The sequence below is a fragment of the Carcharodon carcharias genome, chromosome 4 (genome assembly GCF_017639515.1).
Source record: "Carcharodon carcharias isolate sCarCar2 chromosome 4, sCarCar2.pri, whole genome shotgun sequence".
Taxonomy (NCBI): Eukaryota; Metazoa; Chordata; class Chondrichthyes; order Lamniformes; family Lamnidae; genus Carcharodon; species Carcharodon carcharias.
In genome coordinates, this window is record NC_054470.1 from 103,723,074 (window position 1) to 103,867,252 (window position 144,179).

Sequence of the window (144,179 nt, forward strand, 5' to 3'; positions counted from 1 at the left end):
CTGCAGTTTAATGATAAGCCATTTCTGTTACTGTGTTAATATTGTGTCTCCAAGACTCCTAGACACACAGCTTGGAGATAAATTTAGCAATGGAAGAGATGCAAGAGGATGTGAGAGACTTGAGGTCAGGGATCATATTGAGGCCAAGAATACCAATAAATGATGAAAGACTAAAGCTGGAGACACCTGTTGGCCAGTTTTGAAAAAAAAGAGATGAAAATAGTGTGTTCAAAAATTTGAGAGAAAACCAGTGCACTGTGAGAGGAGTGGAGGCTGTGAGCACCAGTGTGAGTAGAATATGAAGGAAGTCGATCAATGTGCTGAGGAATTATCACCAAGCATTCAGGGAATTAACAGTTTAACCATTTCATTATTTCTTTAGAATCTACAATCTAGAAGTAAAAAGAAACAAAAACTTTAATTATGTGAGATTAAACCAAACCCTACCTTTAATATATAATGTGAGTTGCCTCTTCACAGAAGGTACCAGCAATAGCTGTGAAAAATGCATTAATAACTGTTCCATTCCATGACCTGTGCTATCCTATGCAGCTTTGTGAATAAGGTCACAGGGGATGCGTTAGTCATGTAAGATAACTTTAAAAAGCTGGACTTAAACAGAAAATGCTCAGCATACCAGGCAGCATCCATGGAGTTGTGCGGTGTTAACATTTCAGGCCCAATACCTTTCACCAGAACTCGAATTGACTCTGCAGCAATCACTTTGGTGACTGTTGTGTTATGAGTTCATTTGATGTCTCATTGGTGAGATCTTGAGACTTGTATGTTTAAACATGAACCATTTATTGGTAGTCCTCAACTACGTTAGGATCCCAGTTACTGCCCTGCATGGTGCTGCTCCCATGCAGGTTCCTTCTAGACAGTCCTCCGCGTCTATTACCATGTGACTCTGTACATCATACCTGGGTGGTACTATTCTCCAGCCTCACATTAGCCCATGCTCTGCTGAGTACCTTTACATTACATTGGCATACAGACGTGCACAATGTCCCCCTTTCTTCTCAAAAGAAAACTTCCCTTCCTTTTAACAGAGTATAGCTATTTGAAATACAATTTTTTCTTGTTATCCCTTCTGCCCCACCTCAAATCTCTGACTTTATAAATTCGGATGGTCTTGAGGCTTGACAGTTTTTCTACATTTCAGTATGTCGTGTTTGGAGGAATGGTAGTAGTACTCTGTGTTTCTGCTACTTGGTTACCTCCATTTTATTTGTTTTATACGCTCTTTCACATTGCATTTCTCTTTATAAACAACCTGTCTTTTTTTTCAGAAACTGTGGGTTTGTCCTATTCCTTCTGGGGGAATGTGCACTCCATTCATTCCTAGAGCAGACTCCAATTTTCTTTTTCTGTTGTGTCCGCCAATTTTTTGCTGGAATCTTTCTTCCACATTCACTGACTGCTCCTTAGATTCTTTCAATTCATTCGCTAGATTGTCAATCTGTTCTCAGGATTTTCCTTTCTTGCTTTGAAATTCTGGATTTGCTCTTCCACACTAAAATCTCATCTCTCATTTTCTTCAGATTGGATCGATGATCAAGAATTTTATTGCTCTTTTCACAGTCAAGTTCCAACATTTCATCAAACTCATCTTCCATATGTGAAAGTTAGTTCTCCATGTTGATCAGTTTTTCCTCAGCAGAGTCTGGTTCATGTTTACTATCCTTTCATCTCGCATTCATTAATTTCACTTCTGCTAGTTGTTTCTGAGACCCTTCACGCTCCTTTGTGAGAGTCTTTACTTTCCCTTCAACTGTTCAACTTTTTCTTGACATTCATTGATTCTTGATTCTGATTTCAGCCATTTCATTTTTCAACAACTCAATGGCTCTCAGTACATCTGAGACATCCAGTGCTATTTCTTCTTCTAGTTCCTTGCGCTTCAGTGTCAGATTTACATTTTCCATTCTCAGTTCTGTCTTCCCTTTCTCTATCCGCAACAGTACTTTGTCCTTGTCCTTCATTTTGGCAAAGTCTTAGCTTGTTTCTGTTCTGTTATTGTGCTACTCATGGCTTCATTATCCTCTCGAAGCTTGAAAAGTTCTGTAGCTTTTTCTTTCAATGTCTCCTTGTCATTCAGTTGCTTCTTTAGCTCTTCTGTATTTCCTTTTGTAGCTTTTGGCTTCCTTCTGGAATATGGAACATTACTGAGTGTTCTCTGTCAGCTGGTTTTTCAGTTTGTTCAGAGTGGCATTAAATTAATTTTGCTTCTCCTCGTAATTTTCCAGAGGAATAAATTTTAACCTGAAGGATCCTTGAAGCGTGAAAAGGTCTTTCAAGTTTCTCCTTTTCTTTGGGAAGCTTGCTTGCTTCATCTTGAGCTTTCCTGTAATTCATCAATCTCCTCAAGTTTCTTCTGCTGTTCTTCCGTGCTGATGTTTAAGACAGTCTTCATTTCTTCATGTTGATGAGTGATTACACAGGGCTATGCATTTGATCATGAAGAACAATCAGCTGTTCTTTCAGCTATTTATTTTCTTACTGACCTCATGCCAACTCAGCCTGGATTTCAGTGTATCTTTTTATTGCTGCTGATAGTTCCAATGCAGCTTTTTCTGAAGTAATACTCAACATCCTCTTTAATTCTTCATGTTTTTTACATGGCTACATATTGATTCTTCAAGGACTCTTTTAGGGTCACAACTTCTTTGCATGCCTTTTCCACCTGCTGTTTTGCCTGGCAGTACATCTGGTTGAGTTTTCCCAACTCATGCTTTGATTTTTCAACTGTGTAATTGAGGGTTGTGAACTCCTCCTGGTACCTTTGTGTTGTCTCTGAAGCTTTTTTTGTTCAGATCTCAAACAGATTTGTTCATTGAAGACTTCAGTTTATCATGCATTTTCAAAGGTATATACTCAGTTTGAATTTTGTGCTTCAAATCTTCCAGCTCAGCTCTGATGCAAATATTTTCATGTAGAACACCTTCATGTACCTTTTGCACATTTTGCATCTTTTGAGTTACCTCAGATAGCTTTCCTTCATTCACAGCCAACTGCTCACTCTGTACTGCCATCTGCTGTTGCAGATTGGTACTGTGTCAGCATTTTAAAAAACCTCTATTTTTAAACCTTTCAGCTGCTTCTCAGCCATTTCTTTCTTCTGCACTAAACTCTTTGGCTTGTGCATTTCATTGCATTGACATGGGCGACAACAATATTGTGAATTATTTTAATATTATCTCCCCCACTCTGGGGTCTTATGGCTTCCTCACTCTGGGGTCTTTTGTTTCCCTCTCTCTGGCATCTTTTGTTGCTCACAGTGCTTTATTGGGGGTTTGCTAGATCTTCATCTAGGGTCTGCATTCTCCACAACTTGGAGTTTAAAATATCTGTCAAAGCCTTTTAATATCTCACCAAATGTTGTCAAGTATTGATCTATGCATTGGCTGTGGGGTACTACACCCGCAAATGAACCAAACACAAATAAAAACATATCAACTTGTACTTCTTTTGATTCCTTAGTTAATCCTGTAAACTAAAAGTTCTCTTCTCCAAGATTCCCCCTCTTGTGCCCAGTTTAGCCATTCCTTATCCAAAATGGACCTGGCTGTTTAATTTTCTGTCCATTGCCATTTTTGTAGTAGTAGTAGTAGCTGCAGCTTTAAATATTGTTTCCCCTTTAAGGCAGTAATCATTTGTTTTTTTACCCAGGCAGTCTACAGTCTGTAGATTTCTTTGCTTTTGATTTTCATGTGCTTGTACAATTTGGGTGGGCTCTTTGGTGATCAGCCATCTCATTCCTTTCCAAATCTTTCAAATGTTTTTTCTCTGCAGGCCTTCCCTTTTTAACATTTTTTCTTAACCTGCGTTTGCCTTGCAGCTTCTGCAATCTGCTGAGCACTTGTGACTGCCACCTATGCTCCAATATAAGTACAGCTTCTTTTTTTTTAATTTTGCTCACCCATCCTGTGATGGGATCAGGTTCCTTCACTCTGCATCACTCAGCGTCTTGCAATGGATCTCCACTCATTCTTCTGGATTCCTCAACTCCCAAGTCTGTAGTGAAGTTTCTTCAACTGTTTCTTCAATTTTTCTTCTTAGGCACACGTCTCTCTGGTCCGGCTTCGGCTGCTTTTAGTTTTTTTCATATCGTAGCATTCTGTTCTGGCTTCATTGTTTAAATGCCACCTTTCATACCACCACTGATTACCATGTTCTGTTACGAGTTAATTTGGTGTCTCTTTGATGAGATCTTGAGACTTGTACGTTTAAGCCTGAACCATTTATTGGTAATCCTTAACTATGTACAGGTCCCAGTTACTGCCATGCACGGTGCTACTCCCATGCAAGTTCATTCTAGGCTGTTCTCCGAGTATATTACCTTGTGACTCTACACAACATACCACAGGTGGTGCTATTCTCCAGTCCCATGTTAACCCTTGCTCTACCCAGCACTTTTACATTACAATGGCATGCAGGCACACAAAACAATAGTAATTCAGAGAAATTTTGCAGAAGTCCATCACTTCATGCCAAATTCACAAAAAGAGAACAGGAGCATCCATGAGCCTAATTCATATATTTTCTATTTTGGTCTCCCAAATTTAATTTTAATCTCATTTTTGAGACTGTTAAGTCAACATGAATTTAAAATCTATCTATTGCGACAAGTCCGCATGTACCTGAGACAGCAAAAATTTATTCCATATTTCCGTTGGTTATCTGTAGGTTACAACGTATTACAAAATATTTACAGTACAGGTAAAAGGCCATTTGATCCAACAGGTCCATGTCAGCACCTACGCTCCACACAAACTCTTCCCAATTATTTTCATCTTGCTGTGTCAGCAACGTATTCTATTCTATTCCTCATGTGTTTATCTAGCTTCTCCTGAAATGCAGCAATGCTGGCTGGAAGCCTCAACTACTCTTTGTGGTGGCAGGTTTCACATTCTTACCACTCTCTGGGTAAAGGAATTCCCTCTGAATTCCACATGTGATTTATTAGTGACCATCTCCTATTTATGGCCCTTTGTTCTGGTCTCACTTGCAAGTGGAATCATCTGTTCTAGCTCTGGCCTATCAAGCCCCCCTTCAAAATCTTAAAGACCTCAATCAGGTCATCCCACAATCATTTTTCAAGTGAAAAGAGCTTCAGCTTCTTTAATCTTTCCTGATAGTTATCACTTCTCAGTTCTGGTATCATTCTAACATTATTTCAACTCATTTTCCTTTACATTCCGACTCGAATCCATGCAAATTTCATGGCCCTTTTGTACTGGAAGTGCATTGAAAATAATCAGATAGATTTTAAAGATACCGTTTTAGAAATGATGTTCTATTTTCCTTTTGCAAACCTGATTTTTGATAAAGTAACAAAAACTAGAGGAGAACAAGAAATAAATCATCTTATTGTCAATCAATACATTAGAAGAATCTATGATTGGAGAGCATGAACTGAGGATATGAAGTGAACTAATGATTGTTAGGCAAATAATAGATTTGAACTTTAAAAATGTTTTGAATGTTTGAACAGAGCACTTTCCATTAATGTCATAGCTTTCAGCTTGGTCCTTGCCATCAGCATCAATTACTGTCATAAGCATGATGAATTAAAAAACACTTCTTTGGTCCCTTTCCATTGCCATATGTCTTAAGGGTCATTTTCCGCTTGATTGACTTCCAGAGTACAGGAAACACAGAAAGACAACAAGTTCTAACAGGTAAATTACTGCAAAATAGACAAAGTCTAGAATACCGCTGATACTGCTGCACTGTAACTCCCTGATTGCTTTACCAATAAACATATCTCAGCATTGCTGCCTATCAATATTTTATTACCCACTTACTCATCCACCTAAATAGAAACATATATTCATGCGCCTCTTTCCTTTGTAAATAAATAAGCACTTAACACACACCAGGTTATGTGCAATGTGGCGTTAAACTTATTGACACCAGTATTTTCAATTCTGCTGTAGACAAAACAGAAACACTTAATTGACATGTGTCTCATCCTCATCAGACTGTCAATCAAATGCAGATTGAGATGTGACAAGTCCAGATTTTCTCCTGATCATTATTATGTTCTCAATGTTTTGAAAGCGGTAGGGAGGTGACACGCTGATACGTTGTGTCCTTTGACGATTGTCAGTGATGCCAGACTATAGTCCCGGTGCAGTAAACAGAACGCCCACCACTGAAGGAGGATGAGGTTACGTATCAAAAAATAATATCTGGAGTAAGCATTCAGATAAAAAACAACAACTTGAATTTATATGGCGCCTTTGTCAGAGTATACTGTCACAAGATGCTTCACAGAAGTGTTATCAGACAAGATTGCTGGTTCCAGAGAGTTAAGTAATACAAAGTCAAAGCACCCAGTGCCAGTACAGTAATTAATGCAGAAGTATAGATTTCCTGGAATTGGCGCTATCGACCTTTGTGAACTCAATCTGGGAACCACAGGTTTGAGCGCATTGGACATGACTGGCATAGTTATCCACTGGACTATCGGATTTTACCAACTGAAGCAATATCACCATGAGCTGTGGTCATAAAATGCTTTTTGGTCAAGAATCATCTTGGGCGGCAAAGATAACATTCAATTCCTTTCCTCCATCATTAACGACTATTAATCTTCAGACTTCATTGCCCTCTATCCTTATCCTCGACACCAACTGCGAGAAGCTCATTGATTTGGCTGCATCTAAGGATTAGGGTTTCCACTTGGCTACCTGTGCTTTCCTCATCAGCTCAAATGTCTTTGAAACCTCATCCCACAAGGCTTGTCAAGTTTTCTATGGTTTCTTTCCTAAGTAATCTGAGACCATCACTTCCAGCTGATGCAAATCCTGACCGTTCCAATGTCTTTCCTTGTTAATTGTCAATAACAACATATCCCTTTCCTCAGGTACCTAGCCCTCTTCAAAACAACTGTCATTAGCCCACCTTAAAAAACTCACCCAGGGGAACAGATAGTGGTGGAGAGTGGGAGAAGGCAGGTATTTGATCATGGTAGGGGCAGATGGTGGTGGAATGGGGAGAAGATAAGCACTGGGGTGGGGGGGGTGGGGGGGGGCGGGTGGGTGGGGGTGTGGCGGTTGGGGGGTGAAAGGCAGATAGTATTGTGTGGGCCAATTGTGGTTGAAAGTGTTCGATCTTGGTGGGGGCAGACGGTGTTGGTCCAATTGTCAGGGGTGGGGAAAAGATGCAGAGTGATCTTGCAGGAGGAGGATAATTTACTAGTCAGTGTACATGCCAAGAGGAATCACTCCTGCTGCTCTTGGCCCACGAGCATTGCTGTAAAGGCACACAACTCATAGATTCATCCCTTCTCACCTCCATTTGCCTTTCTGGTTTCCCGAGGACAGGGGAACACACCCCATTGTGATGAAAAATACAAACGCTGTTAAAAGGAAAGCATGCAAACTTCTTAAAATATTTAACTGACCACCCCACCTCATGGAAGCAGTCTGGTCATCTGCCTGCAGCCCCATCTCCTTTAAAAGTAGAAGTGAGTCCATTCAGGGTGGATAGGTTACCTGGCTCAAGCAATTTAGCATTTTAACCTCCCACCTTGAACCTCACCCTTCCATTCTGGGGAGGGATAGAATTCCCCCATAAATTCTGTGATGCTGTACTGTAAGAGAGCATGGGGATGGATCCTGACTGTGGGTTTATTGTAAAATTGGTGATAATGGAGAGGCTAACTTCACATCCTTCCCAATTTCAATTATCAGTAGAATAAAAAAAAACAACAGAAGAGATGTAAAATATCCTGACAAATTTAGCATCAGCCATTTGACACTAAGTCAATATCTAGCCCCACAAGTGCTGAAGGCATGAGGAAAACACTGAGCTGGAAAAGGCCTGCATCCATCACCTATTAACATACAATTTTGCTGCCTGCTTCATTTGTGTTAGTAGTCTGCTTACACACATTTCATGTCCCAGCCACAGATACTGATGAAAGCATCAATGAGCAGCGGGCAAAATTCTGCAACAATTGTTCTGGATTTCTTCCACACACCCATTTGTCACTTGAGAAAGGCAAGCTCAATAGGCAAATAGTTTCTTAAAGTGTCCTAAGCTTTTTATCATTGCAATGTTTACAGTATCATTTTCTAGGCGTCTTTACTTTGTTGGATATGTTTATTAATCCACACATTCTTATTGGTAATTTTTCTTAATTAAGAAAGTTCTGTGGAGTAATTTTTTCAACTTTCCAGCTTGCTTTTGAGTTGCCTCAGGTGCAGGGTACCTGGTAAATTGGTTAGTCACCGCATATGGGCACAGGTCACAATTTGTGATTAATCCACACTTGTTCAATATAATAGGCAGCATGCCAACTGTTGAAGGAGAAGGCACATTTCAGTGACCAATTCCTTCACAGCACTGTGTGTGCACCTACACTACATGGAATGATTCAAGAAGACGACTCACCACCACCATCTTCCCAGGGTAATTAGGGATGGGCAATAACAAATGCTGGCCTAGCCAGTGACTCCTACAGCCCATGAAAAGAGCAAATGACACATTGCTTCTGGTTGAAGTGGAAGTAGGAGAAGTGATCTCTGGAAACCCTTTCTTGATAGGACTTTCTGGGAAGAGCCCTCCTCCTCCCTCTGCACACAGCTTTTCCCCCCTCCACTGCCTGTATTCCATGTCCTGCCATGTTACAGTTCAACAATGGGCCCCCATGACTGTAGCAGATTTCCTCTAGACAGCAAAGAAAACTCCTTTGACCTCCCTGTTCAGATGCAGCAACACCCTTCAAAATTTAACAAGTTACCAAAACCCCTCCAAGATCACGTGACAATACTTCCACCAACTTTGCCAAAAGCAAAAGTCCAAAGCACCGGCAAGTTGAAGGGCTGACTCCTTAAATCATGCTAATGGGTGGTAGTTGTGTTGGGAGTAGGCTGGGAGTGTTTTAGGGCATAGAGTTGACTAGACTTGTGCAGTCCAAATTGACAGAAAGTGCATTAAAACAGCCGAAGGGACTATTTGAGGTCAAGAGCTGCCCAATGTGAAAGATTCCTATGCCTTTACCAGCCTGCAGGCTGTGCTGTAACTAGCCGGAAGCGGGGCATCCTCCATTTAAAGCAATCCCAGTTTCCATAACATTGGCTCCAGTGGTGCTGTGGACCTCAGTTTCTCAATCTAAGTATGGAGCCTTCCAATTTGATGATACCAACTGACATAGAGGTAACCACTGAGGAAGTTATAGAGTGGGTGGGTGGGGGGGGGGGGGGGGTGCGCTGCAGAGGGTGCATGTCTCCCAGAGTTTTGGTTATGGATTATTTCCTTCCCTTCGCCTAATCATTCCATGTCCTGGAATCACCATTAAGGCCTTCCGTCCCTTGCTGTCCATACTCTGTTGATAGACTGTGGTTGCATGTGCTTGCCTTCCTTGATGCCAAATGGCATTGCTAGTGCAATCTCTATAAGAACTGAAAATGGCCAATGGCACCTCAGACTACATGAAAAAGACTATTTTTATTTACTGATAGTCTCACATCACCACCTCCCCCGAGGAACAGTCTGATTTTAATACTGATGAAAATGGGTGCGGGAACAGAAACAGTGAATAAAAAAAGTCCTGCTGATGGTGACTGACGTATATATATAAGAGAAGAAAACAAAGTTATAAGTGAGCTTGCTTAATAATACCTAGCCAAGTGCTGCTTCAACTGAACAACATCAAGGGGAATGTCACTGCTGTTTCCAATTGTCAGTACGTTCTCTCTTCAAAACTCAGCTGTGTGCAATATGCTGGTAATATCCTTGCAGTTGCACAAAGTACACAGTATCATGAGAATCTGTCACAGAGCCACAATTGTTTCATTCAGTCTTGGCATGTAGGACTGTCCCCATTGGCTTACCAATGCTTTTGAAGAAAGAAAGAGTTTATAAAAAAGTCAGCCGAACTCCCCGAAGTGATGAAATGAACAAGACTATTTGACACAGGTGGCAGAGGGAAGAAAAAAATAGATAATAAATAATAAAAAATGCAATGCAGCACGCAGCACTGCAGACATGATGAGCATAAGTGCCTGCTGAAGCAAAAAATACCCCTGCAAATCAGTGTTGATCTCGGTGGAAAATGAAGAATAAATATGGATAATGGAGTTCATTTAAGAAAATCCCCCCCCACCCCCCTCAGAGTGGCTTTGTAAAGATTTGAAAGAACTGATGAATTTTCTCTTTTAAATGTCTTTGGTATACATGCAGCTTTAAAAAGAAAAGACAGGAAGGGTTTTTGGCAGGATTCCTGAATTTAGCAACTTGTTAGGAAACTAGGACATTCAAATAATAACTGATTGAATGGAAAGATAGCACTGATAGTGATGCAGAGTGTAACAAGTCAGGATATTCCATCACACTCATTTCACGTGTAGTTTGTGTCTCTCATTGGCAAACAACATCAATTTACAGGGCAATCTGGCCCATAGGTGTTTAACCCTTTTCAAATACAAATGAGGCTTGCAATAGAGAGCTTGATACTAAGAGAGAGAGAGAAAAAACACTTTAACAGGCTTTAAAATAATTTATTTATCTGTGAATTATTTACTTACCTGTTTTCAATTTTATCTCATACAGGGGAGTATGAGAAGAAACTTGCAAGGGACATTGCGATTAACTCAGAGCCCTCAAAAACAGGTGCAGGATTCGTGAGGTGTGGTTAATGCTGCCACCTACACCGCCCCTCGCCCTAACTTTGCGCTGCCTGCTTATTTCAGTGATTGCTACCTGCAAGCAGTGCTAGCTGCACTGTCATTGGTTGTATGCATCAGTAGAGGATCCCAAAATCATAACTTGTCAGTGCCAGTTAAAGCCAGCGAGCATGCCTTAAACATGCACTATGGCTGGAGCAGGCATCGGCAGTTATGCAGGAAATGATCAGACCTGAAACACGGTGAAGAATGGCACAACGTGGGAGAGAGGATACTCCAACATTATCAGATGATGCTCTGGAGACCTTGGTGTAGGAGATAGCTGTAGTGTTCGATGGTTTAATTGTTCTGAGTTTGGTTATGTGAGTCTGTTTACAATTGATGCTCACTGTGCTTGATTAGTTAAGCCTGGGTATGGACTCAGAGCTAAAGTATACAGAAATACTTAGAAATTGAGCTGTAAGCATGAGTGCAGACATTTTGTGGCTGCAGAGATATTTTAAAGCATTGTAAATAAACTAGGTGCACATCTAGAAACTACTATCATCCCTGCATTGCTCTGAGGCAATTCAAACACATCAAACATGTGTTGAGAACATGCAGCCATGCCCGTTCCGTGCCTGTCTGATGCTGCTGCCTCTGATTATGAGCCATCTTGTGTCCTCCACATGAGAGGGAATTCGTCCATGAGTATGAAGTAATGTGTTTTGGGGATGTGCCTACCACGGTTAAATATCAGCAGTGCTAAGCGCATCGCGGTAAGTTTGGGTTTGAGTCACACTTGATAGAGGCTGTTTGGAAGTGAGTGAAGTGGGGAGTGGAGACGTGAGGAAATCCAGCCACAATGAGGGGCTATAAAGTTGAAAGAGTTATTTTCCTATGCGTAGGGGCTTAATTTTTTTAAGTTAATTTTCCAACAAGGATAAAGAAGTTCATCTCGCTAACACTAAATGGTCATGGGCCCTTGGGTGAGAAACCTCACCTCATCTTAAAGCAATATTGTAACTCCTGGTAAGAGGGATTCCCTCCTAACGTCTTGAAGCTTACCACAGGGCAACACATTAATAGTTACATGTTTTTGCAAATTGTCATGCAAGCTACCACTTAACTTACCAGTGTAATATTTGATAAGATGATTTTATGCTGATAGCCCTAAACTACAGCCAACTGATTTTTTTGAGAAAGCTAACTAAATCCAAACTGAATTATAACTAACTCCCTAATCTTGAAACACAGTTAGATGAAACAGGAAAATTTGACCACCACGAGCCTCACAGCCTGCTTCAATACTGACCTTTTAATAATTCAATGAGGGCCAGATTTTACCTGGAAATTAACAGCAATAGAACCTTATTTGGGAACTAAAAGGAGATGGACTAGCTTATAATTGAGGTACAAACCGCATACACAAGAAATTAGTTATGCAACTTGAGAAAAAGTACAAATATTGAAAGCACAAATTGGATTTTTAGACTTGCTGGATTCGTTTCAGCATCTCTCATGGTAAAGATGTGATTATTTGAGCTTGATGATTATAATTCTCCTCTTAAGTGGGACAGAGGCATCTTCCTAACCCTGTAATCTTTTACTCTGGGAGTTAAGGTAAATGTTACTTTGAAAATTGATGGAAATCCTACTTAAATAATTACTGTAACAGCATTTGGATTTAAAACTTGGATTCTCCACTAGAAATAAGGTATTTTTTTTCTCTTCCTAGAACTATTAATGTTGCAATTGATGTCTCGCCAAACTGTGAACTGCACGTCTGGTTCTTTCATAAACACCATTATAATTTAGAATTGATATGCTCTCACATAGCCTTCTGCACCATTAACTTGTGAACCACATCTCTGTGCACGCTTTGGTGGAGAGATTCCTCGACACTCACAATATCCGGGATATCACAATCTGGCTGAAACTTGTTGATAAAGCTAAGTGGAGAACTGTAACACTCTTAGCTGGTTTCTTTCTTTTGGAGAGAGTAAGATCAGACCTAAAGACCCATTCATTTTGTCATAGCCTTAAATTTAGAATGATCACCTGAGAAGTACATCTGATCAGGGATGGTCCCAAAAGGGGCCTAGGGTTATGATCCACCATAGTGAATTGAGCAATGTGTGAAGCTAGTGCTTCACACACATTAAATGATGTTTACTTCTCATGTGAGGTCATTGAACCTTTTTTCAGCTCTGTATTCAGATCCTCAGAGCTAGACTGCTGGCATTGACCATGGTGGCTATTTGCTCCCAGCATCTTTGTAATGTCTGTCTGAGGACTTCCTGGCCTGCTGCATACCTCTTCCCTCCTGTCCACCTCCTGCGCCAAGGCTTCCAATGCTGCCTTCCCTATTGTGCCATTTCCAGTCTTCCTTCTGCTCATAAACACTCCCAAAGTGACTTCCAGCTCCTGCTGCAGTCAGAAGACACTTTGCCTTTCAAAGGTGCAGGCTTGCTTTTAGCAGTGCTGGACTCCCAAGGACCTCGCTCTCTGCTGAGGCACTAAGCTTGCACGCTGTCTGCATTATATTGAACGGGCACAGATTAATTGCTCATTGTGACCCCCTTGTTTGTTTATGGGGGCAATTGAATTTTTATCTCAGGGTGACTAAGCACTTAGAGAAATTTGAGTTGATTAAATAAAACTAAAATAGGTTTGTAAAGGGTAGATCATAACTAATAAGAGTAATTACAGTTTTTGATGAAATAACTGAAGTAGTAGAAGGGGAGATGTCTATATGAACTCCCTGAAGATTGCACATAAGAAGCTGTTAGATAAACTGAAGCTTATAAAATTGAAAACAATATTTTGACTTGGTTAAGAGATTGGTTGGATGAAAGAAGACAGAGAACAGAAATAAAGGGTGTATACTTGAATTGGAAAGAAGTGATTCTGCTGACCCACAAAAGTCTGTGCTAGGGCCTCAAACATTCATCATATTTATGAATAACTTATATATATGTATATATTCAAATTTGCCAATGACACAAATATTTTTTGTATACTAAGTAATGTATGCAGAAGCATAAAATTATAAAGAAACATTACATGAATGGGCAAAACTGTGCAAGATGGATTTCAATGCAGGTAAATGAGAAGCTATTCAGTTTGGGTCAAAAAAGGATAGGTCCAAATATTATTTTAATGGTGAAAAGCTATGAACAGTGGAGCTCCGAAGAAACGTAGGGATCATGCACACAGATCACTGAAATGTAGTTATCAAGTTTATTAAAAAATCAAAATGGCTAGTGTTCCATGAGCCCTTATAACAATAAAGGGAATCTAAGGAAGATGAGATGTTTGCTGCAACTCTACAAAGGATAGAGAGAACAGGAGTCGTCCCAGAACAGAACCATGTGGACAATTGCTATCTACCATCCAATCCAAGCCCTTAGTTCTTCTTTTCCAATTCCTTCTTTCTAACTAGTTTTTTAACCCAATATTTTCCCCTTTCCCTAACACTGTACCCTCTCACCTTTCCCTATAGTCTTGTGCATGGCTCCATAGCAAATCTTTTCTTGAAAGCCCATGTCCACTGCACTTCTTTAGCACCCATGATACCTGTCACCTTCTCAAAGAACTGTATCTGGTTCTATATCTGGAACACAATCTTCCTTTCTGAAATGTTTGTGTTGACTACTTTTAACTATGTCCTCTTTATTTAGAGATATATGGTAATTTCTTCTTTGGTTAAAGATTTTCAATATTTCCTCCACCATGACTATTAAACTAATTGTGATGTGATGGCCTGAGTTAGCTCCTTCTCTGAATTTTTTTGAAAATGAATATTACATAGCTACCCTGAGTCCTTCAGCACACATTCACTCTTAACAAAACCCTGGAAAATAATTTGAGCCTCCATTATTCCATATCCTTCAGGTGGTAGTCTAGTGGTATTATCACTGGACTAGCAATCCAGAGACCCAGGATAATGCTCTGGCAGCCCAGGTTCAAATCGCACCATGACAGGTGGTGAAATTTCAATTCAATAAAAGCTATGGAATTAAAAGTCTAATGTTGACTATTAAACCATTGTTGATTGTTGTGAAAACCCACCTGGTTCACTAGTGTCCTTTAAGGAAGGAAACCTGCCATCCTTGCCTGGTCTGCCTCATATGTGACTCTAAACCCACAGTAATGTGATTGACTCTGAAATGGCCTAGCAAGCCATTCAGTTCTCAAGGGCAATTAGGAATAAGCAATAAATGCTGGCCTAGCCAGCAATGTCCCCATCCCATGAGGTCCTGACACTTTGTCCACCTTTAGTTTAACTAGCTTCTTTAATGCTTTCCCTTTATTTTATTTTTATATCTCTCAATTCACTTTTAACCAATTCAGCATTTAACTTCTTCGCAATATCCTATAGTTCTATAAACACTATTAATGCTTGACTAACTCCCAATCCTCTCATCTGCTATCAGAGCTCCCACCACACATTTAACTATTTTCTTTCTCATGACATACTTATACAATACTTTCTTATATTTAATTTTTTGGGGGAGATTTTCCCCTCACATTCTGTCCTTGCTTTCTTTATTCCCCTCTTACCCTCCTCAGGGCTGAATTATACTGTGGTATTTGGGACCCTGGCATTGGGATGAAACATGGGCCCCAAGCTAACAATTGCCTGCTGTGGCTGTTCCCAATCAAGCTATGCTGTCTTAACATAAAAACAAAACACTGCGGATGCTGGAGATCTGAAATAAAAACAGAAAATTCTGGAAAAACTCAGCAGTTCTGACAGCATCTGTGGAGAGGGAAACAAGGTTAACATTTCAAGTCCGTATGACTCTTCTTCAACGTTGAAGAGAGGGAGAAATGTGATCGGTTTCATGCTGTTGACAAGTGTGTGGGGGGTGTGCAGCAGAGCAGGCTATGCTGCCTATAGCTCATATGCCTCATTTCCTGTGATAAAATGCATAGCATACTGTGGCTGATGCTTCTGAAGAAGCAGCCAATATTATTTGTGGTCAGGCATTCACATATCCTATGGTACCATTAGATATTCTGTACCAGTTTCCTTCAAGAAGAAGAGCCTCCAGATGAACTATCTACCAAAACAAAAACAGAAATAGAAATACTTGGAAAAACTCAGCAGATCTGGCAGCATCGGCGGAGAAGAGTACATTTGACGTTTCGAGTCCTCGTGACCCTTCAAAAGAACTGAGTAAAAATAGGAGAGGAGTAAAATATAAGCTGGTTTGGAGTGGGGGGGTGGGGGGAGAAGTGGGGTGGGGTTGTTGGGATAAGCAAGCAGTGATAGGAGGAGATAACCAAAAGATGTCACAGACAAAAGAACAAAGAGGTATTGAAGGTGGTGATATTATCTAAAAGAATGTGCTAATTAAGAGTGGAGAGCAGGACAAGCAAGGTACAGATAGCTCTAGTTGGGGTGGGGTGAAATAAGACTAAAAAGGCATAAAAGGTTTAGATAAATGATGGGTGGAATACATTTAAAAATAATGGAAATAGGTGGGAAAAGAAAAATCTATATAAATTATTGGAAAAAACAAAAAGGAGGGGGAAAAAACGGAAAGGGGGTGGGGATGGAGGAAGGAGTTCAAGATCTAAAATTGTTGAACTCAATATTCAGTCCGGAAGTCTGTAAAGTGCCTAGTTGGAAGATGAGGTGCTGTTCCTCCAGTTTGCGTTGAGCTTCACTGGAACAATGCAGCAAGCCAAGGACAGATGTGTGGGCAAGACAGCAGGGTGGAGTGTTAAAATGGCAAGCGAAAGGGAGTGCTGGGTGATGCTTGCGGACAGACTGAAGGTGTTCTGCAAAGCGGTCACCCACTGCGTTTGGTCTCTCCAATGTAGAGGAAACTACATTGGGAGCAACTAATGCAGTAGACTAAGTTGAGGGAAGTGCAAGTGAAATGCTGCTTCACTTGAATGGAGTGTTTGGGCCCTTGGACGGTGAGGAGAGAGGAAGTGAAGGGGCAGGTGTTGCATATCTTGCGTTTGCTTGGGAAGGTGCTGTTGGAAGGGGTTGAGGAGTAGGGCTGATGGAGGAGTGGACCAGGGTGTCACAGAGGGAATGACACCTTGCTTGTCCTACTATCCACTCTTAATTAGCACATTCTTTTAGATAGTATCACCACCTTCAACACCTCTTTGTTCTTTTGTCTGTGACATCTTTTGGTTATCTCCTCCTATCTCCACTTGCTTGTCCCAACAACCACACACCCCCCCTTCTTCCACCCCCCCCCACACCACCCCGCCACCCCCCCCCCCCCCCCCCCCCCCCCGCCCCCCACCTTAAACCTGCTTATATTTCACCCTCTCCTATTTTTACTTAGTTCTGTTGAAGGGTCATGAGGACTCGAAACGTCAACTGTACTCTTCTCCGCTGATGCTGCCAGACCTGCTGAGTTTTTCTAGGTATTTCTATTTCTGTTTTTGTTTTTATCTCTGTGTTTAGAATTATCAACCAACTTGGGGATAGATAACACTTGTCTGTAGTTATGGATGCTGGGATTCTGGTAGGTGGGGGAAATGTACTTCTCGTGCAGCCTGACCAGCTTGAAACCTCTTCATCTTACAAGCATCTCAGATGAGGCATCCTTCTTGGAGATGCAGTGATGGTGTTGGGAGGACGGGCCCAAAAGCTCACAAGATCCTGTTTGCCTTCAAAGAAAGCAGCAAATTAAAGGTGATTCAATGCACTTTCCCATCCTATTTAAATCAGCTGCTAGCCAAAAGCTCCTTCGACAATACTTTCCAAACCTGCAAACTCTACCACCTTAGAAAGACAAGGACAACAAATGCATGGGAACACCACCAACTGCAAGGTCCCCTCCAAGATACACAACATCCTGACTTGGAACTATATCACTGTTCTTTCACTGTTGAAATCCTGGAGCTCGTTTCCTAACATTGTGTGTGTACCTACACCACATGGACTGCAGCAGTTTAAGAAGATGCCTCACCACCACCTTCTCAAGGGCAACTAGGGATGGGCAACAAATGCTGGCCTAGCCCACATTTTGTGAAAGAATAAAAAAACACAACTGCTTCATTAGCAACACTGGATGGCCATTTCACAAGCCTGTATGTCCTACATGTCTGACTGCTGGAAATTGGTGTTCAATTGATATATGCTTTGTGCAATTAAATGCCTATACCACTGGTCACTTGTGATGGTACACCTTGGTACCAAGTGGTTGATGCTCCATATTCTGTTATTTGGGAACCTGAATGATGCCATTACAATGGGTGACCAGTCGAGGAATATCTATGTTTAAATCTGAACAGACAACTTCTCCATGAAGACCATCAAATTCAAGCTCAAACATGTCCTGTGGAGTGTCCTTTCCTGATATTAGCACATGGACCTCCTATAGGATCATGGGCAGAAGTGAAAACAGAAAATGCAGGAAAAACTCAGCAGATCTGGAGAAATTGTGGATTGTGGAGAAAGAAACAGAGTTAATATTTCAAGTCTAATATACACCTTGCTCTAGGAAACAATTTAGATAATTCAAATTTGGTCTGTGATCAGGGACAGGAGGGTGAGACTGCAGCTGAGGCTGGTATGAGGACACGGGGGTAGCATTCTAGCAGCCTCGGGCCTGCAATTGTACAACAGTTGAAAGGTCCTTGCAAGCTATGTGGACAAGAGCGGACACTGCAGGGAGGATTTTTTTTTTGTTTTGTTTTTATATTCATTCACGGGATTTGGGCTTTGCTGGCTGGGCCAACACTTATTGCCCTTACAATAGTTGCCCTTGAGAAGGTGGGGGTAAGCTGTTTGCTTTAAACACTGCAGTCCATATGGTGTAGGTACGCCCACAGTCCAGTCAGGAAGGGAGTTCCAGGATTTTGACCCAGCAACAGTGAAGGAACGGCAATATATTTCCAGGTCAGGATGCTGAGTGACTTGGAGGTGAATTTCCAGGTGGTGGTGTTCTCATCTATCTGCTGTCCTTGTCCTTCTAGGTGGTAGTGGTCGTGGGTTTGGAAAGTGCTATTGAAAGAGCCTTGGTGCATCTTGTAAGTGGTACACACTGCTGCTACTGTGCGTCAGTGATGGAGGGAGTGAATTTTTGTGGATGTGGTGCCAATCAGGCAGGCTGCTTTGTACCAGACAGTATCAAGCATCTTGAGTGTTGTGAGAGCTGCATTCCTCCAGACAAGTGGGGAGTATTCCATCACACTCCTGACTTGTGCCTTATAGATGGTGGATAGGCTTTGCTTTATAAGCCTATGTATCCCTTCTCCAGAATCCCCCTCTATTCAGTTTAAAGCCGCCTCACAGCCCATTGTTATTTGACTTGACAGGACACTAGTCCCAGCATGGTTCAAGTGAATCCTGTCCCTCCAGAACAGCTGTCTTCTACCCCAGTACTGGTACCAGTGCCCCATGAACTGAAACCCATTCCTCGCATACCAAACTTAGATCCACGTATTTAACTCCTTGACTTTATTTTCCCTATGCTAGTTTGCCTGTGGCAAGGGTAATAATCCTGAGATTATTACCTCGGAGGTTCTGCATTTTAATTTAGCTCCTAACTGTTCAAATTCTTTCAGCAGAACTTCTTTTCTAGTTCTATCAATGTCATTGGTACCAATGTGGATGCTGACAACTTTATCCCTCCTCTCCTACCCCAAGTTCTTCTCCAGCCCTGAGGAGATACCCATAACCCTGGCACTGGGCAGGCAACACAGCCTTTGGGACTCATGCTCACAGCTGCAGGGAACAGTATCTACCCCCTAATTAAACTGTACCCTACCACTACTACATTCCTATTTCCTCCCCCCACTTGAATGGCTCCCTGTACCACGGTGCCATGGTCATTTCACTTATTCTCAGCCTAATCATCTTCAGCTGCTTCTTCAATGACCTTTCTTCCATCATAAGGTCAAAAGTGGGGATGTTCGCTGATGATTGCACAATGTTCAGCATCATTCATGACTCTTTGGATACTGAGGCAGTCCATGACTAAATGCACCAAGATGTGGACAAGATTGAGGCTTAGGTTGACAAGTGGCAAGTAACATTCACGCCACACAGGTGTCAGGCAATGACCATCTCCACAAGGTAGAACCCAACCATCGCACCTTGATGGTCAATGGCATTACCTTCACCGAATCCCCCACTATCAACATCCTAGGGGTTACCATTAAACAGAAACTGAACTGGACTAGCCATATAAATACTATGGCTACAAGAGCAGGTCAGGGTCTAGGAATCATGCGACGAGTAACTCACTCCCAGTTCAAACGTGTCCTGTGGAGCTATCCTTTCCTGATATTAGTATATGCACCTTCCACAGAATCATGGGCAGAAGTGAAAATAGAAAACACTGGAAAAACTCAGCAGATTTGACTGTGCCTGTAGGGAAAGAAACAGAGTTAATGTTTCAAGTCCAATATACACTTTGCTCTAGGAAGCAGTCAAATTCCTCAGTTTAGGTAATTCAGATTTGGTCTGTGATCAGGGACAGGAGGGTGACTGCAGCTGAGGCTGGTATGAGTACCCAAGGGGTAGCATTCCAGCAGCCTCGGCCCTGCAATTGTACAACAATTAAAAGGTTCTTGCAAGCTGTGTGGAGAAGAGTGGGGACAGCAGGAAAGAGTGAAAGGATATGGCAGCATTGCAGGGCAGCTATTTTGCTAATGATTCCCAGAGTGTGACAGAGAGGGACAGAGTGTACAAACATAAAAAAAAAGCAGCAAATAGGGTCAAAGGGAGAAAAAATGGTAAAAAGGAAAACTTAATGTTTCTTTACTTAAATGCATGTAATATTTAGAACAAGATAAATGAATTAACAGCACAAATAGTGGTTAATATGCATGATCTTATCGCCATTACAGAGACATGCTTACAAGGAGATTAAATCTGTGAACTAAATATTCAGGGGTATGTGGCTACTCAAAAGGATGGGTAGGAAGGAAAGGGTGATGGGGTAGCTTTGTTAGTACGAGATGGAATAAGTATGATAGCAAGAAATGATCTTGGATCGGAAGATGTAAAATCCATATGGGTGGAGGTAAGAAATAATAAGGGGGAGAAGACACTAGTGGGAATAGACTATAAGCCCCCTAACAGTAGCTATACAGTCGGACAGAGAATAAATCAGGAGATAATGAGGGCATGTAAAAAAGGCAGTATATTAATAATGGGTGACTTTAATCTTCATGTAGATTGGGAAAATCAAATTGGCAGGGGTAGCCACGAGCAAGAACTCATAGGCCAAGATTTTGCCCTCATTTGATGGGACGGGTGGGAGCAGTCGGGAAGCCCACTGCAGCTGGGGATTGGGGCCAGGTCGCAACTTAATGCTGGCAGGCCAATTAATGCCCACCCAGCGTGAAACGCGTGCTTCAGCGGCTTGTGTGGTGGGGGGGATGGGAGAGCGGGGGAGGAGAGCAAGAGCGCAAGTTTGCGCATGCACACAGGGTGCGCTAGAAAAGCTCCCTGAGGCACAGAGCTGCCTCCGGGAGGTGAATGTATGAAAAATTAAAAATAAAGATTTTTAAAATGTTATAAAACATGACCCCTCATGTGATTCTGTCATGTTATGAATGAAATATTCAAATTTTAATTTTATTTTTATTTACCATGGATGAGGTTTCCTAAAAAAAATTCAAAGGCCGCTTAGTCTTTTCGTCTGCCCGCCAAACATAAGGATGGATGGGCAGTGAAAAATTTCTTTCGATTGTAACTTTAACGGCCTTGATAGGCCTTTTAGTTGTTGGCGGACATGCTGCCAACTCCCGTGCACGTCCGCCAACCAAAATATTGCGCGAGCACACGATGACATCAGGACGCATGTCCAATGTCATCACACGTCATTTTACGCTGAAACGGATTGGGCGCACACCCGCCTAATCATGAAAAATCCTGCCCATCGAGTGTCTTAGGGACAGTTCCCTAGAACAATATGTTGAGGATCCAACCAGGGATCAGGCTATTTTGGATCTGGTAATGTGTAATAAGGCAAGTTTAATAAATGATCTCAGAGTAAAAGATTCCCTAGAAAATAGTGACCATAGCATGTTAGAATTTAGCATTCAGTTTGAGAGTGAGAAACTTGGGTGCTTGCTAAACTTAAATAAGGGCAATTACAAAGGAATGAGGGCAGAGTTGGCTGGAGCGGACTTCGAAAAGATTTTATGAGAAAAGGCGGTGGATGAACAATGGCAGATATTTAAGAAAATAGTCCATGTCTCACAACAAAGATATATCCCAGTAAAGAATAAAGATTTTACGAAGGGAGTAAATCAACCACGGTAAACCAAGGAAGTTAAGGACATTATCAAATTGAAAGAAAAAGCATACAATGTAGCAAAGATTAGTGGTAAACCAAAGGATTGGGAATGCTTTAAAAACCAACAAAAGATGACCAAGAAAATAAAGAGGAAGAAAATAAACTTTGAGAGTAAACTAGCAAGTAATATAAGAATGGACAGTAATTGTTTCTTTAAATATATAAAAAGAAAGAGAGAAGACAAAGTGAGCATAGGCCCCTTAGAGAATGAGGCTGGGAAATAATAATGGTGAACCAGGAAAGGCAGATCCTTTAAGTGTTTAAATGATCCTGTCAATGGCCTCAGATGGCCATTGACAGGTCGGCAGGCCCGCAGCTGATTTTGCTGCGCCCCGACCTTCCTGAAAATTTAAATGGGGAGGGATGATGTAGGGGCTTCTGCCCAACATCATCCCGCATCATTTTACGCATCAGCGATGGGCCCCGCCCCCTGCTCACTGACAGCAAAATTCTGTCCCTAAACTCCCAGGTAATCTTTTTTTGCCTCTCTCCTCTCTTTACTCCTTTAAAAACACTCTTGAAGCTGACTTCTCTGACCAGGCTTTTAGTCATGTGTCCTAACGTTCCCATCTGTGACTCTGTCTCAAACATTATTGGCCTGCAAAGCATCTTGGGATGTTTTCCTATGTTAAAAGTGCTATATAAATGCAAGTTGTTGCTGCTTAACTTCCTCAGCAACCCCTTGGCAATTCATCCATGAGTTCAGGTCATTAAATACAATGCAACAAAATTCTGAAGCAGGTTGTATGTTTTTCTCTCAGTTTCTGATCAACTGAGGTCAGGGCAGACACCAATAAATTCATCCCGGGGTAATATAAGAACATAAGAATATAAGAAATAGGAACAAGAGTTGACCATTTGGCCCCTCGAGCCAGCTCCCCCATTCAATAAGATTAAGGCTGATCTTGTGTTTCGATTTCTACATTCCCATCTAACACCAATAGCCTTTGATTCCCTTGCCTAACGATAATCTATCTACCTTTGCCATAAAAATATTCAGTGACACCACCTCCACCACCTTCTGAGGCAGAGAATTCCAAAGTTGCACAACCATCTGAGAGAAAAAAATTCTCTTCACCTCTGTCCTAAGTTGACGACCCCTAATTTTAAAACAGTGTCTCCTAGTTCTGCTCTCATCCATAAGAGGAAACACCCTTTCCACGTCCACCTTGTCAAGGCCATTCAGGATCTTGTGTACTTCAATCAAATCACCTCTCACTCTTCTAAACTCCAGTGGAAACAAGCCCACTCTGTCCAACCTTTCCTCATAAGACAACCCACTCATTCCAGGTATCAATCTAGTAAACCTCCTTTGAACCGCCTTCAATGCATTTACATCCTTCTTTAAATACGGAGACCAGTATTCGAATACACAGTATTCGAGGTCTCACCAATGCCCTGTATAACTGAAACATAACATCCTTCCTTTTATGTTCAATCCCTCTCATAATAAAGGATAACATTCCATTAGCCTTCTTAATTACTTGCTGTACCTGCATACTAACTTTTTGTGACTCCTGTACTAGAACATCTAGATCCCTCTGCACCTCAGAATTATGCAGCCATTCTCCATTTAAGTAACACTGTTTTTTTTTGTTCTTCCTGCCAAAGTGAACAACTTCACATTTTCCCACATTAAGCTCCATTTGCCAGATCTTTGTCCACTTACTCAACCTACCTATATCCATCTGCAATCTCCTCATGTCCTCTTCACAACATACTTTGTGTCATCTGCAAATTTAGCTACCATGTCTTCACTCCCTAATGGAGTTTTTGACAAATTTATTTATTTATTTTCACTTAGCATCTTGCTGTCACCAGCCATCCTTCTGCATTCATATCTTGTTGTCACCATGTAGTCTGTGAATAAATCCATTTTCCAATATGTGAAGCAATTTAAAAAATATTAATTAATTTGTCCATATTTTGTGCAGGTCTGTGCTTTTTCCACATGCCTCTGCTTGTTAGAGGCACAGCATGTCTGTCAGTCTCTACTTTCCCCAATACTCTGCAGGTTTCCAATATTGTTCACTACATCTATCAGATCACTTACTTTGCTTTCAACACAAAGCAATATACCAGCGGCTGGAACTCTGAAACAAAACCAGTAAATGCTGGGAGTACTCAGCAGGTCAGGCAGTATCTATGCAGAATGGGGGAACTAACGCTTCGGACATAGACCCTTTGACAGAAATGCGAAGTATTACAACATGATAACAAGTGGGGAAACTGGAAGGGGAAATGGCAAGACTTGCAGACTCATCAGTATCAGCTTCAGTTGGTAGCACTCTCACCTTTGAGTTGGGAGGTTATTGGTTCTAGTCCCACTCCAGAGACTTGAACACAAGAAACCGGAATTCTGAAATCTAAACTGAAAATGCTGGACATACTAAGCCGGTGAGGCAGCATCTTCAGAGAGAGGAACAGAGTTAGAAGGGCAGTTTCTCATGGAGTCAGGCCAACCCCATAGGGCTTTAAAAATGACAGCAGGACCCGATCCTGGAATTCCCAGCAATTTTTAGCTGGTGCAACTAGCACTCCTGACCTGGTTGGTTCCATTGTGGGGACAAATATCTCATAATGCAAGCTCCCTCCCCCCGGAAAAAAAAAATGTGAGGACTTGGGCTGTCATCAACCATCTCTGCTACCTCTTCAAAAAAACTCCAGCAAGTTAGTTAAACATGACTTCCCTTGAAAAATTCCATGCTGGCTCCCCTAAATTAACCTGCATTTGTCCACGTGACAATTAATTTTGTCCCAAATTATTGTTTCTAGAAGTTTCCCTACCATCGACGTTAAACTGTTTGGTCAGTAGTTGCTGGACTTGTCTTTACACGTTTTTCTGAACAAGGAATTCTGCAGTCCTCTGGCATCGCCCCTGAGTCTAAGGAAGATTGAAAAACCATGGCCAGTGCCCCTGCAATTTCCACTCTCACTTCCCTCAGAATCCTTGGCTGCACCTCATCTGGTCCCAGTGCTTTATCAACTTTAAGAACAGACAGAAGAAGACAGGTCTTATTAGACTCAAAACATTAACTCTGTTGCTCTCTCCACAGATGCTGTCAGGCCCACTGAGTTTAGACAGGACTTTCTGTTTTTATTTCAGGTTTTGACAGTATTTTGCTTTTGGGGACTGGTATGGAATGCTGGATATTGCTGTCTTGACCAGGTGAAGTGTTTGTTCACCTTGGATAATGGTCAAACAGGCAGGTGGTTACGCCTCCAGCTTTTGAAGAAGAAGGTGCCAAGAGAAAGAGATCATCCACTAGGGTTGATGAAAGACTGAATCAGGGTGTCATGGAGGGACTGGTCCCTTGGGAAAACAGAGAAAGATATGGTTGGTGGTAGAATCACATTGAAGGTCATGGAAATTGTGGAAGATGATCTGTCAAATGTGGAGTGTGGTGGAATCCTATCATCCTACTTGGGGCAGTGATATCAGGATAAGGAAAGGAGCACATCTGAGAAATCCACTTATGTATTGGAGCAGCAACATATGATAACCTGTATGTAATAAAGACATATACCTTTTATGATCTGGGAAGAGTTTGTTAAGCATCCTAACGATGTGCCAGCTGTGGCTCAGGGGTAGCTCTCTTACCTCTGAGGCAGGAAATTGGGGATTTAGGTCCCACTCCAGAGTACAAAAATCTCATCTGCAGCAGTAAGTGAGTGCTGCACTGTTGGAGGTGCTGTCTTTTGGATGGAATATTAAACTAAGACTCTGACTGCCCTCTCAGGTGAAGGTAAACAATTCTATTTTGAAGAAGAGGAGGGGAGTTATCCCTGGTGTCTTGACCAACATTTACCCTCAATCCACATCACACAAACAGATTTTTCAGCCATTAACATGTCACTATTTGTGGGAGCTTACTGGGAGAAAGTTGGCTGCTTCATTTCCTACATTACAACAGTGACTCCACCCCTAAAGTACTTCATTGGCTATAAAACACTTTGAGATGTCCTAAAGTCATAAAAGGCACATTAGAAATGCAAGTTTTCTTCTTAAGCTATCATGATGTTCTCATCAGTTAACCATTTTCGCTATAGATTTTTGACCAGTTTCATGCTGACTCAATGTCCACCAGTCTGATCAGGTTGAATGATCATTTGTAACACTCAACAAGAAGCAAGCCTCTACGAAACATCTCAATGGCAGTTCTACGATCAAATGAGAATTGTCTTCAATCCTATTCATTCAGGCAGGGAACAGAGACTGAGAGGAAGAGAGATAGAGATTTGAGAGGTGATATCAAACGAGAGTGAAAGTGGGAAGGGTGTGGAGAAGTTGGGTTTGACAGAAAGATTAGACATAAATGGATGAGAGACTGAGAGGATATTTTCAGTGATTTCAGAGCAAAGTTAGCGATTATGGCTGTGCATATCTGACAGCTGCTGCGAACAGAAACAAACAGACATCAGAAAAACAAGGAGGTGATGTAGAAATACAGGAATGAGGACAGGTATTTGCGGAAAAAGAGAAATAAAGGGTACATTAATTTGAAAGGAGAAACTTAAAGGAATTACTCTTCAAAAAGAGCTGACAGCCAGAAACTAAATGCATTTTTTAATATTCAATTTTAAATTTTTTTTAAAAATTACGTTAGTTTTAATTTTGTCTTCAATATTATATTATGAGTCTGCATTTCATCACAAATGGAATTTTACTTGACATGATAAGGGTTTTTTGATGTGGACTAAAGAGACATCATTTTATAATTTATTATTACTTTTTTTAAACTTTGCGTTTTTAATACATGACTGCTGGGGAATTCCTGTTATTTTATGATAAAATGTGACTGGTCACAGGTAATATAGTTAAGTTAGTAATGGTAGAAAGCATTCCAGCATCTGTTCCTTGCTTCTGACTGGAAAGGCCAAGTAACGAGGACATCTGCATATTTTAATGTAGACATTAATTAAATGTGGCATTAACTACACTGCAATATCGAGTTGGTAAGGTGCCAGCATTATGTTCAAGGCCTGTACAAAGCGCAGTTACTGTAGCCCATTACCCATATGTTTGGGTAGATAAAGAATAGTCCATGAATGCTGGTAATCTAAAATAATAGCAGAAAATGTTCAAAAGGCACACGAGGTCAGTAATCATTAGAAAGAGAAAGGTAGGGTAACATTTCAGTTGGGACACTCCATCAGAGCTGATGAAGAGTCTCAATGAAACATTAACCTGTCTTTCTATTTCAGATGCCTACAAACCTGCAGTGTATTTCCAACACTGCGCTCCCATTCCATGCGTTTGGGGATTCTTCTGCTTCTCATTAATCAAGGCTTCATACAGAGGCCATTAAATGTGACATATTTAGGACAGAAGGCTAGCAGAGCTTATCAATAGGAAGCAGTGAGAATTGTACTTTGCCAGATCGAGTGAACATTCAGTCGTCAATCTTGTTGGCTGGAAGGAAGGAATACAAGACTCTATGAAGTGGCAATATTGACTTTGTTGGTAGCATTATCATCTTGGAGTCAGAAAGTAGTAGATTCACAACCATATCCAGGGACTTGATAACATTGTACTGATACTCCAGTGCGGTACTTACTGTTGGTGAGTGCCCCCATTCACACAATAGGTTAAACTGAGGCCTTGGGTGGAATCATCCCAGATTTGCACTAAGTATTGTCGTAGGAGGGTAAAATGATGTTTTACCCGCCAGCCGCAATGGTGGGTTTTCACACTGTATCATCCCAAACCTGTCACATTAGTTATGCATTCCTGGGAAAAACGCCGTTTTGATGGCAGGTGGGCTCTCATTCGCCTGCCACGCCATCACCTCACTGCTTCATTACGCCGAGCACCATGTTTAAAGTCCAGATGTGCGCACACATCTCAGTGCTTCCAACCGGGACCACTGCAGGGAAGATGTCCATGAAAGGCAAAAAGACTGCAGCCTCCAGATTTAGTGACACGTCACTGGATGTCACGCACCTTTTGGACGTTGTGGAGGCCTGCCACGATGACCTCTACCCCAGTTCTGGCTGCAGGATTGGCACGGCATGACCAGCCAGGCTTGGGAGGCAGTGGCATTGGTGATCAATGCAAATGCTGCACAATGCTGCACAGAAGAGGTTGGCCTTCCAATGCAGATAGAGGGTGAGTGAACACGTCCATGTGACCAGGACTGGCAACCATCTTATCACTCTAAACTCACACACTCAAGCCCATCACACATTCACTGGCATCTCACTCACTGCCAGCTCGAGGGACATCACCACCCATTTTCACACACATACCTTCGCATGTCCATCTGGCCTTATTTTCTCTGGAGACTGCCTCCTCAGCCCTCACCATCTTGACGCCACTTTCACAGTTCAACCTATGGTCCCCCACACACCCTGGGTTACCCTCCTTCCCCAGTATAGCCCTCACCCTGCAGCCTCTTCCCTTGCCTCTTCTCCCCCTTCGCCAAGCAAGCCCTGGCCCTGCAGCCATTGAAAAGCCACCCTCATATGGCTGATCTGGTAGGTACGGACCTGCTGTGAGACCCCCTAAAAGTGATGTGGTGCTGTCTGTGAAGTCTGGCACTGATGACTGCGAGTGCTGACGGAAGCAAGGTAAATGTGCTGTTGTGAAACACATCGGCGTGTATTCCCGCCGACGTGGCGGGCGATGCAATGGGAAATGCGGCCAACCATCGGCGGACAGAACGGACAATCGCCATCCTGGCCCTTGTCTTCTCTCTTGTGTGGGCCTGAAAGATTCTGTGGCATTATTTAAACAAGAGATAGAAGAATTCTAAGTGGTGTCATTCTCATTATTTATCCCTCAAACAACATCACTAAAACGTAGGTTATTTGACCACTATCACATTGCTATTTGTGAGAGCTTTTAGTGTGCAAATTGGCTGCTACATATGCCACACTACAACAGCCACATGTACTTCATTGGTTGTAAAGCACTTTGGGACATCCTGAGGTTGTGAAAGGTGCTGGGTATATTTCTTTCTCGAATTTGCCCAGTTGTCATTTGGCACCAAATAGTCCTGTTAAAAACAACAAAACTGGCAAAAGCTGTGGAGTACGTGAACCCCAAACCCAAGCGGCTGGAATAGGTCCGTTCTGGGTCTGTTAAAAACACCTGTGTTCAGAGCTAGTAAAATTAAATTGAATTTCAGGGAGCTCATTTTTATGAGATTATTCAGGAAAACTAATTTTAAAGATTTTATTTTACTTGAGTGTTTTATGACATGAGTTGAAAATTCATTTCAAACATTAATCTATTTTGGCATTTTGCAATTCATCCTCACCTTTCCAGTGCACACACTGATGGACAGCTTCATTTTGTAATACTACGCATCGATATAACATGATGTGTGGGGATTTTTTTGTGTATTTCTGTTGTATCCTCAAAGGTATGTCTGGTAGGAGCTGGATTCAGATTCTCTTAAATAAATGATCAGTATCTTGACCAGTATCTGAATGCCAAGCATAAATACAGACTGAACCAGTGTGCTACAGACACTGTGGCAGTATACGCATCATGTATTTTTCTTAAAAAAATCACTTCAGGAAATAGTTCAAATATAAGACTGGAGAAATTGATTTTGAGGTTGTTTTCAGCTTAAGGACAGCAGGATCCCAAATGCTGATTTGCCTTCAGTGAAATTTGAATAGAATTTCCCTGTTCGGAAATTGGGAATTCCCCAGAGGGAAAGGAAGGATGGGGCAAAAGGAATAGTTGAGAAACATTTTGTTGCTGCTCCTTGTCTCTTCATGACCCAACTTCCCTTTCAGTTTGGCAAGCAGATATTCAGATATCTCCCACTTCCCTGTCTTCCCCTTTCTCTGTTTCAAAATTTTATTTTTATTCATGGGATTCATGGAATGTGGGCATTTATTGCCCATCCCTAATTGCCCTTGAGAAGGTAGTGGTGAGCTGCTTTCTTGAACAGCTGCAGTCCATGTGGTGTAGGTACCTTCACAGTGCTGTCAGGAAGGGAGTTCCAGGATTTTAACTCAGCGACAGTGAAGGAACGGCAATATATTTCCAAGTCAGGATGGTGTGTGGCTTGGAGGGGAACTTGCAGGTGATGGTGTTCCCATGTGTCTGCTGCTCTTGTCCTTCTAGATGGTAGCAGTCAAATGCTGCCTTGATATCAAGAGCAGTTAATCTCACTCCACCTCTTGAGTTAAGTTCTTTTATCCATGTTTGGACCAAAGCTGTAACGAGGTCAGGGAGTGAGTGACCCTGGCAGAACCAAAACTGAGTATCAGTGAGCAGGTTATTGCTAAGAAAGTGCTGCTTGATAGCGCTGTTGATGAGCCCTTCCATCACTTTACTGATGACCGACAGTCGACTGATGGGGCAGTAACTGGCCGGGTTGGATTTGTCCTGCTTTTTGTGTATAAGATATACCTGGGTAATTTTCCATATTGCTGGGTAGATGCCAGGGTTGTAACTATCCTGAAACAACTTGGCTAGGGGTGCAGCAAGTTCTGGAGCACAAGTCTTCAGTACTATTGGCGAAATTGTCAGGTCCCAAAGCCTTTGTAGTATCCAGTGCTTTTAGCCATTTCTTGATTCCACATGGAGTGAATCAAACTGCCTTAAGACTGGCATCTGTGATGCTGGGGCCTCTGGAGGAAGCCGAGATGAATCAACAGCACTTCTGGTTGAAAATTGTTGTAAATGCTTCAGCCTTATCTTTTGCACTGATGTGCTGGGATCCCCCATCATTGAGGATGAGGGTATTTGTGGAGCCTCCTCTCCCATTGAGTTGTTTAATTGTCCACCACCATTCATAATTGGATGTGGTAGGGCTGTAGAACTTAGATCTGATCCATTGGTTGTAGAATTGCTTAGCTCTGTCTATCACTAGCTGCTTGTGCTGTTTGACCTGCAAGTAGTCTTGTGTTGTAGCTTCACCAGGTTGACACCTCATTTTGAGGTATGCCTGATGATGCTCCTGGCATGACCCTACACTCTTCAGTGAACCTGGGTCAAGCCCTTGGCTTGGTGATAATGGTAGATTGGGGGATATGCCAGGCCATGAGGTTACAGATGAAGTTCGAGTACAGTTCTGCTGTTGCTGATGGCCCACAGAGCCTCACAAATGCCCAGTCATGAGTTACTAAAGCTGTTCAAAATCTATCCTATTTAGCACGGTGGCAGTGCTACATAAAATGATGGAGGTTATCCTCAATGTGAAGGCGAGAATTGCACTCCACAACAACTGTGCGATGGTCACTCCTACCGATACTTCCATGGGCAGATGCATCTGCGGCAGGCAGGTTGGTGAGGATGAGATCAAGTATGTTTTTCCCTCATATTGGTTTCCTCACCAACTGTGGCAGACCTAGTCTTGCAGCTATGTCCTTTTGGACTCAGCTACCTTGGCCTGTAGTAGTGCTACCGAGCCTTGATCAAGGACATTGAATTTCCCCACCCAGAATACATTCTGCACCCTTGCCACCATCAATGCTTCCTCCAAGTGATGTTCAACATGGAGGAGCACAGATTCATCAGCTCAGGGAGGGCGGTACATGGTAATCAGCATGAGGTTTCTTTGCCCATGTTTGACCTAATGCCATGAGACTTCATGGGGCCCAGAGTCAATGTTGAGGACTCCCAGGGCAACTCCCTCACACATGTATACCACTGTGACACCACCTCTGCTGGATTTGTCTTGCAGTGGGACAGGACATACCCAGGGATGGTGATGGTGGTGTCTGGGACATTATCTGTGAAGTATGATTCAGTGAGTATGACTATGTCAGGCTGTTGCTTGACTAGTCTGTGAGACAGCTCTCCCAATTTTGGCACAAACCTCCCTGGTGTTAGTAAGGACGACTTTGCAGGTTCGACAGGGCTGAGTTTGCCGTTGTTGTTTCAGGTACCTAGGTCAATGCTGGTGGTCTGTCTGGTTTAATTCCTTATTGACAAATAAGTGGCTGGCCAGGTAATTTCAGAGGTCACTTAAGAGTCAACCACATTTCTTTGGGCCTGGAGTCACATGTTGGCCAAACCAGGCAAGGACGGCGGATTTAAGGAAGATTCCTTTCTTAAAGGGCATTAGTAAACCAGATGGGTTTTTATGGCAATTGACAATGGTTTCATGGTTAGACTCTCAATGGCTCGACTCTTAATTCCAGGTATTTTATTGAAATCAAACTCTACCTTCTGCCCCGGTGGCAATTGAACCTGGACCCCAGAGCATTACCCTGGGCCTTCAGATTTCTAGTCATATTACATCATCACCTGTGGTATCTCTTTATAGGGTTGTGATAATCAATAGCCATTCCATTAACAGGGTCTCTCTCTTCCTGCCATCTGAAGTGCCATCGGGGGGATGCATCCCCGATGACTCCAAGTTCCCCAGAGCCATTTCACACTTGAATGAGCTGCAGGCAAGACTTTCACCCTTCACTCAGGACAAAATCCTATCTTAGAGCGCTATTGGCTAGAAGGCAACAGCACTGCAGTGGACAGAAGAAGAAATGCAGGAGGACCCTAAGTCTAGGCACCATAGCCCCAGGTAGGTTCAAGGGGTCCCAGGGTGGGGAGCGTAGGGAGGGCCTGGGGGAGCATGAAGGGGCTGTTTGGGGTTTGGGGGAGGAGCCATTGGAGTGGGGATGTCTGGAGGCCACAACAGCTTAAGGAAAGGAAGCCCAACTTCAGAGGGGGGCTTCTGATGGAGGCCTGCCCCCACCACCCCCCAACCATCCCCCAATTCCTGCCCGACATGGAACACATTTGGCTAGAATTTTACCAGCAGTTTTTTAAGTAGTGGGGGGGTGGGAGGGGGGCTGCGAGCATGAAATGGAAGGGGTGGGATTCCCTCTGGTTTCCAACCCACCTGGACCATGCAGCGAATTTATGCTAGGGTGGCAAGGCCTCGGACAGGAAGCCTGCCCTCGCCTCAGTTGAGGTCCTTAAGTGGCCAATTATCCTTCTGGCACTGCTGGTATTTTACAAGTGGCGGAATGTGCCAAGTACAGGCTCAGCGGATGGGGTTGTCCTCCCTATTCGGACACCCAATACCCAAAAGGTGGCCCACCCACAAAGATATTCACCAACATCCCGTATTCTCCCCTTCCCTCCAGATCGTGCCTCTCCTCAGCCATCCCCCTCACTGGAGCCTGCCTAACTCAGGCAAAACCAACCAACTTACCTTGGGGTCCAAACCCCTCCATACTTCCTTGGGAGGGGACTGGCTGCAGTACCAGCAGTGGCTACGGTGATGCCTAAGGAACTTGGAAGGCGATGTCTAAGGAACTTTGGTGAGTTTCTGCCATGTATCTTGTAGGTAGTTCACACTGCTGCCACTGTGCATCGATGGTAGAGGCAGTGAATGTTTGTGGATGGGGTGCAAATCAAATGGGCTTTTTCCTGGATGGTATTGAGCTTCTAGAGTGTTGTTGGAGCTGCACTCATCCAGGCAAGTGGACATTATTGCATCGCACACTTGACTTGTGCCTTGTAGATGGTGGATAGGCTTTGGGGAGTCAGGAGGTAAGTTATTTGCCACAGGATTCCTAGCCTCTGACCTGCTCTTATAGCCACAGTATTTATATGGCTAGTCCAGTTCAGTTTCTGTTCAATGGTAACCCCTAGGATGTTGACAGTGGGGGATTCAGCAATGGTAATGTTATTGAATGTCAAGCAGTGATGGTTAGATCCTCTCTTGCTGGAGATGTTCATTGCCTGGCACCTGTGTGGCACGAATATTACTTGCCACTTGTCAGCCCAAGCCTGAATTGCTGCATTTGGACATGGACTGCTTCAGTATCTGAGGAATTGTGAATGATTCTGAACATTGTGCAATCATCAGTGAACAACCTCAGTTCCGACTTTATGATGCAAGGAAGGCCATTGATGAAGCAGCTGAAGATGATTGGGTCTAGGACACTACCCTGAAGAACTCCTGCAGTGATGCCCTGAAACTGAAATGATTGACCTTAACAACCACAACCATCTCCCTTTGTGCTAGGTATGACTCAAACCAGCAGAAAGTTTTCCCCATTTCCCATTGACTCCAGTTTTGCTAGGGCTCCTTGATGCCACACTTGGTCAAATGCTGTGTTGATGTCAAGGGCAGCTACTGGAGTTCAGCTTTTGTACCCCTTGTCTGAAGCAATGCTGTAATGAGGTCAAGAGCTGAGTGATCCTGGCAAAACTCAAACTGAGCGTCAATGAGCAGGTTATTTCTAAGCAAGTGATGCTTGATAGCATTGTTGATGAGCCCTTCCATCACTTTACTGATGATCTAGAGTAGACTGATGTGGCGGTAATTGGCCGTGTTGGATTTGTCCTACATTTTGTGTACACGACACACCTGGGCAATTTTCCATAGAGCCGGGTAGATGCCAGTGTTGTAGCTGCACTGGACCAGCTTGGCTGGGGGCACAGCAAGTTCTAGAGCACAAGTCATCAGTGCTATTGCCGGAATATTGCGAGGGCCCATAGCCTTTATAGTATCCAGTGCATTCAGCTGTTTCTTGATATCATGTAGAGTGAATCTAGTTGGCTGAAGACTGGCATCTGTGATGCTGGGGACTTACGGAGGAGGCTGAGTTGAATCATCCGCCCTGTACTTCTGGTTGAAGGTTGTTGCAAATGCTTCAGCCTTATCTTTTGCACTGAATTGCTGGGCTCCCCCATCATTGAGGAAGCGGATATTTTTGTGGAGCCTCCTCCTCCAGTGAGTTGTTTAATTATCCACCACCATTCACGACTGGATGTGGCAGGACTGCAGAGCTCTGGTCTGACATGTTGGTTGTGGGATCACTTAGCTCTGTCTATCACTTGCTGCTTATGCTGTTTGGCGCAGAATTGGTCCTGTGTTGTAGCTTTGCCAGGTTAACACATCATTTATAATTTTTAGATATGCCTGGTGCTGCTCCTGGCATGCCCTCCCACCCTCTTCATTGAACCTGGCTTGGAGTTAATAGGAGAGTGGGGTGTATGCTGGGACATGAGGTTACAGATTGTGATTGAGCACAAATCTGCTGCTGTTGATGGCCAACAGCGCCCATGGATGCCGAGTCTTGAGCTCCCAAATAGTGTTGTGGGTGTATCTACACCACATGGACAGCACTGGTTCAAGAAGGTGGCTCACCAGCACCTTCTCAATGGCAATTAGGGATAGGCAATAAAAGCTGGCTCTGCCAATGACACTCACATCCTGTGGAAAAATAAACAAAACCCATCTAACACCCCAACCTCTCATACACACATTGTACTTCATCCCACTCCCCACCCCCTCATACATAACTATACCCCATTCAAAACCCCACTGTCTCATATATACAATATACCCCATCCAACTCCCCATCGTCTCATACAGACACTATAACCCATCCAACTTCCCACCCTCTCAAATGTACACTGTACCCCATCCCACTCCCCACCCACTCATATAAACACTATACACCATCAAACCCCTTAGGCACTCATACAAACACTGTACCAGACCTGCTCATATAAACACTAAACCCCATCAAACTCCCCACCCTCTCAACCATACACACACTGTCTCCATCTAACTTCCCAAACTCTCACACACACAATGTACATCAGCCAACTTCCTACCACAACCCACCCCCTTTTCTCTCACACACGCTCTACCCCATCAAACTCCCCACCCTCTCACACACACATAATGTACCCCATCCAAGTCCCCACCTTTTCACACACAGACTCTATAACCCATCCAACTCCCCACCATCTCACACACACACACTGTACCCCATCCAACTCCCCACACATTCAAACACACATACTGTACCCCACGCAACTACCCAAACTTTCGCACACACATGCTGTACCCCATCCAACCCACCACCCCTTCAAGCACACACTGTAACGCTTCCAACTCCCCACCCTTTCACATACATGCTGTACTCCATTCAACTCCCCATCCTTTCACACACACATACTGTACCTCATCCAAATCCGCACCCTCTCACATACACATACTGTACCTCATCGAACTCGCCACCCTTTCACATATACACTGTACCCCATCCAACGCCCCACCCTTTCACACACACAGTGTATCCCATCCAATACCCCACTCTTTCACACACCTGCTGTACTCCATCCAACTCCCCAATCTTTCACATAAACATACTGTACCCGATCCAACTCCCCACCCTCTCACACACACATACTGTAACCCATCCAACTGCCCACACTTTCACACACACACACATTGTACCCTATCCAACTCCTCACCCGTTCACAAACAATCTGTACCTCATCCAACACCCCACACTCCAACACACACATACTGTACCCCATCCAGTTCCCCACTTTCACAGACACAGACTGTAACACATCCTACTCCCCACCCTTTCACACACACTGTACCCCATCCAACTCCCCACCCTCTCACACAGACATACAGTACCCCATCCAAAACCCCACCCTCTCACACATATCAACTGTACCTCATCCAACTCCACATCATTTCAAAAAAAATATGTACCCCATCCAACTCCCCACCTTTTCGCACACAAACTGTATCCCATCCAACTCCCCACTCTTTCACACACACTGTACCCCATCCAACTCCCCATCTTTTCACACGAACACTGGATCCCATCCAACTCCCCACTCTTTCACACACACTGTACCCCATCCAACTCCCCACCCTCTCACACACACATACTGTACCTCATCGAACTCCCCACCCATTCAAACACAGACTGTACCCCATACAAATCCTCACCATCTCAAATAAACTTACTGTACCCCATCCGACTGACCACCCTCTCACACACACACACACACTGTACTCTATCCAACTCCCCACCCATTGATAAACAATCTGTACACCATCCAACTCCACACACTCTCACACACATACTATATCCCATCCAACTCCAGACACTCTCACACACACACATACTGTACCCCATCCAATTCCCCATTTTCACAGAAACAAACTGTACCCCATCCAACACCCCACCCTTTCACACACACTGTAGCCCATCCAACTGCTCACCCTCTCACACACATACTGTAACCCATCTAACTCCCCACACATTCACACACACACTGTACCCCATCCAACTCCCCAACCTTCCACACACACACTGTACCCCATCCAACACCCCATCCTTTCACACACACACTGTACCCCAACCAACTCCTCACCCTCTCAAACAAACACAATGTACACCATCCAACTCCCTATCCTCTCACACACACATACTGTAACTCATCGAACTCCCCACCCTTTCAAACACAAACTGTACCACATCCAACTCCCCACCATCTCACACAAACACTGTACCCCATCCAACTCCTCACCCTCTCACACAAACACACTGTACACCATCCAACTCCCCACACATTCACACACACACTGTACCCCATCCAACTCCCCACCATCTCACACACACATACTGTACCCCATCTAACTGCCCACGCATTCATACACACACAATGTACCCCATCCAACTGCCCACCATTTCATACACACACAATGTACCCCATCCAACCTCCCACCCTTTCACACACACACACACTGTACCCTATCCTACTCCCCACCCGTTCATAATCAATCTGTATGCCATCCAACTCCCCACACTCTCACACACATACTATATCCCATCCAACTCCCCACACTCTCACACACACATACTGTACCCCATCCAACTGCCCACCTTTTCACAAACACACACACTGTATCCTATCCAACTCCCCACCCATTCATAATCAATCTGTACCCCATCGAACTCCACACACTCTCACACACATACTATATCCCATGCAACTCCACACACGCTCACACACACATACTGCACCCCATCCAATTCCCTACTTTCACAGACATAGACTGTACCCAATCCAACTCCCCACCCTTTCACACACACTGTAGACCATCCAACTCTGCACCCTCGCACACACATACTGTAACCCATCTAATTCCCCATACATTCACACAAACACTGTACCCAGCCAAATCCCCACCCTTCCACACACACACTGTAACCCATCAAACACCCCACACTTTCACACACACACTGTACCCTATCCAACTCCTCACCCTCTCACACAAACACACTGTACCCCATCCAACTCCCCACCCTTTCACACACACACTGTACCCCATCCAACTCCCTACCCTCTCACACACACATACAGTATTTCATCGAAATCCGCACCCTTTCACACACACACTGTACCACATCCAACTCCCCATCTCACACACAAAAAATGTACCCCATCCAACTGCCCACACTTTCACACACACTCAATCTGTACCCTATCCAACTCCCCAACCGTTCATAATCAATCTGTATGCCATCCAACTCCCCACACTCTCACACACATATATCCCATCCAACTCCCCACACTCTCACACACACATGCTGTACCCCCTCCAACCCACCAACCCTTCAAGCACACAATGTAACCCATCCAACTCCCCATCCTTTCACACACATGCTGTACTCCATTCAACTCCCCACCCTCTCACACACACATACTGTACCCCATCCAAATGCGCACCCTCTCACATGCACATACTGTACCTCATCGAACTCACCATCCTTTCGCATATACACTGTACCCCATCCAACTCCCCACCCTTTCGCACACACACTGTATTCCATCCAACTCCCCACTCTTTCACACACATGCTGTACTCCATCCAACTCCCCACTCTTTCACACAAACATACTGTACCCCATCCAACTCCCCACCATCTCACACACACATACTGTACCCTATCCAACTCCCCACCCCTTCACAAACAATTTGTACCCCATCCAACAATCCACACTCTCACACACATACTATATCCCATCCAACTCCCCACACTCCAACACACACTTACTGTACCCCATCCAATTCCCCACTTTCACAGACACAGACTGTAACACATCCAACTTCCCACCCTTTCACACACACTGTACCCCATCCAACTCCCCACACTCTCACACAGACATATGGTACCCCATCCAAATCCCCACCCTCTCACACACATCTACTGTACCTCATCGAACTCCACAGCATTTCAAAAAAAATATGTACCCCATCCAACTCCCCACCCTTTCACACACACACTGTACCCCATCCAACTCCCCATCTTTTCGCACGAACACTGGATCCCATCCAACTCCCCACTCTTTCACACACACTGTACCCCATCCAACTCCCCACCTTCTCTCACACACATACTGCACCTCATCGAACTCCCCACCCATTCAAACACAGACTGTACCCCATAAAAATCCCCACCATCTCAAACACACTTACTGTACCCCATCCGACTGACCAGCCTCAAACACACACACACACACTGTACTCTATCCAACTCCCCACCCATTCACAAACAATCTGTACCTCATCCAACACCCGACACTCTCACACACCTACTATATCCCATCCAACTCCCCACACTCCAACACACACATACTGTACCCCATCCAATTTCCCACTTTCACAGACACAGTCTGTAACCCATCCTACTCCCCACCCTTTAACACACACTGCACACCATCCAACTCCTCACCCTCTCACACACATACTGTAACCCATCTAACTCCCTACACATTCACACACACACTGTACCCCATCCAACTCCCCAACCTTCCACACACACACTGTACCCCATCCAACACCCCATCCTTTCACACACACACTGTACCCCATCCAACTCCTCACTCTTTCACACAAACACAATGTACACCATCCAACTCCCTACCCTCTCACACACACATACTGTAACTCATCGAACTCCCCCCCTTTCAAACACAAACTGTACCACATCCAACTCCCCACCATCTCACACAAACACTGTACCCCATCCAACTCCTCACCCTCTCACACAAACACACTGTACTCCATCCAACTCCCCACACATTCACACACACACTGTACCCCATCCAACTCCCCAACATCTCACACACACACAATTTACCCCATCCAACTGCCCACCCTTTCATACACACACAATGTACCCCATCCAACCTCCCACACTTTCACACACACACACAATGTACCCCATCCAACCTTCCACCCTTTCACACACACACACACTGTACCCTATCCTACTCCCCACCCGTTCATAATCAATCTGTATGCCATCCAACTCCCCACACTCTCACACACGTACTATATCCCATCCAACTACCCACACTCTCACACACACATACTGTACCCCATCCAACTGCCCACCTTTTCACAAACACACACACTGTATCCTATCCAACTCCCCACTCATTCATAATCAATCTGTACCCCATCGAACTCCCCACACTCTCACACACATACTATATCCCATGCAACTCCACACACGCTCACACACACATACTGCACCCCATCCAATTCCCTACTTTCGCAGACATAGACTGTACCCTATCCAACTCCCCACCCTTTCACACACACTGTAGCCCATCCAACTCCGCACCCTCGCACACACATACTGTAACCCATCTAACTCCCCACACATTCACACACACACTGTACCCATCCAAATCCCCACCCTTCCACACACACACTGTAACCCATCAAAAACCCCAAACTTTCACACGTACACTGTACCCTATCCAACTCTTCACCCTCTCACACAAACACACTGTACCCCATCCAACTCCCCACCCTTTCACACACACACTGACCACATCCACCTCCCCATCTCACACACAAAAAATGTACCCCATCTAACTGCCCACCTTTCACACACAGACACAATGTACCCTATCCAACTCCCCACCCGTTCACAATCAATCTGTACACCATCCAACTCCCCACACTCTCACACACACATACTGTACCCCATCCAACCCAACACCCCTTCAAGGACACACTGTAACCCATCCAACTCCCCACCCTTTCACACACATGCTGTACTCCATTCAACTCCCCACCCTCTCACACACACATACTGTACCCCATCCAAATCCGCACCCTCTCACATACACATACTGTACCTCATCGAACTCGCCACCATTTCACATATACACTGTACCCAATCCAGTTCCCCACCCTTTCACACACACACTGTACCCCATCCAACACCCCACCCTTTCGCACACACACTGTATCCCATTCAACTCCCCACTCTTTCACACACATGCTGTACTCCATCCAACTCCCCACTCTTTCACACAAACATACTGTACCCGATCCAACTCCCCACGCTCTCACACACACATACTGTACCTCATCGGACTGCACACCCTTTCACACACACAATGGACCCCATCCAACTCCCCACCATCTCACACACACATACTGTTCCCCATCCAACTGCCCACACTTTCACACACACACACACTGTACCCTATCCAACTCGCCACACTCTCACACAGACATACGGTACCCCATCCAAATCCCCACCCTCTCACACACATCTACTGTACCTCATCGAACTCCACAGCATTTCAAAAAAATATGTACCCCATCCAACTCCCCACCCTTTCACACACATACTGTACCCCATCCAACTCCCCACCTTCTCGCACACACACTGGATCCCATCCAACTCCCCACTCTTTCACACTCACTGTACCCCATCCAACTCCCCACCTTCATACACACACATACTGTACCTCATCGAAGTCCCCACCCATTCAAACACAGACTGTACCCCATAAAAATCCCCACCATCTCAAACACACTTACTGTACCCCATCCAACTGACCAGCCTCTCACACACACACCCACACTGTACCCTATCCAACTCCCCACCCATTCATAAACAATCTGGACCCCATCCAACTCCACACACTCTCACACACATACTATATCCCATCCAACTCCAGACACTCTCACACACACATACTGTACCCCATGCAATTCCCCACTTTCACAGACACAGACTGTACCCCATCCAACACCCCACCCTTTCACACACACTGTACCCATCCAACTCCCCACCCTTCCACACACACACTGTACCCCATCCAACATCCCAAACTTTCACATGCACACTGTACCCCATCCAACTCCCTACCCTCTCACACGCACATACCATAACTCATCGAACTCCCCACCCTTTCACACACGCACTGTACCCCATCCAACTCCTCACCCTTTCGCACACACAGGGTACGCCAACCAACTCCCCACCCTCTCACAAAAAATACACTGCACCCTATCAAACTCCCCACGCTTTCACACACACTGTACCCTATCCAACTCCCCACCCGTTCACAAACAATCTGTACCTCATCCAACATCCCACACTCTCACACACATACTATATCCCATCCAACTCCCCACACTCCAACACACACTTACTGTACCCCATCCAATTCCCCACTTTCACAGACGCAGACTGTAACACATCCAACTTCCCACCCTTTCACACACACTGTACGCCATCCAACTCCCCACCCTCTCACACAGACATACGGTACCCCATCCAAATCCCCACCCTCTCACACACATCTACTGTACCTCATCGAACTCCACACCATTTCAAAAAAAATATGTACCCCATCCAACTCCCCACCCTTTCACACACATACTGTACCCCATCTAACTCCCCACCTTTTCGCACACTCACTGTACCCATCCAAATCCCCACCCATCCACACACACACTTTAACCCATCAAACACCCCAAACTTTCACACGCACACTGACCCTATCCAACTCCTCACCCTCTCACACAAACTCACTGTACCCCATCCAACTCCCCACCATTTCACACACACACTGTACCCTATCCAACTCCCTACACTCCCTCACACACACACACCGTATTTCATCGAACTCCGCACCCTTTCACAAACACACTGTACCACATCCAACTCCCCACCTTACACACACATAATGTACCCCATCCAACTGCCCACCCTTTCACACACAGTATCCAACTCCCCACCAGTTCATAATCGAGCTGTACGCCATCCAACTCCCCACACTCTCACACACTTATGATATCCCATCCAACTCCCCACACTCTCACACACACATACTGTACCCCCTCCAACCCACCACCCCTTCACGCACACACTGTAACCCATCCAACTCCCAACCCTTTCACACACATGCTGTCCTCCATTCAACTCCCCACCCTTTCACACACACATACTGTACCCCATCCAATTCCGCACCCTCTCACATACACATAATGTACCTCATCGAACTCGCCACCCTTTCACATATACACTGTACCCAATCCAGCTCCCCACCCTTTCGCACACACACTGTATCCCATTCAACTCCCCACTCTTTCACACACATGCTGTACTCCATCCAACTCCCCACTCTTTCACACAAATATACTCTACCCGATCCAACTCCCCACCCTCTCACACACACATACTGTTCCTCATCGGACTGCCCACCCTTTCACACACACATTGGACCCCATCCAACTCCCCACCATCTCACACACATACTGTACCCCATCCAACTGCCCACACTTTCACACACACACACACACTGTAGCCTATCCAACTCCCCACCCGTTCACAAACAATCTGTACCTCATCCAGCACCCCACACTCTCACACACATACTATATCCCATCCAACCCCCCACACTCCAACACACACTTACTGTACCCCATCCAATTCCCCACTTTCAAAGACACAGACTGTAATACATCCAACTTCCCACCCTTTCACACACACTGTACCCCATCCAACACCCTCTCACACAGACATACGGTACCCCATCCAAATCTCCACCCTCTCACACAGATCTACTGTAACTCATCGAACTCCACAGCATTTCAAAAAAAATATGTACCTCATCCAACTCCCCACCCTTTCACACACATACTGTACCCCATCCAACTCCCCACCCTCTCACACACACATACTGTACCTCATCGAACTCCCCACCCATTCAAACACAGACTGTACCCCATAAAAATCCCCACCATCTCAAACACACTTACTGTACCCCATCCAACTGACCAGCCTCAAACACACACACCCACACTGTACCCTCTCCAACTCCCCACCCATTCATAAACAAACTGTACCCCATCCAATTCCACACACTCTCACACACATACTATATCCCATCCAACTCCAGACACTCTCACACATACATACTGTACCCCATCCAATTCCCCACTTTCACAGACACAGACTGTACCCCATCCAACACCCCACCCTTTCACACACACTGTACCCATCCAACTCCCCACCCTTCCACACACACACTGTACCCCATCCAACAGCCCAAACTTTCACATGCACACTGTACCCCATCCAACTCCCTACCCTCTCACACACACATACCGTAACTCATCGAACTCCCCACCCTTTCACACACGCACTGTACCCCATCCCAATTCCCACCCTTTCGCACACACAGGGTACCCCAACCAACTCCCCACCCTCTCACAAAAAAACACTGCACCCTATCAAACTCCCCACGCTTTCACAAACACACTGTACCCCATCCAACTCCCTACCCTGTGACACACACATACTGTACCTCATCGAAATTCCCACCCTTTCACACACACACTGTACCATATCAAATCCCCACCAACTCATACACACATACTGTAACCCATCCAACTGCCCAACCTTTCACACACACACACACTGTACCCTATCCAACTCCCCACCAGTTCATAATCAATCTGTACTGCACCCAACTCCCCACAATCTCACACACATACTATATCCCATCCAATTCCCCACTTTCACCGACACAGACTGTAATCCATCCAACTACCCACCCTTTCACACACACTGTACCCCATCCAACTGCCCACCCTCCCACCCACACATACTGTACCCCATCTAACTCCCCACCCTTTCATACACACACTGTACCCCATCCAACTCCCCACCCTCTCACACACACATACTGTACCTCATCGAACTCCCCACACATTCAAACACAGACTGTACCGCATAAAAATTCCCACCATCTCAAACACACTTACTGTACCCCATCCGACTGACCACCCTCTCACACACACACCCACACTGTACCCTCTCCAACTCCCCACCCATTCATAAACAAACTGTACCCCATCCAACTCCACACACTCTCACACACATACTATATCCCATCCAACTCCAGACACTCTCACAGACACAGACTGTACCCCATCCAACACCCCACCCTTTCACACACATACTGTACCCAATCCAACTCCCCACCCATTCACAAACAATCTGTATCTCATCCAACTCCCCACACTCCAACACACATACTATATCCCATCCAACTCCCCACACTGCAACACACACATACTGTACCCCATCCAATTCCTCACTTTCACAGACACAGTCTGTACCCCATCCAACTCCCCACCCTTTCACACACACTGTACACCATCCAACTCCCCACTGTTTCACACAGACATACTGTACCGCATCCAAATCCCCACCCTCTCATACACACATCTACTGTACCTCTTCGAACTCCACACCATTTCAAAAAAAATATGTACCACATCCAACTCCCCACCCTTTCACACACGTACTGTACCCCATCCAACTCCCCACCTTTTCGCACACAAACTGTATCCCATCCAACTCCCCACACTTTCACACACACATACTGTACCCCATCCAACTCCCCACCCTCTCACACACACATACTGTTCCTCATCGAGCAACCCACCCATTCAAACACAGACTGTAGCACAGACAAATCCCCACCACCTCACACACACTTACTGTACCCCATCTGACTGCCCACCCTTTCACACACACACATGGTACCCTATCCAACTCCCCATCCATTCATAAACAATCTGTACCCCATCCCCACACTCTCACACACATACCATATTCCATCCAACTCCACACACTCTCACACTCACATATTGTACCCCATCCAATTCCCCACTTTCACAGACACAAACTGTACCCCATCCAACTCCCACATTTCACACAAACTGTAGCCCATCCAACTCCCCACCCTCTCAAACACATACTGTAACCCATCTAACTCCCCACAAATTCACACACTCACTGTACCCCATCCAACTCCCCACCCGTCCACACACACACTGTACCCCATCCAACACCCCACCCTTTCACACACACACTGTACCCATCCAACTCCTCACCCTCTCACACAAACTCTCTGTACTCCATCCAACTCCCCATTCTTTCACACACACACTGTTCCCCATCCAACTCACTACCCTCTCACACACACATACTGTAACTCATCGAACTCCTCACCCTTTCAATCACACACTGTACCACATCCAATTCCCTACCATCTCACACACAGATAATGTACCCCATCCAACTCCCCACCCTTTCACACACAAACTGTACCCGATCCAACTCCCCACCTTTTCGCACACAAACTGTATCCCATGCAACTCCCCACTCTTTCACACACACCTACTGTACCCCATCCAATTCCCCACCCTCTCACACACACATACTGTGCCTCATCGAACTCCCCACCCATTCAAACACAGACTTTACCCCATACAAATCCCCACCATTTCACACACACATACTATATCCCATCCAACTACACACACACATACTGTACCCCATCCAATTCCCAACTTTCACAGACACAGACTGTACCCCATCCATCTCCCACCCTTTCACACACACTGTACCCCATCCAACTCCTCACCCTCTCACAAAAACACACTGTACCCCATCCAACTCCCCACCATCTCACACACACATACTGTACCCCATCTAACTCCCCACGCATTCACACACACACTGTACCCTATCCAACTCCCCAACCTTCCACACACACACTGTACCCCATCCAACTCCTCACCCTCTCACACAAACACAATGTACACCATCCAACTCCCTACCCTCTCACACACACATACTGTAACTCATCGAACTCCCCACCCTTTCAAACACAAACTGTACCACATCCAACTCCCCACCATCTCACACAAACACTGTACCCCATCCAACTCCTCACCCTCTCACACAAACACACTGTACACCATCCAACTCCCCACACATTCACACACACACTGTACCCCATCCAACTCTGCACCATCTCACACACACATACTGTACCCCATCTAACTGCCCACCATTTCACAAACACACAATGTACCCATCCAACTGCCCACCCTTTCATACACACACAAAGTACCCCATCCAACCTCCCACCCTTTCACTCACACACACACTGTACCCTATCCTACTCCCCACCCGTTCATAATCTATCTGTATGCCATCTAACTCCCCACACTCACACACATACTATATCCCATCCAACTACCCACACTCTCACACACACATACTGTACCCCATCCAACTGCCCACCTTTTCGCAAATACACACACTTTACCCTATCCTCCTCCCCACCCATTCATAATCAATCTGTACCCCAGCGAACTCCCCACACTCTCACACACCCACACACGCTCACAGACACATACTGTACCCCATCCAATTCCCTACTGTCACAGACATAGAATGTACCCCATCCAACTCCCCACCCTTTCACACACACGGTAGCCCATCCAACTCCGCACCCTCGCACACACATGCTGTAACCCATCTAACTCCCCACACATTCACACACACACTGTACCCAGCCAAATCCCCACCCTTCCACACACACACTGTAACCCATCAAACACCCCAAACTTTCACACGCACACTGTACCCTATCCAACTCCTCACCCTCTCACACAAACTCACTGTACCCCATCCTACTCCCCACCCTTTCACACACACACTGTACCCCATCCAACTTCCTACCCTCTCACACACACATACCGTATTTCATCGAACTCCGCACCCTTTCACACACACACTGTACCACATCCAACTCCCCATCTGACACACACATAATGTACACCATCCAACTGCCCACCCTTTCACACACAGTATCCAACTCCCCACCCATTCATAATCGATCTGTACGCCATCCAACTCCCCACACTCTCACACACACATACTGTACCCCCTCCAACCCACCACCCCTTCAAGCACACACTGTAACCCATCCAACTCCCCACCCTTTCACATACATGCTGTACTCCATCCAACTCCCCACCCTTTCAAACACACATACTGTACCCCATCCAAATCCGCACCCTCTCACATGCACATACTGTACCTCATCGAACTCACCACCCTTTCACATATATACTGTACCCAATCCAGCTCCCCACCCTTTCACACACACACTGTACCCCATCCAACACCCCACCCTTTCGCACACACACTGTATCCCATCCAACTCCCCACTCTTTCACACACATGCTGTACTCCATCCAACTCCCCACTCTTCCACACAAACATACTATACCCGATCCAACTCCCCACGCTCTCACACACACATACTGTACCTCATCGGACTGCCCACCCTTTCACACACACACTGGACCCCATCCAACTCCCCACCATCTCACACACACATACTGTACCCCATCCAACTGCCCACACTTTCACACACACACACACTGTAGCCTATCCAACTCCCCACCCGTTCACAAACAATCTGTACCTCATCCAACACCCCACACTCTCACACACATACTATATCCCATCCAACTCCCCACACTCCAACACACACTTACTGTACCCCATCCAATTCCCCACTTTCAAAGACACAGGCTGTAACACATCCAACTTCCCACCCTTTCACACACACTGTACCCAATCCAACTCCCCACCCTCTCACACAGACATACGGTACCCCATCCAAATCCCCACCCTCTCACACACATCTATGGTACCTCATCGAACTCCACACCATTTCAAAAAAAATATGTACCTCATCCAAATCCCCCCCTTTCACACACATACTGTACCCCATCCAACTCCCCACCTTTTCGTACACACACTGGATCCCATCCAACTTCCTACCCTTTCACACACACTGTACGCCATCCAACTCCCCACCCTCTCACACAGACATACGGTACCCCATCCAAATCCCCACCCTCTCGCACACATCTACGGTACCTCATCGAACTCCACACCATTTCAAAAAAAATATGTACCTCATCCAAATCCCCCCCTTTCACACACATACTGTACCCCATCCAACTCCCCACCTTTTCGTACACACACTGGATCCCATCCAACTCCCGACTCTTTCACACACACTGTACCCCATCCAACTCCCCACCCTCTCACACACACATACTGTACCTCATCGAACTCCCCACCCATTCAAACACAGACTGTAGCGCAGACAAATCCCCACCACCTCACACACACTTTCTGTACCCCATCCGACTGCCCACCCTTTCACACACACACACACTGTACCCTATCCAACGCCCCACCCATTCATAAACAACCTGTACCCCATCCAACTCCCCACACTCTCACACACATACCATATTCCATCCAACTCCACACACTCTCGCACACATATATTGTACCCCATCCAATTCCCCACTTTCACAGACACAGTCTGTTCCCCATCCAACTCCCACATTTCACACATACTGTAGCCCATCCAACTGCCCACCCTCTCAAACACATACTGTAACCCATCTAACTCCCCACAAATTCACACACGCACTGTACCCCATCCAACTCCCCACCCTTTCACACACACACTGTACCCATCCAACTCCTCACCCTCTCACACAAACAGTCTGTACTCCATCCAACTCCCCATCCTTTCACACACACACTGTACCCCATCCAACTCGCTACCCTCTCACACACACATACTGTAACTCATCGAACACCCCACCCTTTCAATCACACACTGTACCACATCCAACTCCCCACCATCTCACACACAAATAATGTACCCCAACCAACTCACCACCCTTTCACACACATACTGTACCCGATCCAACCCCCACCTTTTTGCACACAAACTGTATCCCATACAGCTCCCCACTCTTTCACACACACCCACTTTACCCCATCCAATTCCCCACCCTCTCACACACACATACTGTGCCTCATCGAACTCCCCACCCATTCAAACACAGACTTTACCACATACAAATCCCCACCATCTCACACACCCTTACTGTACCCCAACTAACTCCCCACTCACTCACACACATACCATATCCAATCCAACTCCACACACACATACTGTACCCCATCCAATTCCCCACTTTCACAGACACAGACAGTACCCCATCCAACTCCCACCCTTTCACACACACTGTAGCCCATCCAACTCCCCACCCTCTCACATATATACTGTAACCCATCTAACTCCCCACACATTCACACACGCACTGTACCCCGTCCAACTCCCCACCTTTCCTCACACACACTGTACCCCATCCAACACCTCACCCTCTCACACAAACACACTGTACTCCATCCAACACCCCACACATTCACACACACACTGTACCCGATCCAACTCCCCACAATCTCACACACACATACTGTACCTCATCCAACTCCCCACACTCTCACACACATACTATATCCCATCCAACTCCCCACACGTACAACACACACATACTATACCCCTTCCAATTCCCCACTTTGTACCCCATCCAACTCCCAACGCTTTCACACACAAACTGTATCCCAACCAACTCCCCACTCTTTCACACACTCATACTGTACCCCATCCAGTTCCCCACCGTCTCACACACACATAATGTACCCCATCGAACTCCCCACACAGTCAAACACAGACTATACCCCATACAAATTCCCACCATCTCACACACACTTACTGTACCTCATCCGACTGCCAACCCTTTCACACACACACACACAGTACCCTATCCAAATCCCCACCCATTCATAAGCAATCTGTACCCCAACCAACTCCCCACACACTCACACACATACTATATCCCATCCAACTCCACACACACATAGTGTACCCCATCCAATTCCCCACTTTCACAGAAACAGACTGTAACCCAACCAACTCCCACACTTTCACACACACTGTAGCCCATCCAACTCCTCACCCTCTCACATTTATACGCTAACCCAACTAACTCCCCACACATTCACCCACGCACTGTACCCCATCCAACTCCCCACCCTTCCACACACACACTGTACCCCATCCAACACCCCACCCTTTCACACACATACTGTACCCCATCCAACTCTTCACCCTCTCACACAAACACAATGTACTCCATCCAACTCCCCACACATTCACACACACTGTACCCCATCCAACTCCCTACCTTCTCACACACATGTACTGTAACTCATCGAACTCCACACCCTTTCAAACACTCTGTACCACATCCAAGACCCCACCATCTCACACATACATAATGTACCCCATCCAACTGCCCACCCTTTCACACACACACACACACACACACTGTACCCTATCCTACTCTCCTCCCGTTCATAATCAATCTGTATGCCATCCAACTCCCCACTGTTTCGCACACACAAATTGTACCCCATCCAACTCCCCACCCTCTCACCCACCCATAGTGAATCTCATCGAAATCCCCACCCATTCAAACACAGACTGTACACCATCCAAATCCCCTTAATCTCACACATAGTTACTGTACCCCATCGGAATGCACAACCTTTAACACACACACACTGTAACCTATCCAACTCCCCACACATTCATAAACAATCTGTGCCCCATCCAACTCCCCACACTCTCACACACATACTATATCCCATCCAACTCCACACAATCTCACACACACATACTGTACCCCATCCAACACCCCAAACTTTCACACACACACTGTACCCCATCCAACTCCTCACCCTCTCACACAAACACATTGTCCTCCATCCAACTCCCCACCCTTTCACACACACACACACACACTGTACCCTATCCTACACCCCTCCCGTTCATAATCAATCTGTATGCCATCCAACTCCTCACACTCTCACACACATACTATATCCCACCCAACTCCCCACACTCCAACACACACATACTGTACCCCATCCAATTCCCCACTTTCACAGTCACAGACTGTACCCCATCCAACTCCCCACCCTTTCACACACATTGTACCCCATCCAACTCCCCACCCTCTCACGCAGACATACTGTACCCCATCCAAATCGCACCGTCTCACACATATCTATTGTATCTCATCGAACTCCACACCATTTCAAAAAACATATGTACCCCATCCAACTCCCCACCCTTTCACACGCATACCGTGCCCCATCCAACTCCCCACCTTTTCGCACACAAACTGTATCCTGTTCAACTCCCCACCCTCTCACACACACATACTGTACCTCATCGAACTCCCCACCCATTCAAACACAGGCTGTAAACCATCCAAATCCCCTCAATCTCACACATACTTACTGTACCCCATCCGAATGCACACCCTTTAACACACACACACACTAACCTATCCAACTCCCCACCCATTCATAAACAATCTGTACCCCATCCAACTCCCCACACTATCACACACACACTATATCCCATCCAACTCCACACAATCTCACACACATACTGTACCCCATCTAACACCCCACCCTTTCACACACACACTGTACCCCATCCAACTCCTCACCTCTCACACAAACAAACACACTGTACCCGTCCAACACCCTAACCTCTCACACACACATACTGTAACTCATCGAACTCCCCACCCTTTCAATCACACACTGTACCACACCCAACTCCCCACCATCTCACACACAGATAATGTATCCCATCCAACTGCCCACCCTTTCACACACACACACACTGTACCCTATCCTACTCCCCACCAGTTCATAATCAATCTGTACACCATCCAACTCCTCACATTCTCACACACATACTATATCCCATCCAACTCCACACAATCTCACACACACATAATGTACCCCATCCGACGCCCCACTCTTTCACACACACACTGTACCCCATCCAACTCCCCACCCTCTCACACAAACACACTGTCCTCCATCCAACTCCCCACTCTTTCACACACACACTGTACCCATCCAACACCCTAACCTCTCAAACACACATACTGTAACTCATTGAACTCCCCACCCTTTCAGTCACAGACTGTACCACATCCAACTCCCCACCATCTCACATACACATAATGTACCCCATCCAACTGCCCACCCTTTCACACAAACACACACTGTACCCTATCCAGCTCCCCACCCGTTCACAAACAATCTGTACTTCATCCAACTCCTCACACTCTCACACACATACTATATCCCATCCAACTCCCCACACTCCAACACACACATACTTTACCCCATCCAATTCCCCACTTTCACAGACACAGTCTGTACCCCATCCAACTCCCCACGCTTTCACATACACTGTACCCCATCCAAATCCCCACCCTCTCACACACATCTACTGTACCTCATCGAACTCCACACCATTTAAAAAAAAATATGTACCCCATCCAACTCCCCACCTTTTCGCACATAAACTGTATCCCATCCAACTCCCCACACTCTCACACACGTACTGTACCTCATCGAACTCCCCACCCATTCAAATACAGATTTTACCCCATACAAATCCCCACCATCTCACTCACACTTACTGTACCCCATCTGACTGCCCACCCATTCACACACACATACACACACTGTACCCCAATGAACTCCCCACACACTCACACACATACTATATCCCATCCAACTCCACACACACATACTGTACCCCATCCAATTCCTAACTTTCACAGACACAGACTGTACCCCATCCAACTCCCACCCTTTCACACACACTGTAGCCCATCCAACTCCCCACCCTCTCACATATATACTGTAACACATCTAACTCCCCACACATTCACACACGCACCGTACCCCATCCAACTGCCCACCCTTCCACACACACACTGTACCCTATCCAACACCCCACCCTTTCATACACACACTGTACCCCATCCAACTCCTCACCCTCTCACACAAACACACTGTACTACATTCAACTCCCCACACATTCACACACACACTGTACCCCATCCAACTCCCCACCATCTCAAACACACATACTGTACCGCATCCAAGTGCCCATCCTTTCACACACACACACACACTGTACCGTATCCAACTCCCCACCCATTCACAAACAATCTGTACCTCATCCAACTACCCACACTCTCACAACATACTATATCCCATCCAACTCCCCACACTCCAACACACAAATACTGTACCCCATCGAATACCCCACTTTCACAGACACACACTGTACCCCATCCAACTCCCCACCCTCTCACATAACATACTGTACCCCATCCAAATCCCCACCCTCTCACACACATCTAATGTACCTCATCAAAATCCACACCATTTAAAAAAAAATGTGCCCCTTCCAACTCCCCACCCTTTCACACACATACTTTACCCCATCCAACACCCTAACCTCTCACACACACATACTGTAACTCATCGAACTCCCCACCCTTTCAATCACACACTGTACCACATCCAACTCCCCACCATCGCACACACACATAATGTACCCCATCCAACTGCCCACCCTTTCACACACGCACACACACTGTACCCTATCCTACTCCCCACCCGTTCATAATCAATCTGTACGCCATCCAACTCCCCACACTCCTACACACATACTATATCCCATCCAACTCCCCACACTCAAACACACACATACTGTACTCCATCCAATTCCCCACTTTCACAGACACAGACTGTACCCTATCCAACTCCCCACTCTCTCACACACATACTGTAACCCATCTAACTCCACACACTTTCACACACACATTCTACCCCCTCCTATTCCCCACCCTCCCACACACACACTGAACCCCATCCAACTCCCCACCCTTTCGCACAAACAATGTACCCCATCCAACACCCCACCCTCTCCCAAAAAAGCACTGTACCCCATCAATCTCACCATCTTTTCACAAACACACTGTACCCCATCCAATCCCCACCAACTCACACACCCATACTGTACTCCATCCAACTGCCCACCTTTTCACAAACACACACAATGTACCCTATCCAACTCCACAACCATTCATAATCAATCTGTACCCCAACCAACTCCCCATCCTTTCACACACACATACTGTACTCCATCCAACTCTCCACCCTCTCACACACACATACTGTACCTCATCCAACTCCCCATCTCAGACACACATACTGTACCCCATCCAACACGCACCCTTTCACACACACACACAGATATAACCTATCCAACTCCCCACACATTCACAAACACGTAGTGCCCCATCTAACTCCCCACCCTTTCACATACAAACTGCACCCCATCCAACTCCTCACCCTTTCACACACACACTGTACACTGTGCAACTCCCCACACTCTCACACACACATACTGTACCCCATCCAACTCCCCATCCTTTCACACACACAAACTGTACCCCATCCAACTCCCCACCCTTTCACGCACACATACTGGATCCCATTCAACTCCCCACCCTTTCACACAAATGCTGCACAAGATCCAACTCCCCACAGTCTCACAAACACATACTGTACCCCATCCAACTCCCCACCCGTTCACACACACGCTGTACCCCATCCTAGTCCCCACTCTTTCACACACACACTGTACCCCATCCAACTCCTCACCCTTTCACACACACACTGTACCCCATCCAACTCCCCACTCTTTCACACAGAATTACTGTACCCCATCCAACTCCCCACCCTTTCATAGACACTCTGTACCCCATCCAACTCCGCACACTTTCACACTCTCACTGTACCCCATCCAACTTACCACCCGTTCACACGCATATTGTATACCATCCAATTCCCAACCCTTTCACACACATGCTGTGCTAGATCCAACTCCCCGCACTCTCACACAAACATATCGTATCTCATCGAACTCCGCACCCTTTCACACACACAGTGTACCCCATCCAACTCCCCACCCTTTCACACACAATTACTGTACCGAATCCATCTCCCCAGCCTTTCACACACACTCTGTACCCCATCCAACTCCCCACCCTTTCACAAACATGCTATACTCCATCCAACTCCCCACAATCTTACACACACATACTGTACCCCAACCAACTCCCCACTCTCTCACACACACGGTACCCCATCCAACTCCCCACCCAAACAAACATACATACTGTACCCCATTCAGCTCCCTACCCTTTCACACCCACATACCGTACCTCATCGAACAACCACCCTTTCACACATACACTGTACCCCATCAAACTGCCCACCCTTTCACACGCACACACATTGTACTCTATCCAACTCCCGACCAGTTCATAATCAATCTGTACCCCATATAATTCACCACACTCACACACACATACAATATCCCATCCAACTCCCCCACTCTCACACACATATACTGTACCCCATCCAATTCCCCACTTTCACCAACACAGACTGTATCCCATCCAACTCCCCACTCTTTCACACACACTGTACCCCGTCCAACTCCCCAGCCTTTCACATACACTTACTGTACCCCATCTAACTCCCCACACTTTCACACACGAACTGTACCCAAACCAACTCCCCACCCTTCCACACACACACTGTATCCCATCTAACTCCCCATTCTTTCACACACACATGCTGTACTCCATCCAACTCCCCAGCCTTTCACACACACATACTGTACTCCATCCAACTGCCCACCATCTCAGACACACATACTGTACCCCATCCAACACCCACCCTTTCACACACACACACAAATGTACCCTATACAACTCTCCAACCATTCACAAACACGCTATACCCCATCTAACTCTCCACCCTTTCACAAACATATACTGTATCCCATCAAATTCTCCACACAAACACACAAACTGTACCTCATCCAATTCCCCACTCTCTCACAGACAGAGACTGTACCCCAACCAACTCCCAAGCCTTTCACGCACACATACTGTACCCCATCCAACTCCCCAAGATTTCACACACACAGTGTACCCCTTCCAACTCCCCACCCTCTCAAAAACACATATTGCACCTCATCGAACGCCCCACCCTTTCACACACACACTGTACCCCATCCAACTCCCCACCCTTTCACACACACACTGTACCCCATCAAACTCCCCACCCTTTCAAACAAATGCTATACTCCATCCAAATCCCCACCATCTCAAAAACACATACTGTACCCCATCCAGCTGGACACCCTCTCGCACACACTGTACACAGTCCAACTCCCCACCCATTCACACACACATACTGTACCCCATCTAACTCCCCACACTTTCACACACACACTGTACCCCATCCAAATCCCCACCCTTCCACACACACACTGTATCCCATCCAACTTCCCATCCTTTCACACGCACATACTGTACTACATCCATCTCCCCACCCTCTCTCTCACACATACTGTACCCCATCCAACTGCCCACCATCTCAGACACACATACTGTACCCCATCCAACACCCACCCTTTCACACACACACACACACAAATGTACCCTATACAATTCTCCACCCATTCACAAACACGCTGTACCCCATCCAACTCTCCACCCTTCCACAAACATATACTGTATCCCATCCAATTCTCCACACTCTCACACACACATAGACTGTACCCCATCCAATTCCCCACACTTTCACAGACAGAGACTGTACCCGAACCAACACCCCACACTTTCACGCACACATACTGTACCTCATCCAACTCCCCACCCTTTCACATACACACAGTACCCGATCCAACTCCCCACCCTTTCACACACATGCTATATTCCATCCAAATCCCCACCATTTCACACACACATACTGTACCCCATCCAACTCCATACGCTCTCACACACACATACTGTACCCTATACAACTCCCCACGCATTCAAACACATGCACTGTACCCCATACAACTCCCCACCCTTTCACTTACACACTGTACCCCATCCAACTCCCCACCCTTTCACATACATGCTGTACAGTATCCAAATCCACACCTTCTCACATACTTTGTACCCCATCCAACTCCCCATCCGTTCACACACACATTGTACCCCATCCGACTGCCCACCCTTTCACAAACACACACACTGTACAGTATCCAACTCCCCACCCATTCATAAACAATCTGTACCCCATCCAACTCCCCACACTCGCATACACACACTGTACCCCATCCAATTCCCCACTTTCACCGACACAGACTGTACCACGTCCAACTCCCCACCCTTTCACACACACAGACTGTACCCCATCTAACTCCCCACACTTTCACACACAACTGTACCTCATCCAACTCCCCCCCTTCCACACACACACTACCCCATCCAACTCCCCATTCTTTCACACACACATACTGTACCCCATCCAACACCCCACCCTGTCACACACACATACTGCACCTCATCGAATTCCCCACCCTTTCACACACATACTGTACACCATCCAACTCCCAACTCTTCGCAAAAAAACTGCATCCCATCGAACTCCCCACTCTTTCAAACACACACATCCAAATCCCCACCACCTCACACACACTTACTGTACTCCATCCGACTGCCCACCCTTTCACACACACACACTGTACCCTATCCAACTTCTCAACCATTCATAAACAATCTGTACCCCATCCAACTCCCCACACTCTCACACAAATACCATATCCCATCCAGCTCCACACACTCTCACAAACACTGTACCCCATCCAATTCCCCACTTTCACAGACACAGACTGTACCCCATTCAACTCCCCACCCGTTCACACACATAATGTAACCCATCTAACTCCCCACACATTTACACTCACATTTTACCCCATCCAACTCCCCACCCTCCCACACACACAGTGTACCCCATCCAACACCTCACCCTTTCACACACATACTGTATCCCATCCAATTCCTCACTCTCTCACACAAACACAATGTACTCCATCCAACTCCCCACACATTCACAAACACTGTACCCCATCCAACTCCCTACCCTCTCATACACATGTACTGTAACTCATCGAACCCCACACCCTTTCAAATACACTGTACCACATCCAACACACCACCATCTCACACACACATAATGTACCCCATCCAACTGCCCACCCTTTCACACAAACACACACACACAGTACCCTATCCTACTCACTTCCCGTTCATAATCAATCTGTATGCCATCCAACTCCCCACTCTTTCACACACAAATACTGTACCCCATCCGACTCCCCACCCTCTCACACGCACATACTGCACCTCATCGAACTCCCCACCCATTCAAACACAGACTGTACACCATCCAAATCCCCTCAATCTCACACATACTTACTGTACCCCATCCGACTGCCCACCCTTTCACACACACACACTGTACCCTATCCAACTTCCCAACCATTCATAAACAATCTGCACCCCATCCAACTCCCCACGCTCTCACACACATATTATATCCCATCCAACTCCACACAATCTCACACACATATTTTGTACCCCATCCAACACCCCACCCTTTCACACACACACTGTACCCCATCCAACTCCACACCCTCTCACACAAACACACTGTCCTCCATCCAACTCCCCACACTTTCACACACACACTGTACCCATCCAACACCCTAACCTCTCACACACACATACTGTAACTCATCGAACTCCCCACCCTTTCAGTCACACACTGTACCACATCCAACTCCCCACCATCAGACATACACATAATGTACCCCATCCAACTGCCCACCCTTTCACACAAACACACACTGTACCCTATCCAATTCCCCACCCGTTCACAAACAATCTGTACTTCATCCAACCCCCCACACTCTCACACACATATTATATCCCATCCAACTCCCCACACTCCAACACACACATACTGTACCCCATCCAATTCCCCACTTTCACAGACACAGTCTGTACCCCATCCAATTCCCCACGCTTTCACACACTCTGTACCCCATCCAAATCCCCACCCTCTCACACACATCTACTGTACCTCATCGAACTCCACACCATTTAAAAAAAAATATGTACCCCATCCAACTCCCCACCCTTTCACACACACACTGTACCCCATCAAACTCCCCACCCTTTCAAACAAAAGGTATACTCCATCCAAATCCCCACCATCTCACACACACATACTGTACCCCATCCAGCTCCACACGCTCTCACACACACTGTACACCGTCCAACTCCCCACCCATTCACACACACATACTGTACCCCATCTAACTCCTCACACTTTCACACACACACTGTACCCCATCCAAATCCCCACCCTTCCACACACACACTGTATCCCATCCAACGCCCCACCCTCTCACACACATACTGTACCCCATCCAACTGCCCACTATCTCAGACACACATACTGTACCCCATCCAACACCCACCCTTTCACACACACACACAAATGTACCCTATACAACTCTCCACCCATTCACAAACACGCTGTACCCCATCTAACTCTCCACCCTTCCACAAACATATACTGTATCCCATCCAATTCTCCACACTCTCACACACACATACTGTACCCCATCCAATTCCCCACTCTTTCACAGACAGAGACTGTACCCCAACCAACTCCCCACCCTTTCACGCACACATACTGTACCCCATCCAACTCCCCACCCTCTCACACAAATATATAGCACCTCAAAGAACGCCCCACCCTTTCACACACATGCTATACTCCATCCAAATCCCCACCATCTCACACACACATACTGTACCCCATGCAACTCTATACCCTCTCACACACCCATACTGTACCCTATCCAACTCCCCACGCTTTCACACACACGCACTGTACCCCATACACCTCTCCACACTTTCACTGATACACTGTACCCCATCCAACTCCTCACCCTTTTACACAGACACTGTACCCCATCCAAGTCCCCACCCTCTCACACACATGCTGTACTAGATCCAAATCCACACCCTCTCACACACTTTGTACCCCATCCAACTCCCCATCCGTTCACACACACATTGTACCCCATCCGACTGCCCACCCTTTCACAAACACACACACTGTACAGTATCCAACTCCTCACCCATTCATAAACAATCTGTACCCCTTCCAACTCCCCACACTCTCATACACACACTGTACCCCATTCAATTCCCCACTTTCACCGACACAGACTGTACCACGTCCAACTCCCCACCCTTTCACACACACAGACTGTACCCCATCTAACTCCCCACACTTTCACACACAACTGTACCCCATCCAACTCCCCCTTCCACACACACACTGTACCCCATCCAACTCCCCATTCTTTCACACACACATACTGTACCCCATCCAACTCCCCACCCTTTCACACACATGCTATACTCCATCCAAATCCCCACCATCTCACACACACATACTGTACCCCATCCAACTCCATACCCTCTCACACACACATACTGTGCCCTATACAACTCCCCACGCATTCAAACACATGCACTGTACCCCATACAACTCCCCACCCTTTCACTTACACACTGTACCCCATCCAACTCCTCACACTTTTACACAGACACTGTACCCCATCCAACTCCCCATCCTTTCACACACATACTGTACCCCATCCAAGTCCCCACCCGTTCACACGCATATTGTATCCCATCCAACTCCCCACCCTTTCACACACATGCTGTACTAGATCCAAATCCACACCCGCTCACATACTTTGTACCCCATCCAACTCCCCATCCGTTCACACACACATTGTACCCCATCCGACTGCCCACCCTTTCACAAACACACACTGTACAGTATCCAACTCCCCACCCATTCATAAACAATCTGTACCCCATCCAACTCCCCACACTCTCATACACACACTGTACCCCATCCAATTCCCCACTTTCACCGACACAGACTGTACCACGTCCAACTCCCCACCCTTTCACACACACAGACTGTACCCCATCTGACTCCCCACACTTTCACACACAACTGTACCCCATCCAACTCCCCATTCTTTCACACACACATACTGTACCCCATCCAACACCCCACCCTGTCACACACACATACTGCACCTCATCGAATTCCCCACCCTTTCACACACATACTGTACACCATCCAACTCCCAACTCTTCGCAAAAAAACTGTATCCCATCGAACTCCCCACTCTTTCAAACACACACATCCAAATCCCCACCACCTCACACACACTTACTGTACTCCATCCGACTGCCCACCCTTTCACACACACACACACTGTACCCTATCCAACGCCCCACCCATTCATAAACAACCTGTACCCCATCCAACTCCCCACACTCTCACACACATACTATATCCCATCCAGCTCCACACACTCTCACAAACACTGTACCCCATCCAATTCCCCACTTTCACAGACACAGACTGTACCCCATTCAACTCCCCACCCGTTCACACACATAATGTAACCCATCTAACGCCCCACACATTTACACTCACATTTTACCCCATCCAACTCCCCACCCTCCCACACACACAGTGTACCCCATCCAACACCTCACCCTTTCACACACATACTGTACCCCATCCAATTCCTCACTCTCTCACACACACATCCAAATCCCCACCACCTCACACACACTTACTGTACTCCATCCGACTGCCCACCCTTTCACACACACACACTGTACCCTATCCAACTTCTCAACCATTCATAAACAATCTGTACCCCATCCAACTCCCCACACTCTCACACACATACTATATCCCATCCAGCTCCACACACTCTCACAAACACTGTACCCCATCCAACTCCCCACACATTCACAAACACTGTACCCCATCCAACTCCCTACCCTCTCACACACACGTACTGTAACTCATCGAACCCCACACCCTTTCAAACACACTGTACCACATCCAACACACCACCATCTCACACACACACAATGTACCCCATCCAACTGCCCACCCTTTCACACAAACACACACACACAGTACCCTATCCTACTCACCTCCCGTTCATAATCAATCTGTATGCCATCCAACTCCCCACTCTTTCACACACACATACAGTACCCCATCCGACTCCCCACCCTCTCACACACACATACTGCACCTCATCGAACTCCCCACCCATTCAAACACAGACTGTACACCATCCAAATCCCCTCAATCTCACACATACTTACTGTACCCCATCCGACTGCCCACCCTTTCACACACACACACACTGTACCCGATCCAACTTCCCAACCATTCATAAACAATCTGTACCCCATCTAACTCCCCACACTTTCACACACACACTGTACCCCATCCAAATCCCCATCCTTTCACACACACACTGTACCCCATCCAACTCCCCACCCTCTCACACACATACTGTACCCCATCCAACTGCCCACTATCTCAGACACATATACTGTACCCCATCCAACAACCACCCTTTCACACACACACACAAATGTACCCTATACAACTCTCCACCCATTCACAAACATGCTGTACCCCATCTAACTCTCCACCCTTCCACAAACATATACTGTATCCCATCCAATTCTCCACACTCTCACACACACATACTGTACCCCATCCAATTCCCCACTCTTTCACAGACAGAGACTGTACCCCAACCAACTCCCCACCCTTTCACGCACACATACTGTACCTCATCCAACTCCCCACACTTTCACACACACAGTGTACCCCATCCAACTCCCCACCCTCTCACATAAATATATAGCACCTCAAAGAACGCCCCACCCTTTCACACACACACTGTACCCGATCCAACTCCCCACCCTTTCACACACATGCTATACTCCATCCAAATCCCCACCATCTCACACACACATACTGTACCCCATGCAACTCCATACCCTCTCACACACCCATACTGTACCCTATCCAACTCCCCACGCTTTCACACACACGCACTGTACCCCATACACCTCCCCACACTTTCACTGATACACTGTACCCCATCCAACTCCTCACCCTTTTACACAGACACTGTACCCCATCCAACTCCCCATCCTTTCACACACACACTGTACCCCATCCAAGTCCCCACCCTCTCACCCACATGCTGTACTAGATCCAACTCCACACCCTCTCACACACTTTGTACCCCATCCAACTCCCCATCCGTTCACACACACATTGTACCCCATCCGACTGCCCACCCTTTCACAAACACACACACTGTACAGTATCCAACTCCCCACCCATTCATAAACAATCTGTACCCCATCCAACTCCCCACACTCTCATACACACACTGTACCCCATCCAATTCCCCACTTTCACCGACACAGACTGTACCACGTCCAACTCCCCACCCTTTCACACACACAGACTGTACCCCATCTAACTCCCCACACTTTCACACACAACTGTACCCCATCCAACTCCCCCTTCCACACACACACTGTACCCCATCCAACTCCCCATTCTTTCACACACACATACTGTACCCCATCCAACTCCCCACCCTGTCACACACACATACTGTACCTCATCGAACTCCCCACCCTTTCACACACATACTGTACACCATCCAACTCCCAACTCTTCGCAAAAAAACTGTATCCCATCGAACTCCCCACTCTTTCAAACACACACATCCAAATCCCCACCACCTCACACACACTTACTGTACTCCATCCGACTGCCCACCCTTTCACAAACACACACTGTACCCTCTCCAACTTCCCAACCATTCATAAACAATCTGTACCCCATCTAACTCCCCACACTCTCACACACATAATATATCCCATCCAACTCCACACACTCTCACAAACACTGTACCCCATCCAATTCCCCACTTTCACAGACACAGACTGTACCCCATTCAACTCCCCACCCGTTCACACACATAATGTAACCCATCTAACTCCCCACACATTTACACTCACATGTTACCCCATCCAACTCCCCACCCTCCCACACACACAGTGTACCCCATCCAACACCTCACCCTTTCACACACATACTGTACCCCATCCAATTCCTCACCCTCTCACACAAACACAATGTACTCCATCCAACTCCCCACACATTCACAAACACTGTACCCCATCCAACTCACTACCCTCTCACACACACGTACTGTAATTCATCGAACTCCACACCCTTTCAAACACACTGTACCACATCCAACACCCCACCGTCTCACACACACATAATGTACCCCATCCAACTGCCCAACCTTTCACACACACACACACTGTACCCTATCCTACTCCCCTCCCATTCATAATCAATCTGTATGCCATCCAACTCCCCACTCTTTCACACACACATACTGTACCCCATCCGACTCCCCATCCTCTCACACACACATACTGTACCTCATCGAACTCCCCACCCATTCAAACACAGACTGTACACCATCCAATTCCCCTCAATCTCACAAATACTTACTATACCCCATCCGACTGCCCACCCTTTCACACACACACACACTGTACCCTATCCAACTTCCCAACCATTCATAAAAATCTGTACCCCATCCAACTCCCCACACTCTCACACACATACTATATCCCATCCAACTCCACACAATCTCACACACACATACTGTACCCCATCCAACACCCCACCCTATCACACACACACTGTACCCCATCCAACTCCTCACCCTCTCACACAAACACACTGTCCTCCATCCAACTCCCCGCCCTTTCACACACACACTGTACCCATCCAACACCCTAACCTCTCACACACAAATACTGTAACTCATCGAACTCCCCACCCTTTCAGTCACACTCTGTACCACATCCAACTCCCCACCATCTCATATACACATAATGTACCCCATCCAACTGCCCACCCTTTCACACAAACACACACTGTACCCTATCCAACTCCCCACCCGTTCACAACCAATCTGTACCTCATCCAACTCCCCACACTCCCACACACATACTATATCCCATCCAAATCCCCACACTCCAACACACACATACTGTACCCCATCCAATTCCCCACTTTCACAGACACAGTCTGTACCCCATCCAACTCCCCACGCTTTCACACACACTGTACCCCATCCAAATCCCCACCGTCTCACACACATCTACTGTACCTCATCGAACTCCACACCATTTAAAAAAAAATATGTACCCCATCCAACTCCCCAAACTTTCACACACACACTGTATCCCATCAAACTCCCCACCTTTTCGCACACAAACTGTATCCCATCCAACTCCCCACACTCTCACACACATACTGTACCTCATCAAACTCCACACCCATTCAAACACAGACTTTACCCCATACAAATCCCCACCTTCTCACTCACACTTACTGTACCCCATCCGACTGCCCACCCATTCACACACTCACACACATACTATATCCCATCCAACTCCACACACAAATAATGTACCCCATCCAATTCCCCACTTTCAAAGACACAGACTGTACCCCATCCAACTCCCACCCTTTTACACACACTGTAGCCCACTCAACTCCCCACGCTCTCACATATATACTGTAACACATCTAACTCCCCACACATTCACACACGCACTGTACCCCATCCAACTCCCCACCCTTCCACACACATACTGTACCCTTTCCAACACCCCACCCTTTCACACACACACTGTACCCCATCCAACTCCTCACCCTATCACACAAACACACTGTACTCCATCCCACTCCCCACACATTCACACACGCACTGTACCCCATCCAACTCCCCACCATCTCGCACATACATACTGTACCGCATCCAACTGCCCATCCTTTCACACACACACACTGTACCCCATCCAAATCCCCACCCTTTCACAAACAATCTGTACCTCATCCAACTACCCACACTCTCACAAACATACTATATCCCATCCAACTCCCCACACTCCAACACACACATACTGTACCCCATCCAATTCCCCACTTTCACAGTCACAGACTGTACCCCATCCAATTCCCCACCCTTTCACACACATTGTACCACATCCAACTCCTCACCCTCTCACACAAACACAATGTACTCCATCCAACTCCCCACACATTCACAAACACTGTACCCCATCCAAATCCCCACCCTCTCACACACATCTAATGTACCTCATCGAACTCCACATCATTTCAAACAAAATATGTACCACATCCAACTCCCCACCCTTTCACACACACATACTGTACCCCATCCAACTCCCAACCCTTTCACACACACAGACTGTACCCCATCCAAATCCCACCCTTTCACACGCACTGTAGCCCATCCAACTCCCCACCCTCTCACATATATGCTGTAACCCATCTAACTCCCCACACATTCACCCACGCACTGTACCCCATCCAACTCCCCACTCTTCCACACACACACTGTACCCCATCCAACACCCCACATTTCACACACATACTGTACCCCATCCAACTCCTCACCCTCTCACGCAAACACACTGTACTCCATCCAACTCCCCACACATTCACACACACACTGTACCCCATCCAAATCCCTATCCTCTCACACACACGTACTGTAACTCATCGAACTCCCCACCCTATCAAACACACTGTACCACATCCAACACCCCACCATCTCACACATTCATAATGTACCCCATCCAACTGCCCACCCTTTCACACACACACACACACTGTACCCTATCCTACTCCCCTCCCGTTCATAATCAATCTGTATGCCATCCAACTCCCCACACTCTCACACACATACTATATCCCATCCAACTCCCCACCCTCTCATACACACATACTGTACCCCATCCAATTCCCCACTTTCACAGTCATAGACTGTACCCCATCCAACTCCCCACCTTCTCACCCAGACATACTGTACCCCATCCAACACCCCACCCTTTCACAGACACACTGTACCCCATCCAGCTCCTCACCCTCTCACACAAACACACTGTCCTCCATCCAACTCCCCACACTTTCACACACAAACTGTACCCATCCAACACCCTAAACTCTCACACACTCATACTGTAACTCATCAAACTCCCCACAGTATCAATCAAACACTGTACAACATCCAACTACCCACCATCTCACACGCACACAATGTACCCCATCCAACTGCCCACCCTTTCACACACGCACACACACTGTAACCTATCCTACTCCCCACCCGTTCATAATCAATCTGTACGCCATCCAAATCCCCACACTCTTACACACATACTATATGCCATCCAACTCCCCACACTCACACACACGTTCTGTACCCCATCCAATTCCCCACTTTCACAGACACAGACTGTACCCCATCCAACTCCCCACTCTCTCACACACATACTGTAAGCCATCTAACTCCCCACACTTTCACACACACACTGTACCCCCTCCTAATCCCCACCCTCCCACACACACACTGTACCCCATCCAACTCCCCACCCTTTCGCACAAACAATGTACCCCATCCAACACCCCACCCTCTCCCAAAAAAGCGCTGTACCCCATCAATCTCCCCACCCTTTCACAAACACACTGTACCCCATCCAACCCCCTACCCTGTCACACACACCTACTGTTCCTCATCGAACTCCCCACCCTTTCACACACACACTGTACCACATACATTCCCCACCAACTCACACACCCATACTGTACCCCATCCAACTGCCCACCTTTTCACAAACACACACACTGTACCCTATCCAACTCCCCAACCATTCATAATCAATCTGTACCCCAACCAACTCCCCATCCTTTCACATACACATACTGTACTCCATCCAACTCCCCACCCTCTCACACACACATACTGTACCTCATCCAACTCTCTACCATCTCAGACACACATACTGTACCCCATCCAACACGCACCCTTTCACACACACACACACACACACACACACACAGATATACCCTATCCATCTCCCCACACATTCACAAACACGTAGTGCCCCATCTAACTCCCCACCCTTTCACATACACACTGCACCCCATCCAACTCCTCATCCTTTCACACACACAATGTACACTGTGCAACTCCCCACACTCTCACACACACATACTGTACCACATCCAACTCCCTATCCTTTCACAAACACACACTGTACCCCATCCAACTCCCCACCCTTTCAAGCACACATACTGTATCCCATTCAACTCCCCACCCTTTCACACACATGCTGTACAAGATCCAACTCCCCACAGTCTCACAAACACATATTGTACCCAATCCAACTCCCCACCCGTTCACACACACGCGGTACACCATCCTACTACCCACCCTTTCACACACACATACTGCACCCCATCCAACTCCCCACCGTTTCACACACACACTGTACCCCATCCAACTCCCCACTCTTTCACACACAATTACTGTACCCCATCCAACTCCGCACACTTTCACACACATGCTATACTCCATCCAACTCCCCACAATCTTACACACACATACAGTACCCCATCCAACTTCCCATCCTTTCATACACACACTGTATCCCATCCCAACGTACCACCCGTTCACACGCTTATTGTATCCCATCCAATTCCGCACACTTTCACACACAAGCTGTGCTAGATCCAACTCCCCGCACTCTCACACACACATATTGTATCTCATCGAACTCCGCACCCTTTCACACACACAGTGTACCCCATCCAACACCCCACCCTTTCACACACAATTACTGTACCGAATCCATCTCCCCAGCCTTTCACACACACTCTGTACCCCATCCAACTCCCCACCCTTTCACAAACATGCTATACTCCATCCAACTCCCCACAATCTTACACACACACACGGTACCCCATCCAACTCCCCACCCGAACACACAAACATACTGTACCCCATCCAACTCCCTACCCTTTCACACACACATACCGTACCTCATCGAACACCCACCCTTTCACACACACACTGTACCCTATCAAACTCCACACCATCTCACACACACATACTGTACCCTATCCAACTGCCCACCCTTTCACAAACACACACATTGTACCATATCCAACTCCCGACCCGTTCATAATCAATCTGTACCCCATAAAATTCCCCACACACACACACACATACTATATCCCATCCAACTCCCCACCACTCTCACACACACATTCCGTACCCCATCCAATTCCCCTCTTTCACCGACGCAGACTGTACCCCATCCAACTCTACACCCTCTCACACACACTGTACCCCGTCCAACTCCGCACCATTTCACACACACATACTGTACCCCATCTAACTCCCCACACTTTCACACACACACTGTACTCCATCCAACTACCCACCCTTCCACACGCACACACTGTATCCCATCCAACTCCCCATCCTTTCACACACACATACTGTACTCCATCCAACTCCCCACCCTCTCACACACACATACTGTACCCCATCCAACTGCCCACCATCTCAGAAACACATACTGTACCCCATCCAACACCCACCCTTTCACACACACACACAAATGTACCCTATACAACTCTCCACCCATTCAACAAATACGCTTTACCCCATCTAATTCTCCATCCTTTCACAAACATATACGGTACCCCATCCAACTCCCAACACTTTCACACACACAGTGTACCCCATCCAACTCCCCACAGTCTCACACACACCTACTGTACCCCATTCAACTCCCCACCCTTTCACACACACGCTGTACCCCATCCAACTCCCCAACCATTCACACACAAACTGTACCCCATCCAACTCCCCACCCTTTCACACACAATTACTGTACCCCATCCAACTCCCCTCCCTTTCACAGACACTCTGTACCCCATCCAACTCCGCACACTTTCACACACATGCTATACTCCATCCAACTCCCCACAATCTTACACACACATACTGTACCCCATCCAATTCCCCATCCTTTCACACACTCACTGTATCCCATCCAACTTACCACCCGTTCACACGCATATTGTATCCCATTCAACTCCCGACCCTTTCACACACACGCTGTACTAGATCCAACTCCCCGCACTCTCACACACAAATATTGTATCTCATCGAGCTCCCCACCCTTTCATACACACAATGTACCCCATCCAACTCCCCACCCTTTCACACAAAATTACTGTACCCCATCCAACTCACCACCCTTTCACACACAATCTGTACCCGATCCAACTCCCCACCCTTTCATACACATGCTATAATCCATCCAAATCCCCACCATCTTACACACACATACTGTACCCCAACCAACTCCCCACTCTCTCACACACACGGTACCCCATCCAATTCCCCACCCTATCACACATACATACTGAACCCCAACCAACTCCCTACCCTGTCACACACACATACTGTACCTCATCGAACACCCACCCTTTCACACACACTGTACCCCATTAAACACCCCACCAGCTCACACACATATTTTGTACCCCATCCAACTGCCCACCCTTTCACACTCACACACATTGTACCCTATCCAACTCCACACCCGTTCATAATCAATCTGTACCCCATATAATTCCTCACACTCACACACACATACTATATCCCATCCAACTCCCCCCACTCTCACACACACATACTGTACCCCATCCAATTCCCCACTTTCACCGACACAGACTGTACCCCATCCAACTCCCCACCCTTTCACACACACTGTACCCCGTCCAACTCCCCACCCTTTCACACACACACTGTATCCCATCCAACTCCCCATTCTTTCACACACACATACTGTACTCCATCCAACTCCCCACCCTCTCACACACACAAACTATACTGCATCCAACTGCCAGCCATCTCAGACAAACATACTGTACCCCATCCAACACCCACCCTTTCACACACACACACACACAAATGTACCCTATACAATTCTCCACCCATTCACAAACACGCTGTACCCCATCTAACTCTCCACCCTTCCACAAACATATACTGTATCCCATCCAATTCTCCACACTCTCACACACACATACTGTACCCCATCCAATTCCCCACTCTTTCACCGACAGAGACTGTACCCCAACCAAATCCCGACTCTTGCACGCACACATAGTGTACCCCATCCAACTCCCCACACTTTCGCACACACACTGTACCCCATCCAACTCCCCACCCACTTACAAACACGTATTGCACCTCATCGAACGCCCCACCCTTTCACGCACAAACTTACCCATCCAACTCCCCACCCTTTCACACAAATGCTATACTCCATCCAAATCCCCACCATCTCACACACACATACAGTACCCCATCCAACTCCACACCCTCTCACACACACTGTACACCGTCCAACTCCGCACTCTTTCACACACACATACTGTACCCCATCTAACTCCCCACACTGTTACACACACACTGTACCCCATCCAACTCCCCACCCTTCCACACACACACTGTATCCCATCCAACTCCCCATCCTTTCACACACACATACTGTTCTCCATCCAACTCCCCACACTTTCACACACACATACTGTACCCCATCCAACACCCACCCTTTCACACACACACACAAATGTACCCTATACAATGCTTCACCCATTCACAAACACGCTGTACCCCATCTAATTCTCCATCCTTTCACAAACATATACGGTACACCAACCAACTCCCCACCCTTTCATGCACAAATACTGTACCCCATCCAACTCCCCACCCTTTCACACACAAACAGTACCCCATCCAACTCCCCACCCTTTCACACACAATTACTGTACCCCATCCAACTACTCACCCTTTCACAGACACTCTGTACCCCATCCAACTCCGCACACTTTCACACACATTCTATACTCCATCCAACTCCCGACAATCTTACACACACATGCTGTATCCCATCCAATTCCCCATCCTTTCACACACTCACTGTATCCCATCCAACTTACCACCCGTTCACACGCATATTGTATCCCATCCAACTCCCCACCCTTTCATACACACAGTGTATCCCATCCAACTCCCCACCCTTTCACACACAATTTCTGTACCCCATCCAACTCCCCACCCTTTCACACACACTCTGTACCCCATCCAACTCCCCACCCTTTCATACACATGCTATAATCCATCCAACTCCCGACCATCTTACACATACATACTGTAACCCAACCAACTCCCCACTCTCACACACACATGGTACCCCATCCAACTCCCCACCCTATCACACATACATACTGTACCCCATCCAACTCCCTACCCTGTCACACACACATACTGTACCTCATCGAACACCCACCCTTTCACACACACACTGTACCCCATTAAACTCCCCACCATCTCACACACACATATTGTACCCCATCCAACTGCCCACCCTTTCACACACACACACATTGTGCCCTATCCAACTCCCAACCCTTTCATAATCAATCTGTACCCCATCTAACTCCCCACACTCTCACACACATACCCCATCCAACTCCCCCCGCTCTCACAAATACTGTTCCCCATCCAATACCCCAATTTCACTGAAACAGACTGTACCCCATCCAACTCCGCACCCTTTCACACACACTGTACCCTATCCAACTCCCCACCCTTTCACACACAAATACTGTACCCCATCTAAATCCCCACACTTTCACACACACACTGTACCCCATCCAGCACTCCAGCCTTCCACACACATACTGTATCCCATCCAACTCCCCATCCTTTCACACACACATACCGTGCCCCATCCAACACCCACCCTTTCACACACACACACAAATGTACCCTATACAACTCTCTACCCATTCACAAACATGCTGTACCCCATCTAACTCTCCACCCTTTCACAAACATATACTGTATCCCATCCATTATCCACACTCACACACACAAACTGTACCCCATCCAATTCCCCACTCTTTCAAAAACACATATTGCACCTCATCGAACTGCCCACCCTTTCACACACACACTGTACCCCATCAAACTCCCCACCCTTTCAAACAAATGCTATACTCCATACAATTCCCCACCATCTCACAAACACATACTGTACCCCATCCAGCTCCACACCCTCTCACACACACTGTACACCGTCCAACTCCCCACCCATTCACACACACATACTGTACCCCATCTAACTCCCCACACTTTCACACACACACTGTACCCCATCCAAATCCCCACCCTTCCACACACACACTGTATCCCATCCAACTCCCCATCCTTTCACACACACATACTGTACTACATCCATCTCCCCACCCTCTCTCTCACACATACTATGCCCCATCCAACTGCCCACCATCTCAGACACACATACTGTACCCCATCCAACACCCACCCTTTCACACACACACACACACAAATGTACCCTATACAACTCTCCACCCATTCACAAACACGCTGTACCCCATCCAACTCTCCACCCTTCCACAAACATATACTGTATCCCATCCAATTCTCCACACTCTCACACACACATACTGTACTCCATCCAACTGCCCACTATCTCAGACACATATACTGTACCCCATCCAACAACCACCCTTTCACACACACACACAAATGTACCCTATACAACTCTCTACGCATTCACAAACAAGCTATACCCCATCTAACTCTCCACCCTTCCACAAACATATACTGTATCCCATCCAATTCTCCACACTCTCACACACACATACTGTACCCCATCCAATTCCCCAATCTTTCACCAACAGAGACTGTACCCCAACCAACACCCCACCCTTTCACACACACATACTGTACCCCATCCAACTCCCCACACTTTCACTCACACAGTGTACCCCATCCAACTCCCAACCCTCTCACACAAACATATTGCACCTCACTGAACGCCCCACACATTCAGACACACACTGTACCCTATCCAACTCCCCACCCTTTCACACAAATGCTCTACTCCATCCAAATCCCCACCATCTCACACACACATACTGTACCCCATCCAACTCCATACTCTCTCACACATACACACTGTACCCTATCCAACTCCCCACGCTTTCACACACACGCACTGTACCCCATACAACTCCCCACCCTTTCACTTACACAGTGTACCCCATCCAACCCCTCACCCTTTTACACAGACACTGTACCCCATCCAACTCCCCAACCGTTCACACGCATGTTGTATCCCAACCAACTCCCCACCCATTCACACACATGCTGTACTAGATACATCTCCCCACCCTCTCACAAACATTGTACCCCTTCCGACTGCCCACCCTTTCACAAACACATACACTGTACAGTATCCAACTCCCAACCCATTCATAAACAATCTGTACCTCATCCAACTCCTCACACTCTCATAAACACACTGTACCCCATCCAATTCCCCACTTTCACTGACACAGACTGTACCCCATCTAACTCCCCAACCTTCCACACACTCATACTATACCCCATCCAACTGCCCAGCATCTCAGAAACACATACTGTACACCATCCAACACCCCACACTTTCACACACAACTGTACCACATCCAACTCCCCCCGCTTCCACACACACACTGTACCCCATCCTACTCCCCATTCTTTCACACACACATACTGATCCCCATCCAACTCCCCACCCTTTCACACACAATTACTTTACCCCATCCAACTCCCCACCCTTTCACAGACAGTCTGTACCCCATCCAACTCCGCACACTTTCACACACATGCTATACTCCATCCAACTCCCCACAATCTTACACACATATACTGTACCCCATCCAATTCCCCATCCTTTCACACACTCACTGTATCCCAACCAACTTACCACCCATTCACATGCATATTGTATCCCATCCAACTCCCGACCCTTTCACACACACGCTGTACCAGATCCAACTCCCCGCACTCTCACACACACATATTGTATCTCATCGAATTCCCCACCCTTTCATACACACAGTGTACCCCATCCAACTCCACACTCTCTCACACACAATTACTGTACCCCATCCAACTCCCCACCCTTTCACAAACAATCTGTACCCCATCCAACTCCCCAACCTTTCATACACATGCTATAATCCATCCAACTCCCCACCATCTTACACAAACGTACTGTACCCCAACCAACTCCCCACTCTCTCACACACACGGTACCCCATCCAACTCCCCACCCTGTCACACACACATACTGTACCTCATCGAACACCCACCCTTTCACACACACACTGTACCCCATTAAACTCCCCACCATCTCACACACACATACTGTACCCCATCCAACTGCCCACACTTTCACACACACATACTGTACTACATTCAACTCGCCACCCTCTCACACACTCATACTATACCCCATCCAACTGCCCAACATCTCAGAAACACATACTGTACCCCATCCAACACCCCACACTTTCACACACAACTGTACCACATCCAACTCCCCCCCCTTCCACACACACACTGTACCCCATCCTACTCCCCATTCTTTCACACACACATACTGATCCCCATCCAACTCCCCACCCTTTCACACACAATTACTGTACCCCATCCAACTCCCGACCCTTTCACAGACACTCTGTACCCCATCCAACTCCGCACACTTTCACACACATGCTATACTCCATCCAACACCCCACAATCTTACACACACATACTGTACCCCATCCAATTCCCCATACTTTCACACACTCACTGTATCCCATCCAACTTACCACCCGTTCACACGCATATTGTATCCCATCCAACTCCCGACCCTTTCACACACACGATGTACCAGATCCAACTCCCCGCACTCACACACACATGTTGTATCTCATCGAACTCCCCACCTTTTCATACACACACTGTACCCCATCCAACTCCCCACCCTTTCACACACAATTACTGTGCCCCATCCAACTCCCCACCCTATTACACATACACACTACCCCATCCAACTCCCCACCCTTTCATACACATGCTATAATCCATCCAACTCCCCACCATCTTACACACACATACTGTACCCCAACCAACTCCCCACTCTCTCACACACACGGTACCCCATCCAACTCCCCACCCTGTCACACACACATACTGTACCTCATCGAACACCCACCCTTTCACACACACACTGTACCCCATTAAATTCCCCACCATCTCACACACACATACTGTACCCCATCCAACTGCCCACCCTTTCACACACACACACATTGTACCCTATCCAACTCCCCACCCATTCATATTCAATCTGTACCCCATCCAACTCACCACCCTCTCACACAAACATATTGCACCTCATTGAACTCCCCACCCTTTCACACACACACTGTACCCCATCCAACTCCCCACCCTTTCACATAAATGCTATACTCCATCCAAATCCCCACCATCTCACACACACATACTGTACCCCATCCAACTCCATACGCTCTCACACACACATACTGTACCCTATCCAACTCCCCACGCTTTCACACACACGCACTGTACCCCATACAACTCCCCACCCTTTCACTTACACACTGTACCCCATCCAACTCCTCACCCTTTTACACAGAAACTGGACCCCATCCAACTCCCCATCCTTTCACACACACGCTGTACCCCATCCAACTCCCCAACCGTTCACACGCATATTGTATCCCATCCAACTCCCCACCCTTTCACACAAATGCTGTACGAGATCCAACTCCCCACCCTCTCACACACATTGTACCCCATCCAACTCCCCATCCGTTCACACACACATTGTACCCCATCCGAATGCCCACCCATTCACAAACACACACTCTGTACAGTATCCAACTCCCCACCCATTCATAAACAATCTGTACACCATCTAACACCCCACAATCTCATACACACACTGTACCCCATCCAATTCCCCACTTTCACCGACACAGACTATACCCCATCCAACTCCCCACACTTTCACACACAACAGTACCACATCCAACTCCCCCCACTTCCACACACACACTGTACCCCATCCAACTCCCCATTCTTTCACACACAATTACTGTACCCCATCCAACTCCCCACCCTTTCACAGACACTCTGTACCCCATCCAACTCCACACACTTTCACACACATGCTATACTCTATCCAACTCCCGACAATCTTACACAAACATACTGTACCCCATCCAATTCCCCATCCTTTCACACACTCACTGTATCCCATCCAACTCCCGACCCTTTCACACACACGCTGTACTAGATCCAACTCCCCGCACTCTCACACACACATATTGTACCTCATCGAACTCCCCACCCTTTCATACACAAAGTGTACCCCATCCAACTCCCCACCCTTTCACACACAATCTGTACCCCATCCAACTCCCCACCCTTTCATACACATGCTATAATCCATCCAACTCCCCACCATCTTACACATACGTACTGTACCCCAACCAACTCCCCACTCTCTCACACACACGGTACCCCATCCAACTCCCCACCCTATCACACATACATACTGTACCCCATCCAACTCCCTACCCTGTCACACACACATACTGTACCTCATCGAACGCCCACCCTTTCACACACACACTGTACCCCATTACACTCCCCACCATCTCACACACACATACTGTACCCCATCCAACTGCCCACACTTTCACACACACACACATTGTACCCTATCCAACTCCCCACCCATTCATATTCAATCTGTAACCCATATAACTCCCCACACTCTCACACACATACTGTACCCCATCCAATTCCCACTCTTTCACAGACAGAGACTGTACCCCAACCATCTCCCCACCCTTTCACGCATACATACTGTACCCCATCCAACTCCCCACCCTCTCACACAAACATATTGCACCTCATTGAACGCCCCACCCTTTCACACACACACTGTACACCATCCAACTCCCCACCCTTTCACACAAATGCTATACTCCATCCAAATCCCCACCATCTCACACACACATACTGTACCCCATCCAACTCCACACCCTCTCACACACTCATACTGTACCCTATTCAACTCCCCAAGCTTTCACACACACGCACTGTACCCCATACAACTCCCCACCCTTTCACTTACACACTGTACCCCATCCAACTCCTCACCCTTTTACACAGACACTGTACCCCATCCAACTCCCCATCCTTTCACACACACACTGTACCCCATCCAACTCTCCACCTGTTCACACGCATATTGTATCCCATCAAACTCCCCACCCTTTCACACACATGCTGTACTAGATCCAACTCCACACCCTCTCACACACATTGTACCCCATCCAACTCCCCATCCGTTCACACACACATTGTACCCCATCCGAATGCCCACCCTTTCACAAACACACCCACTGTACAGTATCCAACTCCCTACCCATTCATAAACCATCTGTACCCCATCCAACTCCCCACACTCTCATACACACACTGTACCCCATCCAATTCCCCACTTTCACCGACACAGACTGTACCCCGTCCAACTCCCCACCCTTTCACACACACATACTGTACCCCATCTAACTCCCCACACTTTCACACACAACTGAACCACATCCAACTCCCCCCACTTCCACACACACACTGTACCCCTTCCAACTCCCCATTCTTTCACACACATATACTGATCCCCATCCAACTCCCCACCCTTTCACACACAATTACTGTACCCCATCCAACTCCCCACCCTTTCACAGACACTCTGTACCCCATCCAACTCCGCACACTTTCAGACACATGCTATACTCTATCCAACTCCCGACAATCTTACACACACATACTGTACCCCATCCAATTCCCTATCCTTTCACACACTCACTGTATCCCATCCAACTCCTGACCCTTTCACACACACGCTGTACTAGATCCAACTCCCCGCACTCTCACACACACATATTGTATCTCATCGAACTCCCCACCCTTTCATACACACAGTGTACCCCATCCAACTCCCCACTCTCTCACACACACGGTACCCCATCCAACTCCCCACCCTGTCACACACACATACTGTACCTCATCGAACACCCACCCTTTCACACACACACTGTACCCCATTAAATTCCCCACCATCTCACACACACATACTGTACCCCATCCAACTGCCCACCCTTTCACACACACACACATTGTACCCTATCCAACTCCCCACCCATTCATATTAAATCTGTACCCCATCCAAATCACCACCCTCTCACACAAACATATTGCACCTCATTGAACTCCCCACCCTTTCACACACACACTGTACCCCATCCAACTCCCCACCCTTTCACACAAATGCTATACTCCATCCAAATCCCCACCATCTCACACACACATACTGTACCCCATCCAACTCCACACCCTCTCACACACTCATACTGTACCCTATTCAACTCCCCAAGCTTTCACACACACGCACTGTACCCCATACAACTCCCCACCCTTTCACTTACACACTGCACCCCATCCAACTCCTCACCCTTTTACACAGACACTGTACCCCATCCAACTCCCCATCCTTTCACACACACACTGTACCCCATCCAACTCCCCACCATCTTACACATACATACTGTACCCCAACCAACTCCCCACTCTCTCTCACACACGGTACCCCATCCAACTCCCCACCCTATCACACATACATACTGTACCCCATCCAACTCCCTACCCTGTCACACACACATACTGTACCTCATCGAACACCCACCCTTTTCACACACACACTGTACCCCATTAAACTCCCCACCATCTCACACACACATACTGTACCCCATCCAACTGCCCACACTTTCACACACACACACATTGTACCCTATCCAACTCCCCAACCATTCATATTCAATCTGTACCCCATAATACTCCCCACACTCTCACACACATACTGTACCCCATCCAATTCCCACTCATTCACAGACAGAGACTGTACCCCAACCATCTCCCCACCCTTTCACGCACACATACTGTACCCCATCCAACTCCCCACCCTCTCACACAAACATATTGCACCTCATTGAATGCCCCACCCTTTCACACACACACTGTACACCATCCAACTCCCCACCCTTTCACACACACACACATTGTACCCTATCCAACTCCCCACCCATTCATATTAAATCTGTACCCCATCCAAATCACCACCCTCTCACACAAACATATTGCACCTCATTGAACTCCCCACCCTTTCACACACACACTGTACCCCATCCAACTCCCCACCCTTTCACACAAATGCTATACTCCATCCAAATCCCCACCATCTCACACACACATACTGTACCCCATCCAACTCCACACCCTCTCACACACTCATACTGTACCCTATTCAACTCCCCAAGCTTTCACACACACGCACTGTACCCCATACAACTCCCCACCCTTTCACTTACACACTGCACCCCATCCAACTCCTCACCCTTTTACACAGACACTGTACCCCATCCAACTCCCCATCCTTTCACACACACACTGTACCCCATCCAACTCCCCACCATCTTACACATACATACTGTACCCCAACCAACTCCCCACTCTCTCTCACACACGGTACCCCATCCAACTCCCCACCCTATCACACATACATACTGTACCCCATCCAACTCCCTACCCTGTCACACACACATACTGTACCTCATCGAACACCCACCCTTTTCACACACACACTGTACCCCATTAAACTCCCCACCATCTCACACACACATACTGTACCCCATCCAACTGCCCACACTTTCACACACACACACATTGTACCCTATCCAACTCCCCAACCATTCATATTCAATCTGTACCCCATATAACTCCCCACACTCTCACACACATACTGTACCCCATCCAATTCCCACTCATTCACAGACAGAGACTGTACCCCAACCATCTCCCCACCCTTTCACGCACACATACTGTACCCCATCCAACTCCCCACCCTCTCACACAAACATATTGCACCTCATTGAATGCCCCACCCTTTCACACACACACTGTACACCATCCAACTCCCCACCCTTTCACACAAATGCTACACTCCATCCATATCCCCACCATCTCACACACACATACTGTACCCCATCCAACTCCACACCCTCTCACACACTCATACGGTACCCTATTTAACTCCCCACGCTTTCACACACACGCACTCTACACCATACAACTCCCCACCCTTTCACTTACACACTGTACCCCATCCAACTCCTCACCCTTTTACACAGACACTGTACCCCATCCAACTCCCCATCCTTTCACACACACACTGTACCCCATCCAACTCCCCACCTGTTCACACGCATATTGTATCCCATCCAACTCCCCACCCTTTCACCAACTTGCTGTACGAGATCCAACTCCCCACCCTCTCACACACATTGTACCCCATCCAACTCCCCATCCGTTCACACACACATTGTACCCCATCCGAATGCCCACCCATTCACAAACACACACACTGTACAGTATCCAACTCCCCACCCATTCATAAACAATCAGTTCCCCATCTAACTCCCCACACTCTCACTCACACTGTACCCCATCCAATTCCTCACTTTCACCGACACAGACTATACCCCATCCAACTCCTCACCCTTTCAAACACACATACTGTACCGCATCTAACTCCCCACACTTTCACACACAACTGTACCACATCCAACTCCCCCCACTTCCACACACACACTGTATCCCATCCAACTCCCAATTATTTCACACACACATACTGATCCCCATCCAACTCCCCACCCTTTCACACACAATTACTGTACCCCATCCAACTCCCCACCCTTTCACAGACACTCTGTACCCCATCCAACTCCGCACACTTTCACACTCATGCTATACTCTATCCAACTCCCGACAATCTTACACAAACATACTGTACCCCATACAATTCCCCATCCTTTCACACACTCACTGTATACCATCCAACTCCCGACCCTTTCACACACACGCTGTACTAGATCCAACTCCCCGCACTCTCACACTCACATATTGTATCTCATCGAACTCCCCACCCTTTCATACACACAGTGTACCCCATCCAACTCCCCACCCTTTCACACACAATTGCTGCACCCCATCCAACTCCCCACCCTTTCACAAACAATCTGTACCCCATCCAACTCCCCACCCTTTCATACACATGCTATAATCCATCCAACTCCCCACCATCTTACAAATACATACTGTACCCCAACCAACTCCCCACTCTCTCACACACACGGTACCCCATCCAACTCCCCACCCTATCACACATACATACTGTACCCCATCCAACTCCCTACCCTGTCACACACACATACTGTACCTCATCGAACACCCACCCTTTCACACACACACACATTGTACCCTATCCAACTCCCCACCCATTCATATTCAATCTGTACCCCATCTAACTCCCCACACTCTCACACACATACTGTACCCCATCCAATTCCCACTCTTTCACAGACAGAGACTGTACCCAAACCATCTCCCCACCCTTTCACGCATACATACTGTACCCCATCCAACTCCCCACCCTCTCATACAAACATATTGCACCTCATTGAACGCCCCACCCTTTCACACACACACTGTACACCATCCAACTCCCCACCCTTTCACAAACATACACTGTATCCCATCCAATTCTCCACACTCTCACACACACATACTGTACCCCATCTAACTCCCCACCATTTCATCACGCACTGTACTCCATGTAACTCCCCACCCTCCAACACACGCACACTGTACCACATCCAACTCCCCACCATTGCAAACACACTGTACCCCATCAAATTCCCCACGCTTTCACACATACACTGTACCCCATCTAACTCCCCACCCTTTCACGCACACACACTGACCCCATCCAACTCCTCACCATTTCGCACAAACTGTACCCCATCCAACTTCCCGCCCTTTCACACACACATACTGTACCAATAAAATTCCCCACCCTATCACACACACGGTACCCAATACAAATCCCCACCCTTTCACATACACACATACAATTGCCCACCCTTTCGCACACGCACACATTGTACCCTGTCCAACTCCCCACCCGTTCATAAACAATCTGTCTCCCATCCAACTCCCCACACTCTCACACACATACTATATCCCATCCAACACCCCACACTCTCACACACTCCTACTCTACCCCACCCAATTCCCCACTTTCACCGACACAGACATTACCCTTTCACACACATACTGAACCCCATCCAACTCCCAGCACTCTCACACACACATTCTGTACCCCATCCAATTCCCCACTTTCACAGACACAGACTGTACCCCATCCAACACCCCACCCTTTCACACACACATTGTACCCGATCCAACTCCCCACACTCTCGCACACACATACTGTAACCCATCAAACTCTCCACACTTTCACACACACTGTACCACATCCAACTCCCCACCCTTCCACATACACTCTTTATCCCATCCAACTCCCCACCCTTTCACACATACACTGAACCCCATCCAACTCCCCACCCTTTCATAAACAATTACTGTACACATCCAACTCCCCACCCTTTCACACACACTCTGTACCCCATCCAACTCCCCATCCTTTCACACACATGCTAGACTCCATACAACTCCCCACCATCTCACACACACACACTGTACCCCAACCAACACCCCAGCCTCTCGCACACACGGTACCCCATCCAACTCCCCACCCTCTCACACATAATTCCTGCACCCCATCCAACTCTCTACCCTGTCACACATACATACTGTACCTCATCTAACACCCACGCTTTCAGACAAACACTGTAGCCCAACCAAGTCCCCACCCTCTCACACATATACTGTAACCCATCTAACTCCCCAAACTTTCACACAAACAATGTACCCCATCCAACTCCCCACCCTTCCACACTCACACTGTATCCCATCCAACTTCCCATCCTTTCACACACACATACGGTACCCCGTCAAACTCCCCACCAACTCAGACACACATACTGTATCCCATCCAACACCCACCCTCTCACACACACACTGTAGCCCATTCAACTCCCTACCCTGTCACACACACATACTGTACCTCATCAAACTCCCCACCCTTTCACAAACACACTGCACCACATCCAACTCCCCACCATCTCACACACACATGCTGTACCCGATCCAACTGCCCACCCTTTCACACACACACACTGTACCCTATCCAACTCCTCACCCGTTCATAATCAATCTGTACCCCATCCAAGTCCCACATTCTCACACACATACTGTATCCCATCAAATTCCCCGATTTCACTGACACAGACTGTACCCCATCCAATCCCCACCCTTTCACACACACATACTGAACCCCATCTAACTCCCCACCCTTTCACACACGCACTGTATCCCATCCAACTCCTCACCTTTCCACACACACATACTGTATTCCATCCAACTCCCCACCATCTCAGACACACATACTCTACCCCATCCAACACCCACCCTTTCACACACACACAAATGTACCCTATCCAACTCCCCACCCATTCACAAACATGCTGTGCCCCATCAAACTCCCCACCCTTTCACAAACATATACTGTATCCCATCCAATTCTCCACACTCTCACACACACATACTGTACCCCATCCTTTCCCCCACCATTTTACACACACACAGTACTACATCCAACTCCCCACCATCTCACACACACTGTACTCCATCCAACTCCCTACCCTCTCAAACACACATACTGTACCTCGAGCTCCCCACACTTTCACACACGCACTGAATGCAAACAACTCCCCACCCTTTCACACAAACTGTACCCCATCCAACTCCATAACCTTTCACACACACATACTGTACCCAATACAATTCCCCACCCTGTCACACACACGGTACCCAATACAACTCCCCACCCTTTCACATACACACATACAACAGCCCACCCTTTCACACACACACATTGTACCCTGTCCAACTCCCCACTCGTTCATAAAAAATCTGTACCCCATCCAACTCCCCACACTCTCACACACACACATACTTTACCCCATCTAATTCCCCACTTTCACCGACACAGACATTACCCTTTCACAAACATACTGAACCCCATCCAACTCCCAGCACTCTCACACACACATACTGTACCCCATCCAACTTCCCACCCGTTCACACATAGGCTGTACCCCATCCTACTCCCCACCCTTTCACACACACATACTGTACCCCATCCAACTCCCCACCCTTTCACGTACACTGTACCCCATCCAACTCCCCACCCTTTCACAAACAATTACTGTACCCCATCCAACTCCCCACCCTTTCACACACACTCTGTACCTTATCCAACTCCCCACCCTTTCACACACATGCTAGACACCATCCAACTCCCCACCATCTCACACACACATTCTGTACCCCAACCAACTCCACACCATCTCGCACACACAGTAGCCCATCCAACTCCCCACCCTCTCACACATACATCCTGCACCCCATCCAACTCCCTACCCTGTCACACACACATACTGTACCTCATTGAACATCCACCCTTTCACACATACAGTGTATCCCAAAGAACTCCCCACCAACACACACACACACATACTGTACCCCATCCAACTGCCCACCCTTTCACACACACACACATTTTACCCTATCCAACTCCGCACCCGTTCATAAAACAATCTGTAACCCATTCAATTCCCCACACTCTCACACAAATACTATATCCCATCCAACTCCCCCCACTCTCACACACACATACTGCACCCCATCCAATTCCCCACTTTCACCGACACAGACTGTATTCCATTCAACTCCCCACCCTTTTACAGACATTGTACCCCATCCAACTCCCCACCCTTTCACACACACAATCTGAAACCCATCTAACATCCTACAATTTCGCACAAGAAATGCATCCCATCCAACTGCCCACCATCTCAGACACACATAATGTATCCCATCCAACACCCACCCTTTCACACACACACACAAATGTCCCCTATCAAACTTTCTACACATTCACAAACACGCTGTACCCCATCTAACTCTCCACCCTTTCACAAACATATACTGTATCCCATCCAATTCTCCACACTGACACACACTCGTACTGTAATCCATCCATTTCCCCACTTTCACCAATGCAGACTCTACTCCATCCAACTCCCCACCCTTTCACACACATACTGAACCCCATCCAACTCCCCACCATTTCACACACACAATGTACCCCATACAACTCCCCACCCTCTCACACACAAATATTGCTCCTGATCGAAATCCACACCCTTTCACACAAACAGTGTACCCCATCCAACTTCCCACCCTTTCACACACATGCGAGACTCCATCCAACTCCCCACCATTTCACACACACATACTGTACCCCAAACAACTCCCCACCCTCTTGCACACACGGTACCCCATCCAACTCCCCATCCTCTCACACATACATCCTGCACCCCATCCAACTCCCTACCCTGTCACACACACATACTGTACCTCATCGAACACCCACCCTTTCACACACACACTGTTGCCCAAACAACTCCCCACCCTCTCACACACAAATTGTAACACATCTAACTCCCCAAACTTTCACACAAACAATTTAACCCGTACGACACCCCACCCTTCCACACACACACTGTATCTCATCCAACTTCCCATCCTTTCACACACACATACTGTACTCCAGCCAACGCCCCACCCTCTCACACACACATACTGTACCCCGTCCAACTACCCACCATCTCAGACACACATACTGTATCCCATCCAACACCCACCCTTTCACACACACACTGTACCGTATCCAACTCCTTACCCTTTCACACACACATACTGGTCCTCATCGAACTCCCCACCCTTTCACACACATACTATACCACATCCGACTCAACACTATCGCACACACACATACTGTACCCGATCCAACTGCCCACCCTTTCACACACACACACTGTACCCTATCCAACTCACCATCCATTCATAATCAATCTGTACCCCATCCAACTCCCCACACTCTCACGCAAACATACTGTACCCCATCCAATTCCCAACTTTTACCGACACAGACTGTACCCCATGCAACTCCCCACCCTCTCACACACACATACTGAACAACACCTAACTCCCCACCCTTTCACACACCCACTGTACCCCATTCAACTCCCCACCCTCTCATACACACATACTGTACTCCATCCAACACACACCCTTTCACACACACACACAAATGAACCCTATGCAACTCCCCACACATTCACAAACACATTGTACCCCATTTAACTCCCCACCCTTTCACAAACATATACTGTATCCCATTCAATTCTCCACACTCTCACACACACATACTGTACCCCATCCTTTTCCCCACCATTTCACACACACACTGTACTCCATCTAACTCACCATCCTCCAACACACACACACTGTACCACAACCAACTCCCCACCATCTCACCAGCACTGTACCACATCCAATTCCCTACCCTCTCACACACACACACTGTACCTCATCGAACTCCCCACCATTTCACACGCGCACTGAATCCAAACAACTCCCCACCCTTTCACACAAACTGTACCCCCTCCAACTCCCCACCATTTCAGACACACCTACTGTACCCAATACAATTCCCCACCCTATCACACACACGGTACCCAATACAACTCCCCACCCTTTCACATACACATATACAACTGCCCACGCTTTCACACACACACACATTGTGCCCTGTCCAACTCCCCACCCGTACATAAACAATCTGTACCCCATCCAACTCCATGCACTCTCACACACATACTATACCCCATTCAACTCCCCGCACTCTCACACACTCATACTGTAACCCATCCAATTCCCCACTTTCACCGACACAAACTGTACCCTTTCACACACAGACTGTACCCCATTCAACACCCCACCCTTTCACACACTCACTGTGCCCGATCCAACTCCCCACCCTCTCACACACACATACTGTAACCCATCTAACTCTGTACACTTTCACAAACACTGTACCCCATCCAACTCCCCACCCTTTCAAGCACACATACTGTACCCCATCCAACTCCCCATCCTTTCCCACACACACTGTACCCCATCCAACTCCCCACCCTCTCACACACACATACTGTGCCCATTCCAACTCCCCATCCTTTCCCACACACACTGTATCCCATCCAACTCCCCACCCTCTCACACACACACACTGTACCCCATCCATCTCTGCACCCTTTCACATACACACTGTACCCCGTCTAATTCCCCATCCTCTCCCACACACATACTGTACCCCATCCAACTCCCCACCCTCTCACACTCACGCTACCCCATCCAACTCCCAACCCTTTCACACACACATACTGTACCCCATCCAACTCCCCACGCTTTCACACACACGCACTGTACCCCATACAACTACCCACCCTTTCACATACACGCTGTACCCCATCCAACTCCTCACCCTTTCACACACACACTGTACACTGTCCAACTCCCCACTCTCTCACACACAAATACTGTACGCCATCCAACTCCTCATCCTTCACACACACACTGTAACCATTCCCACTCCCGACCCTTTCACGCACACTTACTGTATCCCATTCAGCTCCCCACCCTTTCACACACACGCCGTATAAGATCCAACTCCCCACACTCGCACACAGACATACTGTACCCTATCCAACTCCCCACCCATTCACACATACGCTGTACCCCATCCTACTCCACACACTTTCACGCACACATACTGTACCCCATCCAACTCCCCACCCTTTCACACACACTGTACGCCATCCAACTCCCAACCCTTTCACACACACTCTGTACCTCATCCAACTCCCCACCCTTTCACACACATGCTAGACTCCATCCAACTCCCCACCCTCTCAAACATACATCCGGCACCCCATCCAACTCCCTACCCTGTCACACACACATAATGTAAACCATTCAACTGCCACCCTTACACACACACACACACATTGTACCATATCCAACTCCCCACCCATTCATAAACAATCTGTAACCCATCCAGCTCCCCACACTCTCACACACATACTATATCCCATCCAACTCCCCCCACTCTCACACACACATACTGTACCCCATCCAATTCCCCACTTTCACCGACACAGACTGTACCCCATCCAACTCCCCACCCTTTTACACACACTGTACCCCGTCCAACTCCCCACCCATTCACACACACCATCTGAACCCCATCTAACTCCCCACAATTTCGCACAAACAATGTACCCCATCCAACTCCGCACCCTTCCACACACAAACTGTATCCCATCCAACTCCCCATCCTTTCACACACACATACTGTACTCCATCCAACACCCCACCCTCTCACACACACATACTGTACCCCACCCAACTCCCCACCATCTCAGACACACATACTGTATCCCATCCAACACCAACCTTTCACACACACACACAAACAAATGCCCCCTATCCAACTCAGTACGCATTCACAAAAACGCTGTACCCCATCTAACTCTCCACCCTTTCACAAACATATACTGTATCCCATCCAATTCTCCACACTCACACACACACATACTGTACCCCATCCAATTCCCCAATCTTTCACAGACACAGACTGTACACCAACCAACTCCCCACCCCTTCACTCACACATACTGTACCCCAACCAACTCCCCATCCTCTCACAGACACGGTACCCCATCCAACTCCCTACCATCTCACACACACATACTGCACCCCATCCAACTCCCCACCCTTTCACACACACAAACAAGCGTTGTATCCTATCCAACGCCAAACCCGTTCATAAACAATCTGTACCCCATCCAACTCCTGACACTCTCACACACATACTATATCCCATCCAACTCCCCACACTCTCACACACACATACTATAACCCATCCATTTCCCCACTTTTACCAACACAGACTCTACCCCATCCAACTCCCCACCCTTTCACACACACTGTACCCCGTTCAACTCCCCACCCTTTCACACACACATACTGTACCCCATCTAACTCCCCACATTTTCACACACACGCTACCCCATCCAACTCCCAACCATTTCACACACACATACTGTACCCCATTCAACTCACAACGCTTTCACACACGCACTGTACCCCATGCAACTCCTCACCCTTTCACATACACCCTGTACACCATCCAACTCCTCACCCTTTCACACACAGTCTGTACACTGTATAACTCCCCACTCTCTCACACACAATTACTGTACCCCATCCAACTCCCCACCCTTTCACACACACGCTGTACAAGATCCAACTCCCCACACTCTCACACACACATACTGTACCCCATCCAACTCCCCACCCGTTCACACATACACTGTACCCCATCCTACTCCCCACCCTTTCACGCACACATTCTGTACCCCAACCAACTCCCACCCTTTCACGCACACTGTACCCCATCCAACTCCCAACACTTTCACACACACTCTGTACCCCATCCAACTCCCCACCCTTTCACACACATGCTAGACTCCAACCAACTCCCCACCATCTCACACACACATTCTGTACCCCAACAAACTCCCCACCATCTCGCACACACAGTACCCGATCCAACTCCCTAACCTATCACACACACATACTGTACCCCATCCAACTGCCACACTTACACACACACACACGTTGTACCCTAACCAACTCCCCACCCATTCATAAACAATCTGAACCCCATCCAACTCCCCACACTCTCACACACATACTATATCCCATCCAAATCCCCCCACTCTCACACACACACATACTGTACCCCATCCAATTCCCCAATTTCACCGACACAGACTGTACCCCATCCAACTCCCCACCCTTTCGCACACAGACTGTACCCCATCCAACTCCCCACCCATTCACACACACCATCTGAACCCCATCTAACTCCCCACAATTTTGCACAATGTATCCCATCCAACTCCGCACCCTTCCACAAACACACTGTATCCCATCCAACTCCCCATACTTTCACAGACACTTACTGTACTCCATCCAACACCTGACCCTCTCACACACACATACTGTACCCCATCCAAATCCCCACCCTCTCACACACACATACTGTACCCCATCCAACTCCCCACCATCTCAGACACACATACTGTATCCCATCCAACACCCACCCTTTCACACACACACACACACACACACAATTGTCCCCTATCCAACTCTCTACGCATTCACAAAAACGCTGTACCCCATCTAACTCCACACCCTTTCACAAACATATACTGTATCCCATCCAATTCTCCACACTCACACACAGACATACTGTACCTCATCCAATTCCCCAATCTTTCATAGACACAGATTGTACCCCATCCAACTTCCCACCCTTTCACAGACACTTACTGTACTCCATCCAACACCCGACCCTCTCACACACACATACTGTACCCCATCCAATTACCCACACGCTCACACACACGGTACCCCATTCACCTCCCCACCCTTTCACACACACATACTGGACCCCATCCAACTCCCCCCGCTTTCACACACACGCACTGTACCACGTACGACTCGCCACCCTTTCACATACACACTGTACCCCATTCAACTGCTCACCCTTTCACACAGACACTGTACACCGTCCAAAACCCCACACTCTCACACACGCATACTGTACCCCATTCAACTCCCCACTCTTTCACACACACGTTGTACCAGATCCAACTCCCCACACTCTCACACACACATACTGCACCCCATTCAACTCCCCACCCGTTCACACACACGCTGTACCCATCCTACTCCCCACCCTTTCACACACACATGCTGTACACCATTCTACTCCCCACCCTTTCACACAAACATGCAGTACACCATCCAACTCCCCACACCTTCACGCACACATACTGTACCCCAACCAACTCCCCATCCTCTCACAGACACGGTACCCCATCCAACTCCCTACCATCTCACACACACATACTGCACCCCATCCAACTGCCCACCCTTTCACACACACACACACGCGTTGTATCCTATCCAACTCCAAATCCGTTCATAAACAATCTGTACCCCATCCAACTCCCCACACTCTCACACACATACTATATCCCATCCAACTCCCCACACTCTCACACACACATGCTGTAACCCATCCATTTCCCCACTTTCACCAACACAGACTCTACCCCATCCAACTCCCCACCCTTTCACACACACACACTGTACCCCATCTAATTCCCCACATTTTCACACACACACTACCCCATCCAACTCCCAACCATTTCACACACACATACTGTACCCTATCTAATTCCCCACATTTTCACACACACACTACCCCATCCAACTCCCAACCATTTCACACACACATACTGTACCCCATTCAACTCACAACGCTTTCACACACGCACTGTACCCCATACAACTCCTCACCCTTTCACATACACCCTGTACACCATCCAACTCCTCACCCTTTCACACACAGTCTGTACACTGTATAACTCCCCACTCTCTCACACACAATTACTGTACCCCATCCAACACCCCACCTTTTCACACACACGCTGTACAAGATCCAACTCCCCACACTCTCACACACACATACTGTACCCCATCCAACTCCCCACCCATTCACACATACACTGTACCCCATCCTACTCCCCACCCTTTCACGCACACATACTGTACCCCAACCAACTCCCTACCCTTTCACGCACACTGTACCCCATCCAACTCCCAACACTTTCACACACACTCTGTACCCCATCCAACTCCCCACCCTTTCACACACATGCTAGACTCCAACCAACTCCCCACCCTCTCACACACACATTCTGTACCCCAACCAACTCCCCACCATCTCGCACACACAGTACCCGATCCAACTCCCTAACCTATCACACACACATACTGTACCCCATCCAACTGCCACACTTACTCACACACACACGTTGTACCCTAACCAACTCCCCACCCATTCATAAACAATCTGAACCCCATCCAACTCCCCACACTCTCACACACATACTATATCCCATCCAACTCCCCCCACTCTCACACACACATACTGTACCCCATCCAATTCCCCAATTTCACCGACACAGACTGTACCCCATCCAACTCCCCACCCGTTCACACACACGCTGTACCCATCCTGCTCCCCACCCTTTCACACACACATGCTGTACACCATTCTACTCCCCACCCTTTCACACACACATGCAGTATACCATCCAACTCCCCAACCTTTCATGCACACATACTGTATCCCATTCAACTCACCACCCTTTCACATACACACTGTACCCTATCCAACTCCCCACCCTTTCACACACATGCTATACTCCATCCAACTCCTCACCATCTCACACACACATACTGTACCCCAACCAACTCCCCACCCTCTCACAGACACAGTACCCCATCCAACTCCCTACCATCTCACACACACATACTGCACCCCATCCAACTGCCCACCCTTTCACACACACATGCGTTATACCCTATCCAACTCCCCACCCGTTCATAAACAATCTGTACCCCATCCAACTCCTCACACTCTCACACACATACTATATCCCATCCAACTCCCCACACTCTCACACACACATACTGTACCCCATCCAACTCCAGACAGTCTCACACATACATACTGTAACCCATCCATTTCCCCACTTTCACCAACACAGACTCTACCCCATTCAACTCCCCACCCTTTCACACACACTGTACCCAGTCCAACTCCGCACCCTTTCACACACACATACTGTATCCCATTCAACTCCCCACCCTTTCACACACACGCTGTACAAGATCCAACTCCCCACACTATCACACACACATGCTGTACCCCATCCAACTCCCCACCTGTTCACACATACGCTGTACCCCATCCTACTCCCCACATTTTCACGCACAAATACTGTAGCCCATCCAACTACCCACCATTTCACACTCACTGTACCCCATCCAACTCCCCACCCTTTCACACACATGCTAGACTCCATCCAACTCCCCACCATCTCACACACACATTCTGTACCCCAACCAACTCCCCACACTCTCACACACACGGTACCCCATTCAACTCCCCACCCTTTCACAAACAATTACTGTACCCCATCCAACTCCCCACCCTTTCACACACATGCTAGACTCCATCCAACTCCCCACCAACTCACACACACACATACTGTACCCCATCCAACTGCCCACCCTTTCACTCACAAACTCATTGTACCCTATCCAACTCCCCAACCGTTCATAAACAATCTGTCCCCCATCCAAATCCCAACACTCTCACACACATACTATATCCCATCCAACTCCCCCAGCTCTCAAACACACAGACTATAAACCATCCAACTCCCCACCAACTCACAGTACTCTGTCCAACTCCCCACCCTTTCACACACACAATCTGAACCCCATCTAACTCCCCACAATTTCGCACAAACAATGTACAAACTCCCCACCCTTCCACACACACACTGTATCCCATCCAACTCCCCATCCTTTCACACAAACATACTGTACTCCAACCAACTCCGCACCCTCTCACACACACATACTGTACCCCATCCAACACCCCATCATCTCAGACACACATACTGTATCCAATCTAACACCCAGCCTTTCACGCACACACATACAAATGTCCCCTATCCAACTCACAACGCATTCACAAACACTCTGTACCCCATCTAACTCTCAACCCTTTCACAAATATATACCGTATCCCATCCAATTCTCCACACTCACACACACACATACTGTACCCCATCAAATTCCCCATTCTTTCACAGACACAGACTGTACCCAAACCAACTCCCCACCCCTTCACGCACACATACTATACCCCATCCAACTCCCCGCACTTTCATACACACACTATACCCCATCAAACTCACCACATTTTCGCACACAAACTGTATCCCTTCGAACTCCCCACCCTTTCAAACACACACTGTACCCCATCCAACTCCCCACCCTCTCACACACACGGTACCCCATTCATCTCCCCACCCTTTCACACACACACACTGTACCCCATCCAACTCCTCACCCTTTCACACAGACACTGTACACCGTCCAACTCCCCACACTCTCACACAGGCATACTGTATCCCATCCAATTCCCCACCCGTTCACACATACGCTGTACTAGATCCAACTCCCCACAGTCTCACACACAAATACTGTACCCCATTCAACTCCTCACCCGTTCACACACACGCTGTACCCATCCTACTGCCCACCCTTTCACACACACATGCTGTACACCATCCAACTCCCCACCCTTCCATGCACACTTACTGTACACCATCCAACTCCCCACCCTTTCACACACACACTGTACCCCATCCAACTCCCCACCCTTTCAAACTCACACACACACTGTACCCTATCCAACTCCCCACCCTTTCACACGCATGCTATACTCCATCCAACTCCCCACCATCTAACACACACATACTATACCCCATCAAACTCCCCACCATCTCACACACACACACTGTACCCCATCCAACTCCCCATCCTTTCACACACACACTGTACAACATCCAACTCCCCATCCTTCCACACACACACTGTACAACATCCAACTCCCCATCCTTTCACACACACACTGTACCTCACCCAACTCCCCACTCTTTCACACACCTGCACTGTACCCCATAAAACTCCCCACCCTTTCACATATACACTGTACCCCATCCATTCCCCACCCTTTCACATACACACAGTACCCCGTCCAATTCCCCACCCTCTCACACACACATACTGTACCCCATCCAACTACCCACCCTTTAACACACACACTGTACCCCATCCAACTCCCCACCATTTCACATACACACTGTACCCCATCCAACTCCCCACCTGTTCACACACATGCTGTACCCCATCCAACTCCCCACACTTTCACACACACGTACTGTATCCCATGCAACTCCCCACCCTCTCACACACACTGTACCCCATCCAACTCCCCATACTTTCACACACATGCTATACGCCATCCAACTCCCCACGCTTTCTCACACACATAATGTACTCCATCCAAGTCACCACCCACTCACCCGCACATACTGTACCCCATCCAACTCCCCACCCTTTCATGCACACATACTGTACCCCATCCAACTCCCCAGCCTTTCACACACACACTGTACCCCACCCAACTCCCCACACTTTCACACACCTGCACTGTACCCCATAAAACTCCCTACCCTTTTACATACACACTGTACCTCATCCAACTCCCCTGCCTTTCACATACACACTGTACCCCATCCAACTCCACACCCTCACACACACACATGTTGTACTTCATCGAACTCCCCAGCCTTTCACACACACTGCACCCCATCCAATTGCCCACCCTTTCACACACACAACCTGTAACCCATCCAACTCCCCACCCTTTAACACACACTGTACCCCATCCAATTTCCCATGCTTTCACGCACAGAAACTGTACCCCATGCAACTCCCCACCCTTTCACACACACATACTGTACCCCATTCAACTCCCCACCCTTTCACACACATGGTATACTCCATCCAAATCCCCACCATCTCACACACACATACTGTACACAATCCAACTCCCCACGCTTTCTCACACACATACTGTACTCCATCCAAGTCACCACCCACTCACCCGCACATACTGTACCCCATCCAACTCCCCAACCTTTCATGCACACATACTGTACCCCATCCAACTCCCCAGCCTTTCACACACACACTGTACCCCATCCAACTCCCCACCCTCACACACACACATTGTACCTCATCGAACTTCGCACCCTTTCACACACACTGTACCCCATCCAGCTCCCCACCCTTTCACACACACACTGTACCCCATCCAACTCCCCACACATTCACACACATGCTGTACCCCATCCTACTCCCCACCCTTTCACACAGAGATACTGTACCCCATCTAACTCCCCACCCTTTCGCACACACACGGTACCCATCCAACTCCCTACCATTTCGCGCACACATACTGTACCCAATCCAACTCCCCACCTTTTCACACACACAGACTGTACCACATCCAACTCCCCACCCTTTCACACACACATACTGTATCCCATGCAACTCCCCATCCTTTTACACACACAGACTACACCCCATCCAACTCTCCACCCTTTCACATACACACTGTACCCCATCCAACTCCTCACCCTTTCACACACATGCTGTACTCCATCCAATTCCCCACCCTTTCACACACACTCTGTACCCTATCCAATAAGCGTGTGTTGTAAACTTAACCTTAATGACATCCTCGCTCCAGAGGAATAATTCTGCTTTTATAGGGAGCTGTTGCTGTAGCTTTGATCATGAGTTATGTTTGCTGCAGTTTGCGGAGACTCTGAATATATTCAGCTGAGTAAGTTGACTCTATACTGGCAAAATATTCAATTTGCTTTAAATCCTACCTTAAATCCTGTTGTAATGTTAATATTCACTCTATAAATTATTTTTGAAACTGTACCCTTACTTATAATGAAGCTGTAAAAGAATCAGAGAGAGAGAGAGAGCATATATTGGTTGTCAACTTCCAGAACTAGGAATTGTTTTAGGGAATTGGGATGTTGCGATTGCACACATACCCCATAGTCGAGTCACTTTATATACAGTGTTATCAGTTTCTGAATTAAAAATCTTATAGTGAAATAGGTCCAATACTAATATGAGGGGTTGTGCAATGTGATTAGCGATTTTATTAATATAATAATGAGAATTGGAATAAAATTGAGTATTTTAATAGATTTCTGAGATAGGAATCCTGCTATTAATAAACGACCACTCAAATTCAGATTTTTATGTAAATTTTTAGAATTTGGTTCTCCAACCTCGTTAAAGGGAGAGTGTTAGCACTGGACGATTTCTCAACAAGTTTGGATTTTCATTTTTTAATACTTGATTGCTTATTCATATCTGAAATACAAAGTCATGATTTCTCCTGGTAGGATTCAGGAGGCACAAAGAAAAGCATTTGCAGTGCTGTTAGAATGGCTATAGTGATTTTATAAGCTTGCTGCCCAGTTCTATTTCTTGTCGGAAATGGTATTTTCTCCACAGAAATATAAAACCAAGTGAGGAATGAAGAGTGGCCCAGGTTGCTCTCCAATGACTTCTACTGGCAAGAGGGTAAGTGGGCATCAGGTGGAGACAGGATTCAGTCATTATGTGGTGCCCCCTTGCACCACCATTTGACTAAAATATTCTACTCACCTTCATTATCTCAGGGTTTTATTCTCCCTTCTGATCAGCAGCTTGTTTGCTTCAGTTCCATTCCAGATACTTGAGCACAAATCTAGGCTGACAATTCAGCGCAGTACTGAGGCGATATTGCAGACTTGGAGGTGGCATCTTTCGGGGGAGTTCTTAAATCGGGCCTTTGTCTGCCTTCTCGTACAAGATCCTGTGGCACCATTTTGAAGAAGAACATGAGAGTTTCTTCCAGAACCTGACCAACATTTATTCTTCAACATAGACTCATGAGAATAGTTCCAGGGATGAGGAACTTCAGTTACGAAGTTAGATTGGAGACGTTGGGATTGTTTTTCTTGGAGAAGAGAAGGGTGAGGGGAGATTTTGTAGAGGTATTCAAAATCACAAGGGGCCTGGACAGAGTAGATCAAGAAAAAATGTTCCCACTGGTGGAAAGATCAAGAACGAGAGGACATAGATTTAAAACAATTGGCAAATGGAGCAAAGCCAACACGAGGCAAAACTTTTTCACATAGCGAGTGGTAAAGTCTGGAATGCGCTGCCTCAGAGTGTGGTGGAGGTAAGTTCAACCGAAACACTCAAAAAGTGATGAGACTGTTATCTGAAAAAGAGGAATGTACAGTGTTATGGGGAGAAGGCGGGGATTGCACACTCAGACATGTTGGGCCATGTGGCCTCCTTCTGCGTTGTAACAATCCTGTGATTCAGTGATTCAACCAACTGTCAAAACAGACGACCCAGCCATTTACTTCATTGCTGTTTGCGGGAGCCTGCTGTGTGCAAATTGGCTGCCATCTTTGCCTTCAAAACAACAGCTGACTACACTTGAAAAGTGATGCATTCTGTAAAGTCCTTTGAAAAGTCCTGAGGATGTGATGGCGTTTTATAACCGCATATTCTTTCCTACAATAAGATCCTGAATCCTGCTGCGAAACAATCCTATGCACACATTGACTGAGGTATTCTGAAAATCTGCCCTTCCTTACTGTTTAATGGAAGTGTTAACATAATCTTTTTAAATGGGCTGCAGTTTCTGTGAAAATAACATTGAGAAGTATTTCAGATAAATGAATCAAGTCCCATATGCTGGAATCACACCATGTAATTTAATTTCTCTTTGTAAGTAATTTCCTTGGACAGTCAATCATGTGGAAATGGATGATATAAAAGAATTTAGCTACTAATCACCAGTTGAATCTATAGAGAAGAGACAGATATGATTATTTTGTGTTATAAAAATGGTACTCCTGCTCACTTGGTATAATGGTGTTAAAAGCATATGACATATGTACAATCACCTTAAAAAGCATTTGCTTTAGCTTCTAAACTAACTAAAATGGAAATGGAAAGCTTTTTTAAATTTGACACATGTTTACTAAACTTTGGAAATCATTCATTCCTATTTGGAAAATGGGTTGTCAGACCACAGAAAACTGAAAATATTCAGGGATACAGCACTGATCTGAAACATTACTTCACTAGTAATAGACTTTGAAATTCCAATTCATCCACTGCCAACACTGCAGTGTTAGGACACTGGATACGTTACTATAATGGTTATGTTACCAGAATAGTAATCCAGAAAACTGACCTAGTGAGTCGTAGGGGAGAATTCTCTCCCCGCCGGTGGGGGGGGTGGTTGAGAGGGAGCGGGCACAGACGGGCACGCAGCCGATTGCCGCCCACAGCCAGCTGTGTGTGCTGCCATTTTACGTGGGCGGGCCATGCCCAGCTTGACACGCACTTGAAAGCGCTGGGCACTCGTTGTGTGGGCGGTGGGAATAAGCTGAGTTGGGGCCTGTGTGCTTTTGGGCATGCGCGCGGAAGAGCGCAGAAACCTGCCTCAGGGAGACCTGTTTGGTTATCAAAAATTTAAATAAAGAAAAAGAATGTAAGACATGTCCCCTCATGTGACAGTATCACATGAGCTGGGACATGTCTATGAATTTTAATGCAAAACTTTATTTGAATTATAAATTATTCATGAAACCTCATACTGCGCATGGATGAGGTTTCATGATAAATGTGAAGGCCGCCTGGACTCTTCGCCTGCCCGCCAAACCGAAAATCGGAATGACGCACAGTGACGTCGGGACACACACCCAATGTTACCGCGCATCATTTTACGCGCCGGCAAGTGGGCCCTGCCCCCACACACCGACCCAAAGATCCTGGCCATAGTTAAGAGTTTGAATCCAACAATTGCAGTTGGAGAACTTAAATTCAACTGGTTAAATAAATCTGGAATAAAAATGTATCAGTAATGGTGACCATGAAACTACTGAATTGTTGGGGGAAAAAAAACCTACCTGGCTCACTAGCGTCTTTCAGGGAAGGAAATCTGCTGTCCTTACCCAGTCTGGCTTTTCTAAGATACCTGATTGATCCACAGCAATGTGTTTGATATTTAAATGGCCTATGAAATGGTTGAGCAAGATATTCAGTTATACCAAACCATTCTGCTTGCAGCAGCTTCTTATCCTTCTTCTCCTTCCTCTTGCCCTCGGGACCGAGGATGATCTTGCTTCCACTCTGGGGTTGTGGGTCCCAAGGTGACTAAAAGCTCCAATGCGGGATCTGCACACAGGTGGGGCAGGCAGTGTTTGTTGAGGTGGGTGGCTGGGGATGCTCAGGTTTTGGAATGCCCATTCTGCTGTTGATACTTGGCTTCCACCTGGGCCTGTCGTGGATGCTCAAAATGGTTGGTACCTTCGCAAATGCTTCTTCCCTGATTTGTGTGGTCCTGAGCAAGAGATTCCCACAAATGGGTGGGGATGTTGCACTTTTTAAAGAGGTTTTGAGGACGTCCTTGAAATGCCCTCCTGGTAACCGCTTGCTGTGACAAAGCTCGGAGCAGAGAGATTGTTTTGGGTGTCTTGTGTCAGGCATACAGGCGATGTGGCCTGCTCAATGTAGCTGATTAACCATAGCCAGTGACTCGATACTGGGGATGTAGGTCTGAGAGAGGGCACTGATATAGGAGCACCTGTCCTGCAACTGAATTTTAGGATTTTGTGGCGGCATCACTGATGATATTACTCCAAGGATTTAAGGTGTCTGCTGTACGTTGTCCATGCCTCTGACACAACAAATGGATGGATGGTTGGACGGAGGGAGGGATGAAGGGAGGGATGGATGGGCAGATAGATAGCAAGATGGAGAGATGGATAGATCGGTAGATAGATTGGTAGATAGATCGATAGATAGATAGATAGATAGATAGATAGATCGGTAGATAGAAAGAAAGAAAGAAAGGAAGAAAGAATAAATAAACATGGAATAAACAAAACACCTCATCCCAGTCCTAAGTGGCGTTCCCCCTTATTCTGTTCTACACTCCCAAACCATGGGAAACATCTTACCTGGATCTACCCTGTCTATTCATTTATGTATTTTGTAGGTTTCAATGAGATTACCTCTCATTCTTCAAAACTCTAGAGAATCCAGGCCCAGTTTCCCATATCTCTAATTATAGGACAGTACCACCATCCTGGGAACAAGTCTGGTGAACCTTCATTGTGCTCTTCTCTATGGCAATAATATCCTTCTCAAGGTAAGGGGACCAAAACTGCATGCAGGACTCCAGGTGCAAGGTTCCATACAATTGAAACAAGACTTAAGTATAGAGAAATGCTGTAACATGAGGTGAGACATTTTAATCTTCAAGCTAGCTCATTGCATAGACCACACTTTTAATTTGTCCCATTATACAGTCTATGTAGATTATTAATTCGCTGAGGTAAATGAACATACAGAGGTAAAATTTTCAAGCGGATAGCTCTCAAAAGTTTTGCTGTGTCCTCCTATGATCATGTATCAAAATCCCAAGATGTCAACCTAATTTTGTACCTGCACTATTCACCTGGCCCATGTTGCACGTCTCCCATCCGATCACACATGGACAATGCTCATACAGCAAGTGCCATGCTGCCGCCAGGAATGTCATGGAGCAAACCATCGGCGTCCTCTAACAATGGCTCTACTGCCTGGGCCGCTCAGGGCGAGTCCTCCAATGCTCACGGGAGTGTTCCTCCAAATTCTTAATAGTCTGCCGCACCCTCCACAACTTGGTTCTCATGAACCAAGCCTGGTGCAGGCTTTGCCACCAGGTCTTAGGCAAGGACTTTGAGAGGAAGAAGATGAGAAGGAGTGAGGAAGAGAAGGAGAAGAAAAGGGGGAGGCTTATCGGAATCTGGCTCCACTAAAATCTCATCCCCACTTTGCCACTGATCCAAAATTCAACCCTCTGCTACAGAACCTTTTTGGTTAAAACCCTGAAACAAAGGGCAGCGCAATAAAATCTTCCCATAATAACTTTATCTAACAACACCTTCAATAGCACGAACAGATTTGAACTGTTCATCCTTGTCTGTGTTTTCTTAGTGCCTGAATTATGGGTGCCTTTGCCTGCTCTAATGTTCCTACACAGTGCTATCCCAGTGGCTACAGCATGGCTGGTGGAAAACTGTCGACTTTCAGGAGAGGTGTCTTGCAGGATGACGTCAAACAGTTCTGGGCCCTTAAGGGTTGCCTTCAGACTGCACCGCCTTGGTGTAGGTTGCAGCAGTCTGGGCTGCCTGGCTGACAGGCAACAGCAAAGGCACTGGCGGAGTGGCATTGCTGCCCTGAGAGAGGGTAGCAGGGGCTCATGTACCACAGTGCACCTTGGTGAGGCACATCAGCAACCCCAGTAATCTGCTGGAACACAGATTTCTGGGCTGCAGTGAGACATTGCCAGCCTCTTTGAACACTGATAATCGCAGCCATGATGGCAGCAAGCTGAGCCTGTATGACGCCAAGTCAGACTTACCTGACAACAAGCATGTATCTCATGACCGCAGTCTGAGCTTCCACTGAAGCACTGATGCATCGGGTGACTTGTGCCAGTGCTGTCTGCATCCTCAGGTATTATAGCCCAGAAGGGAAAAACAGTAAAAACTGAGAAATAAGAGTACTAACCCGAGCTGTTTTTTTTCCCCTTCTGGGAATGGATTTGGCCACCATCTCCACAAAGGAACGGAGGACTTCAAGCTCTCTGCAAAACCCTGTGCCAGACTCCTCCATGTCCCTTGACAGTGGCAACAAGTTTTATGGTTGGCCTGCCAATGCACCAAGCACCTCAGTGTACATACCCATTGGCATTCTGATAAAAGCAAAACACTGCAGATGCTGGAAACCTGAAACAAAAACAGAAAATGCTGGAAAAACTCAGCAGGTCTGACAGCATCTGTGGAGAGAGAAACAGAGTTGACATTTCGAGTCCATATGATCCTTCTTCAGAGCTCGGAGTTTCTCTCTCCACAGATGCTGTTAGACCTGCTGAGTTTTTCCAGCATTTTCTGTTTTTGTTTTCCATTAGCATTCTCCTGTACACTGACTGTTGGGACATGTGAGGTGAGAAATACAACCTACTTCAAGTGATTCTTTAATATTAAACAGTTAGATTAATAAATGGTGAATAGAATCATGGAAATAAGATATTGGTAAGTTAGAAAAAGATAACTACAAGAACCTGGGATAGAGCACAGCTAACTGTGCAGGGTAACAAAGGCCAATGCCCTTGCTTGGAATCTGATAAACACATAAGAAGCAGGATGATGTGTGCCTTTGCAGGGTTAGGAATGTTATGTTTCCTTGGTACAGGGATATATTTTCAGGCATTACAACAACTGTACCTGATAACTGCCCCAACAGTCAAAATCGATGATGTAAGGAGCTTAGAAGATTGAAACCTGTGCAAGCAGGAACAATGTGCCTATGGGATCTCTATGATTGGATGATGGGATTTTGGCTGTAGTGATTGATTAATGATTTGATAGTTTCTGTCTAAAAGAAAAGTTGTAAAATGGGTGATTGCCCCGTGTGTGTGCGCGTGGGTGTAAGTGTGTATATGCATGTGTGTGTGTGTGTGCGTCTGTGCATGTGTGTGTTTTTGTGTGTGTGTTTGTGTATATGCAAGCAAGCGTGTATGTGTGTGTGTGCACGTGTGTGTGTGTGTGTGTGATTCTGCCACCACCCAGCCTCTGCAACCTTCTATGTGTGCTGCATGGGCTCTGAATTCTGAACACAGTACAAGTACAGATCCAACCTCTCTAATAGCCCTAAAGTATGCACAGTGAAAGCATCTGAGCTGGTGGCTGTGACTATCAAAACAAGGCATGGTGCTTCTGCATCTGACATCTGCTCTTATCCGTGCCTCATGGTAAAGCAGGACTGGCTGGCAAGCAAAAATGCAAAAGGTTGGGGTTTTGCTGTGTGGAGGTGAGAGAAGAGAGGTTGTTGTGGAGGTCGAGATGCCAATGGTCAAACAATTTGCAGATTGCACTTCATACCGTACAGCAGTGTAAGATTTTAGGTTCTGGAGCCACTGATACCTAAAGTGTGCAGCTGAGTGTTTGTAAGTAATTTTAAGGTAGTTTATTAAGTTTACTAAGAAGCAATAGTTTGTATATGATGAATCAAATAAATAGGCAGGAAAAGTGTACAAGTGTATAAGTTAAGAGCGGTTCATTGATCCCAGAAGATGAATGGACGGTTGGCACAGAGTGTGTTAAACTCAGCAGCTTGTAATGGCAGCATTCTGCTTTCTAACCAAAGTGCTTGGGAACTCTTCCCTCATCTTCTTCGCTCTTTTCTGATCCATCTTCCATCTGAAGAAGGTGGCCATCTGGTGAGGACTGCTGTCTGACTCGGATCACTCATTAATATACTTTATTTCTAGGGGTGGTAGTTTACCCATTGTCAATCGCTTGTTTGAACCTTTCTACCCAATGAATATAGGGCAGGCACCCAAGATATCAGGCTGGTCACCACCCCACCAACCCCTGTCCATAACATAGCTCAAGATCATTTATCAGTTTCCCTCATGCTATGAGTCATTTGCTAGGCCTTACGAGGCACCCATATAGATTAAAGGGTGCACGAGGCAGTAGGTATGTCCTACTGGCTTATGACTATCAACGTGGAAGCCTGAACCAAGAGGCCTTGACAATTCTAGGGACTGTTATGTGTTTTTCCACAGAGAAAAAGAAAACAGTTTCTCTGCTGAGATGGCCGTATGCTATGCCTATCAATTCCGTAACAAATCTACACAATTCTAAAAAAAACTTCTTAAAGGTTCCTATTTCTTACAGATCCCCCCTCTGAGAAGAAAATATCCTTATTTTTGGTTAAATGAGTTACTTCTAAAGCACATGTTTGTTTCCCTAATTTCTTGATTAAATATCGTAGATAACATACTAACACTACTAGAATTATTTGGCTATGATCGACTTGGATTAGCATCCCCCACCTGAGGATCATCTCAGTCAATGATGCTTTTTATTCTTCTGCAGGAGTCCTCTTAATTTTTGGCTATCGGCATATGTGTACATACAAATAGAGCAACAGATTAGGCATGGGCTTAAAAGATTCTCCAGCGCTCCCTTATCCTGTATCCATCTTGCAGATAATTCTTATTAAGTATTATTTCTCCTTAGTCTTCAATTGCCCCAACCCAAAACTCCATTTTTGTTTCATTTTAATTTTACTCCGTCTGACCATTACCATTTTAATTTTCTTAGTCAGTTTCTCTCTAGAACATGTGCCAGTGTCTTGATCATTTAAAAATGTTTTCTTACTCTTCAGGCTATATTAACCATTTCAGCTCCCACTGTTTGTCAGGTAGCTGAGCATGCTTGGGACCCATTCTTCAGTGCAGTTTCACCATGCACTCCTTCATATTAGTTACTTCACATGTAACAAACCATTCCGGCACACTCACACTGGTGTCCCAATTCCTTCATTAATCATCTGTTGGAATTTCACATTCGTGAGTCACCTTCAAAAATTTTTCTATCTGTTGGATGTGGTCTTCATTGATTTTTTTTTCCCAGAGGTCCTATTGAAAAGCTCCCTTTCACACATCACACTTGGTGGTAATCTCTCTGCCCTTTCCTACAAATCCTCGTTTTGTGTTTGTCAAAGGTTTATCAGGTCCATAGGGATTGTGCTGTATATCCTGCCAATTAATTTGATCATCCGACCTTACACTGCCTTCAAAAGGATGCAACAGTCAATGATTCTTCCTGACTTTCAGATAATCTTCTAAAAGATCAAAGAGGGTCTCTCCAGCAAAATCTTTGCCTATGCTTCCCTGCATGGTCCCAATGCCAGACTATCAAATTCAGTTCTCTTAAAAAGTTAATAGACAAATATCTCCAAGAGAAAGCTGTAAACTTAGTAGTCTCACTGACACTTTCCTTTCACTAGAACATATATCAATATCAAATTGATATATTCCATTGAACTACAGCCAATTCCCATTTGGTGTGTCTTTTTCACTAACTCTATCTCCTATCCTCAATCACTTCTTCACACTATTTTACATGTGTAATAGTTTACCCCCTTATCTCATTCATGAGCCCTGGAGAAACTTTACAGTCCAATAAAATGTTTTCATACTTTCTTTAAAACAGAAATTAAACATTCTCACTTGATTCCAGGCATTATCATATTGTGTTTGTTTGTTCTTTCTTTTAAACAACATTTTATTTTCTCAAAAGTAACCCATTAGATTGTGCCTGACCTTTTTGTTTGGCATTTCAAAATGATCCAGAATTCAAATAACAGTGTTTTGGGGCTGGCAGGTTTTGCTAATGTTTAATTTATTTCTTTCCAGAACAAACTGCCTTTTTTTAGTACATAGAAACCACCTAGGCTATTTTTCCATTTGCTTCTTCAAAAAATAAAATTTGTTTACCCTCTTAAACATCAGGTAAGTTTTCCTTTGAATGCTTGAAATAGCAACTCATATCAAGTTCTTTTATCAATTCCAAACTCAGAAACAATTATGCCCAGGCTTGGTGGTTTTAAATTTGTTATGGCACAGTGGGTGGTAGATGCTGAGCTGCTCAAAACCCAGAGGGAAACTTGAAACAGCTGCCACAACTGTTTTGCAATTTGTATTTTTATTTTGAGATGTTTGCCTTGAATTCAGTAGTAATAAGTCCACCGAGTCTTATAGGTTTTTTACAAAACTAAAGTAAACATTTATTAATAAAATAAATATTTACAAGCACATACATAGGTCTACAAATTACAATGATGATAACTCCTAGCTCCCCTAATTAATCTGACTCCCAGTTACACCACTGTTAAGGCAACAGCAAAAAACAAATAGGTTTAAACAGACCCAGGCAAAGCAACATGATAAAAACAAAAACAGAATTACCTGGAAAAACTCAGCGGGTCTGGCGGCATCGGCGGAGAAGAAAAGAGTTGACATTTCGAGTCCTCATGACCCTTCAACAGAACTAGTTCTGTTGAAGGGTCATGAGGACTCGAAACGTCAACTCTTTTCCTCTCCACCGATGCTGCCAGACCTGCTGAGTTTTTCCAGGTAATTCTGTTTTTGTTTTGGATTTCCAGCATCCGCAGTTTTTTTTGTTTTTATTATTAAAGCAACATGATACCCTGATAGGAGAATTCAAAGGGAGTTTTCTCAGTTTGGTTTCTTGAGGCACAGAGGCTGAAGGCTTTTCATATTTGTGTTAGATCTTAGAATTCCTTTTTCTTACATACAGCCTTCTCTCCTTTATATATATTTCCTCTTTGAATGCAAATTTCATTGTTTCAATATTTCTTGGGACTTTACCTTACTAATAATAAAAAAATCTTTCACAGTTCCAATTTTATTAGTAAGCTTTGGGGAAAATAAACACATTGTTTGGCTTCTTCTGGCTAAGTATAACATTTCACCCTCTCCTGTGAAATTCAAACTACTATGCCTTACCTAAAAATGCAAATTTTCCTTTACACCTCGCATTCTAAAACTTTAGTCATATTTACTTATTTAGCAATGCAAACCTAGCTTCTCTTCTGATACATCAAAGCCTTCAGGCTAGCTGTCTTTAATTCAATTAAGTCACACACACACACATGCACACAAACAGACTATCCACCCCACTATTCCTACTTTACAATAAATCCCAGTAATATTATGAACATTATTATATCTTCATGACAAATGGTGCTTTTATATCAGAGACTGAAGTACTTGCGATCAGTTTGGAGGCAACTTCCACATCTCCCATACTCAAACACTTTGTATTGGACAATAGCAAATGGTAACAAATGGCCTGAATGTTTAAAGCCAAGTCCCTGAAAAGTAAAGCCTTTAGTCCAAATTTGTCACCATGCTGTGCTTTAGGTCTCAAAATTTTTGGGTTCACCTGGAGCTGGAAACCACCATCACCTGTTTAAGAAAAAGACAAACAATCCATTGTAGCTCTGACCAAGAGCCCAATGGGTTAACATGCCCAGTCAGGTCTGCAAATTTAGAAAGCCAAAATTTAGTAATGTCCAAAATACACATTTGACAGTACACAAGTGATGAATTTTTTAAAAGCAGCTGTCAGCTGCAAGGATTAACTTATGTGTTTGTTTTACCAAGGGACAGAGCAAAACATTCTCAAATGCACACAGTTGCATTACTTTACGTAATTTATTTTTAAAACCACTCCCCAATAAAAAGGGCCAAACTTCACATTAAACTCCACTTTCAAAAAAATTGCTATCTTCAACTTTGCCCGCATTTGGATTAAATTCCAATTGTTTTGAAACCTGTTAGCGTTTTGTATGGCATTTCTCACCCAAATTTTTTTTTTGGTACACCAGAATTTTAAGACCAAAAGGGTTAAAGAGGGGCGCTAGCTTCTTATAAGACAACTCGCAATCTTATAGGCTAACTGCAGAAAAGGAACAGGATCTTTCCTACATCTCTTTTATTTATCGTTTTACTCCTTTAAAACAATTTTCAACTTCTGATGATCATTGCTTAATCAAGTTTCAAAGAAACTGTCTGTAAAGCATGCCTTTAATTTGAATCGTAGCCGTTCCACTTTAACTCTGGTACAAATGTTTTGAAAAGTTTAAATTGGATTTCTGCCAAACTTTTGCAAGGCTTTGGGCTTATCTTTAAATTTTAGGAAACAAATTGTAGAGCCGTTTCACAGCTGCCCAAGTACATTTTGATTCGTACTTAAAATTACCGAGTGAAAGTAGGCTTTGAATGGTTAATGTTTCTCAGCCAAGAAATGTGGAGCAGACTTTTCTGCCTACCAGGCGGGTGGGCCCGACCCAATCTCCGGTGGGCGGGGAGCCGATCCCCGCTGGAGAAGCGGGCCCTGCCGCTATTTTAAGTGGGCGAGCCAATTAAGGCCCGCCCAGCATGACGCACGGTGGGAAGTGCTGTGCACTCCCTGTGCAGGAGGGGGGTATTCCCCAAAAGCAAGAGTGCGCTGTTGCGCGCATGCGCACGAAAGAGTGCACATCTCCCTGAGGCTAAGTGCTGCCTCAGGTATATCACTGACAGTTGTAAAAACATTAAAAATAGAAAAGAAAAATCCTTAACATGTCCCCCTCATGTGACAATGTCACATGAGATGGGACATGTTCTTAAATTTCACTAAAACTTAATTAAATTTTTTAAATCCCTACATGAAACCTCATCCCGCCTGTGGATGAGGTTTTATGTTTTTTTTAGTTCCTGCCGGGGCTCCTGGCCTGCCCGCCAACGTTAAGGTTGGGAGGGCAGGTCCTCTAATTGTTTTAATAATCCTGTCAATGGCCTCAATTGACCATTGACAGGTCGGCGGGCGCACAGCAGATTTCTGAAGATTTAAATGAGGCCAGATGACGTCGGGTGTTCCGCCTGATGTCATCCCATGTCATTTTAAGCATCAGTGAGCAGACCCCACCCCCTGCTTGCTAACGGCAAAATTATTGCCCTTGCAGTATTTTAGATTAAATGTCAATTGTTTTCAAACTTTTTAGCTTCTTCCTCAAACCAATTCTATTCAAATTTCTGATGTCTATAAAGAACATCCTGCTTTAACAATGTCTTGATGGTGTTTCGAATGCATGGTAGGTGTCAGCAACATTTGAACTCCCTTTTGGACTGTTATGAGTGTGGGTTTGCTTAAGGGGTAATGATTTCCTTAGTTTGTTAACTATGGGTTTGGGTTGGTCCCCAATCTGCCCATGCCCTTTGGGACACCATCACTCACAGTGGTGGCTGGCTGGCTTCTGCTGCCCTGCCCTGTGGCTCTTCAACTGAATGGGGTGTCTCCCCTACTACCTGTTTGTCTTTTTTGGAATTTCCCTGCTTCCTCTTGAAATTTGGGAAGGTGTGTGTGAACCATGCTTCAGGCAAATCTTCCTCAACCTTTACATTTCCTGGTTTTTCATCTTTTAACTCCCCCCAGGCTCTTCAGCTAAGTGGGGAATCACTCTCACTGTCTCTATGCCTGCTTTGAAACTTCCCTGGTCCCTGTTTAACTCTGAAAAGAAGGTGTTTGCCAACCCGATTTCTGAGTCACTCACTTCACCTTTTTTTAAACTCAAGGGGTCCTTCCTTGACCTCCTTTAATTCTGCTAGCCTGGTTTTGGCCCCTTTAACATCCTTGGGTTCGATCATGATGCCTTTTAACTTGGCTTGCCTGGTCTAGGCTTTTTTTTTTACTCAAGTGGCTTCACTGCACACTTCGGCTCTCACAGGTTCCAGTATTTGGTCTAGTTTTTTCCTTATATAACGTGATCTATCATGTGTCTCCTGTTCCCAGTGTAACTGATTGTATAGGAAAGCAATGCTTTTGCCAATCCTTTTGCAAATTATTGACCAGTTCCCTTAACACCTTGAACAGTTTTATTCAGCTGCAAGGCAAACAATGTGCACCATAGACTAACTTTATTGGACTTTTCTCAACTTAACCTTTCCTTTCTGAATCTCTTTAGAAAGCCTATCAGGGATACACCTCATCATGCTCATTTAAAGCTACCAGGATACCTCTCACTCCTGGCATGCTTGTTTTCTCAGTTAGACTCTCGGACGAGAATTTTCTCCCCCCGTCAGGGGGGTTGGGCAGGAGTGGGTGCCGACGGGTGCGTAGCCGATCACCACCCGTGACGGGCTGCGCACCGCCATTTTACGTAGGCGGGCCAATGAAGGCCCGTCCAGCATGACATGCACTCGGATGTGCTGAGCGCTCCTTGTGCGGGCGGGGGGGAATAGGCTGAGTCGGGGCTTGCGTTCTTTCGCAAGTACACATGAAGGAGTGCAGAAATCTCCCTGAGGCATGGAGCTGCCTCAGGGAGATTAGTTTGATGTTTAAAAATTTTAATTAAAAAAAAAATTATTTTTAAGACATGTCCTCTCATGTGGCAGTGTCACATGAGCTGGGGCATGTCAATGAATTTTATTAAAAATTTTTATTAAACTTTAAAAACCTTCATGAAACCTCATCCCACCCTTGGATGAGGTTTCATGAGTAATGCGAAGGCCGCCTGGGCTCTTCACCCGTCCCCCGCCAACATTAAGGTTGGATGGGCAACCTGTTGAGTGTTTCAACTGATATTTAAATGGCCTTTGACAGTCCGGCGAATATGCAGCCGACTCTGGAGCACGCCCGTCGAACCGGAAGTCATAATGAAGCGCGGTGACGTCGGGATGCACGCCCGACATCACCCCTCGTCATTTTACGTGTCGGCGAGCGGGGCCCGCCTCCGCTCGCCGACTGGAAGATTCTGGATTCTGGTCTTTGTCAGTCATTCCCTAGCACATGCCAATTCCATTGTGACCCCTGGCTTCACTTCACAACTACTCCACGTGCATTTAACCATATCCTAAGTCTTACTTCTCAAATTTCAAGCCAATGACACCTCAGCTATTATGGATCTCATTTCTGACGCGAATCTATATGATTTTAGGTTTAGGAGCCTAAAATAGGCAGTGGAGTAGGTAACTTTAAGATAGTTTATTAAGTTTATTAAGAAGCAAGTTTAGATATGACGTATTAGCTAATTAGACAGGAAACATATACAACCTGTGACAGTTGAGAGTGGTTTACTGATCCCAGAGGACGAATGGACAGTTGGCACAGAATGTGTTGATCTCAGCAGCTTGTGATGGCAGCATTCTGCTCTCTAACCAAAGTATTCGGGAACTCTTCCCCCATCTTCCTCGCTCTTCCTTGGTCCACCTTTCATCTGAAGAAGGCAGCTGCCTGACGAAGACTCTGCCACCTGATGAGGACTGCTGCCTCACTCCGAGCACTCATTAATACACTTCATTTCTGGGGGCTGCTAGTTTAGCCCGTGTCAATCACTTGCTTGAACCTTTCCAACCAATGAATATAAGACCCAAGATGCCAGGTGGTCACTCCGCCTCCTCCACACCGCCCCACCTCTCCATAGCTCAAGGTCACTTTTTAGTTTACTTCATGCTGAAAGTCATTTGCTAGCCCTTACCAGGCACTCGTATAGATAAAAGGGTGCACAAGATGCCATCCTACTGACTTACATGAAGCTGGCAGGTTGTCATTAAAAATGCAATTGGTTCACTGAAGGAAATCGACAGTCTGGTCTATTTATGAGTCCAGTTCCACACCAGTGTAGGTGAGGTGCAGCATATGAATATTACGCATGATCCTTGATTGCTAGTGGTGCTTGAGTGAGTGATGGGGCTGTGATACATTGACTGGTATGAGAGTTTGGTGCTGTGGTGGGGAGGAGATGTCAGTTGAAGATGCATTCACTGATTTTGACAACTCGTGTGGGTCATTGAACCTTTTTGCAGTACTGCAGCTATGTCCTCTGGACCAAACTCCGGGAATTGACCTCTGCAGCCATTAGGCCCCATTCCCTTTGCAAGGTGTGTCTTGACGGCCTCCTAGCCCCCTATGGAAACATGATCTCCTCCTTTTGATCTCCTGGACTGTGGCTCCCAAAGCCACATCAGATGACTTGGGAGCCCTTTTTCTGCCCTGCGTCTCCACCGATAGTTGTATTCCTTTTCCCAAAGCCTTTCACTAGTAGTTCCACCAGCTGCTGCAGCCCGAATGTGCCTCCCCTTTAGCAGGTGTAGGTCGCCTTTAAGAGTTACTGGCTAAGCTGTGTCAGGCTTACACACACACCTGGGCCTCCTGCTGAGCATGCAGCCAGTTAACAGTGCATCTCATGCTAGGCTACACATCACAATCATTGCTATGATGCAGGCAGCACCAGGTTTGCATGCAGCCTGCATCACCTTGAGTGGGCACAGGGTAATCATGCATCATGATCCCTGTGCATGTTCATAGACCTCATCGAATTTTTAGCCCAAAATATTCTAATGTGCCCCCTCTAATACATTTGGCAGGGTTAATCAGTTCCTCGTGGCATTTTACTGACCTGTCCAAAACAATTTCAGTTTGACTAGATCTGTTCCGTAAATTGTCAATAACGTGTACCATCATGTCACTCTAGAGGGTACAGTAGTGCAGTAAGTTATGTGATTGGGCTAGCGATCCTGAGCACGTGAGTTCAAACCCCATGGCAGTTTGAGAATTTGGATTCAATTCAAAAAAAAAATCTGGCAATAAAGAGCCAGTGTCGGCAAAGTGAACATGAAGCTGGCAGGTTGTCATTAAAAATGCAATTGGTTCACTGAAGGAAATCGACAGTCTGGTCTATTTATGAGTCCAGTTCCACACCAGTGTAGCTGATTTTTAATTGCTCTCTCAACTGCAAGAAGACCCATCACCATCATCTCAGGGCAACTAGGGATGGGCAATAAGTGCTGGGTTACCAGCAATGTCTACATCATTAAAATGAATAAACATTTTAAGCTGATCTATTCTACCACCACCTTTTTTTGTTTAGAATGATGACCATGAGCTTCATGTTTCCTGTGTCAATGTACGCAATCTTCAGTTTTCATACTTTATAATCCATAGTCTAGGGGAGGCAGTTGTGTGGGCGACAGTCTCACTGGGCTAGTAACCCAGGGGTTCCAGCTAATGCTCTGGTGAAATGGGCCACAATTTTACGTTCGGAGTGCAAGCACATGCCCAACACGCCCAAGCGTAAGATGACGCACAATGACGTTGGGCATGCGTCCCGACAACATCGCACAAAATTTCATTCGGTGGACACGCACCAATCTAACAGTCGGCGGGCAGGCGAAAAGGCCAAGCACCCATGAGTGGGATGAGGTTTCCTAAAGCCAATGCAAATTAAATAAAAACTTTATTTTGAATTTAAAAAACATCCCCCATCTCATGGGATGCTTCATTAAATTTTTATTGCCGTTATTGATTTTTTTCAGAAGCGCTTCAATCTCCCTAAGGCAGCGCCGTGCCTCAGGGAGAATGAAGTGTTCTTCTGCACGCATGCGTGAACTGAGCGCTAGGCCCGGCTCTCTCAGCGCCCGCACAGGTAGTGCTCAGCGCTGCTGCTTGCAATCCACGCGTGGCGGGCCTTAATTTGCCCGCCCACAGGAAATAGCGGTGCGGAGCCGATCGTGGCTGGCGGCCGGCTTTCCAACCACCCGACAAGGGAAAATTTCTGGCCATGAGTTCAAATCCCATCACAGCAGCTGGTGGAATTTAAATTCAATTAATTAATGTGGCACTAAAAGCTAGTCAGTCATCGTGGCCATGAAGTATCGCTGTTAGTTGTAAAAAAAAATCTGGTTCACTAACCTTTTAAGATGGCCCAGTGAGACCCAGTGATGTATGACTAAACCAGTTATGCTCTAGATATACAGATTTCTGTAATGCTTAAACTTGAGGGACTTGAATTGCAGAGAATCAGGCCATTCAGTCCAACTGGTTTATGCCTGCGTGTATGTTCCACATGAAATCTTTCACATACTATTTCATCTACTTCAACAAGGGAGACAGTTGTGTAATGGTAACATTATCCAGAGGCCCAATCTAGTGCTCCGGGGACATGGTTCAAAACGGCAGCTGATCAACTCACCAAGGCACCTTCAACAGCCTTCAACCTCCACCACCTAGACAGACAAGGGCAGCAGACACATGGGAACACCACTACCTGCAAGCTCTCCTCCAAGCCACACACCATCCTGACTCGGAACTATATTGCCATTCCTTCACTGTCACTGAGTCAAAGCCTGGGAACTCCCTCCCTAACAGCACTGTGGGTATACCTGCACCACATAGAATATAATGGCTCAAGAGAGGCTCACCACTTTCTCTAGGGCAATTAGGCATGGGCAATAAAAGCTGGCATAACCAACTAGTCCCACATCCCATGAAAGAATAAAAAAATCAAATCCAATTAATTCATCAAAATTGAAATATCTGGAATGAAAGCTCATGACCATGAAACCATCAGTGATTGTCATAAAAACCCATCTGGTTCACTAATGAAGGAAATCTGCTATCCACACCTGGTTTGGCCTACTTGTGTGACTCCAGATGAACAGCGATTTGGCTTACTCTTACATGCTTGAGCAAGCCACTCAGTTTCCTTTATTTATTCCATTTACCTATTTTAGTCAAACCTCTCAGGATGCAGTCAGCTTCTGCGACATGAGTGCATGGTCACTTTGATCAATTTTATAACCAAGATACACAGGAAGTATCACCCTTCATATCACAATGTAAGGACATGCGGAGCAGAACAGGTTCTTGCAGTACTCCGACGACTCTGTGCCTCAGGGAGATTTCTGTGCTCTTTCACATGCATGCGCGAAAGAACGCAGGCTCCGGCTTAGGGAAACACTTCCCCACCCCCACCACCCACACAGGGAGCGCTCAGCGCTTCTGGGCTCGCGTTACCGAGTGCCGATTGGGTCCGCGCCTGCCACTGCCCACCCCTGCACAGCCCCCCTCCCCATTGGGGGGAAATTTCTGCCCTACGGATTTTCATTACCTTTCTGTTTTAAGGCAATTTGAAATCCAATTCTGAAACTGGAGCTCTTTGCTCCCCGCACTAATGACATTCTTCACTTTGATAAACACAAAATTCAGCTCCCCACTTTTCTCAAAAAAAAATGTTCCTGAAATATTAGCTGCCTCTTTAGAAATATATTGTGCCTTTACCATGGCAAAGCAGCCCAAAGCATTCCTAAAAGGAGTAATTGACACCGAGCCACAGGGCAAGATATTGTTAATAATGCAATTCTGACACAATTAGTGCATGGTCTAGTTGTAAGAATGAGCAAGTGTGAAAAGTGTGAAATTGTGAAAAGGTTAGGGCATTATTCTTAAGTAAATATAAGAACCGGTTTCTACCTGTGGAAAGAAAATGATAAGGAATCTATATCTATGTTCTCTGGGTTTTGTGAATAAACCCATGGAGCAGAATTTTCTACCTGCCGGGCGGGCACGGAGCCAATCCCCACCGGAGAAGTGAGCCCTGCTGCCAATTAAGGCCCACCTAGCATGACACCCAGCAGGAAGTGCTATGTGCTTCCTGTTTGAGCGGGGGGGATTCCCCAAAAGCGAGAGTGCGCTCTTTCGCGCATGCGCACAAAAGAGACCACATCTCCTTGAGGCTAAATGCTGTCTCAGGGAGATCGCTGACACTTTTAAAAATATGAAAAATAGAGATCCCACCGGTGGATGAGGTTTCATGTTTTTCCTATTGCCCACCGGGGCTCCTGGCCTGCCCGCCAACCTTAAGGTTGGACGGGCAGGTCCTTTAATTGTTTCAATTGGCCATTGACAGGTCGGCGGGCCAGCAGCTTCATGAAAATTTAAATGGGGCGGAATGACGTCGGAGGTTCCTCCCGACATCATCCCCCATCATTTTATGCATCGGCAGGCGGGCCCCGCCCCCTGCTCGCTGACAGCAAAATTCTGCCCCATGGTAAAAAAAAAGACTGGCTCCAAAGTCCTCCTTTACTTTGCAAATTAACATTGAATTATAACAGATATTTTAGAGTGTTTAAAAGTTCAAAGAGGTAGGTTTTAAAGAAAGACTTGCATTTATCTTGCACCTTTCTTGACTGCAGGGTGTGCCAATTGTTTTACAGTTTATTAAATGCTTTTTGAAGTGTATTCACAGTTTCAATGTAAGAAATGCAGCAGCCAATTTGCACACAGCAATATTCTCCAAACAGCATTCAGATAATGGCCAGATAATCTGTTCCAGTTGTGTTGGTTGAAGGATAGATATTGGCTGGAACATGAGGGTGACACCACCTACTGTTCTTCAAAGTAGTGCCACAGGGTGTTTTACATCCACCTGAGAGGGTGGACATAAATAATGGGAGAAGATAATATCAATGTTGAATGGCTCGAAAATTGAAGGACATTATTGGCCAACAAAAAGAATGCCACAACATAGAGAGATATGGAAAGATTACTATGAGCCAAAGACCTGCTTTCAGGCAGAGCACACATGATGACGATGAAAAGACAGTAGATGGGGCCTCAGTTTAACACTTCATCCAAAAGATAGCATCTATGACAGTGTAGCAATTCCTCGGTATTGTAATGGAGCATCAGCCTTGAGTTTTCTGCTCAGGACTTGAAGCCACAACCTTCTAACTCTGAGGTAGGATGCAGAGGTACATAATCTGCAATGTGTTTCCCTGTACATAAAGCCAACCTGTGTGGAATTGGCCAGAACAGTGCAAACAAAAAATGGAAAAATTCAAAACCTCAATAGGTTTTACTTGAAAGGTCTTAGACTTATATTCTTTGCAATCTTTTATGGTTGCTCCAGGTTTAGTTTGCCCCACACATAAAACTAAAAACACCCTCAGGTTGAAAGTGCAAATTTCCACCAATTGACCTGGCTCAAAAGACTGTTCAAATTGCATTCATTTTGTTCTGTGCACAGGCCCCAAGTTGGGCCACCTTTTAAAGCCACTCTATATCAAAAATATTTAATTTACTAAGGGCAACATTAAAAGGGTTGTATGGTTTCCTGCCCTGCCACCCGAAGAGTCAGCAGAGAACACCGACTGCCCCTCAGGCATTTAATGCCCCTTCACTTGGGAGTAAGTCCCACCTCAGGGAGCTGCCAGCCAATCTAATCACTACCTAGAGCACTGGCCACTGGTGGTGTGGGAGAGTTGGGTGTTCATCTTAATGGTGAGGCAAGGGGATGGGGTAGGGAACACCTGGGAGAACAGACCTGGGTGGGCACCCAATGTGGAAACGGGGCACTTGAGGGAGGTGCCCACTCCCCCCCCTCTTTTGCCCGAGGCCTAAGCTGGGTAGCCAGCCAGGCTTCCCCACCCTGTGTCCCTGACCACCTCTTGCCAGTGAAAAAGGGCCAGGCAGGAAGTAGCCATTAATTGGCCACATTAAAACCTCAATTAGACCTGCCACAACCCCCTATTCCCACTTGTAAAATTGAGGACAGGTTGGGGACAGGCGGAAGAGCAAGCGGAAGGATGACCACCTACACTAATGAAGCTATAAATTGGCTCAGTATAATTTTTCAAAGGTTTTTTACAGTGCTTTTAAATCAGGTTACTCACAGCAGGAGAAATGAACACCCTTATTAAAACAATTTATTTTTGGTATACTCATTTGCAGCTGTATTAATACATCTCCAAATAAAAAAAGATTACCACTCTTAAACACACCAAGTGTGAGGGACTAAGACCTCACACTGTATATTTTTATAAAATATATATAGCTATCCTCAAGGCTATTTCTAAATTCTTTAAAAAAAACTGAACAAAGATCTTTAAAATGGCTGAATCTCTGTCTGTCTGTGATTCGCAAACAAAAGGAGCTGCTTGGCAGAATTGGGGAAACTCACACATTGTTATTTCTGGGTAGCCACTGTAGGCTGCACAGGCCTAATTCCAGGAATGCTATATAAAGGCCATCTGCATTTCATAACCCGGGTTGGCCAAAAGGAGTCTGATCACCTGCTAAGGCTAGGGACCCCACCATCTTCTTTTCAATTCTTAAAGGTTGAGGCATTTAACAATTTCAAGGACCCAGACATGGGGTATACATCCTTTGTAAAAGACAGTGTGGAGAGGTGGGAGTCATGGACATGGCTTGTAGAACCACTAATAGTGCCTTGCTGAACTGCAAAGCTCAGTCTGCTGTTTACCATCTAACTGGAAACCTTATAGAAAAGGAGCTGTATCCCGGTTGAACATCTAGTCCCATCTATACTGCTTCTGCTGGGAATTTTGTATCATCAACTATAAGACTGATTCTGTTCTGCATGCCTATCTCATCATATGAAGTCAACGCCACTGGATAAGTGAATTATACAACATTGGTTTTCAACCTACCAACCTCCATGATGGAATACCTCATTGGACTTTGATTCTGGACTCTAGAACCCATGTGAACCAATATTTATTTTCTCTGTTGCCTCTATATTTAAATCCTTCTTTTCTCTATCCCTCCTTTTACTGTCTGAATGTGGAGGTGGTGTTACAACCCTCCTCACATGTTTTGAGTGTGTTCAAATAAACTTTCTCTTTGAGTTCATCCTATCTCAAATTGCTGTGGGGTTACTACTAGAAAAATAGATCACACTAAAACCGAGGGGTTGGGGAATATATCGCTGTTTATAAAGAGGGAAACAAATCAAAAACACCTTTCTGTTTATGGATGGGTGGTGAGAGGAGAAATGAGTTCTGTTTAAATTAAATCCCCTTTCCTGCCCATAAAACAAGGAATACTCCATAATCGATGAAAAAGAATAGATAAATGTATACATTCTATTAAGCAGTCCAATTGTGCTGGTTCATGGAAGATTTTATGTTTATGTTTATGCAAGTGTATTTTAATGGAAGTTTGAAGCCTAACCTAACCAATGCAATTTCAAACACATTTTTCCCATAGTTTTCCAATTGCGCCCAATTCAGAGATTCTACCCCTCGACACATTAAAAGAAATAAATATTAGAACAAAAAAAACCTGAATATTTCTTTGTGATTCTTGAAGAAATATGTTTTACTCTTTGAGACCTTTGATTTCTTAAGTAGACACGCACACGACAAACCGTAACAAGCCAATATATTAAACAAGTTCGGGCAAAGCCAAAAAGAAACACATTCAATCCACTGTGGTATGATTTGCATTTGATTGTTAGAATTATAAGATCACTGTAAGCATTATGAACTGTTAATTGATATCTTTGCATTTGTAATGAATACATTATGTGCTTGCCGAACAGTGACCAACACTTATTATGCTATAATGATTCTTGTTTTACCCCAGACATTAACCATGCATAGATGAACACACAGATGATAATTACTCATTCCAACATACAGTCTAGTCTTTTTGAGCTGCTACAATTCAGATTTACCTCAATTATAATTTTTCCTACTTGTTCAAAGGTGGCTCCTGTTAAAGTCAATTTTTCTTTGTGTTCAACCGAGCAAAGCAAACAGCAAGTAAGGTGACTTTTGGTGATCAGAGTGATGTCGCAGTCCTCTGCCTAAGCAGAGTTGCTGCTTTCTCATTTATTTAATTTACGATATTACAGGAGACTTTAATAAAAGAGAATTTAGGAAAGGCCCAAGCTGAGGTATGAATGAACCCCAGCAGGAGGTCAGTGGATCAGAATGGTGCTGAACAGGGGAGCCAGGGGGAACGGAAGGTGGAGCAGAGGGGGTTGAAGGCTCCCTTAAAAGTGACATGTAACCTTGAAGAGATATATTGCTTCAGCCAAGTCCATGAACATGGCGTTCCAAGAAGATGTTATAGAATGTCTTGCTATAAAAACTTGATAAGGATCGAATGTCAAATAGATAGCTCTGAAGAGTATTAGACACTGTGTACCTAACTTCCATCCTAGATTTATTTGGACTGGCTTTGTATTAATCGACCTCCCAGCAAGGGGAACTTTTGCAAATAGATCTCTGGGACAATGCAATGGACATGGAGAAGAAGATAATAAGACGTGTAGAGGTGAGGGAGTCAATTTGGATTCCAATGCTGGAAATGGTGCCTAGCGAGCGGTTGGCCCCACTGGGAGAGGTAGCAGGGAGACTCAGCCCAATTTTAATAGTTATTATTTTGGGCAATTTTCTGACCAAAATCAGCAAGGAAGTTGGCGGGGAGAATCTACCTGATGGTTAAAGTCATTTGTCTCAAAGACAAGGCCCCAACGGGGAGGCGCTGGGATAATGGATGTGTGGAGAAGGGGATGAGACCAACAGTTTCTTTCAAACGAATGATGTCACCTTTCAGGCCAGATCATGAGCAACACTTTTTCAACCAATGCTTTCAGGAAGGAGCTGTAGAGAAGCCATCAACACCAAATGATTAATTTAAATAATTTGCAGAGGATTAATAAGACTTGTGATGGCCATCAGCACAGCCTGCAAAATGTTAACATTTTCCTCTCTCTGTCTCTCTTCATATAATGTCCTCTGTGCCCAAGGGTTGCTATATGTTCAATGATGCCATAATATTATGCAGGGGCAAGTGGAAGAGTCAAGTCCTAGCTCAGCTGGTGTGGGAATCACACCCCTAACCATTTGAGCCAACTAGCCCTTCCTAAAACTTATAGTCACTGTAAAGTGCAACACCATTGTGGATCGCATGTATTAGCCTGTTTGACCTGATTGCATATGTGTACCCTTGACCTGTAAAGCCATGTAAAATAAACTCAGGAGTTTTCTGGTGGGAAGGGATGGGAGTGAAGAGGAGATGATTTGGGTTTAGATTTCAAGTACATATGATTTGGAAATGTAATCCTCGTTTCTGTAAATCAAAGCTCAATCCTCAGAGATGGACTTGACTCTACTAGCAATGCAATTGGACAGTCACTAATCCTTCCTTGGATTGTTAGCTCTCCAGGAATACTTTGGCATCTCAAGGAATTAAAAATTAATCTCCAAGACATTGCTGTGAGCACTGGGGACTTTTAAAAAGTATGTATTTACATTTTATCTGAATGATTTTGATTATTAGTTACAAAAAATATTGGAGAAGGGGAATGAAGGCTGTTTCATTGACAGCTAAGTATCAACCAATTAGTTCATGAGGAGACTATTTGCCTTCCAATTAGCTGGGGAAGGTTAATGAACAAAGATGGATCTGTCACAGGCCAATGTGAGGAACAAGGTAGGTGGTTGGAGGCAGCAGGTCATGTGATTACACCTCCTAGGAATATGTCCCTCAAAGTTGACAACCATACTCCTTTTCCCTCCATCAGCAGACCAGCTTAGGATGAAACAGACTGCAAACAAATGTAGCACATAAAGTGAGCCTGGTTTGAGGAAAAGTTATTTCAGTCTAACAAAGTAATGATTTCACAAATTATAGGAAAGTGCAGTTCGTTTCATTGCCATCCCTGGGATCAATCTTTTTAGGGGAATGCCTTTTTGACTGATTGGGAATGAGAAGTTGACATTATTCAACAATGCCATCTATTCATTCCCAAATACATCGGGCAGAAGTTTCACTTCGGCAGGTGGGCGTGTGTCCAACCACTCAAGCGTGAAATGACGCGCAATGACGTTGGGCGAGAGTCCCAACATCAACTCACAGCCATGTGCTAGTTCGGTCAGCAGGCACACGCGGGAATCAGCAGCGCTGACAATTAGAAGACCTATTAAGGACATTAAAGTGTTAATTAACTCAAATTTTTCAGGGGTGGGATGAGGTTTCCAACAGCAAATAAAAATAAAAAATTTTACACCTCATTCTTAACATGTCCCTGCTCGTGTGACAGAGTCACATGAGGGGACACTTTTTTTAAACATTTAAAAATTCTTTATTTTTGTTTTTCGGAACTCGTCATCTTCCTGAGGCAGCTCTGCGCTTTTCCAACATACACCCATGCGTATGCGCAAAACTCCCCGCTCGCTCCACTCACCCTCCACCCCCACACACCCCGCACAGGCAGTGCTGAGTGCTGCAACACGTGCTTCACGCTGGGCGGGCCTTAATTGGCCCGCCAGAGTGAGATCGTGGTCCAGCCCCAATCACAGGCAGCAGTCGGCTTCCCAATCGCCCCTGCCGAGCCCCGCCCGACAAGGACAAAATTCTGCCCGTTATTTGCTATCAGCATAGGTTAGATATACAGTTCATGGCGGAAAGCACAGCGATTATTGCCTTCTCCTGACTTCTACACAACTGACCCCTGGGAAACTTCTCTAGTCAGCTGAATTAGCATAATTGTAGCAGATCTCCCCAAAATATTACCGCCTGCTCCCACTCCAGCAATGCCTCAATTTTAAACTTCTCATCCTTGTTTTTTAATCTCTCTGTGGCCTCACCCATCTCTATCTCTGCAACTTTCTCCCATCATGCAAACTTCTGAGATTCCTACGCTCTTCCACATCAAGCCACCTACACATCCCAGGTTTCTGGCATTCCCAAATTGGTGGCCTTTCTTTCAGTAGCCTAGGCCCTAAATTCTAGAATTTCCCCCCTAAACTTCCTTGTCTCTCTATCTGCCTGTCCTCCTTTCAGCCACTTCTTCAAACCTATCCCTTTGTTCAAGCTTTTGATCACCCATCTTAAACGCAAGTTATTGTTGTTGCACTAATGAGGTGCACATCAGTGCAGTGGGGGTGGCAGGGGTGGTGGCTCAGGGGGGTGGGATGGGGGTGCGGGGGGATTTTTGCAGGGTATGGTGAGTCACGGTTGCGATCTTGTTCTCCTGCATTAACTGAGTGCAAGTCAGTTACCTCTGAGAGCAGCTGCAAAGACAGTCACAATGGATAGAAAATGTTAAGATCCCAAATGTGGAGAACACAATTGATTGTCCTATGATCCTTTAGGAGAATTTCTCAATTTTAAATTAGTTTCTGCTCAGCTTAGCAACGCTGGATGTTAGAAACATGCTGATGTTCCTTGTACTGAATGTCACTATGACAGTAATTGTGATAATTGTAAGTTAAATAATTTCTTACTGTTATGGGGACCATGTGACTGTATAGACAAATTAGCCCTAAGTGCTTGGAAACTTAGGGGTGGAGCTTTTAGCCTTGGTCTTGGAACAAGCTTGTAGCCTCACTGGAGTCTGTAAATAAAGTTTACTGTTTCTTACAAGAAACTAGCCCTGCACGTCAAGCTTATTACACTAATGGAGGAAAGCTTTGAGATGCCTGCTCATATGTGGGTGAACATACTCAATGCCCTACAGCACGTCAGGCAGAAAAAAAATTGGAAGTGACAGTGATTGGCAGGTTGCCAGCAGGTAGGCTTCAGTCTGATCTGCCATCCTTATACACTCCAGTTCTGTCTGAAATTTAGTGGAAGGGCAATGTGAAGGAGTTAGAATTGTTCTCTACCCATCTTCTCAATCAAGAGCAGTGATGCAAAGATTGTTCCCAATGCTCTGAAAAGATGTGGCCTTTCAGCGACCCTTGAAGCCTTTCTGAGAATCACATGGTTTGGAGCTAATTTGGGGTTTACACTCTTGGATAGCTGCCAACAAGGCCTTCTCATCAGGGCTGGGCATAGAAGGAAGAGAAAGACTTGCATTTACTACAAACCTCAGGACATCCCAAAGCACTTTGCAGCCAATGAAGTACTTTTGAAGAGTAGTTAGTGTTGCAGTGTGTAGGCAATTTTTACAGTGGATTTAAACACAGTAAGCTCTCAAAAACAGCAATGAGACAATGGTCAGGCAAGTTGTTTTTTTAATGACATTGGTTGAGGGGATAAGTATTGGCCAGGTCACAAGGGAGAACTTGCTGGCTCTTCTTCAAAATAATACCAGAGCTCTTCTCTCACATTCGTTTAAGAGGGCAGACTGAGCTACAGTTTAACAACTCATTTGAAAGATGACACCTCCCGCTGCTCAGTGCTCCATCAGGACTGCACTGGAGTGTCTGCGTAGGTTTTGTGTTCAAGTCCCTGGGCTTGGGTTTGAACCTGCAACCTTCAAAATCATGTGATCCCCACTGAGCCACAGATCTCTGCCTTTTCAAATATCTGATTTTTGCTGTTTATAAAGCACCGATGTCAGTGTTGTAGGATATGCTCTATTTAATCTGGATCATCAGTAGTGTTTAGTTGGGCAGTAGGCAGTGTTTTGAATTATATGTACCATCTGCCTGACTTTTAGACTAATTAAAGAGTTCCCAATCCAAGGTCATAGCCTCTAGAATGAAACAGTCACAACACTTTACACAAGAGGAATGCACCTGCTGTGATAAAAAAGAAGCATTTATATAGCACCTTTCACAACCATGGGGCATTTTAAAATGCTTCACAGCTGGTGAAGCACTTTTGATGTATAAACATTGTCGTAATGTAGGAAACACAGCAGTCAATTTGCACAAGGCAAACTCCGATAAACAGGAATACGATAATGATCAAATGAATGCTTTAGTGCTGTTGATCAAGGGATAAATATTTTATAGGATACAGGGAATAATTCCCCTGCTCTTCTTTGAAATAATGTTGTGGAATCATTTACATCTACCTAAGGGGGCAGGTGGGGTTTAACATATCATCTGAATGACAGCACCTCCGACAGTGCAGCATTCCTTCCATACTGCACTGGAGTGTCAGCCTTGAATCTTGTACTCAAGTGCTGGAGTGGGACTTCGAACCACATCCTTCCGACTCAGAGATGAGAGTACTACCAACTGAGCCACAGCGATAGACAAAACAACAGAGAAAAATAAAGCTTTCAGCCAATTTAGGAAAGAAAATCTATGGCCATCCTGCAGACCGAAGCGATGGAGAGTTCAGATGATGAAAAGGACCTCACAGTTTTCAATTTCCAACAGGCAAGGCTCCTAAGTTCATTTTCTGGTGGCCCCAGGTTCTCCGAATCAATTAATGACTGCAGTCTGGGAAGTAGCAATAACCCAGTTTGAAACTTGCTTTTAAAATGAAGGTAAGGCAACAATGAAAATGATTTATGCTTGGAATTAGCTGTTGGTTAGGTCCTTGGTTTTAAATATTAACTTGACAGACATGGGAATTTTCCATTCATTTGGCACCCTTTGAGTAATCTCATCAAAGGGCTATTTCAATGTTTTGGGAAGTAGTTTTGCCCAGGGTAGCAACACTTAGGCTTAGTTACCTGAAATGCTAAATTAATGTTAAGCTCATGCCACAGCACAGGAGGAGGCCATTCAGTCCTTTGTGCCTCTGCCAGCTCTTTGAAGGAGTTATTCAATTAGTCCCACTCCCCTGCCCTTTTCCCATAGCTCTGCATTTCTTTTTCTTTTCTTTTTGAGCATTTATCCAATACCCTTTTGAAAGATATTATTGAATATGCTGCCACAACCCCTTCAGGCAATGTATACTGGATCATAATAAATTACGACATTAAAAAAGAAAATTCTCCTCATCTTGCCTGTGGTTTTTTTGCCAATTACCTTGGATCTTAAATTGAAATTAATTTCAATTTTAAATTTAAAGAAGTGAGTGACCCTAGGGGTGGAATCATTCAGATTAAAAATAAATCAAAGGAACTCTCTACCTATTAACAGTTTCAGACAGTAGAACACCTGGGGGCTTAAACTGGATAGTGCCCAAAAAATGGATGTGGGGAACCCAATGAATGATCAATATGTGCTCATCGATTGCAAGGCAGGCAGCATGTCAACTACTTATTGCATGCTTATTTAAATTATTTCTGTGAGTGACCAGAACTAACTGTACATCAGCAAGGGACCCAAGATGGTAACTTGTCAGTGCCAGTTAAAACTAGTTTGTACCTCTTAAAGGGGAGGTGCATTGTGAATGGAGCAGGTGCTGGCAGTCATGCAGGAAGTGAGTCTGATTTGGAAACAGTACAGGATGGTGCAACACGAGAGAGAGAGCATTCTCCAAATTTTTCTGAGGCTTTGCTGAGAGCATTGGTGGGGGAGATGGAGAGGAGATGAGATGTCCTGTATCCACAGAGGATCAGGAGGCTCCTGAAAAGGCAGTGAAAGCAGATAGTCCAGCCCCAAGGATCTCGACGCAGTGCCTCAAGAAGTGCAGTGACCTGACATAATTGGTCTAGGACAGTGAATGCAACTTCAAATGTCACATCCCACTGCATCGAGCACTACTCAAATTACCATGCCCCCATCATTCACCTACCAAGAAGCTCTATCAGTTAGGCCTCATACCAGCATTCATATGTCTCAACCTCACACAATTAGTGTAAGCTTCACATGCACATCTACAGTTTGAAACCACTGCCAGCTATCCAACTAGAGCAGCCACATAATTCAAACATATTGCATGACACACACTAAAATACCTTCCTCTCTCTTGCAGAAGAAGATGGCACAAAATTGAAGGCAGCGGAGGCTAACCAATATGGGGAGAGGCTGGTCTACATGCCCTAACCCCATGGAGGAAATGGTACTGACCATTACCATGCTCATTATTGAGGCTATGGCCAATGGCAGGACCAAACCATCAAAGATGACAGTATTACCAAATCCTCCTTCCAGCATCCCACTCATCCCGCAATCTCTTCTGACTTACAAGCTGCAGATGGTGTAAGCCTCTTACTTGGCTATGGATTACCATGTGCACAGGAACTTGCTGTCTATGGTAACTCATTTGCTAGTTGTTGAGGGGGTGGAATCTCTTTCAGCTCTGGAGTTGAGCAGATTTGATGTGCGGCACCCACAGAATAATGTACATGGAATCAATGGCACCCTGCACAATGGGGAAGACTGCTATCCTACTGAAGCTATGTGCTTGCTACATCTGCTTGTGTCTAGTGAGACAGAATAAAATGTAATTAGTTCCCTTTGAAAAGATACCCTTCCTTATGCAGCTGTGGACAGTAAACTGCAAAATGTTGCAACTAACTCCAGTTCCAGCCTACAGGAAGCCAGATGCATAAAGGTTCAACATCACAGTCACTAACAATGCAATTCTTGCCCTGCTCTGAGGCTTCAGATAGAGCTGCGGTAGGTGGTAAATTTTTAACATGACAGCCTTAAAAAAGTGCAAACATCTCGCACATTGTTCTTTGCTGAGGTGCCAGTCAGAGAATTTCTTTCTGAGCAATCTGGGTAGTTCAGCTGTTAGTTGAAAGCCCTCTGCCTATCCTCCACCTCCCTCTTCCAGCTTGTCGGGCTCTGCCACAACCTCTGTTCATTCTCCTAGTCATGATGTTTTCCAAGGTGAATACTTACTTGTGCACCCATGCCTGGGAGCAATCGGTTTGTGGAGAAACCTTGAAGTCAGCAAAAACTCCTTCAGCCTCTGCCACGCCATTCCCTGTAGACCTTTGCAAATTGGAATGACTGTAGTAAGTGCCAAACACTTATTGAATATTTGTGATGGATTTACACTCCCCTGCCAGCGATTTTGGAGGTGGGGGACATGTAAAATTCAGCAGGTGGCCTTGTCGCTGCCCAACCCAACCTATCTGAAAATTGACGGGCGGGTGGTGGGGGAGACATTGGCTGGCCCGCCTGCCCTAGGATCTATTGAGGCCCTTATGTAGCCAATTAATGGCCACTTAAGGTTCTCATCCTGCTGCTGCTGCTCGTATTTTACCAATGGCAAAGGGAGGCCCATGCCAAGTGGGAAGGCCGGCAGCTTTAGCTGCGCAGGCCAGTGATGGGTAAGGGTGGGGTGACCTCCTTTACGAAGTCCTTGGGCCCTTTGGAGGAAATTTACCCTTCCCGAGGTCATCCCCCTTTTAACCCTCCCTCCGCACCCCCCCAGCCTCTTGAACCCGGATCTCCCAGTCCCCTCACTCCCCTCCCCATGACCCCCTACCCCAGCCTTACTTGGCCTCCTCAGCATGGTGGGATTGCCTATAAGCCTCAGCAGTGGCTGCCGCTCCCATCTGGGACTACAAGACTGCTGATCATCCGATTGGCTGGTAGCTGCCTAAGGTGGGATTTCTTCCTGAGATAGGGGCAGAGGTCTCTCCTTAAAGCAATTAACCTGTTCTGAAGAAGTGTCATATCAGGCTCAAAGCATTAACCCTGTTTCTCTCTCCACCGATGCTGCCAGACCTGCTCAGCTTTTCAAGCACTTTCTGTTCTTAATTGATACCAGGATCTGCTTCCAGCAGCTTTTCACTGCGCATGTTAATGCTCTCACCAGGATGGCATCTGGCACAATTCACCCCACAACTGTGTGATCATGCCAGCAATGCCATCTTGAAGCTCTAAGGACATTTGTACTGCTGAAAGAACATGCAAAAGTGAACCTAACTTCTTGCCCCTTCTGTCTATCCACCCCACCCCATTGCATTCCCTTAATATATTTCTAAATAATCCTGAAGCACTTTTGTTCACAAGAACATGACTAGTTCCCCCTTGAAATACTTACGGTTTCTTATTCCGCCACTTGTGTTGGTATTTGGCTCTGTACGTCTACCACCCTTTTATTTTCTGCATTTCCTGTCATCCAAATTTGTACACATGACCCTTTGTGCTAAAACTTTGCACATGGCAGAAAAACAAATGACTTGCATGCAATTTTCTAAACCTTTCATAATTTTAAATAAGGCAATCATATTCCCCCTCAGTCTTTCCTTTTCAAGAGATTGAAGGTCCAGTGTAGTCAAACTTCCCTTGTTTGTAATTTTAATTATAAGTTTAATTTCTGGATTGTCCTTGTCTATGGCCCTTCCAATTTATGCATGTTCTTTATGAAATAGGGAGACCAAACCTGCTTGCAGCACTGCAGATGTAAGCCGGGATTTTCCATGCCCGATCAGGATGGGAGTATTCATTGGCAAGATCGGAAAACCTCGCGAGAAGGCCCTAGGCAAATTTCCAAGTGATGTAAATCCAGGAAACGATTGTCCCCTCCAGTCCCATCAATGGCAGGCTGCGTTTCCCTCCGTCGGATGTCGGAAACTTAATTTGAATACATTTGCATATCATTATTGTGGCCACATGCTGGAATCACCCCCACATCAAATTTAAATCCCATGTCGGCGTGACTTTGGAACAGCGTGATTTACAACTGCTTTAAAAAGGCGTGTACCCGGCAACCTGAACTTCAAGGAGATCTTGGAGGTGGGCGCACACAACTTAGCACAGTGCTCGGGAGGATCCCTGTACAAGGAAGCAGCTCTGCGGATTCAGTGGGGGTCACAGGCAAGTGTCCACAGCAGGTTCTTCATGGATGGCTTATGCTGCCAGGGCTGGGGCAACAGTGCCAGAGAGAAGGGACCTCGGGGCTAGGGCAACAGTACTGGAGAGAAGGGAGAGAAGGGAACCTTGGGGCTAGGGTAACAGTGCCGGAGAGAAGGAAGAGAATGAACCTCGGGGCTAGGGCAACAGTGGCAGACAGAAGGAACCTCAGGTCTAGGACAACAGAGCCAGAGAGAAGGGAGAGAAGGGAAATTCGGGGCTAGGGCAACAGTGCCGGAGAGAAGGGAGAGAAGGGAACCTCAGGGCTAGGGCAACAGTGCTGGCAAGAAGGAAGGACCCTTGGGGCTAGGGCAACAGTGCCGGCAAGAAGGAAGGACCCTCGGGGCTAGGGCAACAGTGCTGGCAAGAAGGAAGGACCCTCGGGGCTAGGGCAACAATGCCGGAGAGAAGGGAGAAAATGGAAACTCGGGGTTAGGGCAACAGTGCCAGAGAGAAGGGAGAAAAGGGAACCTTGGGGCTAGGGCAACAGTGCCGGAGAGAAGGGAGAGAAGGGAACCTCAGGGCTAGGGCAATAGTCTCGGGAGAAGGAAGAGAAAGAACCTCGGGGCTAGGGCAACATCTTGGGAGATGGGAGAGAAGGAACCTCGGGGCTAGGGCAACATCTCAGGAGAAGGGAAAAAAGGAACCTCGGGGCTAGGGCAACAGTGCTGGAGAGAAGGGAACCTCAGGGCTAGGGTAACAATCCCAATAGAAGGGAACCTCAGGGCTAGGGCAATAGTCCCGGGAGAAGGGAACCTTGGAGCTAGGGCAACAGTGCCGGAGAGTAGGGAGAGAGGGGTGGTGGTAGGGGTAGAAAATGTCCAGGCAAATGGAAAATCATGTTAAAGATGAGCACTCTTCTGTAGCCGAGGCTGTCTAGCTTGAGCTCAATTGACATGCTTGGAGTCAGGCTAGTCAAGCAATCGTACCCACTTAAGCAACACTAATTCTTCACAGTGTCAGTGATTGCTCCTCTACTGTTAACCCCTCATGCGCAGACTTCAAACTCGAATGAGTGCTCTGGTGCTGCAGAACCATAGGGCAACTGGGCAAGCTTGAGGATCTCCATGGGAAAGGTGGCCATGGAATGCTGATGGAGGAGTGTGCTCCTAATCCTTTGAATTATGTTTAAGTAGACGTTGAAAAGTCACCCTCATGGTCCAAGCAATTTGTGAAGTCTTGGAGTGCAGGTGAGGACAGTGCCTGTGCCTGAGATGAGAATTCAGTGGCTAAATCTGTCACCACTTGTTCATGTGGTGTGGGGTGGAGGTGGGTGGGGATTTAGTCAACTGTCATGCGTGCTAAACGCTGGGCAACCAGGAGGTGGCCAGAGCTCTCCAGAATGAATAAAGGGGCTTTGAGAGGCAGCCACAGACTATGACTTGATCAAGGGTGGTTCTTAAGAAACAATTGCTGACCATCACATCTCTCTCTTTGATGCTGCAGTAAGGAGACCAGCAGGAAGATGGGACCTGGTGTCTGCCTCATTGTTTATAGGCAGGAGAGACAACTGAGAAGAATGCGATGGAGGTGCAGGACCCTTAAAAGAAGAGATGGCTGGGCCTCCTCTGCATGCAGAGGATGAACCTCAGAGAGAAGTCATTTGTTGGCATCTCACTTGACCCAGGGTCTACAGATGGCACATTTGCTACCTGCAGAGGGGCGAGAAACAGTGTCACCGATGACTGCATATGTCAAGGGAGCTGGTCACTCACACATGCCAACATCTGCAGCATTTGGTGCCATGGGGAATCAGAGGGCATCCACTGCCAAGGCAGTTAAAGTTACCGCCGTGCACAATTTCTACGGCAGTGGCTCCTTCCAGGACTCCACAGGGAACCTGTGCGGGATCTTGCAAGCCTCCAGGAGGTCACAAATGCTATTTTTGCCAAGGCACACAACTTTGTCAACTTCGACAGAGATAGACGAGCCAGGAAGCAAGGGCCTGGGATTTGCTGAGATTTTCAGATTCCCACTGGTACAGGGTGCCATCGACTGAACTCACATGGCTTTTAAAACTCCCTGGCAAAAAGCCATCATAGGAACTGCAAAGGTTTCCAGTCCCTCAATTTTCAGCTGGCCTGCGGCCATAACAGATCATACAGGTGTGGGCAAGATACCCCAGAAGCGTCAATAACTTGTACATCCTCAGCAGGTCTCAGGTCCCTGACATCTTCCAGAGGCAACACAGGATGCAGGGTTGGCTCCTCGGCAACAAGGGCTATCCGCAAAGGATGTGGCTGATGATGCCCGTGCGAGGGCCTCAGACTGCTGGTCCGAGAAGTTACAATGAAGCACACACTGTAACCTGGAGTTTGATGGAGCACACCATAGGGATCCTGAAAATGAGGTTCCATGCTTTGGTAGATCTGGCAGAGCACACCAGTACGCTCCCCCCGCAAAGGGTGTCATGCATCATCGTGGCTTGCTGCATGCTACACAACCTGGCGATGCAAAGGGAGGAGGACCTTGTTTGTGGTGCTACTCAATAAACATCAGGAGACTGAAGAACAGGCTTTGATCGTTTATTCAAGGGTAGTCCAAGACTGATCTCTACAGATTGCAGTGAAATTACCCATTTATACACAGTCACATGCACATACAATCATATGCTAAGCAGATGTCCCATCCCTGTGTGTACATATACCAGACATTGTTCTCCTCCATGCAAGGCCTCCTACATCATGCTGATTGAACAGTCTCGCGCCACATCCCAGACTCAACACCCACTCCCCGGCATTTCCCCTTTGTCCTTGTTTGTCTTATTCCTTGTCCTGTTTTGTGTACATCTCTTAACCTTCAGTCCTGCTCTTTTCTGCTTATATTTTATTTTCACTAAAAGACACATTGAACTAAAAACCCTTTCAGACCTGGATGATGAGGAGATGCAAGAGCTGTATATCACCTCCGATGAGGGATGAGGGTGATAAGGTCCTGGAAGTTGAGGACACAGGCGATGAGGGCATTGCACTGAACTGATGAGATGAGGGGGGTGGGGCAGCCCTGCTTCTGAGGTGCTGAAAGCACACGGAAAACATCATGGAGCCCTGTGATACTGAGTATGAGGTTCTTGCAGCAAACACAAGCCTCATCAAGGTGCAGACATCGCTGATCTGGAGAGTGCTTTTGAAGCCGGACAATCACTGTATTCAGAAGGTTACAAAGTGCACAGGGGAGAGGCCCTGGACTGCGACACTTGCCTTCAGGGACCAAAGTTTCATATCTGATTGATGTGAACACTACTCATCATAACAAGGAGACATTCTTGGAAGTGCATTTACACTGGTCAACGTTACATACAAGTGATTAACGCCATGGCCACATTAAGCACTACATCTTCTTGACCTTTCTAACCCTGCCATTATGACTTGGTGCATCCCCGAGCAGAGGAGGAAGCAGCCTGCTGACTACCACACCCTGTTGTCTGTGGTGACCTTGGTGGGCATCCTCTGGAGGGCTGAGACCTGGAGGGCTATGGACTGTTTTCAGGGTCCTCCTGTTTGGCACTGCCACCCTCCTTGGCCTGTGGAGCTGGAGCTGCTGAGAAGAAGAGGAGATTCAGTTGGGCCAATCAGTCCCGGAGTCACTTGGGTGGATGGCCCTGGGCTGTGACCCTTCTCCCAAGGGTGCTTCAGGGAACCCTGGCTGATTACTTGAAAGGGACAGCTGGAGTGAGCTTGAGATGCCCCACCCCATCTCAAATTGACACTGATGGATGCCAGCAAGTGCCTCAGTGATGGAATGCAGCTCCTGCAGCAGTGCAGGGCTGATGTCCTGGACCAAGGGCTCCACAGCGGCCGCCATCCTACCAGTGTTGACCTCAGTGCGTTGGTAAGCCGGCACTATCACCTCAATCTGAAGGCGAACGGACTCCTCCATTGTGCCTTGCAATGTGAAGAGTGCAGCGGACATCCCTTCCTGATATTCCTGAGCTTCTCTTTGCAGCTCCAGTAACTGAGGTAGGACTGAGTACTAAGGGTTCTCATCTGGCTTGGACTCAGAAGATTCCTAGCCTCCAACAAATCACCGAGTGCTTGCACCCTGTGATATGCCTGCCTCTGCCTGTTGTGGATCAGACAGTGCGATGTGCTCACCAACTGGTGACCCCGAGGCTACTCTAGAACTAGGTCCCACCGAAGTGTGTGTGTCTCTGCACTGGTGAAGGGTGTGGTTGAGTGCGGTGACAGGTCTTCAATGTTGGTGTCCGGGGATTCCTCTTCTGTGGTGTCCTAGGGGCTAGAGTCGAAGACCTGGCTTGTGGAGCCCCTCAGCTACTTCCCAGATGTGCCTGAGGAAGAAGGGAGAGGTAATTAGAGCATGGCAGTGGCCTGTGAAACAGGAGACCTCACTCGCAGCATGGTTGCCTGAGGGATGTTGCAGAGCTGGGCCCTCGTTTGGCTGAGTGCTGCTGACCGCGCCATCAACATACGAACAGTCCACATCCTCAATGGCCAGCTGAATGATTCTGTTTTAAAGTTTGTCAGGACCTTGAGGTTAAGCATTTCTTCACCAGTTTGGGACTTCTCCCTTTTGTTGTGTGCTAGCTTGTCCTGCATGAGGACAGATGGAGAGGGTGTAAGCAGGATGGCTGGCAAGCCAGGTGAGAAGGATGCATGGCTTGTGTGGGTAGTGATTGGTGCCATGGACAGAATGAGGACACTATCACAGATGAAGGTGTGTGAGAGAGTGAATGATGATGTCCCTTAAGTTGGCAGTGAGTGAGATCCTATGGATGTGTGATGAGTTTGTGAGTGTGTTGAGTCGAGAGTGATGAGAAGAGTGACTTACCCCGGCAGAACGGAGATCATCATTCAACCTCTTTTGGCATTGGGTGCATGTCCTCTTTTGCAGGGTGTTGGCGCTGACCACTGTTGCCACCACCTCCCATGCTGGATGGGTGACCTTGCTTGCTGTTCTTCGCCCAGAGCAAGGGTAGAGGACATCACAATGGGCCTTCATTGTCTCTTGTAGCTGCTCGAGGGAGGCATCGCTAAATTTGGGGGCAGCATGTTTCCTAGCTATGGCAGCCATCAATTCCCAGCAGCTTCCTATCCCTTGGGGGGGTGCTAGCTCTGAGCAGGGGCAGCCTTTAAATATGGCATCCGCGTTACTGAAGCTCTGTAGTCACAGCGGGGTGGGCAATTCCAAGGCCACCCCACCAGCGATCCAATGTAAAACTCATGTCTCTGATTTTTAAAATAATATTGCACACAATACAGCATGAAATTGAGCCATTGCCTTCAAATGCCGATTTCCATGCCTGGTATTTGACTTTGCCGATTTCAGGGAAAATCCCGGCCATAGTCTCACCAGGACTAAATATACGTTTAAGATGACCTCTTTGTATTTATTTGTTAGACATTTTGCTATTCATTCCAATGTATTATTTGTTTTTTTTTTAACAGCCTGTGAATGTTGTGCCGATGAAAATTTTAATGACCAACCCTCTAAAAGCCCAAGGTCTCTTTGCTGCTCAGGCAGATTCGCATTTAGCACATACTCCACATCAACCTTCTCTCTGTCAAATCCCATCACTGTACATTTCCCTGTATTAAATTGCACCTGCTATTTCTCTACCCGCTACTCGAGCTTGTCAAGATCAGTCTGAATTTGTGCACATTGATATTCATCACTCGCCACTGTTCCCAATTTAGTATCTAATGCAAACGTGGACAGCTTGGACACAATTCCTTCCCCTAAATCATTTATAAGCATTATAAATAAAGTGCCTCCAATGCTGAATCTTGTGGGACTTCAATGCTAACCAGCTGTCAACTAGATATCTGCCCAGAAACTAATACTTATTGTTGTCTACCAAACAATCATTTGCCAGTCAAATTTGAATACGTGCCCATCTATCCCATGTGCTTGGACCTTATGTGGTAGCCTATTATGTAGGACAGTGTCAAATGCCTTTCTGAAATCAAGGTAGATAAAATCCAGTCTCTACCCTCTTTTCTAAGTCTGTCATGTCCTCAGAGAAATCTAATAAATTGCATCCAATAAATAAAGCATAAACTCAAGCCCCTAAAACCATGCTATCTGTCTCAAGCTCCTTAAGATGCTCATTTTTATTATCCACCATAATACAACAGGTCTACTATTTAATGGTCCATCCCTCTCACCTTGTGCGAAGATGGGAACCACATTTTCTATTCTGCAGCCTGGGAATTGACCTGTGTCCCATCAACTCTGGTAAATATTGCCAAGGGGATTTGCAGTCATTTAAACCAACTGCTTCAAAACCCTGGGATAGAAGCTACAGAGCAGGAGCCTTATCTGCTTCAACAACTTCCCTCTTGCTCTTGTGACTTAATATTTTTAGTCTTTGTAGTCTACTCCCCAATCTGCTAATTTTCCCATTATTCCCTTTGTGAACCCTGTTGAAAAATAACAGAATCATGGAATTATACAGCATAAAAGTAGGTCATTTGGCCCATTGTGCCTGTGCCAACTCTTTGGTAGAACTATACAAAAAGCCCCACTGTCTCCACTCTTTCTCTACAGCCAAGCAGATGTTTTCCCTTCAAGTATTTATCCAATTCTTCTTTGAAAGTTACACATGAATTGGCTTCCACCATTCTTTCAGGCAGTGTAGTGCGTTCCATATCACAACGACTTGCTGAATAAAACAAAGGGAAGAATTTTAAAGCTACTGTGCTGGTGGGTTTGCAGGAGGGTAGTTCAAAATCTCCCCAGATGGCCTTAATATCGCCCTCCTGCCTGCCCCGAACTGTCCGCAATTTTACAGGGGACAGATGAGGCCATGGCCAGTCCACGCACCCTTGCCCCAGTTGAGACTCTTATGGGGGGCAATTAATGACCAATTAAGAGCCGCTTCCCACGGCGTTTCGATTTTGAGACTGGCAGGGGGAGTTTAGGGGTGGAGGGGTTGGGAAGGTCCAGCAAATCACCCAGCTCAGGCCTCGGGCAGGAAGAGCACCTCCCAATGGCCTCATGATTGAATTCAAATTCTCATTGTCTCATCAGCCTCTTTGAACTTTACATTTTAGCAATGAAACCCCTTTCATGGTTCCAATTTTATTAGTAATATAATCATGTTGCTTGGTAGCTCCTAGAAAGGTGTCAAGTTTTCACCCCACTCCCTGAATGCTCTATTCAAAAAATGCAAATACACACTATCTCTCTTACATATCAAGGAGGCTGGTGAGACAATGAGAATTTAAATTCATTCAGTGGTGGTAGGTAAAAATTCAGTAGTTTTTGGGTGTGCTGGCAGAGGCAATGTGAGATCAAAAGGCAGCTGCAAGCCTCCAACTGGCTCCACAGTGAAAAGAACCTAATTTTGGATTTGTAAGGTGAAAATTCTTTGCCTGATGTTGGGTTAAGTCTACAGGTTGCTTTCGCCTTAAAGGAGATTATTTTGGGAATTTGTTAAAGGTTATGATAGTAGCAATTTGTAGCCATGTGTATATATTTTAACCTGTGCAAATTAATAAAATGTTCCAATTGGTTTAACGTAAAACCTTGAGAACTGGTGGTCTGATTCATGAAATTAGAATCACATCTCAAACATAATGCTTAAAATTATAGGTTATGACAGTTGTTTAAGGTTTGCCTCTGGGAATTTTTAAAAACTCCGCTTTGCCAACTGCATTAGTCATAACACCACCATTAATAGTCTTCTCAATTGTCCTACCCCCTTCAATGAGGTGTATTCATATATGTCCGGGTCACTCTTTTCCTACCTCTCCAAATTTGTACCAATTATTTTATATTGCCTCATGTCACTTCACAGGGCAGGATTTTCCGGTCCTACTAGTGGCTGACATCATGGTAGACAGGACCAGAAAATTCAAAATGCAGCCAAAAGTCGGTTGCCCACTGGTGTGACAATGGATTGCAATTTTCCGCTCCCGTCTTTCACGGCGAGTGGGGTTCCCACCACGCCACATTGGAAATCACATTTGCATGCCTTTGCATCTCAAGAATGCTCATTAAAAACACAGCTTGCCGGAATCACACCCCCATTCCAGATCAAATGGCCATGCTGGCCGCTGATTAGACCAGTGTGAATCACGACTGGATATAACAGACGTGCACCTGGCAAACTACAATACACTCACAACTTCAAGGTTTGTGCGTACAGCGGTTGCCTGGCTTTCACTGCACTCCATTCGTGGATGCTCCAACTCTGTGCCAAGGCTGCTCAGACAAGAGCAGTGGGAAGGCGAGAGGTGGAGATTTGTAAGGCACACGCTTGACGTGAGAGTGGGGGCCTGGGGGAGTGAGACCAGGCAGGGACAAGGGAAGGGGCGGACCGAGACTCATGACTCGGGGGAAGGAAAGGAAGAGGGAGCATAAGTCTGAGGCAGTCCTGGGGCTGTGCGCACCATATAGTCAGGGCCGGAAAGCAAAGGCAGCCCTGGGGTAGTGTGCACCATGCTACAAAGTTGTGTCTAGCACGCATGTGCTGGCCTCAGTCCAGGGAGGGGGAGAGCCTGTGGGTGCTGTGTCAACTATGCATAGCATGGTGAGCAGGACGTGGTCAGTCCCTCACACATTTGGGTCCTGGAGGTTGGTGCCTTGGTACTGGGCCGCAAATGGCAGTCACATGCAGGGGAGGCATCTGCAGCCTGTAAATGGGCAACTGGTGACTGAGAGGGGGGCCTCATGGGGAGGCGGGATCTCGGTAGGTCACTGTGTATAGAGCCTCATGGGGAGGGGTGGAGTCTACATGGGGCATCAGGACATAAACAGAAAATGATTCAAGGGGAGGACAGGGAAATCTACAAGAATTACAATGGGCTACAGGATTAGAAGGGGAGGCAGGACAGTGATTGGAGGGAGGGTTACTTGCACATGATGCTCCCCCAAGATGACAGGCATTCACCACCCTGGCGACCTGCTCCCAAGCCTTGGTGGTGAGGTTGGTAGACCTCTGGGTCCCATCACGGGGGTCAATCTCCCGCTGATCCTCGGCTGCCTGGAGGAATGCCACCAGTGCCTTGTTGCTGAACTCCAGGGCACAGCACCATCTCTTCTCAGGGCCATTCTGGTGCTTGCCTTGACAAGTCCTGGCCTGCAGAGAGTGAATGTGTGCGCAAGTGCTGTTTAAATATGGTGTCCGGAGATATGACCTGATGTGGTTGTCTGGGAGCGGACGAATCCCAGCCCGCCCTGCCACGAGATATGACATGCTGCTCGTTCATGCATACATAATGGGGTGAAAAACAGGTGATGTGGAGTGGAAACCTGCCACACTAGCCAGCGGGATCCATGCCGCCTCTACTGCCTGCCACCACACTTGGTCTCCAGAGCAGAAAATTCCGCCTTCTGTGTTAAACTCCATCTGCTGTGTGTCTGCCCATTTCAGCAGTCTACAGCCTGCTGAGGTCTGCTAGCACCCTTCTCATTGTTTGCTATATTTCTAAGTTTTGTACTTTCTTCAAACTTGGAAATTATGCCCTGTATTCCCAAATTAAGGTCATTACTACTTCAGCAATTTCTCTATCCTCCAGGTATTTGAGGATTGATGGGAGATTCTTAACACCCGTGATGGAAGCCTGAGGTCCACCAACCTCACCACCAAGGCTTGGGAGCAGATCGCCAGGGTAGTCAGTGCCTGCACTCCTTAGCAGAGGATCACTATCCAGCATAGGAAGAAGATGAATGATCTCATCCACTCCCCCAGGGTAAGTCAACCTTTTCTCCTCAATCTCAACTCACACTGTCCCAAGGCCATCAGATATTCGTGGGGTTACAGTCTACAAGGATCTCACGCACTACCGGCACAAGGGACATCATCGCTAATTCTCTCAAACACACTTTCACATCTTCATCTCTTGCCACATCCTGCATAAGTCTTCAGCCCTTACAAAGGTCCACTCAGCTCACGCAGAAGGCCGGCATCCTTATCATCTGCATTGGCATCCGTCCTGCTCACAGTCTGTCTATCTGAATTTATGCATGAAAAGGTCGCCCACCATAACACCATCATTTTTCAGTGGGGAAATGCTTCCTCAAACTCTCTATTTAGTCCTGAAATACTTGAAGAATGTTTTAATGTACTGTTTTATGCTTCCATATATTTACCTCTTGGAGCCTCTTTATAGCTTCATCATTTCCTTGGCATTCCTCAGCCCATAGTTATAGATTTTCCTAATGGTTCTTTTCCTGAGCATTTAAATGCTCTTAATGCCTGTCCTATGCCAATAATTCCTTTCCCAATCTTGTCAGTATACCAAACTCATCTTATGTTTTTGCTCTGTCCCTGACCTCTTTCAGGAATGAATTCCTGTTGCACCTTAAAAACAATCCCTTTAAAATCCTTCCATTTTGTTTTCACACTTTACCATATCACACCATATTGTAAGTAGCAAATCTGAGAAAAATCGCAGCACTCACCCACTCTGAAAGAAAACTTACCATGACAAAAGGAGGTAGGTAACTTCCCTGCAGTAATGTTAACTCATGGTCAATATGCACATTCCTGGCTTAGAATTCACCAATTCACATTTTAAGAATATTAGCAAGTTTAAGAGTTAGAGCTAAAGCCCCAGAATTCATCCACTCTATGCATCTATACAAAATAGGTAATGTGCTTTCGTTAGAGACACACACTTGCTCAAAGCAGAGGTGATGCACAGCAGAAACCCGTCACGTCTTCTTCAACAGCACCTCCCAAACCCATGGCCTCCACCATCTAGAAGGACAAAGGCAGACGGTGCCTGGAGACCAGCAAATTTCCCCAGAAGTCACCATTATGTTGTTTGGGCATGTATTTCCATTCCTTCACCATTGCTGGGTCAAAATCCTGGAACTCCCTCCCTAACAATACTATGGGAGCGCCCCCAGCACACAGTCTGCAGTGGTTCACGAAAGCAGGCCCACTAGCATCTTCTCAATGGCAACTAGGGATGGATAATAAATGTCAGCCTTGATTGCAATGCCCACATTGATTGGATTTCAGAAAAATTACCACTTGGTTATCAATACAAAATGCCCTTGGTTTATATTATCAAGATGTAGAAATTAGCATGGTAAATATCATTTTTAACACTGATTAATGAGAGCTGCATAAATATCTGTAAACATTACACCCTCAAAACACACCCTTTATTATTGCATAAGCTGTGCAAAAGAAATGGTTTTTAACATGTCAAAATAGAAATGAATAAAAATTGCTGGTTTGTAATTCGAGTTGCATGTCTTTCTGGTGAGTTTATCTCCAATGACAGTAGTGATCCATCCTCCTCTGCCATAATGAAATTTCAGATGACCCTCAACCTAAATCATTTGTTATTACATTCACCGGCAACCCAGTGACAAGTATGAGGGAGCCATATTAAATCCACTATCAACTGTCATAATTGCAACTTCTTACGAGTAGAATTTGTTTGCAATGCAAAGCAAAGATCAGAAATTGTTATTTGTCTCTGTTTCATATTTTACAAATGGGTTCATAGAGGATAAGATGGCTCCTAACATTTCCCATCAGCTGCTGCAGTGAACCAGTAAAATTTGGTTAAAACTGAAATATTTTGAACCACAGCCACAGACAGTGCAAAGTACAAAGCTGGTGTAAACAAGCGGGGAATGCATTGACGTACAAACTGAAAGAAAGTATTTTTCTAGACAGTTGCTGATTGAATTAAACAGAATTTTACAGCACAGGCCATTCAACCCAACAGGTCTATGCCAGTGTTGATGCTCCACATGAGCCTTTTTCCACCTTACTTCATCTCGACCTATCAACATAGCCTTCTATTCATTTCTTCCTCACGTACTTATTTAGCTTTTCCTTAAATACACTGATGCTATTAGCTACTCATTGTGGTAACAAGTTCCACATATTCACCATTTGCTGGATAAAGAGGTTTCTACTGAATTCTCTATTAGATTTATTAGCAATTGTCTAATATTTATAACCACTGGGTTTTGGACATTCCCACCATTGGAAGTGCCTTCTTTACATCTACCTTATCAAACTCCTTTATAATTTTAAAGATCGGACCACCTCTCAGTCTTTGCTTTGCAAAAGCAAGCCCTCCACCTGTTCAGCCTTTCCTGATAAAAACTGCTTTTCACCTCCACCATCTTCTCATTTTTATTTCTACTTTCCAGTATCCATATTGGTAATCAGTATCTCACTAGTTAGCTGCTAGATATGTGAAACTTCCCTACCCCTGCCCTATTCTGCTTAAAGGTGTGTTGGCATAGATGACGTCCACTGCCATGACTAGATGGAGGCTTTGCATGTATTACCATTTCATATGGAGATTAGGATACAAACCTATGCCTTCATAGAATGTCAATAAAGGATAAACAGTCACAGCCTCTTTGAATGAAAGAAGGTTGTATTTCAAATTTCCCTGTCCATCAATCCAGGCCGACAGATGAGCAACAAGTTGCATTTGTATCAGCTTTAACATAGTAAAAGCTTACACAGAAGTGATATCTAACACAATTTGACAACGAACCACATACAGAGATATTTGGACAGATGACCAAAAGCTTGATCATCGACAGAGGTGAACAGGTTTAGGGAGGAAATGCCAGAGCTTAGGGCTTATTCAGCTGTTGGCATGGCTGCCAGTTGTGCAGCGATTAAATTTGGGGTGCAGCAGATGCCAGGATTGGAGGAGCACAGAGCTCTTGAAGGGTTGTAGGGCTGGAGGGGGTCACAGAGGTAGGGAGGGTTGAGGCCAGGAAGGGATTTAAAAATAAGGATAAGAATTTAAAAATCAAGATTTTACCAGAATGAGAGCCCAATGTAGATCAGGGAGCACAGAGGGCACAGGGTGAAAGCAGTACAAAACACAATCAAAGACCAGGCTCAGTTAAAAAGCATAAATCTTAATCATGACCCAGAAAGGTGACAGCATAGTAATTGGTTTGGAGATCCTTGTGCACACTTCTGACTGCTTGTAAGGCAAAGACCAAAGTTAACAATGGCAGTCTTTAGCAGAGCTGCACTAGACTTATGAGAAGAATTCAAAGGAAGGATTGAGCAGAAGGCAAAAAGTTAAGAAAGTAAGCAATGGGGAAAAAAAATACATAACTCCTTTGTGATAACAGAACTGATCAAATCTAATCTAGTAATGATATGGCAGTCCAGTTAAGCAGCATGTTCCCCAGTGAGGGGTGTAACTGCTCACGGTTTAACTGCAGAAGACTCCAGCCTGCTAAAAGGCTGTTAGCTAAACAGTTTTAATTGCTGCTCTATCTTCTAGTTACAGTTTCCATTCAGGCCTTCCCTGAACTTTACTCATAGCCTGGGAAATTGTTGTTCTAGATTCAGGTATCTGGTTTTGTTGATCTTAGCTACATTACAATGCGGAATGCAATGCTATAATTATCACGGAAACTCAACCATTCAGCTATGTCAGCAGGTGTCAGCTGGGCACAGTGGGTAGCACTCCTGCTTCTGAGTCACAAAGGTTGCGGGTTCAAGTCACCCAACAGGAACTTGAGCTGTGAGGGAGCGTTAGATGAAATGTTAAACTGAGGCCCTGTCTATTCTTTCAAGCACTATTTGTAGAAGAGCTGGGATTCCCCCTGATGTCCTGGCTGATATTCATCTCACTAAGATAGATTATGTGATCTATATTTACAAGAATGACTACACTTCAAAAGTACTTAAAGCAAAGTGCTTTGGGACGTTGTGAAAAGCGCTGTATAAATGTCAGTTTTTATTTTACCCCCTTCTATAATTGATGATTAGTTCTGGGATGTTAATAACTAAATGTACTATGGTGCCAGTTCTTCATCTTCAGTATGGACTTGATGGGCTGAATGGCCTTGTGCACTGCCGTATTGACTCTATGAGAACAACAAAGAACAAAGAACAAAGAAAAGTACAGCACA